Source organism: Coturnix japonica, unplaced genomic scaffold, assembly GCF_054131305.1.
Source record: "Coturnix japonica strain WE unplaced genomic scaffold, WE-NBRP24 Scf039, whole genome shotgun sequence".
NCBI lineage: Eukaryota > Metazoa > Chordata > Aves > Galliformes > Phasianidae > Coturnix > Coturnix japonica.
The window spans coordinates 1,926,440-2,069,153 of NW_028188942.1; the positions used below are offsets into that span (position 1 = coordinate 1,926,440).

At 44.2% G+C, this 142,714-nt stretch overlaps 5 protein-coding genes and 7 long non-coding RNA genes across 17 annotated transcripts; 1 reads left to right on the top strand and 11 right to left on the bottom strand.

Annotated features, from left to right (window-relative positions):
* Positions 1–7,610: 7,610 nt before the first annotated feature.
* On the bottom strand, positions 7,611–9,302 carry LOC146753188 (uncharacterized). The gene is made up of 3 exons (XR_014940156.1): positions 9,201–9,302; positions 8,755–8,888; positions 7,611–7,764 (listed from the first exon to the last, which is right to left on the bottom strand). It is a non-coding gene; the product is annotated as an uncharacterized LOC146753188 (long non-coding RNA).
* A 19,527-nt stretch (positions 9,303–28,829) lies between these two features.
* LOC146753189 (kinesin-like protein KIF20B) lies at positions 28,830–41,456 on the bottom strand. Of its 4 annotated transcripts, XM_085530854.1 has the most exons (10): positions 41,265–41,456; positions 37,624–38,827; positions 37,045–37,183; positions 36,193–36,315; positions 35,633–35,794; positions 33,766–33,885; positions 31,541–31,618; positions 30,686–30,812; positions 30,003–30,145; positions 28,830–28,990 (listed from the first exon to the last, which is right to left on the bottom strand). In XM_085530854.1, exons 2-10 carry the CDS (start codon positions 37,872–37,874, stop codon positions 28,910–28,912), a joined length of 1,224 nt encoding a protein of 407 aa, XP_085386980.1. In that variant the 5' UTR covers positions 37,875–38,827; positions 41,265–41,456; the 3' UTR covers positions 28,830–28,909. The 4 variants fall into 4 exon arrangements, with proteins under 4 accessions (XP_085386980.1, XP_085386981.1, XP_085386982.1 ...); XM_085530855.1 differs by lacking the exon at positions 31,541–31,618 and having other exon boundaries at positions 41,265–41,455; XM_085530856.1 differs by lacking the exons at positions 28,830–28,990; positions 30,003–30,145; positions 30,686–30,812; positions 31,541–31,618; positions 33,766–33,885 and adding an exon at positions 34,481–34,684 and having other exon boundaries at positions 41,265–41,453.
* A 5,313-nt stretch (positions 41,457–46,769) lies between these two features.
* Positions 46,770–49,313, bottom strand: LOC146753190 (obscurin-like). Its single transcript, XM_085530811.1, has 3 exons — positions 49,001–49,313; positions 47,750–48,016; positions 46,770–47,104 (listed from the first exon to the last, which is right to left on the bottom strand). Exons 1-3 carry the CDS (start codon positions 49,311–49,313, stop codon positions 46,770–46,772), a joined length of 915 nt encoding a protein of 304 aa, XP_085386937.1.
* A 12,448-nt stretch (positions 49,314–61,761) lies between these two features.
* Positions 61,762–69,136, top strand: LOC146753191 (uncharacterized). Of its 2 annotated transcripts, XR_014940159.1 has the most exons (5): positions 61,762–62,162; positions 63,568–63,655; positions 65,319–65,390; positions 65,831–65,985; positions 68,812–69,136. It is a non-coding gene; the product is annotated as an uncharacterized LOC146753191 (long non-coding RNA). The 2 variants fall into 2 exon arrangements; XR_014940160.1 differs by lacking the exon at positions 63,568–63,655.
* Positions 69,137–78,371: 9,235 nt separating this feature from the next.
* On the bottom strand, positions 78,372–80,781 carry LOC146753192 (uncharacterized). Its single transcript, XR_014940161.1, has 3 exons — positions 80,344–80,781; positions 79,556–79,725; positions 78,372–78,770 (listed from the first exon to the last, which is right to left on the bottom strand). It is a non-coding gene; the product is annotated as an uncharacterized LOC146753192 (long non-coding RNA).
* Positions 80,782–82,630: 1,849 nt separating this feature from the next.
* On the bottom strand, positions 82,631–87,846 carry LOC146753193 (uncharacterized). Its single transcript, XR_014940162.1, has 6 exons — positions 87,629–87,846; positions 84,720–84,995; positions 84,476–84,553; positions 84,140–84,270; positions 83,328–83,664; positions 82,631–82,767 (listed from the first exon to the last, which is right to left on the bottom strand). It is a non-coding gene; the product is annotated as an uncharacterized LOC146753193 (long non-coding RNA).
* A 701-nt stretch (positions 87,847–88,547) lies between these two features.
* Positions 88,548–94,501, bottom strand: LOC146753194 (uncharacterized). Its single transcript, XR_014940163.1, has 3 exons — positions 92,346–94,501; positions 89,203–90,310; positions 88,548–88,713 (listed from the first exon to the last, which is right to left on the bottom strand). It is a non-coding gene; the product is annotated as an uncharacterized LOC146753194 (long non-coding RNA).
* Positions 94,502–105,157: 10,656 nt separating this feature from the next.
* On the bottom strand, positions 105,158–106,055 carry LOC146753195 (myosin-binding protein C, fast-type-like). The gene is made up of 2 exons (XM_085530985.1): positions 105,793–106,055; positions 105,158–105,582 (listed from the first exon to the last, which is right to left on the bottom strand). Exons 1-2 carry the CDS (start codon positions 105,869–105,871, stop codon positions 105,275–105,277), a joined length of 387 nt encoding a protein of 128 aa, XP_085387111.1. The 5' UTR covers positions 105,872–106,055; the 3' UTR covers positions 105,158–105,274.
* A 4,674-nt stretch (positions 106,056–110,729) lies between these two features.
* Positions 110,730–114,792, bottom strand: LOC146753196 (uncharacterized). The gene is made up of 3 exons (XR_014940164.1): positions 114,525–114,792; positions 113,055–113,247; positions 110,730–111,003 (listed from the first exon to the last, which is right to left on the bottom strand). It is a non-coding gene; the product is annotated as an uncharacterized LOC146753196 (long non-coding RNA).
* A 5,702-nt stretch (positions 114,793–120,494) lies between these two features.
* LOC146753197 (uncharacterized) lies at positions 120,495–122,243 on the bottom strand. The gene is made up of 2 exons (XR_014940213.1): positions 122,133–122,243; positions 120,495–120,790 (listed from the first exon to the last, which is right to left on the bottom strand). It is a non-coding gene; the product is annotated as an uncharacterized LOC146753197 (long non-coding RNA).
* Positions 122,244–133,222: 10,979 nt separating this feature from the next.
* On the bottom strand, positions 133,223–135,146 carry LOC146753198 (obscurin-like protein 1). Its single transcript, XM_085530812.1, has 4 exons — positions 135,135–135,146; positions 134,989–135,088; positions 133,821–134,090; positions 133,223–133,245 (listed from the first exon to the last, which is right to left on the bottom strand). The coding sequence occupies exons 1-4, from the start codon at positions 135,144–135,146 to the stop codon at positions 133,223–133,225; spliced, it is 405 nt and encodes a 134-aa protein (XP_085386938.1).
* Positions 135,147–137,270: 2,124 nt separating this feature from the next.
* Positions 137,271–138,143, bottom strand: LOC146753199 (obscurin-like protein 1). Of its 2 annotated transcripts, none has more exons than XR_014940137.1 (2): positions 137,874–138,143; positions 137,271–137,445 (listed from the first exon to the last, which is right to left on the bottom strand). XR_014940137.1 is itself a non-coding variant. In XM_085530768.1 (2 exons), exons 1-2 carry the CDS (start codon positions 138,115–138,117, stop codon positions 137,681–137,683), a joined length of 270 nt encoding a protein of 89 aa, XP_085386894.1. In that variant the 5' UTR covers positions 138,118–138,143; the 3' UTR covers positions 137,574–137,680. The 2 variants fall into 2 exon arrangements, 1 of the variants encoding a protein (XP_085386894.1); XM_085530768.1 differs by lacking the exon at positions 137,271–137,445 and adding an exon at positions 137,574–137,706.
* Positions 138,144–142,714: the final 4,571 nt, after the last annotated feature.

Here is a 142,714-nt window from a genome sequence, read left to right on the forward strand (position 1 = left end):
AATAAAAGAGCTCCCTCCATTCTGCAACGCTCTCTTCTCCATATAAGCCATTCAGCATTCACCAATGCAATATTTTGTCATTTCAATAATCACCAGTTTATCTTTCCCCATTTTCATGGTTTCTCTGGAGACCTCTCCCCTCTCACCAGGCATTAAAGCACAAGCGGTAGATTTGGCATTTGCCACAAGTAAGGAAACAAAAGCCTTCACGATGGGAGAGAAAGAAAGCATTGGGAACCCTGCTGGGACAGCTCCACTCCCATGTGCTTCTTTCCCCTCCAAGTTTCTGCCTCCCCTCTTGCTCTGAACCAACTGCTTATATGGCAGTGCTCTGACCCGAGGGTGCAGCGGCAGAAACAATAACCCAAGTTATACTTTTTTTCAAGTCAAACATCAATTGTGCTTACAAGGCAAAAATCAGCAGTCCATTTTCCTTCTGCCTTTATACTCAGAAATTCCAGACAGAGAACTCACTGCCTTCCCTTGTCACCCCTGTACTGCACAGCAGTGCTTCTCGCAGTGGGGCTGCAGGTCTCCAGCAAAGACTGAATTCCAGCAATGAGATGCCAGCCTCAAAGGGCAGTTGCAAACCCAGAAGGGAAAAGAGACATGAGATCACCAGCAGAACTACTTGTGCAGTGCTGTGGTTTCACCATCTAAAGAGCAGCCCCTCAGTAAACTCATTCCTTTTGAGGTCTTTGTCCTACGAGTCCCCCTCCTTGTAGCTCCCAGCCAAAAGCGCATGGAGCCATGATTGTCTCCATTGCAGAACCACTGTCTGCAATATTCCCACTCAATAATCTTTGTCGCAGACTTGAGACTATTTTTGGAAGCTTTAAAAATATCTAATGGGCACCTTTTCTTTTTATTCAGACACAGCATCTTTTTATGTTTAATAGAGATTTGAAGAAGAAGAAAAAAAAATCTGCTTAGCATCAACATGCCTTTCTATTAAAAATAAAACAGCTGAGTAAGCAAGATGACTTGGACAGGAGAAAAATCTGTTTATAGAAATGTTTACTATGGTTATCACAGGGCGATAGGGATGACTGTGAACCACGGGCTCTGCTGACAAGTGGTGATGAACCAGTCACAGGAGGAGGCCACACAACAGAGGAGGACTCAACAGCTTCCTAGGTCACACATAGATGGGGACATTGGTGTGTGTCCTGGAGCACGATAAGGATGAGCCCTGAAGGAACCCAAGGAGGTTGTGGCAATCAAGACCAGGCTGGATGTGGCTCTGGGCAGCCTGGTCTGGTGCTTGGCGACCCTGCACATAGCAGGGGGGTTAAAACTAGATGAGCATTTTGGGCCTTTTCAACCCCAGCCCATTCTGTGATTCTGTGAACACACTCAGAATCACCACATGCTCTTCTCCAAATTCAGAAAGCTCAGGAGCTGCAAGAAGGAGTATGAATTCCTGAATAATACTGCCTCTCTCTTGTATTTTAAGCAGCCAACTAACAGAAAACTATTTGTGCTGCTTTACCTGCAGGTATGGCTATGGCAGGGAAGGACAACTGAGGAGCTCTGCAAGGAACTCACTTTTTTGGGAGCATCCACTGTTCCTGTGCGGCAGACTAAGCCTTCTCCATTCTGCATCCAAAATTAGGGATGTCGGAGGAGAACTGAGTCAGATCAGTTGGATTCTCTTCCAGGCCCTGCCACCAGCTCACTATGTGACCTTGCACAAGTCACTTCATCTGTTTGTGCTGAAAGCGTCTCATCTGCAAAACTGTATTTACCTTTGTTAGAAAATGCACTCATTTATAGATATAGAACGATGAACATGAGCCAAATACTGCTGCCATCTTGCTCCTCCTGGCTCTCCATCTTTTTTTGACTGCATCATTAGGTGGTTTTCCCACCCTTAATAATCAGGGCTGCTTTTAATGGCCTGAGTGTTTTTTCTCCAGGTGTTTTTTTTATGGCATCTATATAAGACAATCCAAGGAAACTACAGAATCATCTCTCCAAATTTCTCATCATGTCATTCTGCCAAAAACAACAGAAATATTTGCAAGCAGGTTGGATTCAGAGCCTTCCAGAAAGGTCCCCGTGTCTCACCTGCACCACCACGTCCCTTCTCTGCTGCTCAGGAGTTCTTACACGCAGCCACATTGCTCTCCATGGAGTTCTTGAAATGGTCCACCTATATTTCTCTGAAAAATGACCATTCCCTTAAAATACGGCACCTCCTCTCATGGCACACTGCGATGTGACTCAACAGCACCAGAGTCGCAACTCATATTTCCACAGGGTGCCAGCATCTCAGCATCAAAGTGCTGCTGGCTCTGGACTATCATCTGCGCTGTAATTAAATTGAATCCACTCCTTGGCTTGGCTTTATCCCTGAACAATACCAGCGTTTGAGTAATACATTCTCAGGGCACTAATACATCACCTGGGCGATCCCTGTACATGATGTATTGGCGCAATACATCAGAGTGCACTCCCGCTATAAGGATCTATGGGCATCATACATCAAGGTGAGGCTGAGTAGTGATGTATGGCTCAGAAGATGGTACCGTGCAGCAGTGGACCAGGCCAGGACCAAGAGGATAAAGGTTGGCATGGCCGTTAGCCGATTTCCCTGTGTTATAATGCTGGCACTGACCCAGCGTCTAACTTTAGCCCCTTATTTATTTATCCCAAAGCAACCTACCATTGGAAGCGCCTATCCTCGGATGCATCATTCTCACAGAGGTCTCAGGGGACTGCTGGTACACAATTAGCAGGAGTGTATTCTCAGCTTGATGTGGGGGGTTTTTAGCCCATTAACACTAATGGCAGCTGCAGCACCAGAGCTCCGTATATCACAGAAAACACGGACACATGCACACGCTTAGCTCTGTGCAAATCTCACCCATTCAAGAGGCACCTGAAGATTATTGGGAATAAAATAACCACAGAAAATTGATGGAAGCAACCACTTCATTGTTTTCCAATAATTACTTTCAAATATATAAAAATTAAACATATAAAACGTAGAAACACAAACCCACCCCAGCACACGGAGGCAAAGCCTTGGCCAGCCTGTAGGACATGAGGGGCATTGCAGAGCTCATAGCAAAGCATTGCTGGAATGCCTGAAGGCATTATCAGCTGGGGGAATGCTGCTTTAACCCACTGAGGCAGGAAGGAGGCAAAGAAGCATTTGCTGACAAAGTCCTTCCCTTCACCCCTCATTTTACAAACAGCAAAATAAAATTAAAGTATAGAGCAATATAAGCCTCAGTGGAGACAGTTGGAGATGTTTGCTCAGGAGAAAAATGGCAGAGAATAACCCTAAATGAGCCCCAAACACAGCTCTTAGTAAGAACCCAAGGGAGATGCCCTTGCCATGGCTATATGCCATGCATCACTGGAGCCTGCACCTGGGCACAGTCTTCCAGTGCTTTGGACAGCAATGTCCTGGGGAGCAAAGGTGGCGAAAACCAATCTCTGTGCTCCATACAGAGTCACTCGAGGTCTCACATAAAGCAGACTTATTGCCCCCATGAAAGAAATAATAGATCTAATAAAATACTTATGTCCCGGCCAACATCTCTGCCCAGCCTGGTGAGCCCCCAGGGGCAGCGAGTGGACAAAGCTAATTTACAATGTGTCCTCCTATCCCTCCAGCCCTGCAGCATGCAACTGCTGCCCCCAGAGACCACCACAAGGAGACCATCCTCACAACACACAGACGTGAGGCTGTCATGGCCAGGGCTGATGCAATTTGGGCACATCCCTCCCCTGCCCTGTCACCCAGCTGCCTGGTTGGCAGCACGTGAACCCATGCTTTGCATCTGCATGAAGAGTTCAAAGCTGGCAGTCCTTAATAATATAAGCACAGCTGCTTCCCTCCACAACTCCCCTCAAATCAAGCAGCCAAGATAGCTTTCTGAATGAACGAGCTATCTTAAGGCACTGAGTGAAATAATTTCTCAGATGCTCAATCTAGTTTTTGAAACAATCTGGAAATGACATTCTCATTAATTACACACCACGTATCTGGAAAATGACAGCGCTACTGAGCTGACAGTGACAAGGAATCAGAAAATAGCTTGTGCAGGTGGAACAAGTCATGGACAAACCTTCGTGTCTATATGGAGGGGATGGACAGAGCTGTGAGGGGCAGCACTGCAGGTGCCCAGAGACCATTTGTGCAGCAGAGCCACAGTGAGCAGTGGGTGATTTCACCCTCCTGGCACTCACAGAGGGAACTTCAAGCAGTGTTTCCCCTTTAAAAACCAAGACAAGCTCAGCCTGGACAATCATTCATATTTGCTTACTCCTTGAGCTTTGGTGCAGTGATTGCTTGCTGGGCTGGGAGCCTCCCAGCCATGTCACAGACCAAGAGGAAAGTCAGAGGTCTTCCCTGGGCTGAGTCCTGAGCAAGTCAATGGGAAGTAAATATAAACCATAAGCACTGAAGTAAGTGAAAATAAACTGTTTGGTGCATGCTTATACAATGACAGAAGTCTTTGCAAATTCATAAAATGGAGAACATGAAAAGCAGCAAATCCGTTTTAAAACAGGAAGGAAGTCAGGTAGGTGAGCAGGAAAAACAGCCCAGTAGTTAATGTGCTAATGTAGGACCTGGAAAACCTGAGTTTACAGGCCTGCAGTGGGCCCATAAACTTCTACACGCTATCACTGAAACTGGAGAACCACACTCCATTACCCCCAAAACTCAGGAACTGCTTATAAGAACTTCAGGAATTGGGTTAAGTCTCACCAAAAAGGGAAAACATGCCTGTTTGACGGAAGCCAACAGCAGAAGGCAGGAAAGCTCACATCACTTGAAACCACAGCTCGCAAGGAACCCTAACTGCCCAGGAGAACTGAGCCCACAGCTCCATGCAAGGCAACTGATCCCCTTCTCAGTGCACAAGAAAACAATACTCTGACCTTTAAGTAACAATTTTAGCTGTATCAAAAAACTGAAGTGACTTGAGAGCCATTTCTCTTGCTCCCTGGAATCATTTACAAGGGGATTTTTGCACCCAGGCAGAGCATGCAGGCAGGTGGCTGCACACAGGAGCAGTCCATGCAGCCAGAGTTTGTCTTGGCAGGGAGCTGCTGGCTTCCTTTGCATACAGGGAGCAACCCGGTTCTGCTCAAGAACTGCCTGGTTTAGGAACACGCACCTCAGCAGGTTGGAGCCCTGCAGACAGGCTGCTTTCGTGAGAGAGGGTGTGAAAACAGATCAAAGTCTCAGAAGAAGTTTATTTTAAAGTATTTCCTACAGCCCGATCAGAATATGTTTTTAAAAGTTCAATTATCTTCTGATAAACTCAGCGGCCAAATTAGGAAACTAAATACAATTATTAAAGCATAAGAGAATAATTTCAGATCTGCTACAAGAGCCAATTCAAACTTAACAAGCCCACAGATCCTGGCAAGTAACTCCACACAGATCACTCAGCTTCATTTCAAACTAGAAGACCAGATGAATGCCTGGGATATGACTTACATTGATTCTCATGTTTTTAATCAAAACTTACACAGTCCTTTTAGCTGGCCAAACCCAGAACCAAGATTTTGTAGAAAGGTATTCAATTTCTCTATGGAATTGGGGGATTTGAGCAACCCTGTGCTGAGCTATCAAAGCAGTGCACAGAACTTACCTCCGGCGTGCAATGCAAAGCCTGAAAACTTGGAAGAAATATTTCACATAGTGCAGCATTTTGCAGAGCAATCTTTAATCCAGATGCTATCCCAGCAGCTGGGCTGATCTCCTCAACAACTTCAGTACAGTTCTGTTGTGGTCTTTTTTTCCTGAAGAGAACTTCTAAACTCACATCTTGTTGGCCAGTAATTCTGAATTCCCATTCACCAAGTGACCAGCAATGCACCCTGCCATTATACCATATAGCCATGCTCACTTGGGAGCATGGCAGCTGATGTCCCACAGCACACACACATTCATCAGAAGGGAGATGCCCACAGCTGAGATTATCAAGAGTGGAAACTTCAGTACAGCTGAGGTTATCAAGAGTGGAAACTTCAGTATGCAACAGTGCTGCAGGTGAAGTTTCATCAGACACATTTAACCTTACATATTGTTGCATTTTCTCTCTTCCTGTAGGCAGCGTGGGCTCCTGGACATCACACATCAGTGGCACTAATGAGGAGAAGTGCTGACCACCAGTCAAGAGAAAACGATACCTAACACACCATCTCAGTCTGTAGATTACTGATACCATCATGTTTAAAGGGCAAAGGCCAAAAAGCACGAGCACAGGACCCTTGCCTTTAATAGGGTTGCCATATATACCCAAAACAAAACATACTTTTAAGCTGCCTGCATTTATAAACTCTTGAGGCCCATATTTGAAGGAAAGGGAAAACCTTCCATGCTGACAACTCCTCCCAGCAAGTTACAGAAAGGAGGTATTTAGGGGAGAACATGAATTCCAGCCCCTGATGGAAAAACACACTCCTCTTGCAGCGATTTCTGTTGTTGTATTTTTGTATGGGGGTTAAAAAAGGTTTGATTTTGCAGTTTACCATGTTGAGGCCTCTCAGTGCTCGCTGTCGGAGGGTGCCGATTACCCAGCTTCATTCATCAAAGTGTCACTTTTCTGATAGCCATTAATAAATATACTGCCAGAGCCCCTCACACCTGGCAGCCATGGCACACTGCAACACACCGCTAACCTAATTTGCTAATTGCTGCTTTCCCCATTAATTTTAGTCCTGTCTTGTTTGGTGTTGACATGGAGGGAAAAAGAAAGAAGAGTGGGGAAAAAGAAGCAGGCAAGAAAGTAAGCTTTGGGAGTTTTCTGATTATTTCTTCACTTGTTCTTCCCCCTCCATCACCATTTACTTGGGGGTATCAGCTTCCTTTTTATCCTTGCCCTTTCTGAGAGGGCTGGCAGCAATGGCAATTTGGGCACTGTGGTGTGAGGGCTTAACAAGCTGCACACCATGTGTTACCCACATACAAGCCCAGACTCTGGCACCGTGTTTCTCTCAGCCCCCCACCCTGAGCTCCCAGCCTATGGCTGCACAACAGTGGGGCTTGGGGTGCTCTGTCCCCCAGACATCATCGGTCTCAGCACTTCACACCTGCCAAAATCCCTACTCTGTTAATTCAATTCCCATCCACTCTCAAGCAAACATCACTCAGTTCCATTAATCATATGATTTTTCTGATAAATATCCTCTTTAAGGCCCAGGTACAGACCAAGTCCTTTGTGACTAAGCTGGACTGAAACGCAGGTCTCCAGCCGAGGTCAATTAAGACAAGGAGTACCAGACCCATCAAGCCTTCAGGCAGTGATGAATTATTGTTGCAGCGCTAGTAAAAGTCTCCCTGCAGGACACTCACCAAGCTGTTGCACTTGGACCACACATTGGGGTCCGTATGCTCCAAAGCTTTTCCTTGCCTGATTAGGTCTAGTGATGGCTGCCCGCACCCACTGCTCCAGCTCTGCCTCCCCTTCTCAGGAACAGTGCTCAATCACTGGGGGCACAGAGGCTCCTTGGGCTCTGCACAGCCATCACTTGGCCACCAATGCTTGGTTAAGGACACAGACACCTGTGTTCTGCAGAGCTTTCCAGATCATTAATTCTTTTCTCCAATTAATGCAAGAAAAGGGTGCACTTACCCCACAGGTAAGGCCTGTGTGCATGCTCCTGTCCCCTCAGCCAGGCAGCTTGGGTCCATCTTTCTTGGTAAACAGAGCTTCCCACTGCCAAGACACTCAGACCACAACCACACAACATGAGGAATGGTCCTCTCAGTCTGGGACAGCATCCACTGCCAACCTGTGCCAAATACAAGAATTTTGGATGCTTCCTTAGCATTGGGAGGAAAGGAATGAAGGTGGCCAAGTTCCACCTTAAGTGGGTGATTGCAGTCTGCTAAACCCACAACAAATAACCGAGTCTCAAACACAATCCAAACACAGGGCATGTTTTAAAATTGCTTGCAACGAGACACTAGTAGATATGAGCATGAGAGGTTTTGCTGCTTCTGAGCAGACTTTGGTGCAAAACGCATGTTTTTCCCTAAAAGAAGCAGAAGGTTTAAACAGTTTTAAATTGGATAATACTACAAGAAGGCTCAGACTGTTTCGAAATGATGAGCTGGTAAGAAAACCCTTCTTTGAATCAGGATTATTACAATGATATTAGAGGATTAGCACAGGTCTGGGAGCAGGATTCAAGCAAACCTGCCAATTCTGGACATTGGACATTTTGACTGCCTTTGAACCCTTTAGCTATTCTGACAGTTAAAACTGTGCTGCCATGGCACAGCCCTGCTCCCAGCACTTACACCCACAGCTCTCCCTAAGCCACAGGTGAGATCTGTTTGTATTTCCTTTAGCACAGAAGGGCCAGGCTGGCACACACTCACCTTTATGGCTCATTGCTACTCTGCCAGGAGCAGGACCCACAGGCCAAGCCTTCCAGGAGCCTTATAAGTCAAACACACTGTCCTGTTCCAAGTGGAGTTAAACAGGCCCAGTAAAAAGTAACAGCACTTCAGCTTTTAGCCAAAAGCCTCCATTCACGGCCCTTTAAAGTTAAATTTACTGCCTCCATTTAGCAACATCCCTGTGAAACTCCCTCCTGGTTCAGAACAAAACCTCTGTGCAGTTCAGCTGCGCTGTGGCAAACAAAACATTTCATCCTAGGGATCCAGCCATGCATCTGTCTGCCTTTATTCAGATCTCTGTGTCTCTTTATTCCCTTCGGTTTTCAACAGCTCCAAGCAACCAGATAGCACACCTCGTCCTGCTCCCCACTGCTCACCTTTCTGCTATGGCTGAAGAGCTGATCACAAGGAGGAAAGCCACCAACATGTCTTTTTCCCCTGTGACAGAAGTGGATGCAGCTTTATTGAGCTTCTTGGGCTGCGTCTTCCACCACAGGCAGATCAAGAAAAACTACACAGGGCAGAGAATGAATAAAATGATCAATGCTCTGCCCTGGAGTATGATAACTCCCATTTTTCAGGAGTCAAGGTTAGCTCAGGGCTTCAGCTGCTCTGCAGGATCAGCCCTGCCCTTTGAAGAACCAATTCGTTCCCTTGCACGAGGCTCACTGTGCCCTGACCCATCACACCACTGCATGTGCCACATGCTTTCTGCACACACACAGCCTTCGTGCTGAAGCCAAAAAGCAAGAAAGCAAGAAAAAAGTTTAGAGCATTTCCTAACAAAAGAGAAAATAAGGGAAAACATTCTGTTGAAAAATACCAGGTCAAATGGAGAAGGGAGTCCTTTCATCTTCCATGCTCTGGGTTGGTTTTATTACACTGTGAAGCCATTTTACTGAATTAGTATCGTAATCATGGCAGGATAATGGGGGTATGGAGCACTGCAGCACAAGCCAGATCCCTCAGCTGGTACAAACCAGCATGGCTCCATTAACTTCAGTGGAGCCAATTTATATCAGCTGAGGATCTGCCCTTTAGTTTTTACTACAGGAAAGCCAGACTACAAATGGGAGAAACCTATATTAAAAACAAATATCTTCAATCACAGCAGCAAGAATGTAGAAAATATTGGCTGAGTCAACTTTTATAGCAATGTTTTCTTTCTCTCCCAAGTGCTCAATTTTGAACACTCCCCTATAAAATTTTCCAAGCCTGGAGCAACTTTCCTCTTTCCTTTGGTTAAAGCCCACCTCACCTGATGGAGGCAACAAGGCTCTGGAGATGCTCAAGTCCTTTCCAGAGCAAAGTAGGGCTTAGGGAACTGGTAGCATCCCTGTACTGAGCCATCTCAGAGCTCCAGCCTGCCAGCAGGGCAGTTGTGAAAATGGAGATTGGGCCACAAACATCTGCTCTTCTTGGGAAGCGTGACCCCTTCCCACAAGGAGAAGGTTACTCCAACAGCCCCCTTTAGGAATGCCACTGGGTCCCTCAAATGAAAGCGCACAGAAGAGCTCAGGGCCCCTCAGCAGCCTTGCAGCAAGCACCTTTTGTTCAAAGCCCAGAGCTGTTAATTAAAGGCTGGTGATTAATGATTAAACTCCACGTGGTTCCCATCTCAGGCTTAAAAAGTCCTCAGGATGCTGACTTTGCTGAAGGTTTCATTGTGAAGTTCTGGGATGTGAGGGGCTATTTATAGAGAAGTCCATCAGAGCACTGAAAGGAGGTGCTCCTTCCACATAATTAAGAAGAAAAAGAAAAAAAAAATACAATTTCCAAAAAGCATAAAGGTCAAATATTTAGATGAGGTAAATAAGTGATCTGCCTGTATGAGCAGCAGCCAGAAACAAGAGACTATTTCTGTGTGTGCTTTCCCCAGCTGGGCACGTTCAGTTCTTGGACTCGGGTTTCTACAGGCAAATATTCTCCTCTCCCAGGGAGTTCAGAATTCATTGTCCATAAAGATCATGGATCCTCATGCCATATTGCATTCATGAATAACGAATACAAAGGATTTCTACATGCAGGATCTGATGCGTGGATAAGGGCAGCATTTATCCATCCTGCTCACACCCTGGCCTCTCTGCACCCAGCTCAGCCTGAGTGGCACAGGCTGTGGAAATGAAAGCTGGAGATCTCTGAGTTCTACATTGTTGTGGATTAATGTTTTTGGAAGCTTTGAAAACTGACTGAAGTTTAAATTATTTTAAGACACTGGTAATATAAATAATCTGGGTTCCTAGCTTTTGGTCCTTGCTGACCCATGACAGGCCAGGTTTCTTTCCTGATTATAAACTTTCTCTGACCGCATTCAAGTAAAGAAGGTTGGTTTTTCCTATGAATGTTTGGAACAAACCTCTCTTCTTACAGAAATGTATATACTAGAACTCTTCCCAAAGCTAATAGCTCCTCATGGCACTGAATAGCTGAGTACCATACCAAGTCATACAAATGTTTTCACAGCTCCTCGTTTGCTTCAGCTCAGCAACCCACAAAATCTAGGAAATGATGGTTGGAAGGGCCCTCTGATCCCACCTGCTGCTCCATACTGTTGCCAACATTAGGCTATGGTTATAGTTCCACAAATAAGATGGGCCGCTTTGTCCTGTGCTATACCCATACAGTTATTTCTTAACCAAAGGCAGCTGTGCTGCTCAATCATGATTTGCCCTTCATAAACCCATGCTGATTTTTCAGATTCTCACCTTGTTCCTTCAAACCCACAGGTCTGAAATTCACCTTTGGGTGGATTATCTCGGACCCATACATTCAAATACATCTGACTTCTCTGACAAGCCCCTGAACGCCCATTCCTCCACTTTTGGCTGCCCTTTTCCTTCCCATGATGGTTTTGACAAGAACTTCATGTACGTTTTCTTTGGTTTCACAACAAATGCATCAACAATAAACCTCTGCTGAAACACCATATTTTCAAAACACAAGCTGAAACAAATCAATGTCTCCTCACATAAATACTGCCAAGTCTGAGCCCCACTGCCACCATTTTACATCTTCCAGTCTTCCCGTGGTGCAAAAATGTTTAATTGTGGTTTGGGGTTTTATCTCTCTCCAGCCTTCAATTGTACTTATGGGATGCATGTTAGACGTATTTACATTGAAAACTTAGATAGGAGATCTCAGAGCTTAGTTATGCCCTGTCACAGTGCTGTATATCCTAGATAGCTTGCATAGGTTTCAAGAGATTGCAGATTATTTTTATCCCCTTTTGTCCTCAGTAGTTAGCAAAAAATTTGGGTACTTGCAAGTTTTCCTCTTGTGTAAGGGGAAAAAGGGCTAACAGCGGAGTCAATGAGCAGATCCTGTCTGTTCACAAAGGACACTGAATGTCCCTTGTTCCCTTCCATGGCATTAAATATGAGAAGAGATTGCTGTGCAGAATTGCCCACACTGTGGCTCTTCTGATCAACACTCAGATCCAAATCCTCCCTCTAGTTTTTCTGACAAAACTATATTTGCAGTATATTTTGCAATGCTATCACTTTCCAATTTCATGGTCTTTCTACAAATATAGTTTATAAACCAGTCCGTAGCTTTTCCATGTATTCCACATGCGCCTGTTTCATATGCAGAAATATTTTGGGGTTTTGGCTGGTGGCTGCTATCATTTGAGCTATGTGGTTTCAAAAATGTCTTCTTACAACTATCCTAGTAAAGGAGTGGCACTTCTGCTTAGTCCATAATGTTACATGACTGGAATTCATTATATGGTTTTCTCCGCTTTGCTTTATCTTGTGAAAGAATGCATTTGCAACACAGTGCCCCAGGCAGTTCATCAGCACCAGGGCTCAATCCCAGCATGACAGACATTACAGAGTCATGGAATATTCAGAGATTATATTCAGGTTACCGACACTGTGTGTATATCCTTATCCATCCTAGTGATGGTTCTCCTGGCTCCATGATTAAGATAAAAACTGCTTCCAGGGAAAAGAAAGAAAGGAAAAGGAATGGAAGATGCCTTTCGTGGTTAATTAATGCAAGCCTTGAACACTAAAATGGGGTGAGTAACATGTCTTTTGAAGTTTGGCTACGTGGAGGGAGAAAAATCTCACATGTAGGTTTGACCTGGTTCAAAGCTTTAACTGACAAAAGGCCTAAAAAGACATGAAATAAAATTCCTGCTCTAGATAAAAGTAGTCATTTATGTTTAATGTAAGATGTCATAGGTACAAAACTAGGCACAGGAAGATTCCCTCTCTCTTTCCAGTCCTCCAGGACGTGCAGAAACCAAAGTCCTCACTGTATGGTAGAAAAGAGTGAAAATGCAATTAAGCTGCTCATTTTTCAGAATAGATTTGACTTGAATTACTCCTGTTTCCAACAAATAGCTCTGCACTGTCAACAGGGTGATCTATGACCATCCTTTCTGTGGACCCTACAAAAGGACAGCAGGTTTCCAAAGAGTGAGGAGGAAGGTATGGCTCTAAACCAATGTTTCACCCAGACTGGCTGTTTTTGAGTAATGTCCAAAAATGTCAAAAGGAAAGTAACCCACAAGAACACAGCATCTTAATGAGCAAGTCTGTAACATTTTGGCAGAGAAAACTATCATCTGCTACTAGTAGTGCAAAGATTCAAAGCTCTGCATGACCCGCGGAGCCAAAGAAAGCAAGCATAGGTTACATTAAAGACTTTAAACTGAATGTAAAAGAATAACACTTCAAATCAGACATATTCCAGTGGACTGCCTTCCTGAAGTAAATCCAGCAGCTCTTTGGACATCAGTGGGTTACTCCTTGTTGAACTGGAAGAAAAGTTTTGCCTGATGCTCTTAACAGTTGTAGCAGAACACAAACATCTGGGTCCAATTCCCCACTGATAGGAGCCCTTCGTTACCACAACTGTAAAATACCTATTGCACAAGAAAGTTAGAAAGCCAGCATGAAGTGCCTTTTTGTGCTGACAAATGTCATGAATGACATTAGGTGATTATTAGGTGATTATTAGGTGATACAATGAAGTATCACCTAAACTCAAGTCTCGCCAATTCCCTTTGTTTCCAATTTTCACACACACCAAAGACTTAAGCAAAACAAGTCAGTAATGTGACAATGGAAGATAAATGTATAATTCATGAACACCAGAGGAAGAGAGTTAGAAAGCAATTGCAAGTACAACGAATAGGTCCGTTCCAGAATGGGAATAATTAGCCCTTTAATTAAACTTATCTTGCTGCTAGACAAGAGCAATGCTCAGCAACACCTGGCCTGGAATGTTCCCGTCTCTGCAGGCAGCAGATGGAGCACACAGACATGATCCACCTCCCTCCTACCAAAGACACGGTTGCCTGTGCCAGCAATTAAGGTCTGGGACAATGTCTGAATTATTGTGAACTCTGCCAGATATTTCCTAGTCCGATTTGTTCTCGGTAGGTAAAGCAGGACTTTTCTTGCTGCTGACAGTCCCCTCTTCCTTACCTTCCTCTCTGCCATTCTGAGACATGCTCCCCTTTTCATCCTTGGCAATGCAGAAATGAACTCAGATTTTGCAGCGACTTGCATGCAAGTATTTCTCAAAGACCTCAGCGGGGCTTTGCTGGAACAAACTCATCCAGGTGGCAGCAAGTGCAGTCCTGAAGGTGTTAACCTCCAAGATAACTGCTTCTTGGACCCTTTGGTACACTGATGGGGAAATCAATGAGATGTCAGGCCTTGGGGGATCCTTTTCACATCTCTCCTGAAATCATTACAATTAATGACAGAAATGGGGCAGCTAAAAGCCCATCTGATTCTGTGACCTTCCTCCAACCAGCAGCCAGCCTGGGAAAAACAAAAAGTAGGAGCAAGTCAAGCAGCCTTAGCAAGATACGTAACAACATATTCAGTATCTAGTGGTAACATTATTCCCATGTATCAGGATACCGGAACCCAGGCAAACTTCCATCTCCCATTACTGCATGGCAAACAGCTCCTTAATATAACCATATGTCATATGAAAAAGTATCATCTTTTGTTTATATTAAATTTGCAACCTGATAAATCATTATGATGTCTTTCATTTTCTCTTGTGAGAAACGCAATGATCAGGTTCTCCCTACATGTTTCCTCCTGGCAGCTCAGGCTTTTATTCACTTCTATCACAGCAGAGATTCCTTTTCCAAGCTGAAGAATCCAAAGTTCGCATCTCCATAGAGTGTGACTAATTATTTTGTATTTTTACATCACCTTTGTTCCCCTTTGCTCTACCTTTCCGATTCCCAACATGTATTTGAGATAAGAGAACAAAAACATCACTGTCTATTCAAACTGTATACACACCAAAGGGCAAAACCAATGCATGTTTCACTCCCCTAAAACATTCAACTCGGAAAGGCTTCCTGGTTGGTTTGCAGCGAAAATGTGCATGAATTTTCCACCCAACAGATTCAGTTTTAATGAGTAATGTTCTTTATCTGAGCATTTAAGAACCAAATAAAAGATTCATCCAGCGCTCTTAGTGTAATTATTTTGCCTATCCCACATATATACATTAAGATTAAATGGCACAAGGAAAGCAGTTTCTGCCATAGCACCATCAGCACAAAGGGGACTGTTAAAAGTCCTGAAAAGCCAAAAGTTACTGCCTTTAAAATCTGGATTGCAAAACCAATGAGAAGAAAAAAAGTTCTGTAAGGATAAGGATAGAAACACTGGGAAATGTAAGGCTCACACTGAGGCATTAGAGTTGGTTGAATAATAATAAAACTAGACTCATTAATATGTTCACAAATAAGCATGCCAGATTTCTGGGGTGACATTAATCATGGCTCGCAATTATTCACTTGAAAAATCAGCATGAGAAAATGAAACATGATGTTTCATCCATTTTAGTACGCTTTCATTCTGTGAAAATTCACACCAGAATTTAGTGACTATTATTCTCTTGTTAGGAAAGGTTCTCTCATCCTATGCAGTAACATTGATTTGGAGTCTATTAGAACTAAACGAAAGAGAAAAACAGTGTTCTAGGGTGAGCTCATCCAATTCCAAGAAGGAAAAAAAAGGCATTTTATTAATAAATTAGAATATTTACCACTAGGCAGAACGAAGCGACTGAGTTTCTAACTGATTCTTCACAGGAAGCATTTTATTTGGAGCACTACTTATTTTTCAAGCGTAAGACAATCATTGACCATAAACAAGAGCATAATGGCTAATAAAGTGATCTTTAAGTCAGCTGTATCCATTTGTTAGAATATTCTGCTTTGTTTCATCCCCTGTTTAAAAGGAGGAGGAGACAGATAAAGTAAAAGTAGAGAAAGGCTCTACACACAAACCAGGCAGCTGGAGGGAGGTGGCTGATTGCTTTACTGAACTATATTCACCATTTTGTTTCTGGGATGGAGATATTTGCAGTTCAGTTAACATCTGTGCATCAGCAGCTGCTAATATTGCACCCCAAAGCCCACAGTCCCCAATACTTTCAACTCTCCAACACAAACATCTGCAAACACAGTGTAGTTGAGGTCAGAAGATGTCAAAACCTACATCTTTCTTCCAAGTATTTCTGGCAACATCCTTGAACCATGATCCCTGTCAATGTATGACCAGCGTTCCTTAGGGCACAAAAGGAGAGGCAGCTCCATACTCCAGAAGTATTACATCCAAAATGCCAGTTGTGCTTCTGGATAGCCAGGAGACGAAAGCTGATTCTGATCACCAAGCAATAAGGAGACCATGGGGGGGGTAAGCAGACAGTCCTATCAGAGAAAAGGACACAGCCTCACAAAAGCATCTGTTGGATCATGGATCCATTCGCAGCTCAGACCTTGCTTCTAACCCCTGTCCCCTTGCCACATCTCCCTTCCTTTGGCTGCAAAAGCCTGCAGCAGAACCCAGCAGCCCAAGGAGACACTCTGCTCATAGCATACGCAGTCTGAGCACAATTAGAAACACAAATTGACCATTACGTCCTTTATTAATCTACTCTAATTTTTATGGTGTGAAAACACCCAATTCCACTGCTTTGGCTACTGGCCCCGAACATAACAAGTTACATGGGGCTTGTCTCATCAAAATATCATCATGTCTAAATAGAGGATCTGTCTGAACCACAGTGAAAATGAGTAATGATCACAATTATGGGCCGTATAACAGTCCAATAAAATCTAATTAAAATGATCCACATCCCATCTGCCAACAGCACATAAGCAACACCATCCATTGGGGGGGACAAAGGGGGAAGTAAATAACACTGTCTTCTTTTTTAAAATACCAAATATTTCAAGATGAAAAAGCTACATGTATTTTATCACCAGCACCAAACTGTGCTGCCGAAGAGCTTCTGTGATGACTTAGAGCAATTCCTTGCCCTAAAATTATGAGATATTTTGGGGGTTGCTCCATGAGAGAGCATCCCACGAAGAAGTTCCCTCAAAACAAACTTCTCAGCAAGTCTGTGCAGTTTGAGTCCCTAGGCATATTTTCAATTGAATTTAAGCACTGAAAATCCAGGCTTTTAGTAGATCTTAACAACATAAGTACATCTGTACCAGAAATGACTTTGGGGCATCATTCCACTGGTTGTTCTATTCTCAGGACAGCAGGCAAATAAAAATAGCATCATGTCTTACTTCCCTTCTCCAAATTTGGAACCTTCCTGGGCTTTCTACAGCCGGTAATAAAAACAGTTCAAGTGACTTTCCACCTCCCTTTCTCAGGCATCTGTTCTCTGCTTTGAGTCTGTGAAGCTAATACTATGCTTTCTGATTACACAAACTATGAGGTTACCAATAAGAAAAGTTGTCAGTGGGCAAAACTGTATCACCTTACTACCCAAGAGCAGAAAACATTTAGACTGACAACATGTTCCACTTATCTTCCTATATGTTTAAGGGAACCCAAGAACCAAAACAGAAAAAAACTGAAGTTTAGGGGGAAAAAAGGGGTGATGAAGTCAGATTTAGGATGGAAGCTAGAATGCATTTTCTCATTCGGAGGTGCTATGAAGTGCAGTACAAAGCCATGACTGGAGAGAAGCCAGGATGAGAGTAAAGAGGGAGCAAGCTGGAGACCAGGCACTTGAGATGTCTTTAGGAATGGTGAAGATTACCCTCAAAGCAACACTCAGAGTTTGAATACTTTTCCATATATTAAAGAGAAGTGAAACTGGAGACAGCCCACCCCAAACTGCAGGCAGCAAAGCTCATACTTGGTTTCAATACGTTTGTCTGACTGTAGCTTGAGCTTTGTTACAAGGAACCAACCAGTTTTGGATCCAGATGCTGTCTAGAACCCACCTCGCGGCAAACATACGTAATAACAGCAAATGTGCACTGCTTTAGCTGAGCTATTTACCAATGCCAAAAGTTAGGATCACTCTTTTAATACTTACTTTAATTGCATTTGTGTTCTGTAACTGATAGTTTGATGAAAGGATGAAAACTCCTCCTTTTCTCCATAGCGCAGCTGTTCTTTATGGTTGGCTTTGGCCTTGCAGAGTAGATGGTTGCTGGTGATTTGATCCGCATCCTTGACCAGCATTCATCCAAGCATGGATAACAGTCTGCAGCATTGGTTCCTTGATGTTAAACCATTCTGAGCAGTTCTTTCTGCATTTACAAAAACAGATGCAAAGAAATAGATGTAATTCAGTCTAGAAGCTGTGGGACCCATTCCTTAGTTCAGTGGGAACTCAGCTTTCACTCCAGCTCTGGTGTTTTCATTCAAAAGAAATGTTCCTTGTTTGCATGATATCATCCTAAATGTATCTTGCAACCTCATCCTGTTATCACTGACTTGAGAACCACAGCCTTGGCGAGCTCCTTGAGTGCTTGTCCCAGGAGCACACATGCTGCTGCCCATCCTCTGTTCTTCCTTCACATCAACTACAACTGCACTCTGTGTGCTAAGTCCAAAAATATTGCTTTTATACTTGAAGTTAAGAATGCTATCTCTTGAAATTTTATTCAACAATCAATTTGTATATAAAATCCTATGAATGTCTCTATGTCAAGATACCAAAGCCATCAGCGAAAATGAATTTTCTTCTACCTGAATACCCCGAAGATGGAGTCTGTTTTGGCATGATCTACTATTATTCACCATCCATCTGCAAAATGTTTCTGTCACAGCTGCTCTACTACTGCAGACTTTCAGCACCTTACTGCTTATTTACATAATTTTGGGCCAAGCTGAAGTAGTGCAATTCTCTTTTAAAGGATGCTGAAGCCTTCACAGCTTTGCTTTTACTGTGCTTGCTCAAACCTCTATAACCCCTAATTGACAAAGAAGTTCAGGAATGCAGAGACACAACAGTGGTCTCCAGCATAAGTGTTTTGATAAAATGAAAGAGGAAAAGTACATATTATACACATCACCTCTGGGAAACAGTAATCACAAAAGTTATTAAACATTCTGCCAAAGGCTCTGCAGACTCCTTTTCTCTTTTGGTTTTGTTAGCAATAAAGGCAGCTTGCTAATATTTGTCACTTTCAAATTCATTATTTACTACTCAAAAGGCAGCAAAGATACATTATATTTTCATAAAAGACTATGAAGTTGTCCAATTTTCCAGAGCTGCAGGAGGACTGAAACACTATGCGGTGGCACAGGTCCTTTCATGCATTATGAATAGGGTGATTTTACAATTCAAAACAACAGTTCTCACCTTTCCCACTGCCTGGCACAGCTGGGCAGTGCTTTAGGAGACACTGCATCTTTCAGGATCAAGAAATGCACACCCCTTATGAAGGCAAAGGGATTGATAAGAGACTGAAGGAGGCACTCAAAATACAATTACTGTGTTTGGGGATGGGATTTGGTGCTTTTGTCCACAAACCTCCTCGAGTAGGAATAATAGTACTTCAATGGTCTGAAAAACTGTGCTGGAAATTACTGGGATCCAAGTTTTCATTGCTTCCTCTGAGTCGGTAACCTACAGCAGAGGCAGGTGAATTTTAGAACCTCTCTTGATGTACATTGATGGCATTGATGTAGAGGATTTGGCTACCCTAATTCCCATGGCCACGGCATATTATCTTCAAGTTGCTCCATTAGTTACCATACTTTACAGATTAATATAATATCTTTGGATCTCCTCGTTACAACAGGCTTTAATTGGCTTCTGGTGAGGACATTCCTTTTGGCTTGATCTCATGGAGCCTCTGCTGTAAAACTGGGATTGCATTCACAATACAGCTCTTTCTGCAGCTAGAACCCAGAACTCACCAGGCACCCCATTGCCATAAAATTCTTATCAACTTAATATCCTTCAGACCTACACACATCATATGCTTAAAACAAACTGAAAAGGGTTGCTGGTTTGCCTACTGCCTGCAGTCAAGCCTCAGTCTTTTCCAGTTCTTGAAGCAAAATCTCACATATGCACACTCACTGAAGCCAGCTTTGCCTGACACATCAGAGAAAAATTCCATTTTTTCCAAGCTCCATATAGATACAGAGCACATTTTCTTACTGTACTGTTAGCTCGGATTGGCTTGAGAAAGGTTTATTTAAATTCTTTTGGGGAAATTGGAGCCCATAGACACTGAGTTTGCTATCCGTATACATTCCAAGAGACACGCCAGCCCTCATCGCATCCTGCAAGAAAAGCTCCCATGTGAAAATTAAAGACAGGTTCTGAAAGCTCCCTCTTCCTGAAGCACTGATTTTGCTACACAGTTAATTCTGCAAGATTTGAAACTCTACTCTCTGCTTTAACGTCCTCCTTTTCCTACAGCCTTGAAAATGTCCACTGACAACCATTCGTGATGCACTTTTCCACTACAGATTAAATCCTTTCCCCCGTTTTCTTCCCTCCCATTTTGAGAGAGCTTATTTCCAAACCTGTATTTCGTACACTAAAAAAAACCCTGAAATAATTCCAGATCTTAAGTCTGCTCAATAGAAATATTTATTGATGAAAAAGTTCACTGTAAATGGGTCCACCTATGGAGAACAACAGCAAGCAAATAGCAAACATATAAAATGGGCCATATGACATACATGCATAATGGGGGGGGAAGAAGGAGCTGTATTTGCAAAACAAACATCTGCATTTCCTATAGCACATGTAGGTCCCCATGTTGCCACAGAGAGGGCAGTGAATTATGCATCCTTCTATGGTCAGAACTATGGGGGGGCTACAACCATATGAAAAGGACTGGAAAGACCAAGCGGGTAAGGGAGAAGGAAGGTTTATTACATCAAATGAGATTCAATACTAACACAGCTCACTGCTATAGATCCTGAATCCAATATCCTACATGAGACGGACAATGATATAGTCAGTGGGAGGTCCTTCTAAGAAGGGGAAATCTGCAGTTATATTTTTATACAAATTTTTTTTTATACCTTTCTATCTTGAGCCTTTGCAGAAGAAATGGGACATTTGTCTCATCTCTGCTTTTATCACACACACAAGAGACCAAAGTAGTCTTTGTACTAGATAGCTACTACTATTTAAAGCACACTCTAACAGCATCATTGGGCTGAGATGTAGCTGGATGGAGGGCACCCTGCACATGGCATGGCAGCATTTTGTTGAGCTTCAGGAGGGCAGCCTACCCACAGCATGGCAGTTTTGAGTTGAGCTGCAGCTGGAAAGCACCCTGAATATGGCATGGCAACATTGAGTTGAGCTGCAGAAGGGAGGGCACACTGCACATGGTATGGCAGCATTAGACTGACCTGCAGCTTGATGGAAGGCACCCTGCACATGGCATAAAAGCCTTGGTTTGAGCTGCATCTGGATGAAGTTCATGATGTCCATGGCATGGCAACAGTAGGTTGAGCAGCATCTGGAGGGCACCCTGCACATGGCATGGCAGCTTTGGGTTGAGCTGCATGTTGATGGACGGCAACCTGCACATGGCATGACAGCACTGGGTTGAGGTGCAGAAGGCAGGCACCCTGCACACGGCATGGCAGCATTATGACGAGCTGCAGCTGGATGGAGGGTACCCTGCACATGGCATGGCAGCATTGGGTTGAGCTGCAATGGGAGGGCACCCTGCCCATGGCATGGCAGTATTAGGCTGAGTTGCCACTCGAAGGATGGCACCCTACCAATGGCATGGCAGCATTGTATTGAGCTGCATGTGCATGACATCCTGCTAGTTATGGCAGCATTGGGTTGACCTGCATCTGGAGGGCACCCTGAAAATGGCATGGCAGCATTGGCTTGAGCTGCAGCTGGAAGGCACAGTGCCCATCGCATGGCAGCATTGGGTTGAGCTGCATCTGGATGGAGGGCACCCTGCACATGGCATAGCAGCATTGGATTGAGCTGCACCTGGAGGGCACCCTGCCCATCACATGGCAGCATTGGGTTGAGCTTGAGCTGCATCGATGGCACCCTGAACATGGCACGGCAGCTTTAGGAAGAACTGCTGGATGGAGGGCAACTTGCACATGGCATAATAGCCTTGGTTTGAGCTGCATCTGGATGCAGTTCACAATGACCATGGAATGGAAACAGTAGGTTGAGCAGCATCTGGAGAGCACCCTGCACATGGCATGGCATCATTGGGCAGAGCTGCAACTGGAAGGCATCCTGCAAATGGCATAGCAGTATTAGGTTGAGCAGCAGCTGCATGGAGTTCACCCTGCACATGGCATAGTAGCATTGGGTTGAGCTCCAAAGGGAGGTCACCCTGCACATGGCATGGCAGCATTGGGTTGAGCTGCATGTTGATGGAGGGAATCCTACACAAGAAATGGCAGCATTGGGTTGAGCTGCAACTGGAGGGCACAGTGCACATGGCATGGCAGCCTTAGGCTGAGCTGAAGCTGGATGGAGGGCACCCCGCACATGGCATGGCAGCATTGGGATGAGATGCACCTGGGTGTGGCACCCTGCATATGGCAAAGCAGCATTGGGTGGAGCTGCAGCTGGAGGGCACCCTGCACATGGCATGACAGCATTGGGTCGAGCATCAGCTGGATCTATGGCACCCTGAACATGGCATGGCAGCTTTATGAAGAACTGCTGGATGGAGGGCATCCTGCACATGGAATGGCATCACTGCTAAGAGCTGCACCTAGAGGGCACACTGCGCATGGCATGGCAGCACTGGGTTGGGCTGAACCTGAATTGAGGGCTACCTGCCCATTGCATGGCAGCATTGGGTTGAGCTGCAGCTGGAGTGCACCCTACACATGGCATGACAGCATTGGTTTGAGCTGCATCTCGATGGAGGGCATCCTAGACATGGCATTCCATCATTGGGTTGAGCTGTAGCTGGATGGAGGGCACTCGGCACAAGGCATGGCAGCATTGTATTGAGCTACAATGGGAGGGCACCCTTCACATGGCGTAGCAGCATTGGGTTGAGCATCAGCTGGTTTGAGGGCACACTTCACATGGCATGGCAGCATTGGGTAGAGCTGCAGCTGGATGGAGGCCACCTGGCACAAGTCATTGCAGCATTGGGTTGAGCTGTAGCTGAATTGAGGGCTCCCTGCCCATGGCATGGAAGCATTTGATTGAGCTGCATCTGGAGGACACCCTGCACATGGCCTGGTAGCATTGAGTTGAGCTGTAGAAGGAGGGAGGGTACCCTGAACGTGGCATGGAAGCATTGGATTGAGCTGCAGCTGGATGGAAGGCACCCTGCACATGACATGGCAGCACTGGGTTGTTCTGCCACTGGAGGGCTCCCTGCACATGGCATGGGAGCGTTTGGTTGAGCTGCAGCTGGATGGAGGGCACCCTGCAAATGACATGGCATCATTGGTTTTGCTGCAGACGGAGGGCACCCTGTACATGCCATGGCAGTATTGGGTTAATCTGCAGAGGTAGGGCACCCTGCACATGCTATGGCAGCATTGGATTGAGCTTCAAAGGGAGGGCACCCTGCTCTAGTCACGGCAGCATTGTGTTGACCTGTATCTGGAGGGCACCCTTCGCTTGGCATGGCAGCATTGGACTGACCTGCAGCTTGATGGAAGGCACCCTGCACATGGCATAAAAGCCCTGGTTTGAGCTGCATCTGGGTGGAGTTCATAATGTCCATGGCATGGCAACAGTAGGTTGAGCAACATCCGGAGGGCACCCTGCACATGGCATAGCAGCATTGGATTGAGCTGCAGCTTGATGGCACCATACACATGGCACGGCAGCATTAGGTTGAGCTGCAAAGGGCGGGAACCCTGCACACAGCATGGTAGCATTACGCCAAGCTGCAGCTGGATGGAGGGCACCCTGCGCATGGCATGGCAGCATTGGATTGAGCTGCATGTGCATGGCACCCTGCACTATTTATGGCAGCATTGTGTTGACCTGAATCTGGAGGGCACCCTGAACATGGCATGGCAGCATTGGGTTGAGCTGCATCTGGATGACACCCTGAACAAGGCAAGACAGCATTGGGTCAATCTGCATCTGGAGAGCATCCTGCAAATGGCATGGCAGCATTGGACTGACCTGCAGTTTGATGGAAGGCACCTTGCACATGTCATGGCAGCCTTAGTTTGAGCTGCATCTGGATGGAGTTCACAATGTCCATGGCATGACAATATTGGGTTGAGCAGCATCTGGAGGGCACCTAGCATATGGCATGGCAGCATTGGGTTTTGCTGCATCTGGATGGAGATCACCCTGCACATGACATGGCACTATTGGGTTGATCTGCAGCTGGAAGGAGGGCACCATGCCAATGGCATGGCAGCATTGGTTTGAGCTGCAGCTGGAGTGCACCCTACACATGGCATGGCAGCATTGGGTTGACCTGTATCTGGAGGGTACCCTTCACATGACATGGCACATTTTTGTTGAGCTGCAGCTGCAATGCAACTTGCACATGGCATGGCAGCATTGAGTTGAGCTGCATCTGGAGTGTGCCCTACGCATGGTTTGACAGCATTGGACTGAGATGCAGATGGATGGAGGGCATCCTGCACAAGTCATGGCAGCATTGGGTTCAGCTGCATCTGGATGGTACATTGAATATGGTATGGCAGCATTTGTCTGAGCTGCAGACCGAAGTCACCTTGCACAAGTTATGGCTGCATTCGGTCTAGATGCAGCTGAATGGGGGGCATCCTGCACATGGCATGGCAGCATTGGCTGGGCTGTAGAGGGTGGGAACGTGGCAAATGGCAAGGCAGCATTGGGTTGATCTGCAGAATGAGGGCACCCTGCACTAGTCATGGCAGCACTGGGCTGAGCTGCAGCTGGATGGAAGGCACCCTGCACATGGCATGGCAGCATTGTGCTGAGCTGCAGCTGGATGGGTCACGTCACTCCCATATATAAGAAGGGGAGCAGGGAGGACCCAAGGAACTACAGGCTGGTGAGTCTCACCTCTGTGCCTGGGAAGATCATGAAACAGATCCTGCTGGACAACATGCATGGATTCACATAAAATTCACATAAAGAATGAGCATGTGATCCGAGACAGCCAGCACGGCTTCAGCAGGGGAAGGTCATACTTACCTAATATTGTGGCCTTCTATGAAAGAGTGACAATGTTGGTGGACAAAGGGAAGGTGACTGATGTCAGTTACCTGACCTGAACAAGGCCTTTGACATGGTCTCCCACCACATCCTCATCTCCAAATTGGAGGGAAGTGGATTTGATGGGTGGACAACTAGATGGATAAGCAATTGCTTGAAAGGCCGCAGACAGAGGGTGGTGGTCAATGGCTCTATGTCCAGGTGGAGGCCAGTAACGAGCGGTGTCCCTCAAGGGTCTGTCTTGGGACCGGTGCTCTTTAACATCTTTATTAATGACATTGATGAAGGAATTGAGTGCACCCTCAGCAAGTTTGCTGACGACACTAAGCTGAGTGGTGTGGTCGATACAGTGGAGGGAACGGATGCCATTCAGAGGGACCTCGACAGGCTGGAAAGCTGGGCTCGGGTGAACCTAATGAGGTTCAACACGGCAAAGTGCAAGGTTTTGCACTTGGGCCGGAAGAACCCCAGGCACCTGTACAGGCTGGGAGGAGTTGTCCTTGAGAGCAGCTCGGCAGAGAAGGACCTGGGGGTCCTGATAGATGAGAAACTTAACATGAGCCAGCAGGGCGCTCTGGCAGCCCGGAAAGCAAATGGGATCCTGGGCTCCATCAGGAGAGGGGTGGTCAGCAGGGATAGGGAGGTGATTGTCCCTCTCTACTCAGCTCTTGTGAGGCCCCATCTGTTGTATCGTGTCCAGGTGTGGAGCCCTCAGTACAAGAAAGACATGGAGATTTTGGAAAGGGTCCAGAGGAGGGACAGGAAGATGATCATGGGGCTGGAGCACCTCCCCTATGAGGACAGGCTGAGGGAGTTGGGTTTGTTCAGCCTGGAGAAGAGAAGGTTGCGGGGTGACCTCATTGCAGCCTTTCAGTACCTGAAGGGTAATTGTTTAGTTTGTGGAAGATTGTGGAATTTTAGTTTGTGGAAACTGAAAAATTGTACTGTTTGATACGTGGGTTTTGAAGGGAATGGGACAAACTGCTTTGATGGTATAAGAAAGTGTAATTGCTATTGGTATACAGAAAGTATAATTGAGGGTGTGTGGAAGTGTAACTGAAGGTACAAATTGAGAAATCGTGTACAAAGGAAAAAGAGTTAAAGAGAAAGTAAGTTTATGTGTGCTGGTATGAGAGCAACTCCCTGTATTGTTTCCCCCCCCTTGCAAGAACTCTTGGAGTGAGAGAGAGCCGGGTACGGAGACTGTTGCTGTAAGCAGCAAAGGGGGGAGGTGGGGAGGAGGGGGCAGTGGAAGTGAGAATAGCCTTCATGTGCAGAGATGTAGGAAACCTGAAATCCCAGTGTTAGCACTGGACACCTGGAGAGAAGGAGGTGAAACTGAAATAGGATGTTAGTAGTTTTTGTAATGATGAGAGTTTGGAAAGTGAGAAAGTTTGGGACAGACACAGGCTGGAGGAGTAAGGGCTGGCAAGGTATAACAGGGATGTCAGGACTGAAAAGAGGTGAACGATATGAAAACAAAACAAAACTGATTGACAAACAGATAGTAAGGGAATTGGTGATAATAACAGCTGTTACTGTTGTGGTGCCAGAATAGGACCATAGGACCCAGAGATCCCCTCAGGGAGAGGTGGGGGGAGTGGGGGCTTGAAGTGCCCAGGGAGGGCTCCGCCCCACTGAAAGGAAAGCAGTGTGCAAACTGCAATGGGAAATTGCATCTAGGGAAGCAGGATAAAGAGATTTATTTTCTGGTGGATATGGGTGCTTCTTACTACTCATAGATGGTTTTGTAACAGTAATAGAAGCTACTGCCCAACAAGAAAAGGTTTACGTTTTTTTTGGATTAATTAAATATAAACTAAGTAGGAATACAGAAATTCTTGTACCTGCCAGGTTGCTCTGGCAAGAAATTTAATAAAACTGGAGCTAAGGGTCCAACAATATTGACTGTTTAAAAACTGTAAGTCTGACATTAGCACAAATGGGGAAAAACAATGTTGTACCCCAGGAGTCACAGCAATATCAAACATGATGCACTTAGGGGTGTGGGCATCAGGGCCAAACATGAAGCCCTGAATAGAAGTTAAAAGCAAGAGATTGCCCAGTCAGGGTAAAGTGGTACCCTATAAGGATACAGAACTGTAGAAGGATAGAAGACTTTCTGGAGTTTGGACTCCAATTTTGCAAAAATTTTTGATAGCAAGTGCTGTAGTTTGGTACAACACTTGAAGGCAAGTAGTAGAATTGTTGAATGCATACACTCAGTGGTGGCAAATCCATGCACTTTATTAACCCAGTTAAGGAATGAATAGGTGAAGTTTACCTTCTGGATTTGAAGGATGTTTCTTCTGCCTGCTTTCTGTATCACGGCTTTACAAGTCGGTGTGCAGGTTTGGAGGAGCTATCCCCCTTGCACCCAGCGCTGCGCAACGCTGGAATAAACATACCTGCTTTACAACCCATCTCTGGATTATAGAGTTTGATTCCGCAAGTCAGCTAAACATTTGTGGTTGGTTTTTCTTTCGCTAAACAAAGCAACCTGTTTTCTGCACTTGCTGTGCCTTACGAAAATGCACAGAAATTAGGCAAGCCTGAGACTCACCAAACACCACATGTGACATTTTGTAAAAGGTCAGTTTTGCAGCAGAGAACCACATATAATTATACCAAGTGTGCAACTACTTTTCCCATGCAGCAGCAGGCAGCAATGAGGCTGTTCTCATAATAAAAATACCATTTGAAAAGTAGTGTAATTAAGTGTATATCATGATGTACCCAGTAGCAACGAGAGCTCTATTAACAGCTTCTGGAACAAGTAGATCACTCCCATCCCCTGCAATGACTTTGCCTCCAATATCGCATGGCTGATAAATTGCAGTCTTCTGGATATGAAATATTTGCAAGTAATTTGCAAACTGCAGCTAATCAGAACCGTCTTCCATATTGTCACCAACCACTTCAGGCAGCATTGTTCCATTTTGACATCTGGCTATGAGGCATTCATGCACGGCATTCACATACATAGGTCAATAAATAGGAGGGAGGGTGATTTCAAGTACTTATGCTTCCATCAGTTTCTTCTGTGTACCTGTGCAGTAGCTGCCCATCTCACCTGGTAGGTACGAATGCTGTTTTCTAGTCCAGGTCAATAAAAGCCTCCATGTTGACATCCACATGCAGATTTGTCCAGCTAACACCATGGAGAAAAGCTTCTAAAAGTCAGTTCAAGTTTTTAATGAGATTGCTGAGCATAAAACCACATGATTCCCATGATTTTTCACAGATTGTTTTCTGCAAACCTGGATCTCACAAGCCTACAAGCAAGGAGAAAGCTTATCGGCACAGCAACAGATAGTACGATTGTGGGTTTTTTTAAATACAATCAGTATATTGTTCTATCACCAGCTGCTTTTAAGGCAATTCACTCCCATCAAACTCTCAAATATTCACCCAAGTCGGCTTTCATCAATGTTTTTACCTCCTGAGCAATTGAATCTATAGGAACTATTGGACTAGGAGACAACACAAGGACATACTGCCAGCTGAGAACCTTTCAGCTAATTCATCCAACAGCATCTAAAGGTTCGAAGCTCACTGAGGGGGAGAACAGTATTTGGGATATTAGAATTCCCCCCAAATGTATTGGGTTTATTTTTCTAAGTTTATTAATTTAAAGCTGAATTTGTACAAGTGAGAGAAAGCACCTTTCTTCCACACTGAGGAATTGGCACCATCTTCTCTCCAAAGAAAATTCTTTAAAAAGGCCCAAAAATTAAGTATACATAAATATTAATGTGTATTCATGCTCTTCTCTCTGCCAGAGTTCTGCTAAGTACACCAGTAACGTGAAAAAAGCAAGTCAGGCCATCCTGAACAAGTACAGTTATTACTGCACAATGGGTAAATAGCAATCAGACCTAGAGATACTGTTCCTATACAGGGGAGGCAAGACAAAAATAAACAAACCCTTAACCACAATAAAATCCAAACACAGTTTAAGAAAGCTTGTATTTATTTCAGCCTCAATGGAGTCAGTTTGAAACTGTCAGAGAGACACTGTACACCCATATACAAATTTAAGAACACAACGGAGTAACTGTTACTGTTTATTAACAACCAGTTTTAATAATATGATAAAAGTATGTCCTGAGAAAGGGGAACAAACATGCTTCTTCAAGGTTTTTTAGCTGTTCTGGATCTCAGCCGTCGCTTGATGATCAGATGATCACTTTCCTTATTTTGTTCCTCAGATTCCTGAAGAAAACATTTCAAAAGTTACTCATCTTTTCGCACAAGACTGACAAGCTCTTCTTGACCCACGCAAACATATTTCTTCCCCTAAATGGATTTCAGAATGGAATTTCCTTATTATATTTTATTCAGAAAACTATGGGATACCGAGATCATTTTAATGCAGCTTAATCACAAGGAACAAATATGGAGAATGTACAAAATCCTGTTTATCTTAAAAAAGCACACACATCTGAGGAAAGCCTGAAGGCAGCTTTCATTTTGAAATACTTGTTTTCAAAAGAGTATTATAATACTTGTTTTGTGAAACATTAAGCGTTCAGAAAACATTTTTAGCCTCAATCCCTGTAGCTATGACTTGCCCAGAATTTCAGTTCTCGGTTCAGTTCCACGTTCTCAGAACTACAGTGAGAAAAGAAATTCTCATCTTCTTCACCCTCTAACAAAAAAATTATAACATTTTGGTTTCTGCCCCTATCATTCGTCAAATCATCAAAAAATTCAGAGGGATATTACAGTATGGGCAAATGATCACTATGCTGAACAGAAAAAGGACTCTAATATAATTAAAAGATGCAGTTCCAACAGAGCAAGAATGTTCTTAGCACAATAGCTGCCGACAGAGTCATGAAACTGGCACATCAGATCCTTTGCAAGTTGGCTTAGACAGGAGATCATAGTTTAAGCATACCTAAAAAGCTGTCTAAGTTGTGCTCTAGAAAAGCGTGTAGTAGAATAATCCCACTCCAACACATTGAAATTATCTATGATTCCAAATTAGAAGACATCTCCGTGATTGCTACATCACCTACTTAGTAAACTGTAAGCCAGCCAAACACAGAGATCATTGAGGACAAAATAAAACAGAACAGCAGGAAGACCAACAAGAATGACTTGGTAGAAGAAAGAAATACCTCAGTACTTTCAACCTCCTCCTGCAAATAGATGAAACCTCCAGTCTGTTTGGACTCCTTAGTAGTTTATTTTAAGCCAAGACTACAGTATAATCGCTTACCGAAGAAGCAGGTATATCTAGAGGGCCAGAAACGACAGTGGAATACAGCTTCCTTTTGGATCGTTTTGGCTTGGTCTCTCCTTCTTCGAGACTTTCAGGTTCGTTTGATTTAGGAGAACTTACTGCTGACATCAGCTTCTTGGCTAGAAGAAATTTGTTTTGATACATAAACCAATCAACTTACTGGTTTTGTGAGTCTTTAAATCACTGAATGCAAAAAAAGCTTCGTAACAAACTTGGTTTATAAATGACACGTAAAATTTAAGTGAAAATACTCAGAAATTGTATTTGTTCGTCGAGGTTCTTTATTGCTTCTATAGCTGAAACAGTTTATAGCTTCAGGTACGGCAGCTTAAAGCACGCATTAAAATGGAGTATGAAAGACAATCGTGGCTCAGAAGTCGCTGGAAGTCAGAAACTTCAGCAGGAGTTAAACAACAGGCCTAACTTTCGTGCTGACAGAAGCACAAGACAGAACCAACTTTCTCTGTATACTTGTAGGTTTTCACAAATGTAATAATGAATCTCTGAAGAGACGAATAAATGCATTTACTTCATAAATCAAAGGACAACTTAACATGGCAGACAAGTTCTCTAAGAACACATACATTAATAGCCTACAGCAGAAACAAGCCATTCTACAATGTCTAGAAAACATGGAATAAAACTTATTCTACACCAACCTTTAGAGTGTATAATAGAAGGAGAGCTTTGAATAAAATCTCCAACCTTTTGCAGTGTTTCATCCTTCTTTTTAGTCAGTCTTGAAGCACGTACTCGCTTTCTCAGGAAGTAGTCTTTTCCGGATTTCTGTTCAACAGAGATGTGAACATGTGAAACAAGAGCATTGTTTAAACTTCATTTTAGTTCAACGTTATTTGAAGTTGACATTTTGAGCTTTACTACTGACACCTCTGTTCATTATGCTGATGATACCACAACGGCAAGTAATGTAGACAATTTTATACCCTTTAGGGAGTTGTCAAAATCTCAGCTATTTCAAGGCATACGTTTCTTAAAGTTTCTTAATAAGGCAGTAGTTTCTTTAAAAGTAGCTCCCAAGCTGTGGAGTTGTTTCTTACATAAGCTGTTCTAATTACATAAAATAAACAAACATACAAAACAGAAGACAACAGATGGGAAAAATCTACTACTCATACTCTGACCATGCCAAGGATACTGCTATCACATGTGAACATCTGTTTTTAATAACTGCCATGCATATTAATGATATGAACCTTAGTTAAATACAAGGGCTTCACTTACAAAAGCACACGATAATACACTAAAGCTTCTCTTCCCAACTATTCAGTGTGCAATATCCTTCCCTCCAAATCATTACACAGTACAGCCATTACACGCTCTGGGGACAGACTGACTTGCCCTTTGGTTAGCTTATGGAATTTAATAGGAAGAGCTCATAAGCATGTAAGATTCCCATTCAGGTATACACATAAGGATAAGACACTGCTTCTTTCGTGTGACCACACAATTACAGGAAGTCCCAAGCTAGCTTCAAAACTAGAACAAAAACCAACCATTTTCTCACTTGCAGAGGGTGAATTAAAAGCCATGACACATTTTGTATTTTTCGTGTTCTCACTTTTCACAAAATCCTGGGAAAATAAGACAAGTTTCAGCCATGATTCTTTTGGAAAGAACAATTGATGTCACAAAAGTGAACACTTTAAACACTTTTGCTAATAGTAGGGAAGTATTTGCTAGTGGTAACTATTCCACTGTAAATCAAATAATAAATAAGCATTCAATTATAAAAACAGGACATTAAGATATCAGTATTAGACATCTCATGATGTCTAAAAAGCTGATTTATGTCTACAGGTTTCAAAGAATATACACAATGAAGTTAAGAGAAATTCCCTTCTCTTAAACCATTATCACTGAGCTTGGCTATTAGTTTTGTTCATTAAAGCAGTTCATTGATTAAATTCTTCAACTACTTTACTGAGGTAGAAATAGCATTTTTTTAATGCTTAAACGAGAATGGTAAAAAGGCATCAGATATTTTGTTTTCTGTTGGGTCTAGGTCATACCTCATCCATGTCATCACTCTTTTTCTTTTTTGCCTTAGGCATTTTCACTCCTAAAGGTATCATGCTGCCGTGCTGCTTTATCTCCGTCTTATCAGGTTGCAGAGGTGTCAGTGGGGTTTCCAGCTCCGGTTTTGGGAACCGACTAGTTTTGCCATTTTCTGCGGACACTCCAGAAGATTCGAGGACAGTTTCCAAATGCTCCTGATAGCACAGAAGAATTTTAAGTGCAAGTGTTAAGGTAGCCATGAGATTAAAAAGCTATAAATCATCTGGAAAAGGATATGTAAGCATTCGATTTTCCTGCTGTAAGAACACTTGTAACAGAAGGAGTCTATTTCAGTTACAGCAGAGTTTTACCCTTCTTTCCTAGAACTTGTTACATTTAAAATTATTTCCAATCTATGATCACAAAAAAAGTTCTCCATGTTAAACTGAGCCTGATACTTTACAAGTCATTTTTTCTCAAGGGCACAGACAACTACACTTTTTTTTAATAGAGAATGGTGGTAGAACTGACACGATTTTCTTCATCTCAACTCTGCTGCGTCAGAACTGGGCAGGAACAGGAGCATTTGATTCAAGTGTTCGATTAACTTCCAGCTTAATCTTAGGGAATTTGCCCTTCCTCTTCTACACTAGAGATGTTATTTACATAAGTAAGGTCCAGCTGGCAAGGTGCAAGCCCAGTACAAGTCATTAAAGAACTCCATTGCTATCTTTTCCCTGGAGAGAATACAGACATTCAAGCAATGACACCGTACTTAAGCTGAAGGCTATCATGTACCTGCTCATGGTCAAATGGCAGCAAATGCACAGCTAAGTGACAGGGAAATGTCAGTATGCATTTCCCCAGCAGCACTTACTGTCCACAATCCACCCAATCCTGTTTTTCTCAACAGGAACAACAAAGTCAGAACTGAGATCACCTGCACTCCTCCTTCTCTATGGCAGGAATTCAGCTAGCATATCAAAAATGAGTTCAGATGCTGGTTGAACACATGGAAGACAGGCTGCTGGGGGCATCAGAAAATGGTAGATGGCTGCTTCTACTGCTGCTAGTAACTAGCAAACTCCAGTGTCCCAAACACAGACTAGCAGCTTTTACTACTTACACTGTTCCAACCCCCTGAGGGGAGTCTTCTTCCTCTCAAAAAGTTACCAAAGATTGTAGAAAGACAAAAAGTAGTCAGAGCCACTTTATCAGGCTCTGCTAAGAATCTGAATGGAGTATCACCACCCACTGTATTTCCAAGAATTAAGTTGGTTAATAAATACTTTGTTTTTAAAATATATGTAACTGCTATTTTATGAAAGTTAGCAATTAAAAACTTATATAGGAATGATTAACATCATCTGCTAACAAAACAATATCCAGAAATCCTGCAGAGGAAGAAAATAAGTTCAATTTGCTGTGCCCGTTTCAGTGGCTCCATGAATTTTTTCCAAGTAACTGATCTAATCATGAGCCACTTCATAAGCATTAACATGAGGAGAGTTTTCAACAGCACCTGACAAAAATTCATCACACAATTGTTTCAACAGCTTTTATTCCTATCAAAGGCTATAAAAACAGGTGATCTGATCACCTTGAAAGGGATAAATAAATTAAAACTTGGGAATTGTTTAGAGAACATGAGATCTTTTCCTACTCATTCCTTATCAAAAGCAATACAATCACAACATTTTCAGATCTGAAGTTTCATACTAACCTCAGATTCATTTAATGAAGTGAGGCTCCTAGTACATCGACGTGACAAATAATTGTCTTCAGCTTTGCATCTTAATGGAATACTTTCTCCAGTTTTAGTTTTGCTTTGTTGTTTCCTAGGCTGTAAATATTTAAAAGGAGTAAAGATTAGGCTATGCATTAGACCTCCAAAATATCTCGAGTTTTCTAAAGTTACAGTGTAAAACCTCAAGCTCAGACGCCACATGTACACGTAAGCTGAAACACAGCACAAGTGTGGGAAGGTAGTAACATCTATTCATTGTGTGATCTTCAGATACACCCTACTGGGTCTCACTAACAGTCTCAGGCAGTATTCTGCCTCCAAAAGAGAGAAAGCGAGACATTATTTAGGGACAAAATCTGTAACGCTGGTCGTTTTGTCATCCATTCCCCCCATACTCTGCACGCTCACAGCTGCTATGTTAGAACACCAAAGGCTAAACCTCTGCCTAATCTTCAGCATCCACATACGAATACATGGAAAACTGCATGGAAAAGTTCCATAATGTACACAGAGAGATGGTGTTCTAGTAAATAAAATATTTTTGAGAAGATGAGAGCTCATGTTTGAGTGGAAGACTAAAAGAACCAACAAGTACTCATCACTGAATATGTAGTTAAAGGACTATATGCTAAGAAAAATGATTCCAGCTCCAGTATCTCCTAGGAAAACAGAAGAACAAAAAGGGGTTAACAAGATGTTAAGTACTGACTTTCTTTAAATATAATCATACCTTTTCATTTACAGAGTCATTCCTTCTACTTTGTCTTTCTTCAAGTAAAGGTATTTCTGGCAAACACTGAGGGCTACTGTGGTTAATGCGTTGTTTTAATTCCTTTATAAAGTCATCTTTGTCAGCCAGTTCTTTTCTTAACTCTTCTATCACAGTTGCATTATCCTAATAAACAGTAAAAACTGCTGAGTTGTGGGATTGGCAAAAGGAATTAACACACACAAGCAGTATTGCAATTACTTAGTAGCATCAGTTTTAGAATTGCAGGCTAGAACACTTAACTATTCAAGAACAGTAACATTTCACGGATTTGTATGGTCACTGTTACAAGTGCAGTAGTCACAGAATTGCCTGGGAAGTTGTAATACAATATATTTTGATTCTTCTATTTTACTTATGTGCTTCAGCCTTCATCTCTCTTAAGATATAATAACCCGAGCTTTTATTTGTTCCCAAATCCTCGGTACTGTGAGAAAGTCGGCAGTTGTAGGGGAAGTTTTGCTATGAGAACATCTTTCTTCGCAGAGAAAGTGAATCCAAACATTCTCAAAAGAGCACAACTCATTTAGTCTTCTGTTTAGCTTCTGAAATTCTATGCTACGGCTTAGATTGGCTATCCTGATTAAAAGCTGGATGTTGAAATAAGAAATGCAACTTCCAGAGATCATCCCCCCTCTGCTTTTTGATGCTTCCCTTAATCTCTCTCCACGTCCCCTTCTGTCTTTTCATGCCATTGTAGATACTACCTCAGAGAAAGCAAAGAAAGTAAGAAACCTGAGACAGAACTACTGTCTGAGTATTGAGCCTAGCTTGGGATCCGGAAATGCTGTGAATTATCGGAAAAAGCTACAGATGTCCAGTCTGACTGTAGGATAAGCATCAAACTGACATCTGCTTATCTGAACTACTGAAAAAATTTGAAATTTTAGTAATTAACAGAAATTCTGTTTCTGAAGAACAAAAATAAAAGCTGGTGCTTTTTTTGGTTAGTTGCACATGATGTCAATACGACAGTGTTCAAGAACAGAACCACACCCAGAATACAAAGAGCAGGTACAGGAGTCTTACAGAATTTATGGGTAGCTAATCAGGTAGGAGGAAAGGAGAGCTGACCTTGCTTGAATCCTTTAAGGCAGATTGTCTCAGTTCTGCTATTTCTGTCTCTTTTTGTATGGCATTAGAAGCCAAAGTTTTGAGCTGTTCTTCCAAAGCTTCTACTAACTGATCTCTCTCCTCACGCCACTTTTGAATATTATGGTCCTTTTCCACCAGCTCCTATATTTCATGTTGAAAGAAAAGCATACACAGTAGAAACAAGCAGAATCTTTAAGACAGCCTAGAATTAATAAGTTTTTCATACAGCATAAATAAGGACTTAAGCTGATAAAAAGAGTTTATGGTAAGACATTTCAATTAACATATCGTGATGTCACTCAACAAGATCAGGTTACATGCATGTATTACATATGTATTTACTATGCAGATTATTGTATTTAAAGCAATCTGCCAGTGCTCTGTAGTGACTAATTATTTGAATATCTTTCATGGTCTACCACTAATTTCAGTTGGCCACTTTCATTTTGCTCCAATTTTTTTTTTTTTTTTGACCTTTTTCCTGTTGCTTGGAAAACCTGCATCATTCATTTAATAAAAATTAAGAGCAAGAAAAATACCTGTTTAAGTTGTTGGATAGTATAGTCTTTAAAATCCAGCTCATCCTTAAACTGGTTATTAATCCTTTCAAGTTCATCCATCCTGTTCCTGAGGGATTCCTCCACAGAATGCATCGTGGACACCTGTAATGTAAGCACAGCTCATGGTTCATTATAAGACTTCTGTAATCCAACCTGGCCAAATACTTCTTTGTTAAATAAAGAGGAATTCACAAACAAGTGCTGAGTAGGAAAACGACAGCAAGTGCAAGGTTACCAAGGACGACATGAATTCATTTTTAAGCTTCAATTTTCCACCCCAAGCACACCCAATAAACTTTCAGACTAAGATCCTGCAAAATGGGTTTTAAGATATCTTCTTGTTTAATAATTAAATTTTAACTATTAACATCACTGAAGCTGAAATTGAAGAAAAAAAATATACATGCTTATATTAAAGAGCCTCTGGAAATTAGTCTATTTCTCTTCAAATAAATAGCATTCTTCTTCCCAGTTATCAGCATTTTTTCACAAGACTTAGGTTTTAGGCTTTGGAGTTACCACGGATACCAATGGCAAGTCACCAGTAACGTAGAGATAATAACAAGTCCCCTCCAGAGGCAGATTAGCTATTCTCTTCACAAACCTTATTCCAGACTACCAACCAACTTTACTTTCCTCTTTTCATTATCTATGTGAAACCATGTTTTAACTTCTGGTCCCCTCTAGAGCTTCAATGGCAACTTTACCTAAGATTTGCTGCTAGCCACACTAGTGTGAAATTTCCAGCTTCATAGTTAAAGTTTGAGAAGTTTTAACAGCAGAAAGCCAAGCATAATCTTACAGAAAAAAATAGCTCAGTTGACTACAAACCTCGCTTTGTAGTTGCTGAATTTGTTTCTCGGCATCAGAATGTTTGTCTTTTAGATCTGCATACTCTTCTTCTTTCCTCTGCAAATCTTTTTTCAAATTCAGTACAAGGGCAGAACTCTCAGAAAGAATATTTTCTAGCCTTATGTTAAAAATAAAGAGACAAAGAACATTACTGTTACACATCTCATGGAAACAGCAATTACAGCTTAATCCATGCCCTGCCTGTTGGTTTCTATTTGTAAATAGACTCTTAAATCTATCTAGACCAGTGACAAGATTTAAACAATTACTTTTGAATTTCAGCTTGCTTCTCATAATCAGATGCTGAAGCAATAAATTATTCAGATGCTATTCTGAGGGATGTACAACAAAACCACCAGCAATCCCCATATTATTCTTTATTTCCTTGCACACTCCTGTTTTCCCTTGGAACTCAAGTAGCATACCAAAGCATCCTAAAGTAGTAGTTTGGCCATTGATAAGCATGCAAATGCATTAAGTCGAAGGGATGTTCCCATTAACTATTTTTAACTCTAGTTCATTCTCAAAGGGCTCTAAGTTAACTCAGTGGTTACTTACGATTCTATATGTTGCACTTTCTCCATTTCACTCTTTTCCTTTTCCCAAAGAGACTGTTTCATCTGCTCCAAGCTGTTTTTAAGCTGCAGAACTTCTTGAATCAGATTTGCTTCTTTGCTACTTAACTCTTCAACTTTTTTGTCTGCATTAGCAGACTTCTCCTGCAGAGTTGCTGTAACTGTCTCCAGATTAACAATAATAGATTCTTTTTCTTTAAGTAATTCATTGAGTTTTGACACATTGTCTTCCATTGTCTTGGAAGCCTCCAGGCGATATTCAAGCTCTCTTATTTTTACCTCACAGTTGGCAACTTCCTCCTGAAATTGTGCAATCACTCTCTGATCTTCTGCAGTCTTTTCTTCAAAGTCCTGAGTTTTCTTTTCTATTTACTCATGTAACTGATTCACAAGATCATCTTCCTGACTAGTGTGAGTTGTAATCTCACATAGCTTCATTACAAGTTGACGATTATGATTTTCAGCATTATTCAGTCCCGCCTTTAGGTTTTCATTGTCTTGAAGCAGTGCTTTGATGTGCTGACTTTTTTGTGAGGAAACATCAGCAATACTTCTGCATACTTCCCAAATCCTTTCAAGACTATAGTTAAAGGAGAGGTCCTGCACAAGATCTGAGATGGAAGAAGTCTGTGACTGAATGCATGCAGAACTAATTTGAGATGTCCCTGTCTCATCTTTTTCAGAGTCTGAGGAATCCTTTACACTGACAAAGTCAGTACCGATGGCGTGAAACTCTAAGTGACATTTGTATAATTCATCTAATTTGGTCCGCATTTCTTTTACTTGTGACACTTTATCAATTATATATTCTTTGGCAACTTCTATGTTGTTAGTTAGTTGGGCATTTTTGTCTTCTAGTGTCATATTTATAGATTTCTGTTCATCCAGTTCAGAAGCAATTTCCCGATAGTCAGCTTGACCCTGCAGAATTTGTTCACGGAGGACATCAGCTGTTTCTTCAGAAAAAGAAAGCTGAATACGCAGGCTTGTTACCTGCTTACTGAAATCTTCTTTTTTATTTTTTTCTCTTCTGCATTGTTCTTCAAGCACAGTTAAATGATGTTCCAAGATTTCAGTTCTTTCCCTCAGTGCTAGTACTTCCTTTCGGTACGTGGAGCACTTTTGTTTCATGTGTTCAATTTTCTTTTGCTCTACAGTGTTCTTTTTCTTTCTCTCATTTACAACTACTGTAAAACAAACAAACAAAAAAAAGGGAAAAGGAATGTAGCTCAGATTGATTAAAATCATTATTACATAGCAGTTCACAACACCAAGTAGCAACTTCTAAGTGAAAAACTGTCGTAATATGCAAGCCATGCCCTCACATCACATAGTATTTGATACTAGTGAAGGAATTAAAGTTCTCTGGACACGTAATCAGGTGCCTCAGATTTCTATACAGAATTAACAGCAAAAGGTTTTCAGTCTGGAAGAACACTTTTACCATGGCACTACTCAAACCTTCCACTCCACACCAGTAGAAAATCTTATTAGATCTAAGAAACATGGGAACGAGATAGATAATTCACAGCTATATTCTTTCTATCTTCCCTGCTTCAGCAATCCCTATAAGGCAGCCAGGAATCACTCCATCTACATCTAAATGGTAGATAAACAGTTCTCTAAGAAATTTCATTCCAACTCACAGTCCTCTTACTTTCAAAAGAAAGATAAAACCCTGGACAAGTTGATCACTTAAGTGTTGATATCTGTCTCTCTTATTCAGTTGATCTCTAAACAAAATATGAGGATTCCTACTTCTGTCCACACTTACTCTTTTGCATATAAAGTTCACGCATAAAGTTGTACAAATTTGCAGATTCAAGTTTCCATAAATATTCCATTAGCTTGGGGCTGTTTTTTTCTTTAACTGGTGAGCAATTAGCTAAAATCACATGCATTTTCTTTCTATCAAAAGCGACTTCTGCTGTATTTCATCATTGCTTTAGAATCCAGTTATGTCCATTCCATAATATGCATACTTTAAGTATTAAAAAAAATAAATATAAGTCAAGACTTACTAGGGATTGTGTCACCACAACAATATATTCCATGGTGATTCTTGTACAGTCCTTTTATTACTACAACTACAGAAATGCAGAATTTTATAGCGCCCACGTGCAGCCTGCATTACATACAGATTCACATGTACTGCATGGAAACAGCCTCTTAACTCATCTAAGGAGTTTTATATACAGCCCTCAACTGATTTAAAAGTCATACTGAAGAAACAGCAGTGGCATATTCCACCCCAAACCAGGTTTTGGGTTTTGACTGCTGCTCCCAGCAACACTAGTGAGGGGAATATGATTTATAAGTAATCTAAACACTTTATGCTGAAAACAACAAGCAAGCACTAAAGCAAGATAAATAAGACTAGAGAGAAGATGTGTAATGTTCAGTCTAGAAGCTCCTTACACAGGAAGTAGGGAAAAAGCATTATTACAGAGCATAGGAAACAAGACCTAAAAGCTCAGAGAATGGTGTAAATACCATGAACTTTAAGCTGAGATAACCTAGCATCTCCTAAAACACTTTTGCTCGTGCTACTTATATAACTAATTCTACAAAAGAACCAGCACAACATACCTGTGCTCATTGTTCTACTGTGTATATTTAACATAGCTAAAGAATATATATTAAGCAGTTTTTGAAATTGGATGCTATTAATACTCACAAATAGAAGAAAATTTTAACATGATTGAATACTCAGTACTTCTTAACAGAAAACTTCATGCTGACATTGTGACTATCAGCTACACATTTTAATTCCTATGTGGAGCATTGCTGTCATTAATTTTTAAATGAGAGCTTTGGTCATATGATTAGAACAAACCCACTACTATTTGGAGTATGGAGGAGTCCACATCCCTCCCTCAGTCTCTGGTAAGATGCTTATATGTGATGCCATTCAGTGGTCACATTAGGATTCAATATTTATGCCAAATAAAGGCAGCAGGGACAAATCATCCAAGAACAGCATCTCATCCAAAGAAGGCCTTGACTTTCTCCCTTGCACATATTTTGCAAGAGGAATACAAGAAAGGAAGGGACTACAGCTAAGTTTTAGATTTTCCCTTCTACATTGTATATGCCTTCCGTAATTCTAGGAACACTGATGCTCAGCTGTGCCCAGAAGTGAAGTTAAATGCATCAGAGCTTATCCAAACCATTTTGCTCAAATATTGCCCATGAGCGAGCAATTAGCAGGTCGTCAACAATTTTGATAGTTGCTTCAGGAAAAACAAAATAAACAAACAAAAAAAAGCACTTGAACAGCTGATGCTACTCAGAAGATCAGCAACAGCAGTTGAAACAATCCTAAAGAAACTGCTTTAAAACTATTACCAAATCTGCAAGTGCATCAACAGATGAGGAAAAAGCAGCAAAAAGGAAAAAAATAGTGCAAAAAACTTTGATTCTTAAGCATTCAAAAATGAACAGCATAGGACCTTCTGAAAAAGGGATATTTACATAACAGTTACTTCTATTTACAGTTTAACACAGTGGCTTTTCTCCTTATACCATAAGGTACGCGCTTCACAGCCTTTTGCTTCCTATCCGGAATAGGAAGCAATTTATTGTTTTGGAAGACACCCTGTTCAAGGATGGAAGAAACTGTACCTTTCTTTGGAGGTGGCTCTTCCACAGTAGGCTTATCCTCGTCAGTAATGTGCTTTCTTCCCACTTCCAACTCAGTTTTCTCTTGTTTCAGTGCTTTAACTGAAAGCACTGAAAATTGGCTGCTTTCAGTTCCTTTATTAGTGTTCTCTTCTGCCGGTTCTGCTTTAATGGTAGTTAAATGGTAGGTAGTCTTTTCCTGTATTGATATAAGATCAGTTACATTGAAGCTTAACAAAAGGAGCACTTAAGTCTCAGTAATCTTCTGTAGGCAAATATTTACACAAAACCATACAGCTAAAATATTTACCCAGTGACTCTATAGACATCAGTTTCAAATTTCAATAGCAGACACAACAAGTACACCTTCAGATAATGACAAGTGCAATACTCGGTAGAGTATACAAGGGAAAGCAAGAGCCTAGCAGGTTACAAAGTAAAAGACTTGCACACAATCAAGAGTTTACCAGTTTATCAAAGAATTTCCTGTTTCCAAGAAGTCAACAAAATTACAAACATGGTCAAAGAGCAAATGGTCAGCTCTCATACAAGTTCATCACATCACACTTCTGCTAAGCTGCTAAAATCACTTTCATCGTGACAGATATAATCCAACCTTAAAGCTTAGTCAGCTCTGTCACGCATATTTTAGATTGTGTCCTTGACCACAAGTGAAGCTTCCTTACTTACAAGATGACGATTGTTAAGCCATGCTGGCACTGCCAAGGACTGATTATTCATCTTTAGTAACTTATGAAAAGAAAAGCCTCAGAAGTGTTCAGGCCACACAATCTCACAGATAGAGTTGGAGCCTTGTTCTTGGAAGAAGTAATAGGTGAGGACATGACTACTCATCACAGTCAGCTTTAATACCATGGAAATACTAAGTTGCAGTGATGCAGACAGTCAAAGACTAAGAAGGGTCAAGTTGCTAAGCTTACAAGGTTAGAGATCTGAGTGACAGAATTAACTATAAATGTTTTCAGAGCTACTTCAGGCTACCAAACATCAAAAAATGAACAAAAACCACCAGAAGTGGTATGCACACATACTTAATCAAGCTAGTCTTCACATATTCAGTAGCTCGCAGTACATTAGTCAGGATAAAGTTTTATGGACTGCATAGAACGTGGAGATATCCTGAGCATTCATAGCATTTTAAGCTACCACAAGTTGGTATTAAAACAATTTTACACAACATCTTCTTGATAAAGTTACCTCAGTTGCTTCTTTAAGTTGCTCAACAGACTCATCCAATTTAATCACCTGCATTTCAAAGTCTGTAACACACAGAAAAGGTTGTATTACATAAGTAGCCAATAGATAGTTTATTAAGTAATCAATTTTTCCAGATATTCTAATGTTTAGGTAGCTTTTGAACAGATTAATTAATTTGCATGTGGTCTTCACTTGTTGGGAGTGATTCAAAAGTTTTCTATATTTCTTGGAACGAAAACATTGCATCAACAAGACATAAACAAGAGTAGAGATTACAATATAAAAGTAAAAATCAAGAAATAGACATTTAACCCCATACTTACGAAAGCATAAAGCTGCTAGTTGCAGTTTAAAGGAGAGGGTGGAAAAAAGAAAAGAAATAACCAAAAACCGTGGAATTGCTGAACCTGAATATACACAAGGAACAAACTATCACTTATCTACAGGCTATGGTTCCAAAGATAGAACATCTCCTCTAATTCCTATTCAAACTGGTTATTTCTCTTTTAGATTAATGAACTATTTCTGTCTTCTACCTTTCACATCGCATAACTCACCTTTGTTCTTCTGCATCAGCTCTTCTTCAGTTTTAAGTAGTTTGGTGTTTTTCTCTGTTAGCTCTTCATTGGTCTCCATCAGTTCAAAGTTAGTTTTCTCCAGCTGCTTTTCAAACCAGCCAGTATCTTCCTTCGGGTCCCCCAGGGATCGATGGAACTATGTGCTGCCTCAGCTTGCTCTTCAATATCCATGACATCATAATGCACAGAATCAAGAATGCCCTCAGGATCAACACAGGTGTCAGGCACTATGCTATGTTCTCCACCCTGAAACGTAATTTATAATCAGTTAAAACTGGAGAATAGCTGACTACATAATAGCTGTTATTTCTACACATAGTCTGGATAGCCACTATGAAGACAGCCATACAAGAAGTTTTTAATTTCAGCTTCAAAACCCACCTCACAAATTCACATACAACACGACAGTGATTCGTATGGGGGGAAGATAAGTGGCATTCTAGTAACAGCAAATATATTTTATAGTATTTGATGACCACGCTCCCTTTTTTTTTTTTTTTTAAAAAATATTACCCCAGATTGATCTCCTTCAAATTTAACGTACAAGTTCGGACTCCCCTTTTCTTTGTATACAGCGTAAATTTTCATTTTGTGTTGCAGAAACAAGGAAAATGCCCAAATTCCCAAAGCTTTCTGAAACTGTTCTTAAGGCTCAGCAACTATTCCTGCTAGATGAAGAATAGATGTATCTTGCTCATCATACAGCAACACAGCATGCACTTCTTTGTAAACAGCCTTGTGTTTCTACAAGATGTGCCCATAACATTTAAATAGTAAAAAGGAAAATATTTAAGAAAAAAAAAAGGAAAATACCAGGGTGTCATGGTTTAATAATTTTGTAATTTTGCTATCAGTATTCCACATCATAACGTCATATAAAGCATGAATAATTTTACTGCTCCCGAACACTTGCAGTATATTGATGATATCGTCGTGTGGGGCCAAACAGCAGCAGAGATTGTCAAGAAAAGAAAACAGATAATCCAAATTCTTTTGCAAGCTGGTTTTGCCATTAAGCGCAGCAAGGTGAAGGGGTCTGCCCAGGAAATCCAGTTCTTAGGTGTAAAATGGCAAGATGGGCATCGACACATCCCAGCAGATGTGATTGAAAAAAATCACTGCTATGTCTCCTCCCACCAACAAGACAGAGACCCAATCTTTTCTGGGAGTAGTGGGCTTTTGGAGAATGCATGTCCCAAACTACAGCCACATAGTGAGCCCCCTCTATCAGGTAACACGGAAGAAGAATAATTTCTCATGGGGTCCTGAGCAGCAGCAGGCTTTTGAGCAGAGAAAACAAGAGATAGCCCGTGCCGTGGCCTTGGGGCCAGTACGGACGGGACAGGATGTAAAGAACATCCTCTACACTGCTGCTGGAGAGAAAGGTCCCACTTGGAGTTTGTGGCAAAGAGCTTTAGGAGAAACCCAAGGCCAACCCCCGGGACTTTGGAGTTGAGCATATAAAGGGTCTGAGGAGTGCTACACTCCAACTGAGAAGGAGATCTTAGCCATGTACGAGGGGGTTTGGGCTGCTTCTGAAGTAGTTGGGACAGAGGTTCAGCTCCTTCTAGCACCTCGCTTGCCTGTGGCCCCCCTTCACGGACACAGGTAGATTTTTGTTTAAACCGTGACAACTACCCAGAATGCAGCATAAGGGAATTTTTGCCTAGAACTCTGGAGGACTATTTTTAACTCAGAAAGGTCAGAGATAGAAAGTTCACACTGATTTCTGGGTCACCAGCCTCACCGTACATCAGCATTTTTGGTTTTTAAATGATACATAAAGTTCTCAATAGCACTGCTCTAGTCGGTAGTTCTTTCCCTTTCCGTGCAGCTTGCTCTGTGCATGGCTTGTGAACCGCTATTCAGGCCAGACAGCTGCAGCCCCAAAGACCTGCCATAAATGTACAAATTCTACCAGGATAATGTCTTGGTAGTGGAGAAACAGGATGCGCAGTCATATGGCTCTCACACATACCTTGTACAACCAGCTTGGCTCTGGACTGGGCATCACCAATGTCACAGGTGTACACGTCACTGTCACTTTTCTCCAGATTTTTTATGCTCAGCTGCAGGTCTCGTCCTTTCTGTGCCCTCTTGTATTTCCTGCCAGGCCTGAGCTCAGCAATGCCTTTCCTCCATATGACGAAGGATGCGGCTTTCTCGCTCTGACATGTAAAAAGTGCACTTCCACTTTCTTCAATTTTCACATCTGAAAGTTCCTTGATAAAGTAATTAGGTTTTTCTGGAAGGAAAAAAAAAAGGATGAGGGTGTAGGACAAAGGGATTTGTTACCACAACAAGTCCCAAGCATACAGAGGTGTCCTGAATCTCCTTTGCCCTCATTTCAGAATATCACATAGAGATGCAAAGAGTCTAAGAAGACCACAGAGTCCACCCATTTACATAGGTTTGATAATTCCAGTAGATATCTGGAAAGTTCAATACCATTATACATGCGCTGGTAGGATCTCATCTGATCAACTGCATATAGTTTTGATTACACATATTCAATATAGACTAATTCAGATTGACATCTTTTCTTGGCTCACTAACAACCAAGATCATAGAACCATAGAATGATCACAGAATCATAGAGTGGCCTGAGTAGGAAAGGACCTCAAAGAGCTTCTAGTTTTAAACCCCCTGTCAAGGGGCCACCAACCACTAGACCAGGCTGCCCAGATCCACATCACACTGGAGAATCATTCGGTTTCCAGATTATTTTAAGGAAAAGATTTTAATCCACCGTATTTTCTGAAAACTAAGAATTGATCCTGCTCAAGGAAACAGAAGAGAAAAACATCACCCACAGGCTGCAGATATTTACCTCGACTTCTCTACATGCCATCCCCAGTGTGCTTTTCAACTCACCTTGCACAGTGACCCTGGCTTTTGTTATGGAGTCCTCTGTCTCACAGGGGTACTCCCCACTGTCCTTGGCAGTAGAGTCATGGATGATCAGAATGGTCCCACTTCCCTCCTGCTGCAAGTCGTACTTCTGGCTTTTTCTGATTGCTTTGCCATCCTTGTACCACCTGATGTTCAAATCCGGTTTTGACAGATCACAGCTCAGGCTGATGTCCTGCCCTGCTGCTGCTGTCTTATCCTCCAGCTGTTTTGAAACCTCAGTAGGTTTTCCTGGAAGAAAACATGCTTTTTGAGTAACATACACTTAGGGTAGGATGCCTCTCTCAAAATACACGCATCTACATGCTGGAGATAAGTTAGAGAGGCACTTGCAACAGACGCCATCCTACAGCCAGCAGTAATCTGCAAAGTACAGACAATAGAATTCCAGGCAGCATTTATTCTCTCTTAAATCTACCCAATTGAGGATGATGAACCATGTCTGAAAACTGCCTCTTTCTTCTCTCCACTCATCACACTGGGAGCCTCGGATGATGCTCTCAGTAGCACATGCTCTAGATAGGAATTTGTTGTACAGCTAGATGATGTGAAGGCCATCCCTTCAGCTTATACTTAGAGGATATTTGCTCCCACAGTTCCCTCAACAGATCATTCCTGATTTACTGTTAATGGAACAAGCTGTAGTGAGATGCCCATTTCCAACACTACCCCAGTGCTTTGGGTAGTTCTCACATTTGTGTAAAATGTTTTGTCCTTTTACTTATTTTTAAGAGAAATTCTCAGTGCTTCGAGGTTCAAGTAGAAGGTTGCTATTCACTTTAACCATATTATGAGTTAGCTCTCACGACAATCTTATCAGAAGACAGTTGAAGGAATCAGACCCCAGAATCTCTCCCATCTCATTACCTTTCACAGACAGAGAGGCTTTGGAGGTTAGACCACGGGCAGTAAAAACGACTTCCCCAGCGTCAGTAGGAGTCACACTTTTGATAATGAGAGTATATTTCCGACTCACGTTAGAAGCTTTAAATCGCCCACCATTTTCCACTCTGCTTCCATTCAGTGTCCAGTTGAACTCATCAATGCTTTCATGGGACAGAATGCATTCAAAAGTACAATCTTCTCCCTCCTGGATTTCAGTGGTTTTCAGCCGTTTGGTAATGCCACTATTCAGCTCTGGAAGGTAAGAGACACGTTAGTATGAGGTTTATATGGAGAAAAGGCATTTGTGACTGACATGAGTAGCAGTACTGGTGTTTGAACTCAGGATTTGCAGAACATGGCTGCATTCCTTACTGATGTATTCTCTAAGACATTCTCCACTCAGAATTACCAGAAAGCTATAAAAAAAAAAGAGACGTGAATCTCTTGTCTTTGCTCTGGAAGAACTACAAGGCGAGCAGCTCAGTCCATGGAGCAGAATGAAGATTCAATGAGCTACAGAGGGAACAACCTAACAGAGAGGACAACTCTAGGATGCTGCGTGAGAAAAAGGGTTTTGCCTATGACAAGAAATTAACTGTTTCTATTAGCTAATTTGTTACCATCCTACCCCTACTGGTGTTCAAACCATTTCTCCATTTTAGGGATGTTTAGAAAGGAAATATTTCCAGGACATTCTTGATGTGTTTGGTGATTTTCATGGCAAAAGGAGATACATTTACATCAAAAGCAATGGGAATTTTCCAGACATCACTGTGCTAAATTGCAGTAATACACTTCTATTGTAGAAACTATTAAGGCTCGTGGGGGAATAGGTGTAAGACATAGTGACCACACTGAATGTGCTTTCAGCACTCCTTTACTTTCCACAGTACTTACCCTGAATGCCGACCTTTGATTTGGCAACATCAGTGCCAATATCACAGGTATAGAAACCTGCATCTGACTTCTCGAAGTCATGGATAAGGGGATATAGGGTCTTCCCAGACTGTACCAGCTCATACTTGTTGCCAGAAGTGAGCAGAACACCGTCCTTCTTCCACACTTGTTTGACCTTCTCTTTAGAGACTTCACATTCCAATTTAATCACACCCCACTCCTCACCAAAAACATCATCCAAGGACTTCACGAAGACAGCAGGCTTCTCTGCAATTAAAAGGGCAAAACAGAACAATGTGATACAGAAGTTGAGACATTTCCAGTTGCTTTCAGATTTTTAAAGAGGGATAAATAAATCTTTACCAGCACTGACGACACCAATATAGAACATAAAGCGGTTTCATGTGTGTTGACTGAATGCACTTTATGGAATTCTGAACTAATCAGTAGGAGAATACAGGGAATAGGAGGGACAGCCTGCATTGCCTTGGGTGGGACTGATATCATATGAAGTAATTGGGATGCAGCTCTTCTAAAGCTGGAGAGCTGGCATTGCCCTCACATGGAGCAGAGCTCATACAGCAGGCCACAGGATTAAGAGGATAAGCTGCTGAACACTTTTGATTTTCCTGTTTTATTGACTCCTTTTATCTATCTTCTACTTCACACATCAGATGTTTATACTAGGGAAAAAACTTCCACCAAATGCAAAAGAAAGGAGAAAGAGGAAATCCTTCAAACTCTGAGCGCATAGAGTAAAAGAGCTTAATTGCTGGGGAGAGCAGATTAGAATCACAGTACCCTTAGAATTGGAAGAGACCCTTAAAGGCCATCTAGCCCAGCTCCCCTGCAATAAAAAGGGACATTCACAGCTAGATCAGGTTGCTCACAGCCTGGTCATTAGTCATCCCAGAGGCAAAACACACACTGAATGATCTCTCCCTGCAGTCATAAATCCTTGGAGACAACAGCACTGACACTGCATGTTACTGAAGCAGTAAAAGAAATTGCTCTTGTAACTCTTCTTGTGTTAAGTAAAATGATGATAAAAAGCAATGGAATGCTTTGGCAGGACACCAAAACCATCCTCCTTCGTTGATATCTGCTGCAATGGAACCTTCCACTGGAAGAAAGCCCCTGATGACTTGTCACCCCAGAGAGGTCAGCTTTAGAAGCAGGATTGCTGCACAATAGAATGAACTGGTGCTCCTTAGCATCTCTTACATCCAGGAGGGGTGTGATCAGACCCACCTATCACCTTCAGGCACGCGCTTTCTGACACCTTGTCTGACTCCACTGTCACTGTGCCAGCATCCTCAGGCTTAACCTGCTTCATTGTCAGTGTGCAGCAATTGCCAACGTTCTTGATGTCCTTGTAATTGTTGGTGTAAAGGAGGTTGCCATTCAGGAACCATTCCACGTCCTCGTCATTATGGGACAGCTCGCAGGAGAAGACAGCAGAGCTCTCTTCTTCAATTTCCACATCCTGCAGGTGCTTCGTTACTTCTACATTGCGGGCTGTGGGGAAACAAGGTGAACTGTTACCACTGTTACTATAAATCATACTGGGATGTGGTAGAATGGTTGGACTAGATGATCTTTGTGTAATCTTCTCAGTGACGTTTATACATTTGCAAAGTTAGCAGGAGAGAACGGCAGAAATCAACCTCAAGAAGAGAAATCTGAGGTGAAATAGGACATGGAAGAGGCCACCCTCCCTGCTCATACCTTCAGCTGTCAGCGTGGCCTCAGTCTCTGCAATTCCTGCCTTGCACTTGTACACACCAGCATCATCGGGCTTCAGCTTCAGAATCATGAGCTCTGCTGAATGCTTATCCCTCTTGATCTTGTACTTCTCAGAGGGCTCGATGGGTGTGTGGCCCTTGAACCATTTCACAACCTTTGGAGAAGGCCTGAAGTCACAGGACAGGATGACAGAATGATGTTCCAAAGCTGTCTTGTCCTCCAACTTCCTGGTGATTTGTATATGGTAATCTGCAAAGCAGGGGTGGAAGAGAAGAAAGGATGAGGACAATTGGAAGAAGAGGAAAGTCTCTTGCGTGAATTCCATTCCAATTAATGTCAAGTTCACAATGGTTCTTTGAACGACTCTAAAGATAAAACAAGCGATTGTCTATAGGGAATGCCATTGACTACATTTCTATAAAGTAATACTGTATAGTATCTACCAAATGCAAGCTCCAGCTCTTGTTCTGTGCTTATTAAATTGCTCCCAATTGTTGAGGCTTTTATTCAAATAAGAGTGAGTTTAAAATATAACAAGTACTTTAGGGTGTGAATGGAGACTCTTATGCTGGGGACAACAGCAGATAAAAAGCCTGGAAGTTTCTTTCAGGTGAAATCAATGACAAACTGCATCAAATTTAGGTGCTACCAAACTTAAACTTGTCTAGTTCAGAAATACAATTAATTTCACCTGATTTGACTTCTTTGCTATAGCCAAGGACAAAACCTCAGCTCTGTAGATCTGAATAGTAAGCACATCACAGCTATTCAAACAGATCTTTTACTGAGATGCAGGTGTCTCATTTAGTGTCCAACGACTTTGAACTGGAAATGGAGCAGACCCTCCAGACACACACACAATATTTCAAAGACCCCAGTGAAGGAAGGCTGTACGTTAATTAATTCTTCATCTTCATGATGTAAACCAAGCCTGGATATGTTACCTCTGACAAGCAGATTGGCTGTGGATTTGGATTTGCCAATTGAGAACTGAATGGTGCTTGTCATATCAGTGGTGGTTTTCGGTATGGTCAGCTGGTGGATGGTGCCTTCTTGCTGCATAATCAAGTTTCTGCCAGCCTGTAAGACTTCCCCACGTAGGAATACCACTTGGGAGGTTTCACAGAAGGAATGGATATCTCGCATTCAAATTTGGCTTCTTCAGGCTCAGTCACATCCTCATCACACAGCTCCTTTACTAGATTAATGGATTGCTCTTTAAGAAGGATGGAACAAGAGAAAGCAGAGATTTAGAAGGAATGTAAAAAACCCTTACATTATCACCCTACTTACTCATGTCAGCATTACTGCACATGAACACTACACCTATCAGCTCAAAATGCCTTAAAACATCATTAAAAAATAATAGAAAGAAAGGAATGTTGTTAAGAAGTCAGACAATAAGACTGACAACCTGAAGAGAGCCCAGATGTTTTGATTCTTACTCCAACATCCAAATCAAACCATGACCTTCCCATCCCGATATCAAACTCCTCGCATTACAAAATGGAAAAGAGGTTCAATGAAACACGGACATTGATAATTACTTTGGTTAAATACAGCAACTTAGCTCTGAACAAGTTTTCTCCTAGTAAAGGTCTCTGTAGCTCAAACGTAATGACTCTACTTAAGAGAAATTCATTTTCCAGAATGTTCTTGCCCTTATAATTGTAACAGTGGCAAAGCTGGGGACTGAACTCTTGAGTAGTGTGCTAACTCAAATGTCTCCCTTTTCTTTATCGCACTTAACATCATATATATACCCTAACATTGTATATATTAAAAAAAGAACCCTGTGCTCTTTTACAACAGACAGAAAAAATGAAGAAAAAGTCAAGCTATGTTTTTTATCCCTCAACGTTCAAACACAAATCTGAAGTCTAAACGTAGAAAATCAACCTCCTAAGAATATAATCCATCTTACTTTGCAAAAGTAAACTCCAAAAGAGAAGCTGGATATTTTGTGGGCAGAAAGGTAGGTAGGTAGGAGTTTTTATTTCTGTGAAAGGCCCTGGTGGTGTTTAACTTCCTTGACATTAAAGCAAAGGATGTTAGCTCGTTTATAACATAATTTAATCAAAATCGTCATCAGAAGCATAATTACCTTTAACTGTAAGATGGGCACGAGATTCTGCCTTTTCTGCTACAGATTTTATTTCTGCTGCATCCTTGACATGGACACGTGTGTAAGTCAGAGAGCAGGTCTTTCCTGAAGCAGAGAACCACAGAGTCACTAAGGCTGGAAAAGACCACTAAGGTCATCTAGTCCAGCCACCAACTCATCCCTACCAAACTGTGCTCTTGAGAGCAAACCCACAACTACACTTGGCTTCCTTGAGCAAAGAGCTCTGAGGCACATGGCCAGGCTGAGCATCATCCATCTGGTTTCACAGCATCACTGCCTGTTCTCTCATGTCAATGAAACCACCCATTCCCCCACGTCCACATCCCCACCAAAGCGTAATCTAAACATGGCTTCTACAAGGACTGACCGAATGTGGCTGTCGTCACCTTCAAAGTACCTGATACAGAAGGATCACACTCACTGTCAGACAAAACCTCTTTGGAGAGGTGAACTGACTGCCCTGTTCACCCACACTTTGGAAATAACTGCACTCATTTCCTACCTGCTCCCAGCAGTGTGGGATGGTGGGATAGCATCACACTTCCCACACTAAGCATCCCACCATGTCACTTGTTCCACCTAAACCTCAGTCCCAAAACAAAAGGGGAACTCGCTTCTGAACCCTCTTCATTTCAGATGTCTTATATGCTTGATCTCCAACCCACCCCCCACTCAGGAGAAAGATCCCCCGCTTACACCCTACCATCTTGCTGCATTCTAATGTTGTCATCAGCCTTCAGCTTGTTGTCATCTTTGTACCACTGGGTCTGAACCTCATCGTGTGAAATCTCACAGACAAAAGATGCACTCCCATATTCATTCACTTCCACATCTTCCAGTGGTTTAACAATCTTGATATCTCCAGCTGTGAAACAGTAGAGACATATTTGTCAGGGTATTTCCAGAACTGAGTGCAGCATCTTTTCCTTACACATATTTGCATAGAAAATAAGTAGGATTATGTTTTATTCTAAACCATCATCCATTCCTGAGTCATTTCCCTTTTCAACAGTCAATGCATTATTGCCCTTGAACTTAAAGATAGACTTACTAGCTACAATGGAGCTCCCTGCAAACAGTTTTCATGGAAACCAGAATCTCATTTATTCTAAAACCTTTCAAGCAAAATTAAGGGTAGAAAAACAATAGAACTGACTGAATCTTTAAGGTCATTCAGTTCCAGTCCCCCTGCTATAGGCAGGGACATCTCCCTCCACACCAACTCTTCTCCTCAGGGTCAAGGCTTCTCTCAAATCATTCTCCTCTAAGCCTGTGCCTGTGCTTGGGATTGCCCTGACCCAGGTGCAGGGCCTTGTACTTGGCCACACTCAAGTTCATGAGGCTGCCAAGGGCCCACCTCTCCAGCCTGTCCAGGTCCCTCTGAGTAGAATCCCTTCCCTCTAGCACATCAACAGCACCGCTCAGCTTGGTGTCATCTGCAAACTTGCTGAGGGTTCATTTGATTCCACTCTCCATGTTGCCTACAAAAATGTTAAATAACACTGGTCCCAACACCACCCTCCACCTGGACACTCAGCTACTCACTGCAACTCTCTGAGTGTGACCATCCAGACAGTTCCCTATCCTGCAACTGGTCCATCCATCAAAACCATTTTTCTCCAGTTCGGTGACCAGGATGTCATGCAGGACGGGATCAAATGCTCTGCACAAGTCCAAGTAGATGATGTCAGTTGCTCTCCCATTATCCACTGATGCTGTTACTCCATCATGAAAGGCCACCAAGTTTGTCAGGCATGGCTTGACCTTGATGAAGCCATATTGGTTACCACCATCACCTCATCTTCATTTTCCAAACTATGCCAAGGAGAACTAGACAGAACTCTACAATGTCGTGTCACTACAAACCTGTCTGAATCATTGGCTTCTCTGCATGCTCATCACTAGTCTCTCCTTAGCTTGTGTGCCCACAATGTATGGGGATTGTCAGCCACAAATCTTACCTAGGGGACATCTTTGCTTCAAAGTCCCTTGAACATCACACAATCCCTTTTAACTCTCCAGGTCTGCACTTATTTATGTCAGAATCAGACCATATTTCTGTGCTGTTATTTCCCTTTCCTTCTGAAGGGCCTGGATACAACTTGGATTAACCTCAGGAGCAGAGTTCCTGCATAAAACAGCCAGTACTGAAACAGCAACCCAGCCTGGTTGCAGACAGAGAGAAAATGAGAGTTCACCGCCTGTGAATAATGAGACTTCTCTTATCTCCCTGGGAAGTAATGCCCACTTTTTTACTTTGACAGAGCTCCTTCCCATCCTAGAAGGGAAAATATCAAGTCAAATCTACATTAGTCCTTCCATCTCTGCACTGGGCAAAGGCAGCCTTCAGATCTATGCCTAATTCACCCAATTCCGTAGAATTAATGGAACTGTACTTACTGGAACATATGCTGAAGCTTAAGCACAGTGCAGTGTTTTCAACATGTAGGAATGGCTATAGAACATGCATAAATTATGGCTGACCTATGACAGCTTAAAGCACTGCAGAGGACTGTTAACAAGCCCGTTTGGACATCACCTTGAATAAATGACGTTATCCCCAAGTAAGGGAAGGAACAGCTGAGCACCGGGGAGGTACACAAAGGGCCAGAGCAAATTCTCACACTGTCAGGTGCAAAGAAAACTGAGATTTCACCCTAAAACCAAGTTCACAACAAGGCTACAAAATCCTGGCTGAGAATTTCTGAATGCTCACCAGTTGTTTCCAGCTCGAAGGTCATCTTCTGGCCAGCAGCCTCACAGATGTATTCTCCAGCATCTTTCTTCTCCAGCTGCTCCACAACCAGACGCCGTGTTTTGCCCACAGATTCCATTCTGAAATTTCTGGAGGAGGCTAGCAGTCTTCCATCCTTGTACCATTTTACTTCGGTTGGATCCTGTGCTACTTCACAGCTGAGGGAAGCACTTGCTGCCAGGGCAGCACTCACCTCTTTCTGCACCTGCTCCTGGTTTATAAACACAGGTTTTGGCTCTGAGGGAAAAAAAGAAAAACAGAAGGACTGAAATGAGACCATCTTGCAGGTTTGTATGTACAGGTTGGAACAGGTTTAGGTTACCACTTGTGCCCAAACTAATAGCCTTCACTAGAGAATATCAGCTCTTCTGTTGAAACAAAGTGTCAAATCTAGGCAAGAAAGAACCTAGGAACTGAAGGAACCAAGAGGGTCCTTGAACACCAGTCCCATGGTTGCATGTCACTATGCAAACATATTGAACCCAAAAGAACATCTGTCCTGCAGGCAACCAAAACCTGAGTTCCTTTTACTTAAGACCCACTGTGAAACATCAAAACACATAAATGTGTGATAGTCAAACCACTGGCTGCCTTTTCATGACCCAGAACAGTACTCCTGGCTTCCTGAACAGACTCCTCATGGCCTCTACCATTGCCACAACTGTGACTGTCAAAGGCACAAAGGAAATATGCTCACCAACGCAGTCCTTTGTTCTTTGTGTGTGATTTCCAGATATCTATTTTACTTTGAGCTCTGGGAATAGTCAGCTCTACCAGGTCTCTTACTGTGAGTAGCAGACTCACCTATCCAGATGCAGCCTCCAACATAAAGGCATAGTAAAAAGGCAGTGTACTACTAGGAGAAGTTCCTGCTTCTCCTGCCATGAAAGGCTGCACGTACAACATGCACTCCAGCCTCACTGCACATACTTATCTTAGTCAAATGTTTCTGTGAACAGGAATTACAGTTTGGGATCTCAGGCACAGGAGAGATTTGAATAATATCTTGAATATTGCTTCCACTGTACATATATCAGTAATTATTATTCTACAGACAGACTGAAACAGGTCTTTGTGCCATACTAAAACCAAATACTTTCTACAAACCCAGGCAATCAAGTCTAGGGAAAAAACCTCAGCACAGACTACTGCAACTGGATCACTGTATAATAGAAACTAGATTTTACTTTACTGTTCTCTGCTGTATTTCAGACAACACCTGTCTTACCTGTGACATGAATCTTGAAGGTGAGTTTCTGGCCAGCAGCCTCGCAGCTGTACTCCCCTGCATCTTTCTTCTCCACCTGGCTCACCACCAGCCGACGCTCTTTGCCCTCTGACTCCACCTTGAACTTCTTGCTCCAGGTGATCAGTTTCCCCTCCTTGTACCACTTCACCTCCGTCTTCTCCTGGGCCACCTCGCAGCTCAGCGTGGCATTTTCTGTTGGTGCAGCCTTCACCTCCTTCTGCACCTTCTGCTTGTTGATAAAGGCATCCTCTGCTCCTGGAACTGGAAAACATTGGGTAAAATAGACATTAGATATGAACAGCTTGTGACTGGAAGATATTTAAAGTTGCTTCTGTGTCGTATTGGGCCATTTCCTGGAGCAACACTGCTTCACAGTGTTTATCACACATTATAAAGCATCCTCAGCACAGTCCATATGGTCATCCCATCCCTCTGGGTAGTCTTTACTATCAGCTGGGACTCTTTATTTTCAGATTTCTTCGAATGAAGACAATGACAGATCTATATATATAGATATATATATACCACACCTACACCCCCACAATCTGTTACAACTCCATATTCCTCCCCATATTTGCCCCCGACAGCCCCCAGTAGCCCCATATCACCCTAAGGCCCCCACAACCCTCTATCTCTCCATACACCACCCCTTAAAGCCCCATACCTGCCCATATCCTCCAATAGCTCCCCACAACCCCTACACACCCTCAGAGCCCCCTAGAGCCCCTAGTCCTCCTATGGCCCACCACAGCCCCATATCCCCCCTACAGTCCCCCTCAGCTCCCTTTACAGCCCCTGCACAGCTCTATAGAACAGTCTGATAGAACTACCTCTAGTAGAAGCAATCTCCACACAGAGATCCTTTCCCAGTGGCACTCAGGCCTTCAGTGGGGTCTAAGAGAGCTGCAGCCAGACTCAAACACAACTGCTCACACAGCTCAGCTGCCTTCACCTGTGCTCCAGACGCTGACACATTGCAGCCCCACATCCCCCTCTGCCCCCCCACAGCCCCACACCCCCCTGTCCTCCCCGCACTCCCCATCAGCCCATCCCACCTCAGTGCTGCCTCTGTCTCTTCTCTCCTCTCCCCGTCCCAGCGCCGGCCTCCCCCGACCTCCCATTGGGCAGCGGCAGCTCCGCCGGCTCCGATTGGCTGAGCTGCAGTGCGCGGGAGTGGCCGTTGTGGGGGGGGGCAGAGGGGGATGTGGGGACTGCTTCCCAGTTGAGACTACCTCAGCTTTCTGGTCAAGGCATCGACATTGGTGAGTTTTCCTTTGCTAATAACTTTTGACTAAAAAATAACAAATAAATAAATAAATAAATGCCACAACACAAAGCAGAACACACACACAAAAACCCACAAAAACAAGGAACTTGGATTTAATGGATGCTGAAGATTCAACACCTGTGCATTTGTCATGTGAGTTACTTATTTCTTTTGCCCTTAGTTTGGACACAAATGGCATTATTTTCTTCACAGTAACAGAAATGGGAAAAGGAACTGAACTTCTGAAGTTCAAACTTCTGGGTTGTTTTTTTTCTTTTTCTTTTTTTTTTTTTTTGCCTCTTGGAGACACCTGTATTTGGTGGTGGAATGGAATTCCCCCATCCCATTTTAGTGCAGATTTTGTTGTGCTCGATGTGGAATAAACCCTACCCAGCCTGTTCCGCACCGTTCCCTCTGTTTGCAGTACGTAGCCTTTCAGGAGTGTTTATTTGTCATTTCTTGTTCTATGTGACCCTCTGTTTGGCTGACTTTCTTTTTAATTCCGTGCTTTAATCAAGCATGTTGTGAGCTTGTTAGTGCACCAATTATTCTGGAGGGCCAGACTCAATAAAATGTCAGGCTGAGAAGTTGTTTGGCTGTGTTATGTGGGACAAGACCAAATTCATATAGAATCCAGCCCCAGAGAAAAGCAAATGTAGCCAGCAGGACTTGAGGGCTGAGCTGTAGGAATGGAAGCGTCCTCTGCTGTTTGAAACAGAGGGCTTTTCTAAGCTGTGTTTCAGCAGAAACCAGGTAGTGCTGGGAACAGGCAACTATTGGCAAGGGCTCAGTGCAGCTCTTCCCTCACCCTGCACCACGACTGACAGCATGCTCTGTTTTCTCTCTCCAGACCAAGTTCTCCCAGTAAGAGGGCAGAGTCAGCAGCTGGCAGTTGGCGTTCCTGCTTCTGCCTGGGCAAACCATCCCCTGTGGCCAAGAACCAACTGCAGAGCAGTGCCAGGGAGCCCTCTGAAGCTGAAGTCTTGGTCCTGGCAGGTAAGGGTGCAAATCCAGCTTTCAAAACACTGCTTGTCAGCAACACAGGTAGAATTCATGCTTTCAGTGGGCTTGTACCTCTTTCTGTATTCCTGCGTTCGAGCCGTGCCTGACATCTTTGGTTGACACTTGTCTTTCCCAAATGAGTCTCGCAAGCTGCTTGAAACCTGCTTGACAGGCAGCACCAAGCCTTTGCCTCCTTGGATAGTGAAAGTTTACACTAACTGCTGTGTATCTACTCTTTCCAGGTGAATCCATCCCTTGCCAGTGCAGGAACACCCCGGCAAGTAGCGATGATGCACGGTGTGCTTCCATCAATGGAGTGCAGTTAGGATGCATGAGTCACTGCAGTTCCAAGGACAGCCTTTCACGTGACAGCAATGATGGAGAGGAGGAGGTCTGACCTATTCAGTTTTGAGCCTCTCCATGCAGGAAAACCTTGCGGTTCTGGAATGTCTTCACCTACGAAGGTAGTGAGGGATTTGGAGCACAAACCTTACGAGGAGCTGCTGAGGGAACTAGGATTGTTCAGCTTGGAAAAGAGCAGGCTCAGGGGAGACCTTATAACTCTCTATAACGTCCTGAAGGGAGGTTGTAGTGAGCTGGGGGTTGGCCTCTTCTCTCGAGTAATCAGTGATAGAACTAGAGGGAATGGTTTTAAGCTGCGCCAGGGAAGATTCAGGCTGGACATTAGGAAATATTACTTCTCAGAAAGGGTAGTCAGGCACTGGAATGAACTGCCCAGAGAGGTGGTGGAGTCACCGACCATGGGAGTGTTCAAGAAACGTTTGGATGTGATGTATGGAATATGATTTATCCGGGAAGTATTGGCAATGGTTGGACCAGATGATCTTCTAGGTCTTTTCCAACCTTGATAATTCTGTGATTCTGAGCTGAGAAGCTTTTCTTGCTCAAGTCCTGCTTCCAAGTTTAACCACCTATGGGGAAGTAGATGTCACTTTTCTAGTGTCCTTCAATTCCGTGTCTGCATTTTCCTAAAAGTAAAAGAATTTGGAGGTAACCAGCTGCAGTGAAGTGAGCGATTTCAGTGCCTGTTTCTGATGGTGGCAATGAGTTCAGAGGTCATACTTAATTGACGATTCCTGTTTCCATTCTGACAAAGGATGTAGTTGCAGCTGACTTCCTGAGGCTGCCATATGTGGTGGTGATGCAGCCTTGGGCTTCTTGGGGATTTGCATGACTCCCACCTTTCCTTTCTGTGTCTTGCAGGTCAGCTGGTGCTGGAAGCGGCCGGTATCTGAGTAGGAATGAAGGTGAGTGCAGGACCAGCTGCTGAGGGGAGGAAGGAAGTCCATGCTAATGAGCTCTGAAGCATCTGCAGGTACGGTACCAAAGGAGGCAGCAGTGATGCAGGGGGCTCCCCAGCAGGAAGCTGTCTGATCCAAATGCTTGCTGAGAGTTTGGAAGCCCAAACCCTTATGGTCTCTGTAAGGGTGGCTAATAAAAAGATGTTAACCAAGATGGTGGTAAATAGTCAAAGGCTGTTAGCAAAGGAAAACTCACCAATGTCGATGTTTTGACCAGAAAGCTGAGGCAGTCTCAACTGGGGAGCAATCTCCAAGAGATACTGCCTCAGTGGTGGTCAGCCTTTAAATGAGGTCTCAGAGGAGGTGGAGTCGAGGTCCACCCCTTCCAGGAGCACAGCTAGATTACTCTCACCTGTGCTCCCGCAGCTGACCCAACACTTGCCTCAGCTGATTAATCAGAGGTTCAAGCTGTGATTTCCCATACAGTCTCTAAGCTGAAGGCAGCATCTCCTTGATCTGATGGTGGTGTGCCTGAGTGAGGGAGTGATCCAAGCTGGATGCAGAAGAGTCATCTTGATTTCTCTCCTATTTTACTTCAGATGACACCTATTGGGTGTTGGTTTCTTAAAATTTGGATCTAGGAGGTGGCCTCTCCCTTTGCTTCTGGTGAAAGCTGCAGCAGGAGTAGAAGACAAAGAGGTTTTCTTGGTGGCAGCAACACCAATTATTTGATTCAAATGTAGAACTGTGATGAAAATGCTGAAGAACAGATCTGCCTCAAAGACATGCTTGATCATATAAGGAATGAGCATGTGATCCAAGACAGCCAGCGTGGCTTTAGCAGGGGAGGGCCATGCCTAACCAATCTGGTGCTCTTCTATGATGGAGTGACAGCATTTGTGGACAAAAGGAAGGTAACAGATTTCATTGACCTGGACTTGAGCGAGATCTTTGACATGGCCCTCCACCAAATCCTTATCTCTAAACTGGAGGGATGTGGATTTGACAGGTGGACCACCTGGTGGATAAGGGATTGGTTGAAAGGCCACAGACAGAGGGTGGTGATTCATGGTTCGATGTCCAGGTGAAGGCTGATAACAAGTGGTGTCATCCAGGAGTCTGTCTTGGGACCAGTGCTTTTTAACATGGTTATCAGTGACACCAATGATGCAATGGAGTGCACGCTCTGCTGTTTGCTGAGTGGTGCGGCTGATGCAGTGGAAGGAAGGGATGCCATTCAGAGGGAGCTCAACCGAGAGGTTGGCCTAGGTGAATCTAATGAGGTTCAACACAGCAAAGTGCAAGGTTTTGCACTTGGGCTGGAGGAATCCCAGGCATTTCTACAGCCTGGGAGGAGCAGTCCTTAAGAGAAGCCCCGCAGAGAAGGACCTGGGGGTCCTGGTGGATGAAAAACAGAACGTGAGCCATCAGCGTGCTCTTGCAGCTCAGAGAGCAAATGGTCCCCTGGGCTCCATCAGAAGAGGGGATGGCCAGCAGGGACAGGGAGGCGATTGATCTTCATGATCCTTGAGGTCCCTTCCAACCCGGGCCATTCTATGATTCTGTGATTACACTCACTGACAGAAATAACGGCAGCTGTACAGAAGCTGGATATGTTTTGGGACAGTTCTTGTAACCAGCTGATTTTAAGACCTTGCCCAAGTCGTGAGTCTTAATTGCATGTCAGAAGAAAGCTGGGAAAGTGGTTATTGCTCATTCTTTCTCATTTGCTGATTCTTTCTTTAGTGTTCCTTTTCCAAAGGAGATTCTGGTGATGGAAGCAGTTGAAGAAAGAACCAAAGCAGCTCTTGCCAAGAGTGCTTGAAGTCCCTGTGAAGAGAAGCAAAGAACTTGGGCTTCCTCTGGGATGCTCCCCACCATGTCTCAGGAAGGAGACCAACTGCTGTTCCACTTTCTGCTCTGTGTGTGGAAAGGTACGTCTGGGTTTCTTCTGCTTGTTTTTTCTTTCTTTTTCTGGCTTTGAAGGAGAAGGGGTGGAGCAAAGGGAGACCCACTGGTCATTTGTTACCTCAAGAACAGGATGGATTCTGCATTGACTGTGAAAAACCTGGGCTAGTAGCATGGGCATGTTTCAGGCTGGACTCTTCTTTGGCTGCTTGGTTTCCTTTTGGCTACAGGGAGACAGCTGTCTAAAGGTGTGTTTTCAAACCCACTCTCCAAAACCATGTTTCATTGTTGCAGGTGGTTCAGTGTGCTCTTGCAGTGCAGATGCTGTAGTTTGCTGTAGAATCTGAATGGTTTCTGTTCCTAGGAGAGGACTGGGAGGAGGTAGTGAGAAGAGAATTCAATGCCTGAGGTGTATCTTAGTGAGAAATGTTGGCATGAGGTGCTGAAAGTCTTGAGCTGTCAAAGGCCAGTGAGGCTCAGACTCCTTAACCTGCTGGAGCAGGGTGGAAGCAAGGAGTGGGCACTGCCGTCCCACAAGCGGCACTTGGTTCTGGTCTGCCAGGTCTTTGCTGGCCTGGATTTCTTCTGAGAAGTTTGTTGGAGCTGCTTGGAGTAGTGAAGGGTGGGGAAGAAGTGCTGCTCCAGAGCTAAGGCTCGGCTTGATCATTTTGGATGGATTTAACCATAGTATCTGAAGACATAGTTTCCATCAGAATGATCCCAGCATTGTGCAAGTGTCTCAGCTGAAGCCCCTGAGCAGATGTGTGAGACCACCCGCCTCCTCCAGATGAGCCATAGGAAAGCTGACTGTGCCCAGTAATTACAGCTTCTGCAGATTGAATGTGCTTCCAAGTGTTTTCCTTAGTGATCAATCATGTCCCAGCACTCTGAGATTCCATCTCTGTCACAATCTGGAGCATCTCTGCAAACCTTGGGTGCTCATTCCCACCAGAGTTTCTTCCTTTCTCTCTTTAGAATCAGTGTGGTGCAGTTCCCTGTGTTTGTGAGCAGCAGCCAGCAGGCTGCAAGAGATCCAATGGCAGCTTTCAGCACACAGAGGGATGTGATGGGGACAGACTGTCCTTACCGCCATGCATAAGTGAGTTTTTACCGTCCTCTCTCAAGAAGTATGAAAGAATAGAGTTTGAATGATACTTGTGAGCAGGTGCTGTGCTGTAGGGGATGTCAGGTAACCATTCCTATGGGGGTGTGGGAAGGAGCAGTGAAAGTGATGTATTAGTTTGTGTTTTGGCTGTTAAAGAGGAGTTCCATTTCTGGAAGCAAAACTATGGGCTAAGATGGAAAACAGAAGGGAGAAGGCTGATACCTGGATAGTGGGCTGAGCTTTGGTGACTGCAGCCATTTGCAGTAGAAGTTTTGCTGTTTTGCACAGTGGGGTTCAGAATGGGAGCTGATGATGAATGGGAGCTGCTCGAGGGACAGACTTCCATGTACAAGTTCCAGTGCCTCAATGACTTTCTTGTAGCGAGGAACCCCAAACTGAACATAAGACTTGAGGCGCAGCCTCCCCAGTGTTGAGTCCAAGGGGATGATTACCTCTCTGCTCCTGCTGGCCACACTATTTCTTAGACAGGCCAGGATGCCATGGGCCTTCTTGGCCACCTGGGCACACTGTTGGCTCATGTTCAGCTGAGCATCGACCAACAGCCCCAGGTCCATTTCCTCTGCACAGTCCTGCAGCCACTCAGCCCCAGGCCTATAGCGCTGCATGGGGTTATTGTGGCCAAAGTGCAGGACCTGGCACTTGGCCTGGGTGTACCACATCCCATTCACCTCAGCCCAGTGAGGTTGATCCAGCTTATCTAGATCTCTCTGAAGGGGCCTCCCTTCCCTCAGGCAGATCAACACCACCTCCCAGTCAAAAGACAAAAAGAGAAGAAAGCAGAAATGAAGAAGGCTTCTCTGAGAGCTGCCCCTGCACCTGCAGAGGTGAGTCCTTGTTATGGACAGACACAGCTCTTGTTGTCAGGGCCTCCATCTGTGAGACATGAATGAGACTGTAAAATCCTGAGGGAAGTGGTGTCCTGGTTCTGTACTTGCTTTTTTCCTTTGCAGTTTTTGAAGTGTTGCACAAAATGAAGGAGAAATCTCTAAAGCAGGTGGTCGGGATGCTGGCATGGTGATGTTACTTAGTAATTAGTGCTATTATTTTGTAGTATATTAATAGTTTGCTAATAAACAAAAAACAAGGGGGGGAGGAAGGCGTTCTGATAACAGAGGATGCTGAGAAGGCAGAAACACTGAATGCCTTCTTTGCTTCTGTCTTTAGTGAAAAGGCTCTCCCTCAGAAGTCCCAGACCCTGGAGGTTAATGAGAGAGTCTGGACAATAGGAGATTTCTCTTTAGTCAGGGAAGAGGTGGTCTGTGATTGCCTAGGAAACATTAATGTCCATAAATACATGGGATGGGTGCATGGGGTGCATCCACGGGTGCTGAGAGAACTGGTGGAGGTCACTGCTGAGCTGCTCTCTGTAATCTTTCAGAGGTCTTGGAGAACTGGGGAGGTGCCTGAAGACTGGAGGATGACCAATGTCACTGCAGTCTTCAAAAAGGGCAAGAAGGAAGAGCCAGGTAATTATAGGCCAGTCAGCCTCACCTCTGTCCCAGGGAAGGTGATGGAACAGCTTGTGCTGGATGCCATCTCCAGAGAACTGGGTGATAAGGAGGTTATCAGGAGTACTCAGCATGGGTTCACCAAGGGGAGGTCGTGCTTGACCAACCTGGTGGCCTTTTATGAAGATGTCACTAGCTGGGTGGACGGGGCTAGAGTGGTAGATGTAGTCTACCTTGATTTCAGAAAGGTTTTTGATACTGTCCCCCACGACATCCTTATAACAAAGCTGAGGAAGTATGGGATAGATGAGTGGACAGTGAAGTGGGTCGTGAACTGTCTGACTGGCAGAGTGCAGAGGGTTGTCGTTGGCGGTGCTGAGAGGGGATTTGATCCAGGTTTATAAATACCTGAGGTGTGGGGGCCATAGTGGCACGGCTGGTCTCTTTTCAGTAGTGCGTGGGGACAGGACTAGGGGTAATGGGCTGAAACTTCTCCATAGGAAGTTCCGCACAAATGTGTGCAAGAACCTCTTTACGGTGAGGCTGACGGAGCACTGGAACAGGCTGCCCAGGGAGGTGGTGGAGTCTCCTTCTCTGGAGATATTCAAGACCCGCCTGAACACCTACCTGTGCGACGTGGTGTAGGGAACCTGCCATGGCAGGGGGGTTGGACTCAATGATCACTAGAGGTCCCTTCCAACCCCTACAATTCTGTGATTCTGTTGGAAGGTGGGAATGCAAGAGAGAATATTGCGAGCAAAAGCTGTGGAGCGAGATAAATGGCATGAGAAAGCAAAGCTGAGAACTAAGGAAAGCTCCAGAAGAGAAAACAAAGTCCAGTAGGGCATATTTAGAGACAGGTGAAGCATCCATGAGTGCACTGAGGAGTACTAGGGTGCTCTGGAATGTCTCTTGGGCTCCCTACAGCACACATACTTGCTCTGGGGCATGTCTGGATGTCTGTAGAGCTAATTGTGGGGCCCTGAGAAACGTCTGGGGCACATTAGGGGGCACTGGCTTCCATGTGAGTGTTCCCAGGTTCCCAGAAGTCAACAGGGAAGCCTTTGGAGACCCCTTGGGAAGACTCAGTGGGGCCCTAGAGTGATGTAGCAGCTTGTGTTGGTTGCATCTGCTTGGCAGGGAAGCGATTTCCCTGGTGAGAGCTGAGTGACTGGAAGGTGATTTCCTTGGTTTAATTAATTTAATTACCTGGATTATAATTAAATAACACTGTTCAGCGTTCATTAAAGATTTCTTTTTTTTCCAAAGTACTTCAGTTGTGCAGCTGTAGCAGCTTTGCTAAGATATATCGAGTTTATTCAAAATTCCAGTGATGCTCCTAAAGCACTTGAAGTGCATTTGAGGGGGGGAGTGACAAAACAGCTCTGAGAGACACATCATCAGATCAGAACATTGGAACGGTAACTAATAGCAGAGATTCTGATAAGAATATTGAAGTTTTCAAATTACCTTTTCTTAAAGTTGTATTTCACCAAGTTTCATCAATGTGCACACTGAAGAGCTGACTTGTTATCTTTCTTTTTATAAAAAATCATGTGTTACAATTGAGAGCAGAAGTTATAGGATGGAACATTCTCCAAGTAAAGTGCAAAAGACATTTCTTCATAGTTCCAATTAATGTCTTATGTTTTGTTCAGACTCACTAAATGATGTATTTCAGGGTACATCATGTGGGAATATAAGAAGACTATTCAGAGCAGGAGCTGCAGAGCAAGATGAACGACATGAGAAGGTAAGGCTGGGAACCAAGGACACAGCTTTTGTGTCACTCAGCCACCTGTGGCAGAGGTCAGGATTTCTGCAGGGATGGGAAATCATCCCATCACTTAGTGCCTTACAAGGAGCTGAGAAGCTTTTCTTGCTCAAGTCCTGCTTCCAAGCTTAACCACCTACAATGAAGTAGATGTCACTTTGCTGGTGTCCTTCAATTCCGTGTCTGCATTTTCCCAAAATCAGGAGGTAACCAGCTGCAGTGAAGTGAGCGATTTCAGTGCCTGTTTCTGATGGTGGCAATGAGTTCAGAGGTCACACTTAATTGATGGTGCCTGTTTCCATTCTGACAAAGTCTGTAGTTGCAGCTGACTTCCTGAGGCTGCCATACGTGGTGGTGATGCAGCCTTGGGCTTCTTGGGGATTTGCATGACTCCCACCTTTCCTTTCTGTGTCTTGCAGGTCAGCTGGTGCTGGAAGCAGCCGGTATCTGAGTAGGAATGAAGGTGAGTGCAGGAGCAGCTGCTGAGGGGAGGAAGGAAGTCCATGCTAATGAGCTCTGGAGCATCTGCGGGTCTGGTACCAGAGGAGGCAGCAGTGATGCTGGAGGGCACGTGGTGAGTGCGTGGACAGGGTGGCACAAACGTGTGCGTGTGCTGAGGAGTTGGGTTGCACACAGGTGCACACAAAGGGGTGTTTGTGGAAGGTGTAGGCACGTACGTGTTCCCAGGGGTGGTTTGCACACGTCTGTGAATACAAAGGAGGGCACACGATGCGGTGTGTGCATGGAGGTGTGCAAAGCAGGCAGGGTGGCACACGGGTGTGCATGTGCACATGGATAGGGGAAGGCTGGGGTTACAGGTTGACCTGTGCTGAGGTGAGTGGGGGCTCACGGTGTTGCTCAGTGGTAGATTTGTTTACACTGAGTGCTAACAGGAAACTCGCACACCCTTTTTGTTTCAGCTGTGCCAGCGCTGTGATCCCTTGCTGCTGGGATGTGCTGTTGGAAGGATGGTGTGCATGCCGAGCTCCCATCACTTCCAAGCCCTACAATTCTGTGATTCTGTGAATCAAGTGTAGAGCAAAAGGGATGTTTGGGCCAGGTGACTGTAAGAAGGCTGGCTGCTTTGGATGGTGGCAGCTGATGGAAACAGGTGCTCTGGGGACCGTTCAGCTTTTAACAGAAGACAGGGGTCCTGCAGGAAGAACGACTAGGTTCTCAAAAGGCTTCAGACGTGCACACAGAGTACATCTGTCCTGCCGTGCCGTCTCTGCTTCTTTTTGATGAAAGCATTTTCATGACCACTTGTTGTGGCTGTTGCTTGTAGAAGGAGGAATGTTAGGTGCAGTTCTCACTGAGAACTTCTGCTAGGATTTCTGTGTAATTTGAATCATGAGTGTTAGCACAGTGAGTTGAAGGAGGGCCCCGGAAGCAAATTTGTTGCTGTTGAAGCACTGTGTGATGAGCAGGTGCGTGGTAAGACGTGCTGGCAGATGTTGAAGCCACTTTAAGATTGAGGTGAGAAGGAAAGGCGATGAAGGAGCTGATGGCAAAGAGCTTCCTTAGGAGGCTTGGTGCTTGCATGGGATTGTATCCGATCAACTTCTTGTGTGCTGGTGTCCATCTGTGGTTTGTGGAGCAGTTTTCATTCCAGGGTCTGTCTGGTAGGACTGTGGCTTGGGCCAGGCCAGGGCGAATCCAGTGTGCTTTACTCTCGTTCTTAGTGCTTGTTTTTGCTCAGGTGTCAATCCTCACAGAGCAAGGCCTGAGGGTGGGGTTTGCGGAGAAAGAGGACATGCAGGCCTTGTGTGACACCCACGGAGCTGCAGCGAGGCTGCATTGGTGTAAAACAAGGGAAATGCACAGAGATCTGAAGGTGGGTTTTGGGCTCGACTTATGCCAGAGGGGATGTGCGTGCTCCTTTACAATGTGCGTTTTCTGCCTACTGTATGGCAGGTGGGCTTGGAAAGTTGTTTCCGTGTTTCTGTTGTTGGGAGAAGCAGATATCAACTCTTCTCTCTATTGAAAGATTTAACAAAAGAGCCTCTCCTTGCTTCTTAGTGTATGAATCACAGAATCATAGAATCACCAGGGTTGGGAAAGACCTAAAAGAACAGTCCAACCGTTCTCTTATTACCAATAGCTCCCAATAAACCACGTCCTTCAACACAACATCCAGTCATTCCTTGAACACCCCCAGGTGGGATGGCTCCACCACTCCACATTCCAGTGCCTGGCCACCCTTTCTGAGAAGTAATATTTCCTAATGTCCAGCCTGAACCTCTCCTGCCGCAGCTTGAAACCATTCCCTCTAGTTCTATCAGTAATGACATGAGAGAAGAGGCCGACCCCCAGCTCACTGCAACCTCCCTTCAGGAAGTTTTAGAGAGCAATGAGGTCTCCCCTGAGCCACCTCTTCTCCAGGCTGGACATTCCCAGCTCCCGCAGCCTCTTCTCATATGGCTCCATTGTGCTCCAGACCCCTCACCAGCTTTGTTGCCCTTCTTTGAACACGTTCCAATGCCTCAGTGTCTTTTTTGCAGTGAGGGGCCACAAACTGGAAACAGAATTCGAGTTGTGGCATCACCAGTGCTGAGTACAGGGGGACAATTGCCTCTCTGCTCCTGCTGGCATCAGTGTTTCTGATACATACATTCTCATGTATGTAAGTGTCACATGTGTGACATCCTTTTTGATGGAGTTCCGTGACGGGAGTTCAGTGGATTTGAGAGCTGACTTGAAGCCTGTGGGCATCACCCAGGAGTTGGGGTGAGAGGATGAGGCGTAGGAACAGGAACCTCTTTGGTCGTTATTAACTCCCAACTTTTTGGTCAGGAATCTCTGTGTGTTTTTTTATCATGTAAAGAACAGAGTCATTGTGCAGCTTGTGAATGAATTGATTCACGCCTGCTGATTGGTGCTGTTCTCTACAGGGAGCTGCAGTGGAAATGGACACTTGTGGTCCACTGTCTGCCCCCCTCCCGCATGCCCAGATCAGCCAAGTTGTCAAGGCCTGGCTCTTGGTTGGTGAATTGTGCCAAGGTCAGAGAGTTGGATTTTCTGGGCTTTGAGACACGTCTTCCAGATGCACGTTGTGTTATTTCTGATGTGTTGACCTGTTGAGGTCCAGCCCCAAATGAGGATTCAAGTACTACCACCGCAGGAATGGTTTAGATTGGAATTGGAATGCAGAAGGCTGAAGCCAGCAGGAGCAGGGAATCCATCATCCAAGGGCTTGGTGCAGCTCTTCTTTGCTCAGTTGTGGAAGCATCGTAAAGTTGCTGGGCGGACAGGCATCACGTAGCCTGAGACTCAGCATGACTTGCAGCAAGTGGATGGGACGGTTGTGCTGTGTGTGTTATTCCATGACTGTCTTAGCCCTGCTCACTGACCTGCTCTTTCTCTCTCCTCTCCTCGCCCTCCACCCACTGCCTCGGTGCAGCTTTTGCTCTCATTTCATCCGAGCAAAGCGACAAGGAACTGCTGCAGATAGCTTGAGGTGATCTCACTGCCAGGTACGTGCCATGTTTTGTCCCCCCCGCATGGTTTTGCAGGCCGTGTGGCACCGTGTTTAGTAACACAGCCTCATGCAGCTTTGATGTGACCCTGGTCACGGGTGGGTTTCTTCACTGCCCTGCAGCTCAGCCCTCAGAAGGGCTGTCTCTCAGAATGGCCGCCCTAGACCCCGTCCCCATCTCTGCTGCCCTCCCCGTCCCTTCAGCCGTTCCCGGTTCGGGCCGGGCGACACCGGGCAGGTGGGTGAGCGGAGCGGGGCAAGATGGCGGTAGGGAGTGAGGTGTGAGGGGCAGGGCGGGGCCTAACGGGGGCGGGGGGCGGGGCTAAGGGGAGGGGAGAGCGGGGATTTGTGGGAGAGGGAGCCAATAGGAGGTAGAGAGGAGTTGGGCACAGGGTGATGTTAACACCCCTTTGTGACGTCATAATGCCCCTTTGTGATGTCATAATGCTTCTTTGTTACATCATAATGCCCCTTTGTGACATCATAATGCCGCCTTTGTGACGTCATAATGTCCCTTTGTGACGTCATAATGCCCCTTTGTGACGTCATAATGTCCTTTTCTGATGTCATAATGCCGCTTTGTGATGTCATAATGCTCCTTTGTGACGTCATAAAGCTCCTTTGTGACGTCGTAATGCCCCTTTGTGACATCATATAGCTCCTTTGTGATGTCATAAAGCTCCTTTGTGACGTCATAATGCCCCTTTGTGACATCATAATGTCCTTTTGTGATGTCATGAAGCTCCTTCGTGATGTCATAATGCTTCTTCGTGACGTCATAATGTCCCTTTGTGACGTCATAATGCCCTCTGTGACGTCATAATGCGCCTTTTGACGTCATGATGCCCTTTGTGACATCATGAAGCTCCTTTGTGACATCATAATGCCCCTTTGTGACGTCATAATGTCAGTTTCGGATGTCATAATGCCCCTTTGTGATGTCATAATACCCCTTTGTGACGTCGCAGTGCTCCTTTGTGATGTCATAAAGCTCCTTTGTGACGTCGTAAAGCCCCTTTGTGACGTCATAAAGCTCTTTTGTGATGTCATAAAGCTCCTTTGTGACATCATAATGCCCCTTTGTGACATCATAATGCCTTTTGTGACATCATAAAGCTCCTTTGTGACATCATAATGCCCCTTTGTGACATCATAATGTCCTTTTCTGATATCATAATGCCCCTTTGTGATGTCATAATACCCATTTGTGACGTCATAATGCTCTTTGTGACATCATAAAGCTCCTTTGTGATGTCATAAAGCTCCTTTGTGATGTCATAATGCCCCTTTGTGACATCATAATGTTCTTTTGTGATGTTATAATGCCCCTTTGTGATGTCATAATGCTTCTTTGTTACATCATAATGCCCCTTTGTGACGTCATAATGCCCCTTTTTAAAGTCATAATGCCCCTTTGTGATGTCATAATGCTTATTTGTGACGGCATAATGCCCCTTTGTGACATCATATCACCCCTTTGTGATGTCATACTGCCCCATATGAAGTCCAGACAGAGTCAAAACTTATGGACCTGCACGAGGATCACTTTCAAGACAGTCGCTCTGTTGCTTCAAGCTTATTTGCTTCGTCCTGCCGCCACTCTACTACCAAATATCAACAACCTCTTTCATGATTGAACTTGCAAACATTTCACACTAACCCTTGTGTTTCTATGCCTTCCTAGGTGACTTGAGCCCTTGTCAACCCCAATGATCCAAACCAAGTAGTGATGTGCAGTGTGTTTCCATCAATGGAGAGTTCTTATTAAGCACAAATCGCTGCAATTCGGATGACAGCCTTCCACATGGTAACAGTGATGGACACAAGGGGCTCATCCACGTTCATGCTCTCATATCTCCTGGCTCTGCTGAAGCTCCTGACCTGAGCCTGCCAGACACCACAGTCACCTGCCTGGATTGTGACCCAGTGCCTTTGCAGTGCTGCCCATCCCAAGCACAGCCCGAGTGCCCCAACAGCAGCACCACCATGCAGGAGCAGGTCAGCATCAGTGAGGTGAAGCTGAGCATCTTAGATGGGGACTTAGAGTCAGGCTGCCAGTCCCAGGCACCAGGCAGCAGCACCAGCTCTGAGCCACTCTCATCTTGACAAGAGGAGTCCCATCTTCACCCTTGACCTCTCAAGTCCTCCTGTCTTTTATTGAATAAAGTCACTCTCATGCTCAATCATCGCCTTGGCTGCATTCCGAGTCTTCATTCACAGGGATTGGGATGAATGCAACAAACAGCAAGGCAGCTCAGCTTGCAATGCTATGGCTGTGGGGTTCGTGCAGGCAGAGCTCTGGGTTCCCATTTTGCCTGGCTTTAGGATGTCAGCAGCATTTTGTATGGGAGCAAATAATCTCTAGCATCCAGGTTGCTGCTCATGATAATCCCAGTCTTCCTGGCTGTCGCTTTGTGATACCTTTCAAAGCCTTTTGATACTCTTTGATGCCTTGGCTGCTCCCTAACACCTCTGTCCTCCTGCCATGTTGACTCATGTCTCCCACTTTGAAGCCACATGATTTCTCTAATTGTTTGTAAAGGAAAGAATTTCCTCAGCCTTTGTGAAAGCCAGCCTAAGTATCAAAATGGACCTGAGCCCATGCTCAGGAGCAGCAGTTACTGGTTACTGAATGCCTTTAATGCTTGTGGTGCTTTACAAAGTTCAACTTGCTGAGTATCATACTGCTTTCACATTATATCTAATGCAAATTTTAGGAACCCACTGCTGGAGGCAATGGAACAGAAAGGTATGGGGTAAGGGCACAGTAGGTTTTGTATCCAGACACCTGTGATGCAATCCACAGACAGATGGTATGTATTGAACTGTCTTACTAACACAGTATTCCTTGGCAATATGATTGATGGTTGGACTTGATCTTTTGAGGTCTTTTCCAACCTTAATGATTCTTTAATTCTGTGAATACTGAAGACTTCTTTTCAGTATGGCTAGGAAAACACTGGCTAAGTTGTTTGGTTTGCATATATGAAGTTGGGACTGCCAATGGCACAGCTGTGTCATTAGAAAGGGTGGCAGGAATACCCTGAACACGTCTACTCCCTTTCTGTCTTCTCCATCTCAACTCATGCTCCCTGTGACACTAACAGACAAGATTTAGCAGGCATGGTGGTGATGGTTGGATGGTTGGATTAGATGATCTTAGTGCTCTTTTCCAACCTTAACGCTTCTGTGATTCTGTAGATATGCCGTACAAGTCTTACCCTTATATTAAATTTAGCTAGAGATTGTTGGGAATTAACATTTTTGCCTGAAATTTCTCAGAGAATCCCTTGTGCAGGGCCAGCGAAAGACAATGTGCTCAATGGGATTTCAGCAGTCTACTGAAAGAATGGGAGGTAGTTGTTTGAGGAGTTACTTTGCTCTGTCAAAAAGCTGTACTGAGACTATATCTAAAACTATGGGATGCACATAAGAATGTACCCTACCTCTCTGCCTAGGGCTGGTCTACATAGGGAGTCAGAAAAAGCTGAGCAGCAAGACAATACCATGAGTATCGATTTGCCTGCTTAAATTGGCAGGCATTTCAAGTGTAGACGTCAACTCTTCTCTCATAACAAGTACGGCATGCTTCTCTCTACGAGACTACCTTACAGGGACATGTCTTTGACTGGGCTGATTTTGCCTTCTGAATTTTACTCCACAAAAGAATTTCAACAGGTAAAAGTTGAAATGACTGCAATGCTCGTTTATACAGTGGTGTATCCATGCATCCATGTTGACATTTCTATCTTCAAGGTTACTGTGAGACGGGAATCACTGATTATAGAATTATTATTATTGTTATCCCTGTACATAACTTTAGATACACCAATCAATTTCCATTCATTTAGTCTCTTTCTAGCAGAAAACTGAACAACAGTAATAACAACAAAAAGAGCCTAAACGAAACAAACTACAAAGGAGGCCAGAATGAATGCCTTCTGAACTGAGTATCACTGAAAGTTTTTCTTTATTGGCTACAGTGTGATATTTTTCTCCACGTTTTCTGCTCTGATTAAAACCACTTTCATCTTCTGTGATGTTAGCAGTGCGTGGGCCTGTAGAAAAGCATGCACACAAATGAAGACTAAAGCTGCATCTCTGCTCAGCAGTGCTGGCAGTTCACCATCAGTCTTGTCTCTGTGTAACACAGAGAGGGAAACAAGAAAGGATGCATTGTCTCAGCTATTCAAGGCATATCATAGAATCACAGAATGGCCTGGGTTGAAAAGGACCATAATGATCATCAATTTTCCTAAGACCACATCCTGGTCTTAATGAGCAAACACTTTATCACACTGGGCAACCTGTTCCAGTGCACTGCTACTCTTGATGAGAAGAAATTTATTCTACTATCCAACCTGAAACTCCCCTAGTGCAACTTGAGGCCATTACCTCTTGTCCTGTAGCTGAAGATTTTTAGTGCCAATTTTCATTGCCATGGATTAGGTTAACAGAAAGGAAACAGGACCCCAGTGTCTGTTATCAGATATCAGGTGGATAAGTTTCTGTTTATATCTACTGAATTCTCTTTTTGATAGTCATAGAACCAGAGGTAATGTCCTTAAGTTGTGCCAGGAGAGGTTCAGTATTAGGAAAAAATGATTCCCAGATGGGGTTGCAATGCTTTGGAACAGGCTGCCCAGGGAAGTGGTGCAGTCCCTGATATAGCACTGAGGGACATGATTTAGTGGGTGTGGTGGGGATGAGTCAGTGGTTGGACTACACACTTGCATGTTGCTGTGTGTGCCCTTTATTGCTGTACACTGTAGTCTGTGTAAGGACTTGTTCTCCAAACCATCTGAATGTTTGTTTGCCATGATGCAGCAGCTGTCTCCTTCGTAAAGAAGGAAGCAAGAAAAAGACTACATTAAAATCATTCATTCTTAGCAGAAAGGAAACAAAGAAAAGAAAGAATTTTTAACCTGCTGTTAGCCATGTTTGTAAATAAAAAATCACTGTTTAGAAATACCTGGAAAGTAAGTACACCATTCTGGAAAGTCAAATAAATGTGGTGCAAAGCAAACTGTCTCTGGCTTTGCCAAATCAGGCCTTCATTAGCCAAAGGATCCCTCCCTTTTTCTCGTAGTGATAAAGAAATTCCTTTTATGGTTCTACTATTTTCATTAGTTATTTTGGGAAGATTATCTCCAGTCCAGCAACTCAAAGGTTTTGGGATGTACCTCTGGTCCCAGTTCACCTTGCTGAACCTGTCAACAAAACTAACATCACCTGTCACAGAATGATAGAATCATGAGAGCTGGAAAAGACCACTTAGATCATCCAGCCCAATCATCAGTCCATCACCACCATGTCCACTAAGCCTCCTCTCCTCCTTCTTCACTGACCTTGGTGACTGCAGGGCTGTTTGTCTCACATCATTCTTGCTCATAGCTCTCACATATGCTATGCAGTGGTTTTAACCTTCCTTAACAAAGTTATCACAGAAGTGCCAGCAGCATCACTCCTTGACTCAGCTTTGGCCAGCACTTGAAATGGTTCTGTCTGACATGGGGCAACTACTGGTCTCTTCCTACAGAGAACAACACTGCAGCCTCTTTGCTGCAACAGTCCAGACATTAGACATGTAATACAACCTGAGAAAAATATACAACTTGAAATTATGTAGTTCTTTTATTGAAAATCTCTTTTTAAACCCTGTGTTTGTCTCAGTATTTCATGACCTCTACCACAGTTCTCTATTTCCCTCAGCATCACTTTGCGTTTGTCTTCTGAATGTCATGCTTGGATCTGAATTGATAAGTGAAAAAGCTGCATCTGACAGTCCTTTCCAGATGTGCCTGTTTGACTCCAGCTGGTGAAGTTGTTTCTCAAGACTTGCTTCCTCTCATTCATGTTCTTTCACACTGAACTGTAAAATCAGCTCCCACCTCCCGGTCTTTAGGATAAGTGGCACCTTTTTGAATTTCTGATGGGTTTCAGCTTGAGCGAGATGCCATGAAGATGAACAGCAGGAAGTCAGTGAGAGAATTGTTTAAGGATATTGAAAATGAGAGATGGTTGAGTGTCAGGGAGTCATTTGTTTCCTCAAGGCATAATATATCCACAGGATAAACTTTCATCTCCACTGATCACAGCAAAGTGGTGGTGATAGTTAAAATAGAAAAGCAGGTTTCAATGTAACAAAACGTTGCTGGAAAAACTAAATAAAAGCCAATACTTGGCATTACAATTCAGGGCAGATAGCAGGCCAAATCTTCACTGAGCTGAGAAGGTAGCAGGATCTTTGGCAGGTACAAGTGGAGTTCAGACACAGTATTCATGTGAATGATGTGATACCAAGAATACAGATTATTTCCTCAATAATGAGAAAGGACAAATAGAAGCTGCTTCACCCCATCTGAGGTCAGGCTGTTTCCACACATAGGAAAATTGCAGGTAAGTGGAGGGGATTTTATCTAAGTGTAGGAACCAGGGGTGAAAATGTTGATTTTCTCCTCTATGAGAAGGGCAGAGCCAGCCATGCACACCCACAGAGCACAGAGCTTTTCATTGCTTCTTCATTTTTAAGTAAAACCATAGGGAAACTGTCAGACAATCAATGTGCAGAAGTGGTACAATCTCTTGAAAAGCCACTTACAGATCTGCAAAACTTGCAAATAACAATTTTCTGTTTATCCAATTGTTTTCCCATCTCCAGATAAGACCCCGTGCTCTGATCCATTTTTTGTGCGTGCATCAACAGATTTACAAAAAGAAACAAGTCAGCAACTGGCAATTTATTCAAGGTGTTGAAAGTATCAGACAGTTGGTAGATTAGAAAGCAAACTGATTCCTCCAGAATTTCTTGTGGGACTCTCAGGAAATGGGATCCAGTAGGAGCTGGTCTGAAGTGGGGACTACTCCATTTCTAAGGAACTGTACATCAATGAGGAACTAGTTCAATGCTTTCTCAATCAAAGAAAAACCTGACTTCAGTACACGTCTGACCAAATGCCCAAGCTGTACAAACCTAAGTCAAGGTGTGAATGCAACTCTCTGAAAGGAAATTTTGTCATTTATTTCATTTATTTCATTAGTAAACATGGAAGTTTGGTGGCCCTTCCAGGCAGGGGGGCTGGAGCTTCATGATCCTTGGGGTCCCTTCCAACCCGGGTCATTCTGTGATTCTGTGATTCATTTCTCTGCATTGACAAGACTATCTTCCTTGTGTAAGCAGAAAGAAGAGCTGCTGGAGAGGAGCTCTGCTGAGAGGGACCTGGGCGTCCTGGTGGACGACAAATTGACCATGAGCCAGCAGTGTGCCCTTGTAGCCAAAAATGCCAGGGGTGGGTAAAAGATCTAACACACATCTCTATGATGGGGGTGGCCCAATCACAAGCAGTGCTGCGCTCAGTTGTTCTGCTTGCCTGCTCCTCGAGGAGTTAGGAGAAATCTATGCCTGTTGCGTGTTCGAGTGCATGCGCAATGCCATGTGGAGGGCTTATCACAATAAAGATTGGCGGATTTGCTGCGTAGACCGGTCAGAACTCAGATCTGCGTTGTGCTTCCTGCGGCACCAAACGCCCAACAGTGGCAGTTCCGAGTATTGGCCAGCAGGTGGCAGCAGAGACCACGGAAAGGACGTCTGCGGGACAGACCCTGGGGATCCGTTCTCTTTTGATTATAGGGGAAATATATTGAAAGCTTCAGATTTCCTTAATCTTTGTGGGAATCATATAATGTGCAACTCAAATCTACCTCTTTGTGCAGTGACTGCCTGTAAATTTGCTAGAGCCTGATATAATATGGCCTTGTGCTTTCCGCTAACTCACCTTCATTTCATTTTCATTACATTTGCTTGGTAGTCAGATTTTGGTGTGTGGATATTTTAAAACAATCTAACTGACATTGGCAAAAAATTAAAAATAATAAAAAAATGCACGACAGCATCAATTGTATCAATTTTTATAGGTAAGATAAAGAAGAGCAGTTTCCCTTAGTTTTCTGTGCCTCTTTACTTTCTTACCCTCTCCCCTTGTGTGAGAAACTCTCAAAGTCAAAGATTTCTAGTTAGGAAAAGCTGGCAGCGATAGCAGCAGTGCTTATTCATTACTGCAATACTGCGCGCACATCCCCTGTTGGCAAGGGAGAAATTGCACACCAGTCAGTGACATTAATTCTGTTCTATGCCCTAAACCCAATGCAGGTGATGCTCTCATGGCTCTCATTGGTTGAGCATCTCAGGCTCACAGACTCCTCCAGACTGTGGCTAGGATTCATTTCCATAGAAGGTCAATTACCAACCTCTTGTTTTTAGGTCTGCCTTGTACTTTTCTGCGGACAGAGAAGGGCAATGTTTCCAACAGTCAGTACATTCATTCTGTCCTGTGCTGGGCTCTACCCACCCTGTATTTATCTTGTGCTTGTCTCAATTCTCCCCATGTCAGAATGCCCCCAGTCTGAACTTAACTCTGTTCAGCAACTTTCTTGGTGCAAAAACTACTTATACAGCTGTTTTACAAGAGGGTTATACATTCAGTTAGGGCCTACACTATGTACTGAAAATACTGGAAACTTCCACTGCAAAAACACAATCTACCTCTCCCATCTGTGCAGCCTTGCAGACCCAGAGCACGCCAGGTTATTTCTGCTTTCATAGCATTTGCATGCTGTAGGGTGAGCACAAGGTTCTGCTGCTTGATTCTTCTGCAAGAGCTGCCTACCGGCAAATGGTTGCAGGGATGGAGGATGTGACAGAAAGCATTTGTCTCCACAAGAGCAGAGTTACATTCAGTGCAGAGTGTGAGAGTCAGGTTGGTGTGGAAAAGCACTGACACGCTGGGGATGATGCAGTGCTCACATGTCTAACACTCACAGACATTACTGTCAGAAGGATGGTGCTGTGTTGTGCTTCTACCTTTGGCAGCCCCTGGAGAAATGCTGTGGCACACAGAACACCTTTGTATTGCACTGAGTGCTGCCATGCAGCATGGATTTAACACACCAAATCCAGAGGAGCATGACTGCATCTAACTGCCCTGAGAAAAACTACTGTAGCTGAAGAGATGAGGAGGCAGCTGCTCATCTGCAGAACAAGCAGCACTGCCAGACACTGGGCCAGGTGAGCACCTCCTGCTGCAGCGTGATGATGACAGGGCTGGAGATGATCTGCAAAGCCAGCTTCAAAGTGGGAGACATGAGTCAACATGGCAGGAGGACAGAGGTGTTAGGGAGCAGCCAAGGCATCAAAGAGTATCAAAAGGCTTTGAAAGGTATCACAAAGCGACAGCCAGGAAGACTGGGATTATCATGAGCAGCAACCTGGATGCTAGAGATTATTTGCTGCCATACAAAATGGTAGAGATCTTGCTGCTGACATCCCAAAGCCTGGCAAAATGGGAACCCAGAGCTCTGCCTGCACGAACCCCACAGCCATAGCATTGCAAGCTGAGCTGCCTTGCTGTTTGTTGCATTCATCCCAATCCCTGTGAATGAAGACTCGGAATGCAGCCAAGGCGATGATTGAGCATGAGAGTGACTTTATTCAATAAAAGACAGGAGGGCTTGAGAGGTCAAGGGTGAAGATGGGACTCCTCTTGTCAAGATGAGAGTGGCTCAGAGCTGGTGCTGCTGCCTGGTGCCTGGGACTGGCAGCCTGACTCTAAGTCCCCATCTAAGATGCTCAGCTTCACCTCACTGATGCTGACCTGCTCCTGCATGGTGGTGCTGCTGTTGGGGCACTCGGGCTGTGCTTGGGATGGGCAGCACTGCAAAGGCGCTGGGTCACAATCCAGGCAGGTGACTGTGGTGTCTGTTACCATATGGAAGGCTGTCATCCGAATTGCAGCGATTTGTGCTTAATAAGAACTCTCCATTGATGGAAACACACTGCACATCACTACTTGGTTTGGATCTTTGGGGTTGACAAGGGCTCGAATTACCTAGGAAGGCACAGAAACACAAGGGTTAGTGTCAAACGTTTGCAAGTTGAATCATGCAAGAGGTTGTTGATACTTGGTAATAGAGTGGCGGCAGGAAGAAGCAAATAAGCTTGAAGCAACAGAGCCACTGTCTTGAAAGTGATCCTCGTGCAGGTCCATAAGTTTTGACTCTGCCTGGACTTCATATGGGGCAGTATGACATCACAAAGGGGTGATATGATGTCACAAATGGGCATTATGACGTCACAAATAAGCATTATGATGTCACAAAGGGGCACTATAATGTCAAAAAGGGGCATTATGACATCACAAATAAGCATTATGACGTCACAAAGGGCATTATGACATCACAAAGGGGCATCATGACGTCACAAAGGATTGTTATGACGTCACAAAGAGGCATTATGACATCACAAAGGGGCATCGTGACGTCAGAAAGGGGCATCGTGATGTCAGAAAGGAGCATTATGACATCACAAAGGGCATTATGACATCACAAAGAAGCATTATGACGTCACAAAGGGGCATTATGACATCACAAAGTGGTGTTACCATCACCCTGCGCCCAACTCCTCTCTCCCTCCCATTGGCTCCCTCTCCCACCAATCCCCGATCTCCCCTCCCCTTAGGCATTGAATTCTCTTCTCACTACCTCCTCCCAGTCCTCCCCTAGGAACAGAAACCATTCAGATTCTACAGCAAACTACAGCATCTGCACTGCAAGAGCTCACTGAACCACCTGCAACAATGAAACATGGTTTTGGAGAGTGGGTTTGAAAACACACCTTTAGACAGCTGTCTCCCTGTAGCCAAAAGGAAACCAAGCAGCCAAAGAAGAGTCCAGCCTGAAACATGCCCATGCTACTAGCCCAGGTTTTTCACAGTCAATGCAGAATCCATCCTGTTCATGAGGTGACAAATGACCAGTGGGTCTCCCCTTGCTCCACCCCTTCTCCTTCAAAGCCAGAAAAAGAAAGAAAAAACAAGCTTCTGTACAGCTGCCGTTATTTCTGACAGCGAGTGTAATCACAGAATCATAGAATGGCCTGGGCTGGAAGGGACCTCAAGGATCATGAAGATCAATCGCCTCCCTGTCCCTGCTGGCCATCCCCTCTTCTGATGGAGCCCAGGGGACCATTTGCTCTCTGAGCTGCAAGAGCACGCTGATGGCTCACGTTCTGTTTTTCATCCACCAGGACCCCCAGGTCCTTCTCTGCAGGGCTTTTCTTAAGGACTGCTCCTCCCAGGCTGTACAGATGCCTGGGATTCCTCCAGCCCAAGTGCAAAACCTTGCACTTTGCTGTCTTGAACCTCATTAGATTCACCTAGGCCAACCTCTCGGTTGAGCTCCCTCTGAATGGCATCCCTTCCTTCCACTGCATCAGCCCCACCACTCAGCAAACAGCAGAGGGTGCACTCCATTGCATCACTGGTGTCACTGATAACCATGTAAAAAAGCACTGGTCCCAAGACAGACTCCTGGATGACACCACTTGTTATTGGCCTCCACCTGGACATAGAACCATGAATCACCACCCTCTGTCTGTGGCCTTTCAACCAATCCCTTACCCACCTGGTGGTCCACCTGTCAAATCCACATCCCTCCAGTTTAGAGATAAGGATGTGGTGGAGGGCCATGTCAAAGATCTTGCTCAAGTCCAGGTCAATGACATCAGTTTCCTTCCTTTTGTCCACAAATGCCGTCACTCCATCATAGAAGAGCACCAGATTGGTTAGGCATGGCCTTCCCCTGCTAAAGCCACGCTGACTGTCTTGGATCACATGCTCATTCCTTATGTGATCAAGCATGTCTTTGAGGCGGATCTGTTCTTCACCATCTTCATCACAGTTCTACATTTGAATCAAATAATTGGTGTTGCTGCCACCAAGAAAACCTCTTTGTCTTCTACTCCTGCTGCAGCTTTCACCAGAAGCAAAGGGAGAGGCCACCTCCTAGATCCAAATTTTAAGAAACCAACACCCAATAGGTGTCATCTGAAGTAAAATAGGAGAGAAATTAAGATGACTCTTTTGCATCCAGCTTGGATCACTCCCTCACTCAGGCACACCACCATCAGATCAAGGAGATGCTGTCTTCAGCTTAGAGACTGTATGGGAAATCACAGCTTGAACCTCTGATTAATCAGCTGAGGCAAGTGTTGGGCCAGCTGCGGGAGCACAGGTGAGAGTAATGGAGCTGTGCTCCCAGAAGGGGTGGACCTCGACTGCACCTCTTCTGAGACCTCACCTCATTTAAAGGCTGACCACGACTAAGGCAGAATCTCTTGGAGACTGCTCCCCAGTTGAGACTGCCTCAGCTTTCTGGTCAAGGCACCAACATTGGTGAGTTTTCCTTTGCTAATAATCTTTGACTATTTACCACCATCTTGGTTAACATCTTTTTACTAGCCACCCTTACAGAGACCATAAGGGCTTGGGCTTCCAAACTCTCAGCAAGCATTTGGATCAGACAGCTTCTTGCTGGGGAGCCCCCTGCATCACTGCTGCCTCCTTTCGTACTGGACCTGCAGATGCTTCAGAGCTCATTAGCATGGACTTCCTTCCTCCCCTCAGCAGCTGCTCCTGCACTCACCTTCATTCCTACTCAGATACCGGCCGCTTCCAGCACCAGCTGACCTGCAAGACACAGAAAGGAAAGGTGGGAGTCATGCAAACGCAGAAGCCCAAGGCTGCGTCACCACCACGTATGGCAGCCTCGGGAAGTCAGCTGCAACTACATCCTTTGTCAGAATGGAAACAGGCACCGTCAATTAAGTGTGACCTCTGAACTCATTGCCACCATCAGAAATAGGCACTGAAATTGCTCACTTCACTGCAGCTGGTTACCTCCTGATTTTGGGTAAATGCGGACACTGTCTTGAGGGCTACCAGAAAAACGACATCAACTTCATTGTAGGTGGTTAAGCTTGGAAGCTGGACTTGAGCAAGAAAAGTTTCTCAGCTCAGAATCACAGAATTATCAAGGTTGGAGAAGACCTACAAAATCATCTGGTCCAACCATTACCAATACTTCCCGGATAAATCATACCTCTCAACACAACATCCAAACGTTTCTTGAGCACTCCCATGGTCGGTGACTCCACCACCTCCCTGGGCAGTGCTATCCAATGCCTGAATACCCTTTAGGGGAAGTAATATTTCCTAATGTCCAGCCTGAATCTTTCCTGGCACAGCTTAAAACCATTCCCTCTAGATCTATAACTGATCACACGAGAGAAGAGGCCAAACCCCAGCTCACTACAACCTCCCTTCAGGACGTTATAGAGAGTTATAAGGTCTCCCCTGAGCCTGCTCTTTTCCAAGCTGAACAATCCTAGTTCCCTCAGCAGCTCCTCGTAAGGTTTGTGCTCCAGACCCCTCACTACCTTCGTAGCTGAAGACGTTCCAGAAACGTAAGGTTTTCTTGCAGGGAGGGGCCCAAAACTGAATAGGTCAAACATCCTTCTCTCCATCATTGCTGTCACGTGGAAGGCTGTCCTTGGAACTGCAGTGACTCATGCATCCTAACTGCACTCCATTGATGGAAGCACAACGTGCATCATTGCAAATTGCTGGTGGGTTCATGTATTGGCAAGGGATCGATTCACCTGGAAAGAGTAGATACACAGCATTTAGCGTCAAACTTTCACTGTCCAAGGAGGCAAAGGCTTGGTGCTGCCTGTCAAGCAGGTTTCAAGCAGCTTGCGAGACTCATCTGGGAAAGACAGGAGTCAACTGAAGATGTCAGGCACAGGCTTGAATGCCAGAAGGAGGTACAAGCCCACTGAAAGCATGAATTCTACCTGTGTTGCTGACAAGCAGTGTTTTGAAAGCTGGATTTGCACCCTTACCTGCCAGGACCAAGACTTCTACTTCAGAGGGCTCCCTGGCACTGCTCTGCAGTTGGCATTTGGCCACAGGGGATGGTTTGCCCAGGCAGAAGCAGGAACGCCAACTGCCAGCTGGTGATTCCTTTTTCTTTCTGGAAGAACTTGGTCTGGAGAGAAAATAGAGCATGCTGTCAGTCGTGGTGCAGGGTGAGGGAAGAGCTGCATTGAGCCCTTGCCAATAGTTGCCTGTTCCCGCCACTGCCTGCTTTCTGCTGAAACACAGCTTAGAAACACCCTCTGTTTCAAACAGCAGAGGATGCTTCCATTCCTACAGCTCAGCCCTCAAGTCCTGCTGGCTACATTCCTCTCAATGATTTCAAGCAAGATTCGGAGCATGTGAGCAAAGGCTCCACAGCCGGACAGGAAAGGAGCTGGCAGGCGTAACTGCTTTCTGAGGAACCGTACAGTTATAAGGGAAGCTCAAAAGCATCCCTGACTCTTACGTTAACACCTCCTCGGCCTCAGCTCACTGCCACCTTTAATTTCTAGTGCCAGCAAGTCTGACCAACAGCTCTGCTTACAGGAGAAGCGCAATTGGTTTCAGGCACATGGCCCTGAAATCTGGAAAACCCCAAGATTTCCATGTACAGCCAGCACAGAACAGGATAGATGCCAGCATGGCTTTCTGCATCTTGTGACTGCCTGCCCAACCAGGAAGGAAAGGCACCTTGTGTGGCTCCACTGAGGCCATAGGGCAACTGTGTGTTAGTTGAATCCTCAAAGATATAATGGACAAAAAATAAACCAATAAAAATCATCCGAACAATGATGATAGGGGCTGGAAAGGGAATTCCTCTTTCTTTATCTTTCAGATGGAAAATCAATGATTGCGTTGAAGTTCCTCAGTACAGCTGCAGGCCCTTCCTCCACTTGTATCTTGCTGCTCCGTGTTGCAACAGGAGAGCTGCTCTGGCCTCTCCTCTCAGCCTGTGCCGCCTGCACTGTGAGCAGCTTTGTGGATGGAGAGACCCACACAGACTTGGGCCCAGGCAGAGAACTGTGCCCTGCAAGGGAAAACCACAGCTAAGACAGAAAAGGAAGCAGCAGCACAGCCATCCCCATTCTGCATATCTCTCAGAATTGCTCATCCGAGCCACTGGAAGAAGAGGAGCTCAAAATAACTGTGTGCTCAGAGGTATGCTCGTGGCAAAGGACACAGCCACAATTAAGAGCAGCTCACTGTATCTTAAGAGGCAAACAAAAAGCCTAGAAAAACTAGGGGCCAGAGATCTCAGAAAGCATCACTGCCACACTTCAATCAAGTTTCACCTGCTTGCAAAACATCTTAAGAGCAGTGATGGTTTTCTCCATGTAAGGCTTGGACACTCTCAGGACCCATCAACAGGGCACCATATTCTAACCTAAGCCCAGAAGCCTGCTGTCTCCTCAACAGTAACAGAATTTTCAAAGGTCTTGGAGAAGCCCTGGATTGGATGAAGCTGTCAGATTTAGATCAAGCTAATGGAGGAAGATGCTCACCTACTCCCTCTCCCATGGCTGGTGTGGATTTGGAGCAGAAAAGGACGTCTGTGTAAATAGTACTGTTGAAATATCAACTGGTAGAGCAGTGTTGCACATTGTACAAATCACAGTTGGACATCCATGGACAGCTGATGATAAAAGTAATTGTAGGGGAAGAGCTGGATGAAATATTGTTAAAAACAAATAATCATTTTAGCTGCACGTTTGTAAGCATTTCTTTTCATCCTTCTCAAAACAGTTTCATGGCAGAATAAAGAGGACACGTTCACACAGACATTTCCACAGCCAGACTAGGGAATAATCAAAGAATATCAACCAAAACGTGTTTCCTACCAGTTACATGAATCTTGAAGGTGAGTTTCTAGCCAGCAGCCTCGCAGCTGTACTCCCCTTTGTTGCAGTAATTCATTCCTGGATGTAAATCACATGTAGAAAAGTGTTGCTATGATACTAGATGACCAAGAAAGTCCTATAGCCAAAATGTTTTGCACCAGAGAGGCTGTCAGTTGATCCTCCAAATGCAAGACACACCAAATGAAGCGTTCCTTTATCTCTGGGATTCCAAGCATTTTCTCACCTCTGACTTTCACCTGGAATGTTGCTTTGTCATCTTTTGTTTCACAGCTGTAGCTCCCTTGGTCTTTCAGGGTCACATTTTTGACCATGAGCTTGCGGTGCGTCCCCTTGGAGATGATGGTTGTCCTCTGGTCCTGCTTCACCTCTGTTTCATCTTTCTTCCATACGACAGCTCCGCTTGCAGCTGACACCTCACACACCAGCTCCAGGTCTTCAGAAGGACTGACTGATATTTCTGAAGTGGTTTTGGGCTTGCTGACAACATTAATGGCTTCATCTGAAGAAAAAAAGAGAAAGTGGTTTACATCCTGACTCAGGCTTATTCAGCACAGCATGAAGATACAGTTAGAACTGATTGTAATGTCTCTGCTCATTACATTTGGGTGATTGCGTTTCACCTCTGGAGATACTCACATACAAACGTGTGCTTGATTCTCCTGTGTAAGGAAAGAGTAAGTTCTATGCAGACAGTTCTTATTTCTTTTAATCAATTCTGTATTCTGCACACGTTCTTCTGAAGCTAAAATGAAGGCAGATAAGTAACGTGTTTGCAATGCATGAACAAACCTATTCAACACCTTGTCTCTAAGCTAACAAGCAGCGTTTGATGAGCACATCAGTATTTCATGCCCTTCATTCCATCCAGACAGAACCTGCCTGAGGAGCAAGCTGATGGCTCTCAGCTACAGGCAGACCTAGCTTAGCATTGCATTTCTTAGAGCAACAACTGTTGCTTTCAGTCACTGAATATACCAAGGCCAATTGCTATGCCAGGCACATTTATGGCATCAGTGAACAAATAATGAGTTAAAAATTGTAATAGACAGGAGTCATCTATTCTTGTAAAACTAGGTGACCAAAGAAGAACAGTCCCTCTAGAGTCAAGCTGTTTAGAACTAATAGCATCAATCAGTATCACATAGATAGATTACTTCCCTGCCCTAAGACCATCTTGTGACCATTTGGTGCTCCTAATTAAGCCCTCTTGATGGCTTTTTTGTCTGAGCCATGTGACATTTTGTGATAGGAGTTACTGCTAGTGTTCCCTTAACCCTACACCAAAGTAGGAGGTATCCATTCTCAGGGAATCATGCAGGCTTCCTCTGGATTTGATGCTCAGAGACAGCCCCAGAACTTTTTAAATCTTAGCTTAGCTCTCATCCAATAATGTTCATCAAACAGTGCAACTTGTCCTTTGGGGATGCCTTTGTTCTGCATCCACCAGTTCCAACGGAGTCTTCTCGGCTTGTTTTAGATCAGTTTTTTAACAGATAAAGAAAGGGGCTTTGAATTACAAAGTGAAATTGCAGAATGCATGATTCTCAACCAAACAGAACGGGAGGTGGGATGCAGGGTGAATACCTGAGCCAACACCACCTGCAAGCAATCCTTCAATATCTTAGGAATCTCTAGCCATCCCAAATCCAGTGTTGTGCTTGATCTATCATCTCTGCTGAGTTTTTAGCTAGCTGATGGTGAGCATCTTGGTGGAGATGGGTGAGCAGTCGGACTAGAGGGTCTTAATCAACCTTAAGGATCCTGTGATCAGAGGAACTTGAATGTGCTGTTAAAGGTCACAAGAGCTGCACTGCAGCATGAGCATACACAGCAAAAGGTTTTCAGTAGAGCTTCGGTTCATAAATGAGGACTGGGTTATGGAAAATAGGCTCAAGAAATAAACCAGAAAACAGATCTTAACGCCAGGTTCTGTGAATGCAGCCAGCTGAATTTCACAGATATTGAATTTCAATGACAATTTCTTGTGTTATTTTACCCTCCAGCTCCACCCTGAACAGGAACAGGTCAGTGACAAGCATTACTCCTCCAGGCTTGACCTGACAGTGCTTTACTTGTACTATGAGCTAATGCCAGGAAGAGCAGGAAAAGAGTTTCATCCACGTGCCTTCTCCTTCCTTAGTAAAACCAGTGTGAAACTGCAGCCACGTCAGGCTGAAGGAGACGTCTCAGATGTCCTGCCTGGATGCAGGAGCTCACGTGTCAGAGGATGTCTGGCACGTCAAGTCTCATGGCAGTGCAGTGCATGACAAACTGCAACAACACTTTCCTGTGGGCTCCTTTGGGCACGAGGCCCAGCGGGTGACACACCTCTGGCTGCAGCTCTTCAGAGCCTCCCAGCAGCCACGTGATGCCCATGGGAGAGACACAGCTGACCCGCACAGCAGATGATTTACCAGCTCGCTCTGATTTACAGCAAGAGAAGATACAAGTGGTGATGCTGAATGGTGAAATACTGCGAGTGTGTGGCATAGGTATAAGATTTGTGAGCCTGAGGATGTTCAAAGTCAGGATGGACAGGGCTCAGAGCACCTGATGGAGCTGCGGTGCCCCTGTTCATTGCAAGGGAGTCCAACTAGCTGACCCTTAAGGGTCTCTTCCCTATCTATGAGATACACGAAAGCTGATTCTGCGGTAACCAAGCTACCAACAGCAGCTGTTTGGCTTACAGCTTGCCAACACAGATTTTAAAATAACAGCATTGATTACTCATTTGATAGTCACATTACAGTGCAAAGCACATGGAAACGTCCATCAGCTAATTCATTTAATTCTTTGGGCAGACCTGCCAGTATGAAATATTATGCTAACATGACAGAGAGAAGAAAAGCAAAATTAAGACTAGCTGACAAGCCGTGGCAGGAAGTTCTGCTCTCCATCAATTTAGTCCCATTATTCAATTCTGTTTGGAGATGTCTCCATGACTCTCTGGAGTTTGTTCTATGAGAAGAAGCAATTAAGTAAGCTCTCCAATGCCAAAGTGCATACACTACTCTAGGCCTTTCTTGTTTCTCCATGGATCAACAAGGGTGACAAGCCAGCAGAAGATGATGAAGAGCCTCATCATGCAAACTCATGCATTTTATCCCCCTCACAGATGCACTGACAACTTACAGCATCATCCATTGAGACGTTGTGAATTTTCAGGGTGTGTTTCTTCCCCACAATGTGCAGTTCATATTTTTCACTGGCCTTGAGCTCCTTCCCATCCTTCATCCACTCCACAGTAGCGCCTGTGTCTGAAAGCTCAGCTTGCAGTTTGGCTTCCTCACGCAGCCGAGCGGAGATCTTTTCTACATCTTTGCTCTTATTGGTAAATCTCACTGCAGCACCTGTCAGGAGCAAAGGCCTCGTTAGTTCAATTGATATCAGGCTAACGTGGTCAATGTTTGCTGCAACATCTCTGAAAAAGTATCACCTTCTGTTCCTGCACTCATCATTGTGTCAGTGCTGAGCAATTCAAGATATTTCATTTGGTCTTCTTGCCGGATTTACTAAGTAAAAATCAACCAAACATCTCCTTCTACTGATTAAGAATGCTCTAAACATGCTTCTGCAGAGGTTTCCACCCAATGACAAACAGGTCCTCCCATCATGAATGTTTATTTGTTCTATTTTGTCATGCTAAGCTGATTGATAGAGATATTATTGGAATGATTGCTCCCCTACTTCTAAACTATTCCAGTGCAATCAGAAAGGCTGTCTGAACCTGGAGCTGAAAGTACTGCTCTATGGTGATGCAGTGGTAAACCTGGTGACTGAATGCACTGGCCAAGAGCTGTGAACTGCAGACATTCATCAGCTGGCATGAAGCAATCTGGTTCAGATACCAAGCAGCTGGGTAGACTGGCTTACCCTACACTCAGTGCTATCATGTTTAGGTCATTACCAGGACTCACATCAGTCCATGGGATGCAATTTCAGGTATTTGGTACAGGCAGTGAATGCCTGCAGCCCCAGTTCTAATCATCAGATCACAGCAACTATGCCTTGACTGTAAGAGGAAAGGAGAAGAATCAAAGCAAATACCTCTCACTCTCATCTTGCTGCTGACATCAACATTTTCGGCAACAAATTTCACTTCTGCTCCACCATCATTCTTGGTGATGTTCTTTATGATTAGGCTGTGAGTAGTTTGGGTTCTCTTGATGATGCAGGTCTCGCTTTCCTGTAAGACTTTACCACTGAGGTACCAAGTGCTGCAACACATTGTTGTAAGATCAGTAGTAAACATGGCATCCCCTCCAGGTACAGCTTCACCAGCTGTTAGGGGGGATTTCACAGCCAGGACTGGTTCTGAGGAAGAACAACATGGATGTCTTAATGCTCTTTAGATGCAAGTCTGGTATCTCATTTAGAGATGGAAGATTAAATCATAGGTACATTTCTACTTCACCCTTTGCATGAGTGCTGGAAGAAGCACTTCTATGCTTAAGATCTGTTACAGAAAGTTCTGCCTCTTGCACATGTGTGATATCAAAAGATAAGGATATTCATGTCTCTGTCACAGAAACAGAACTTGTATCACTTTAGTGGTAGCTGGAGGTTGATAGGAGAACTAGTAATAAAGGAAAGCCTTTGGTGTGTTAATGCACTACTATCCTTAAAGTCAAAGGAAACATCTTTAGGGAACCAACACAGCTGCTCAGCTCACACTGACCCATTTCCATTGGGGTTTTTGTGCTTACCAAGGTGCACGCTCCCTGGGAATTCCAGAGACGGGCTCTGTCCATGCGCATTGACTGCAGACACTCGGAACTGATCATCAGCCTCTTCAGACAGATTGCTCACTGTGAACTCTGGGACGGGGACATGAGACTCGTGGCACCTCACCCAGGTGAAGCCAGTTAGTTTATTGGGTTCCACAATGTAGCCATCGATTGGAATGGGGCGGTGCATCTTCGGAGGGGACCATGCCAGCGTCACTGAGGTTTCTGTTTTATTTTTCACCACGGGGTCAGTTGGGGGCTGGGTGGGAGGTTTTCTGGGAGCTGAACAGAAAGAAATACAGAAATATTAGCATAAGGTCATGTAGGCTGGAAAAGACCTTCAAGATCAGCAGACTCAACTTTCAGCATGACCTACTGAGTCCCACCATTAACTACTGTGGTACCTGAGGACATACATGACAAGCTTATTCCTGCAGGTATTTGCATAGTGAATATATTCACCCTCTGGTTGCTTTGGAACATTTTAGAGGTTAAAATCCCATCAGACTTTTTCACTGTGTGCAGCCACTGATACAGGCAGGAGGCTGGGAGTTACCTGATGGGCTCTAGTTACAGACTACTGACACAGTAAAGGATTGATTTCATTTCATTTTGGCCATCAAAAAGTTTGGAGTCTGGTTTAAGTCATCCATCTAGACTCCAATTATAATCATATGGAGAACAGCGCATTTAGGAGAACTCATCTCATCTTAATAAACCTGAATGAAATCACAGAATCATAGGATCACGGGAGGGCTTGGGTTGGAAGAAACCTTCAAGATCATTAAGTTCTAAACACCCTGCCATGGGCTGGCTGCCCACTAACCAGCTCAGGCTGCCCATCACCCATCCAACCTCGCCTTCAACACCAAGGACAGGCACCCACAGCTTCTCTGGGCAGCCTGAAATGGAAGCAATGAGCCACATGTTGAAGATACTCAAACATTCATGACTGTAGAGAGAGCCAAATACTCCATACATATTGCCTGCCTGGTCAATGGTATTAAAATGCCAACAACAGACTCATCCAGCTCATTGAAAATGGTGTGAACAAGGCGTACAGGATTCTTCCAGCAGCGAGTTAGATCTGCAAAGTGTAAAAATAGGAAATCTCAATGCAATGCAATTTTCCCTCATAACATAAATAGACACATAACTGTTTTGGGGTGCACTGTTACCAGCCTGTCAGTTGCTGTTGGTCAGTGCTAGATGCCAAAGGTCCCACTAACATAGCATGAAGCCGAAAGCTAGACGCTGGAATCAGATCTCCTGACCTTACCATCAGAAATCGAGATGTCATATTTTGCTCAGAGGTGCCTGCTTGTAGGAGGGACAGCTTCCGAGCTTTTTCTTCTCCAGGAACCAGCTCGAGCTTCAGAATTTAAACAGCAGTCAGAAATTAAACTGAGCTTTGTCACCTCCATCAAACAGAAGGAGTGGTTGGGTGGTACAGCTTTCCAAATAACTTAGAAACTGTCACAACAATCAGATGCCTACCTTTTCTTTTTGAACTTGTTAATACATAGAGCTTAATAGCATCAGAATGCCCCAAGCACTTCAGATAACACGACAGCTGTAAACCCTTCTTTAAGGATTCCTTTGTTTAACCACTGAGTAACTGTAATTCAGTGGTGCTGGTGGGAGAAGGGAAGTCCTAATCTTCCCAGATGGTGAATAGAGTTGATGTTCACATGCAGACTGGTGCTGCAGCACAGCCAGAAACCACTCATTTGGGAAACACAGCACCAAGAAAATAATGGGAATAGCTTCATAAAATCAGGCAGCTTCACCCAAATTTCATGTCAGGTCCATTATTCTTCCTATTTTCAGGAAGAAAGGTTTTCCCTTTTTCTTGTAGTTTTATTTTCTTTTCCTTTCCAGCAAGCAGCTTTGTAGCTTAAAAAATTGTTTTCTAATCACCTCCTGGTGTGGACAAATCACACAGGTCTGACTCCATGTTTTACATAGTTAGCATTTTATATTTGTTCCAGTATGGAACTGTACAGCCATAGAATGGCCTGGGTTGAAAAGGATCTCAAAGATCATCCAGTTCCAACCCCCTGCTATGTGCAGGGTCGCCAACCACCAGACCAGGCTGCCCAGAGCCACAATCCAGCCTTTCCTCATAGGAGAGCTGCTCCAACCCTCTGATCATCACAGTGGCCCCTCCTCTGGACCCACCCCAACAGCACCACAACCTTATTGTCCACAGAAAGCATATAACCCTCATTCAATTGCCCTTCCACTCAGCTTAGAGCACTACTAAAACCAGCATCTTCACCTTAGCTCATCACACTGCTGCAGTTCCTTTTACAAGGATTTCACTGGCAAAAATTAAATCAAAGCCATCACAAGGGATTTAGCACAGTTACGTGTTACTGGCTACGAGAGCTGTCAGCACAGTCACCTGTCAGGCTTTGCTGCTGTTCTCTTTATGTAGAGGCACAACAAGGTTCAGACACCTCACAGTGCAATTCTCACTTGGACTGTAAAGAAAAAGGAGGCTTGAAAAGCAGCGTGTGGAAAACAAAGAAACAAGAATTAGAACAACAGTGGGGCCATGGCACTTGTAGGAATTGTTCTGCCTTTAACAGCAGAGCTTTTCAAGAAGTATGAGGGCATTGCAAACCAGACCAGTTTGGACAGATTAACAACTGCAAGTAGTGGGTTCCAAAATTCCAGACATGAAATCAAAGATAGAAAAACTCTTCACATTTTCATCTCTCAATTTTTCGTACATTGTGCATTACAGTGCAAACAAGTCTTCACATACAACTTGGAAGCTAAAGACAAGTCTGACAAAACAGACTGCACAAAAATGATGGATAATTAACAGAGCAAATTGCTCTTTCAAAAACAGAGTTTATGTCTTCTGGTCATAACACTTCAGAAGCCTCAGAGGCTTCTTCTCCTTTGTATATTTTCATTAATCTTAGATTTTGTTTTCATTCAATGTGACCTCACTAAACAAATATTGTCTAAGACCATGAGTATCACATAAATGTGCAGATCTCAAGCTGCTCACTTATCTAGTACCCTTGGCATGATGCTTTATTTTCCTCAGCTGATCCTCTAGATTGTGCCTGTTGATTGTGCAACAACAGCCTGTTGGTCTCAATTACCTGTGAGAGGCTCTAACTTTGGCCAGGAAAAATCATTTGAGGACAAGTAATTCTCTTGGAATCAGTAAGGCAGTCTTCCCATTCTTTCTTACCAGCACCCATCTTACATGTTAATAAAGGATTCTGGAAATCAGTTTGAAGATCAAGAAACAATTCAGTTCAAGCATATGCAATCACAGGATTTGTACGTCACCTGCAAAAGTCATTTTATTCTATCCACAATCTCATCCTACATGCAGTTCCTTAGAAGGTTCCTTAGGCACACCAACCCCATGCTCCTATTACAGACCCTTGCATAAGACAGGTGATATACCTACAAGATTATCTACAGCTTAGACTATGAAAACAGGGAGTCTAGCTAGAGAAAATTATCTACCTGTGCTTCTGAGCAATCTGTTAACCACTCTCATACAGTTCAGGCCAATCCAAACAAGATGCAATGACATGTCAGCCACAGAAACAGCTTGATTTTAAGGAGTTTGTTTGGACAAGCCCCTGTTGCATACGGTGGTCAAACATGCATTACTTGGGGGCACATTGTATTTGATTTAACACATCCTCTTACCTCTGGCTTTGCACAGAGTCCAAAGTCTATCAGCTTCAAATTGTCAATCAGCAGATTTTCCCAGTGGATGAGAAAGCAGTCAGGAATGATTTCCACCCAAATGCCCAAGGAAACATCTTTTCTCTTCTCTTATTTCCTGCTGTGGACAGTGGTTCTCAGTCTACTCAAAGCTCGCTCGCTCTCGCTGTCTCAGAGATCTTCACTGACTGCTGGCAAGTTCCCATCTTCCAATATCCCAGGTGGGAAATACTAGCTTGTATCTGTTGGAAAGGACCTGGGGACTAGGAGGACAAGTGGTGAGAGACCACAGGCTGAATGCAAGCCAGCAGTGTGCTCTGACAGAAAAGAAGTACAACAAGATCATCAGCTGCATTAAAAAGCAGCACAACCAGACCAGGACAAGTCATTCCTGCTTCAACACTCACTGGACCACATCTACAATACTGTATCTGGTTTTTGGCCAGGAAGGATAACAACCTGAAACAAACTCTGAAGCAAGTTCTATGGATGACCTCCAGCCTGTGCAGGGGGCTGAAGCTCCCACTCAGAGAAGAGAAGCTGGGGAGAATGATCTTTGTGACAGAAAATCCATTGGATGGGGCCAGAGGAATGCATCTCACCCCATACCCTCTGTACAGCCACCATTTGTTTAAAGGATCACTCTTCCTTGAGGCACAAAACTAGAGCAGGTTACACAACAGACTGACACCACAAGGGCTTCTCTCGAGATACAAACTGCAGCAAAGAGCATCACAAAAATGTGAAACCAACACTCAGATCAGATCTGTGTCTCTGCTCCGCTCATTAGGAGCATCATGTTTTACTCCCCTTTCAGAGGAAGATACTTCTTCAAGGATAACAAAATCCAGCTCAGCTACAGAACACAGTACCACATAGCAATAAATATCTAACATTTCCTGTAGGGAAAGAATCCTAAGCACAAGTTATTGTCTGAGTTTCAGCTGGGACTGAATTATCTTCTTCAGTGTCTGATATAATACTACGTTTTCATTCTAGAGAAACAATGGAGATAGCGCAGTGATGCTTACAGTTGCTGCCAGGCAGCGTTGTACAGAGCCACAGTCAATCTCAGCTGAGAGCCCAAGGAAGTTAGAAGGAACAGAACTAGGACAGCTGACTTAAACTGGCCAAAGGATATTCCATACTATATGACATATTGTGGAAGGAGTTTTGAAGGGGGTATAACTTCATGTAAATCTCTTCCACTACTAGGAGGCTAACTGGACACTGATTGGTAGGTGGTGAGCAATTGCTTTTGCATTCATCATAACTATTATCCTTTTCTCTATCTCAGTACATAATTCTATCTCAACCCATGAGTTCTACTTTGTGTTACTTCTCCCCCCTTCAGTTCTCTCCTGCAATCCACTGGAATGGAGTGGAGTACTGTAACTCTCTCTGCCAACAGAAAAATAAAAACACATTCATTATTATTTATGGAAGACTGACTGCAGTTCAGGCTCACTGGTTTGAGGTCTCTGGGCATAACCCTGACTGTGAACAGAAGCAATTGCTGAAACAGTCTGTCAAAAAAAGACTGGAGCTTCCTCTTCCAAAAGGCGGTCCTTAGAAACAATGCAATCAAACAGCTTCCCTGTAAGATAAGGTTATCTGAAAATGCATTTAGAGAGTATCAGAGAAAGATAAGTAAGAAAGACAGCACAGAAAGCAGAAACTATTTCTTACCTCTATGACTATAAATATTTTTTTGATGTCTCTCTTACGTGATCCAATGGGCAAACATGTTGATGACTTCAGTTCTTCATGGCATCAATTTCTGTTTTAGCATGAGGCAAGTCATCCTTAAGAGACCATAAAAGCAAGCGATGAAATCGCTAACTACTGTGACATACCAGGTACCACATCTGACTGCTGTGGAACAGAACAAGCACATATGGGACAGTACACAATTCAACATCAACTCAGCAATGACTGACATCACTCCCATAGAAATTCTGAAACAGAGCTGTGAAAAATGAAAAGTAAAACATTCAGCATTTTCATTGGCATTTTGGTAAAGTTGCTGTAATAATGTAACAATAATGTAATGTAATGTAATGATGTAATAACTTCCTCCATTTTAATGCCAGAGAATTCTGCCCTCTGAACAACCAGCAACAAGATTTGTGGTGCTCTGTTAAACTTTTTCCAGCTCTACAGCATCTTTCAAAAGGCAATGGGACCAGTAGGCTGCATTCGTATGTACCATCCCACCTGCCCCCGTGTTCTTGAGAACTCCACAACTCCAACAGAAGATATTATCATATTTAAATGCCTTTTGGCTTACCCCTACAGTAACTTTCTCCATGATTTTTAGTGCAACTTTTTCACCAGACAGAAGATGCCGCCCGAGTTTTACCTTGGCAAAACCACCTACAAATCAAAACACAGATGCTTAAAGTTGAGTGTGACTTCTTCTCTAATATAACATTACAATTTCCAACTGGTTTAAAAAACGAATTTCAAATTTATACAAATGAAACCTGACTTAGAGAACTGACAAGATCTGTTAATCTATTCTCAGATTAATTCTAGAGTGGTGAGACAGACTGTTAGGCGTGCTGTTTCTGTACAAAGATGACACTTACCCGTTCCAACTGTTTCATGGAATTCCTAGTACTTGAGAATTTCCTCGTAGTCACTGTCAGACATCCTGAAATGTGCAAGAACTGAAGATCCTCCAAGCACGTGCAATGAGGAAGTGCCAGCAGTGTTCACATCCTACTTAGGACATATTCTTAGAGGCAGAAGGGACACTCGTGGCAGATCCAGCAATGCTCATCTTCTCACCAACGTGCATCCCCCTCTCACCCAGCAACAACAAAACACAGTGCATGAAGCTGGCTTCACTTAGGTTAACAATATGGAACATCCCTCAGGGCTTTGTGCCACAGAGCAGTAGCAGGGCTGGACTACAGCTTGAGGAAGCAGTGGAAGCCTTTCCCTGTATGGTTACAGTGTCCCTGCACGCACCCCATAGCCAGAGCGTTGCAAGCTGAGCTGTCTTGCTGTTTCTTGTACTCATCCCAATCTCTGCGAATGAAAACTCAGAATTCAGTCAAGGCGTTGATTGAGCACGAGCGTGCCTTTATTCAATAGGAAAAAGGAGGGGGTGTGAGGTCTGGAGGAAAGATGGGACTCATTCTCTGTTGTCTGACGAGAGTGTCTCAGAAGTCGTGCTGTTGCCCGGAGCCTGGGACTCCTGGCCTGATTCTACCTCCCCCTCCAAGATGTTTGGCTTCTCCTCTGTAATGCTGACCTGAGCCTGCATGGTTGTGCTGCTGTCGGGGCACTCGTGCTGTGCTTGGGCTGGGCTGTCCTCGAAAGGCACTCGGTTCAGGCTGGTGCCTGAGGAGTCTGGCAGGCTCAGGTCAGCAGCTTCAACAGGTATGGGATGAACGAGAGCTTCAACGATGATGGCATTCTTCTCTTTATAACTGATGTTATACGGAAGGCTTTCATCTGAACTGCAGCATCCTGTGCTTAGTAACAGTTCTTCATTGATGGAATCACAGGATGCTGCATCGTAACATGCCTGGCGTCTTGGAGATATACAAGGGCTCGGGTCACCTAGGAAGGAGTAGACGCACAGCAGTTAGTGTCAAAGTTTCACAAGATGAATCATGAAACAGGTTCTTGACATTTGGCTATGCAGTGATGGTGGGCAGAAGCAAATAGGCTTCTAGCAACAGTGTCACTGTCTTGAAAGTGATCCTCGTGCAGGTCCAGCTCTTGTGTTGACAAGAGACTCATTTGGGAAAGACAGGAGTCAACTGAAGATGTCAGGCACAGGCTTGAATGCCAGAAGGATGTACAAGCCCACTGAAAGCATGAATTCTACCTGTGTTGCTGACAAGCAGTGATTTGAAAGCTGGATTTGCATGCTTACCTGCCAGGACCAAGACTTCAGCTTCAGAGGGCTCCCTGGCACTGCTCTGCAGTTGGCATTTGGCCACAGGGGATGGTTTGCCCAGGCAGAAGCAGGAACGCCAACTGCAAGCTGCTGACTCTGCCCTCTTACTGGGAGAACTCATTCTGCAGAGAAAACAGAGCATGCTGTCAGTCGTGGTGCAGGGTGAGGGAAGAGCTGCACCGAACCCTTGCCAATAGTTGCCTGTTCCTGGCAATGCCTGGTTTCTGCTGAAACACAGCTTAGAAAAGCGCTCTGTTTCAAACAGCAGAGGATGCTTCCATTCCTACAGCTCAGCCCTCAAGTCCTGTTGGCTAAATACCTCTCAACGATGTCAAGCAGGGACATGGATCCCGAGAATGTTGGAGGCTCAGGCTGCTTCGCTCTCCTGGGGCAGGCCTTCAACAGGGAACGAAGGCAGGAGATGAACTTGCCCCGTTTCTTTGGCTCTGCGCAACAAAACAAAAAAACAAGTTCATTTCAGCCCTGGCTCGGTTGGACGAGGCCGAGTGCAACACATTCAACAGAACACGTAACAACAGAAAGCATGTTCCCAACAAAGACACGCAAGAACGGATTTTCCCCATCCCTGGAGGTGCCCAAGGAGCTTAATGCAGTTCTCTTTCTAAGCTTGCTCAACTCGGGCATTAATGAACCCCCTGAAAGCCACGTTCAGACCCCATTTTACTAACCCGCATTGTCAAATGTAAAATACGCACCTGGCTTTGGCAATGAATGTAGGATGGACTCGGGCAGTTTTCCCCTGATGAGTTCCACGCACTCACCAGGGAAAAAACCAACCTGTAATAAGAACTAAAAGACAGGTGGGCATTAGCCCAAGCCCAGAGCCAAAGGGAAGGTCCTCTGACACCGACACAGGGCAACTGTTTGCATCCAGCAGCCATCCTGTGCAGGCAGAGCAGCTCCAACCGGAGATTCCCGACTCTACTGAAGCTGTGCTCTCTAGTCAAAAATGTGTGCCTACCTCAAAGCCACGCTTGCCTCTCCAAAAGGGGCTCATCTCCTTTGGTGGCATATCAACAATGCACACGATGTCTCCAACCTGCAAAAGATTGAAACATCAATCCCAGCTTCAGCACAGCTAAAACAAAAGCCTTCTTCTACGACACAAAATATGAGAGTATTCCCGAGGCGTTCACACTCTATACTAATTCTGTGCACAACAACAAGGAACGCCTGGAACTGCTTACCTCCAGAGAGAGCTCATCCGGCCCCTGGGCGACGTGGCTCCTAATAACATGGGCTGCCGCAATCGCTGGTACGTTTAAAGATGACATAGCACGCACCAGCTGCGGCTCCCGCATGTTATCAGCCTGCAAAACAGAGCACAGGCCGTGGTCAGGGCACTGAGGACAAACCAGGAGGATTTCAAGGTGAGGAGCACATCTGCAAAGAAAGCTGCAGCAAATGCGCTCCGTCCTTATCAGGAGCACTTCAGAAGGAGCTGCACGTCTCATCACAGTTATTTCCCTTTCTGGCGTGCATTGCCAGGCCATGCAAAGATGCGTCTCTCTCTACCCAGACTAATCAGCAATGGCACTGGCACAGACAGGTGGCCAGGCCCTTTTTGGCCCATTCTTTCCTGCAGGAGAGTACACCTGCAGCTCCTTCTAATGGCTCAACACAGGGAAAAAAGACCGGCCAGAGCTTCATACTGTACCTCCGTCGCTGCCAACTCAGGCTCACGGCTGATCCCACTGCACGCAGCACCCATCACAGCAAGTGTGAACAGCTGGAACAGAGCAGAAACACACTTCTGTTTTCTCTATTCACACAGCACAGTATGGACAGACTTCTTCAGAGCTACCCGCGCATACCCTGCGGCAAAACCATGCGGGGGGACAAAACATGGCACGTACCTGGCAGTGAGATCACCTCAAGCTATCTGCAGCAGTTCCTTGTCGCTTTGCTCGGATGAAATGAGAGCAAAAGCTGCACCGAGGCAGTGGGCGGAGGGTGAGGAGAGGAGAGAGAAAGAGCAGGTCAGTGAGCAGGGCTAAGACAGTCATGGAATAACACATACAGCACAACTGTCCCACCCACTTGCTGCAAGACATGCTGAGTCTCAGGCTACGTGATGCCTGTCCGCCCAGCAACTTTACAATGCTTCCACTACTGAGCAAAGACAATGGAAGAAGCACGGGACAGGTGCCAACTTTACTGATACCCCCTTTGGAACGTGTGTACCAGGGGAAAATTACGTCTGATGGTCAAGAGTAAGCAATACGGTGCTGTGAGCTCAAACAGCCAGCAGTTCTCAACACCTCACTGCCCACCCATCCATCCCACGTCAGCTCAGCTTACCTACAAGCTGCTGCACACGACGGTGAGAAGAAAAAGCACTAAAGATACTAACTAAAGCCACTAACTAAAGGCACTAACTAACTAACGGCACTAACTAACTAAAGGCACTAACTAACTAACGGAACTAACTAACTAACGGCACTAACTAACAGTCACTAACTAACAACAGTAACTAACTAACAACGCAAAAGTAACAACACTAACTAACTAACAAAACTAACTAACTAACAAAACTAACTAACTAACTGCACAAAAGGCACAAGACCAACAAGACAACCAACCACTCCGACCACTAGCTCACCCACAAAGGAACACAGAACGCACCGCTCCTCCCCTCATTCCAGCCGCTTATGACATCACCAACGGCCAACAGCCTGGTCCACCATGACCCCCCACAAGGCGGGGAGCCAAGACCACGTGGTCACATCTGATTCCAACACGGCACCACAACATTCCAGGACTCAGTGTGGGCTTGGAATTCTATCCTGGTGTGGCAGCGCAATGGGAGGTGTTAGGGCACAGCTGAAGAGCTGACAGACAACGGACGTTTCCAAAGGAGGGTGCCAGATTAACTCTCAGCATTCTCTTGCGGGGCTCTTAGGAATGCTTCAAACCCATTTTCACTGCCTAGCTCATTTCTAGAAAGTCCAGTTGAGAAATGCTCACTTTGTCTGGGGAACGCCTCTATGCATCATGAATGAAAAATAAAATAAAATGGGCACGCAACCCTATGAAACTTACCTCTCTGCTCTTGCTGTCAGCCAGACACCTCAGATGAGCATGACGTGTCCCTGCTCCTGAATGAAGATTCACCCAAGTCTGTGTTCCTCTCTGCTCCATCTCTGGCTCTAAAAGAAACACAGACAGAGATGATTACAAGATCCTTTGTGCAGACGAAAGACAAGGGTGCACACGAATTCTGTTTAGCAAGAAATACTACATTCCCAATGGTAGTACTTGAGTCCTCCTTTGGGGCTGGAGCTCAACAGGTCAATACATCAGAAATAACACAAAGTGCATCTGGAAGACGTGTCTCAAAGCCCAGAAAATCCAACACGGGAGGGGGCTGGACAGTGGACCACAAGTGTCCATTTCCATTGCAGCTCCCTGTAGAGAACAGCACCAATCAGCAGGCGTGAATCAATTCATTCACAAGCTGCACAATGACTCTGTTCTTTACATGATAAAGAAACACACGGAGATTCCTGACCAAAAAGTTGGGAGTTAATAACGACCAAAGAGGTTCCTGTTCCTACGCCTCATCCTCTCACCCCAACTCCTGGGTGATGCCCACAGGCTTCAAGTCAGCTCTCAAATCCATTGAACTCCAGTCACAGAACTCCATCAAGAAGGATGTCACACATGTGACACTTACATACATTTTGCAACAGTGACGCCAGCAGGAGCAGAGAGGTGACTGTCCCCCTGTACTCAGCACTGGTGAGGCCACAACTCTAATTCTGTGTCCAGTTTGTGGCCCCTCACTGAGAAAAAGAAACTGAGGCATTGGAACGTGTTCAAAGAAGGGCAACAAAGCTGGTGAGGGGTCTGGAGCACAATGGGGCCATATGAGGAGAGGCTGCAGGAGATGGGAATGTCCAGCCTGGAGAAGAGGTGGCTCAGGGGAAACCTCATTGCTCTCTATAACTTCCTGAAGGGAGGTTGCAGTGAGCTGGGGGTCGGCCTCTTCTCTCGTGTCATTACTGATAGAACTAGAGGGAATGTTTTCAAGCTGCGGCAGGAGAGGTTCAGGCTGGACATTAGGAAATATTACTTCTCAGAAAGGGTGGCCAGGCACTGGAATGGACTGCCCAGGGAGGTGGTGGAGTCACCCACCCTGGGGGAGTTCAAGGAACGTCTGCAGAAATCCCTGCTGAAATCCTGACCTCTGCCACAGGTGGCTGAGTGACACAAAAGCTGTGTCCTTGGTTCCCGGCCTTACCTTCACATGCTGTTCATCTTGCTCTGCAGCTCCTGTTCTGAATAGTCTTCTTATATTCCCATGTGATGTACCCTGAAATACATCATTTAGTGAGTCTGAACAAAACATAAGACATTAATTGGAACTGTGAAGAAATGTTTTTTGCACTTTACTTGGAGGATGTTACATGCTATACCTTCTTTTCTCAATTGTAACACATGATTTTTTATAAAAAGAAACATAGCAAGTCAGCTCTTCAGTGTGCATATTGATGAAACTTGGTGAAATACAACTTTAGAAAAAGGTAATTTGAAAATTTAAATATTCTTATCAGAATCTCTGCTATTAGTTACCGTTCCAATGTTCTGATTTGATGATGATTCTCTCAGAGCTGTTTTGTCACTCGCCACCTCAAATGCACTTCAAGTGCTTTAGGAGCATCACTGGAATTTTGAATAAACTCGATATATTTTAGGAAAGCTGCTACAGATGCACGACTGCAGTACTTTGGAAAAATATAATCTTGATTGAACGCTGAACAGTGTTATTTAATTATAATCCAGGTAATTAAATTAATTAAACCAAGGGAATCACCTCCCAGTCAGTCAGCTCCCAGCACGGAAATCGCTTCCCTGCCAAGCAGATGCAACCAACACAAGCTGCTACATCACTCTAGGGCCCCACTGAGTCTTCCCCAGGGGTCTCCAAAGGCTTCCCTGTTGACTTCTGGGAATCTGGAAACACTTACATGGAAACCAGTGCCCCCTAATGTGCCCCAGAGGTTTCTCAGGGCCCTGCAATTAGCTCTACAGACATCCAGACATGCCCCAGAGCAAGTATGTGTGCTGTAGGGAGCCCAAGAGACATTCCAGAGTATGCTAGTACTCCTCAGTGCGCTCAAGGGTTCTTCACCTGTCTCTAAATATGCCATACTTGACTTTGTTTTCTCTTCTGGAGCTTAGTTCTCAGCTTTGCTTTCTCATGCCATTTATCATTCAGTTTAGAGATTATTTTAACTAAAATATTTTAATCCACCATATTTTCTGAAAACTAAGAATTGATCCCGCTCAAGGAAACAGAAGAGAAAAACATCACCCACAGGCTGCAGATATTTACCTCGACTTCTCTACATGCCTTCCCCAGTGTGCTTTTCAACTCACCTTGCACAGTGACCCTGGCTTTTGTTTCAGAGTCCTCTGTCTCACAGGTGTACTCCCCGCTGTCCTTGGCAGTAGAGTCATGGATGATCAGAATGGCCCCAGTTCCCTCCTGCTGCAAGTCGTACTTCTGGCTTTTTCTGATTGCTTTGCCATCCTTGTACCACCTGATGTTCACATCTGGTTTCGACAGCTCACGGCTCAGGCTGATGTCCTGCCCTGCTGCTGCTGTCTTATCCTCCAGCTGTTTTGTTACCTCAGTAGGTTTTTCTGAAAGAAAACATGCTTTTTGAGTAACATACACTTAGGGTAGGATGCCTCTCTCAAAATACACGCATCTACATGCTGGAGATAAGTTAGAGAGGCACTTGCAACAGAGGCCATCCTACAGCCAGCAGTAATCTGTAAAGTACAGACAATAGAATTCCAGGCACCATTAATTCTCTCTTAAATCTACCCCATTGAGGATGATGAACCATGTCTGAAAACTGCCTCTTCCTTCTCTCCACTCATCACACTGGGAGCCTCAGATGATGCTCTCAGATGCACATGTTCTAGATAGGAATTTGTTGTACAGCTAGATGATGTGAAGGCCATCCCTTCAGCTTATACTTAGAGGATATTTGCTCCCACAGTTCCCTCAACAGATCATTCCTGATTTACTGTTAATGGAACAAGCTGTAGTGAGATGCTCATTGCCAACACTACCCCAGTGCTTTGGGTAGTTCTCACATTTGTGTCAAATGGTTCCTCCTTTTACTTATTTTTAAGAGAAATTCTCAGTGCTTCAAGGTTCAAGTAGAAGGTTGCTATTCACTTTAACCATATTATGAGTTAGCTCTCATGACAATCTTATCAGAAGACAGTTGAAGGAATCAGACCCCAGAATCTCTCCCATCTCATTACCTTTCACAGACAGAGAGGCTTTGGAGGTTAGACCACGGGCAATAAAAACGACTTCCCCAGAGTCAGTAGGAGTCACACTTTTGATAAGGAGAGTCTCTTACCAACCCACGTTAGAAGCTTTAAATCGCCCACCACTTTCCACTCTGCTTCCATTCAGTGTCCACTTGAACTCATCAATGCTTTCATGGGACAGAATGCATTCAAAAGTGCCATCTTCTACCTCCTGGATTTCATTGTTTTTCAGCCGTTTGCTAATGCTAATATTCAGCTCTGGAAGATAAGAGATAGGTTAGTATGAGGTTTAGATGGAGAAAAGGCATTCGTGACCAATGTGAGTAGCAGTACTGGTGTTTGAACTCAGGATTTGCAGATCATGGCTGCGTTCCTCACTGATGTATTCTCTAAGACATTCTCCTCTCAGAATTACCAGAAAGCTATAAAAAAAAAAGAGACATGAATCTCTTGTCTTTGCTCTGGAAGAACTACAAGGAGAGCAGCTCAGTCCATGGAGCACAATGAAGATTCAATGAGCTACAGAGGGAAAAACCTAACAGAGAGGACAACTCTAGGATGCTGCGTGAGAAAAAGGGTTTTGCCTACGACAAGACATTAAATGTTTCTATTAGCTAATTTGTTACCATCCTACCCCTACTGGTGTTCAAACCATTTCTCCATTTTAGGGATGTTTAGAAAGGAAACATTTCCAGGACATTCTTGACGTGTTTTGTGATTTTCATGGCAAAAGGAGATACATTTACTTCAAAAGCAATGGGAATTTTCCAGACATCACTGCGCTAAATTGCAGAAATACAGTTCTATTGTAGAAACTATTAAGGCTCGTGGGGGAATAGGTGTAAGACATAGTGACCACACTGAATGTGCTTTTAGCACTCCTTCACTTTCCACAGTACTTACCCTGAACGCCGACATTTGACTTGGCAACATCAGTGCCAATATCACAGGTATATAAACCTGCATCTGACTTCTCGAGGTCATGGAGAAGGAGACATAGGGTCTTCCCAGACTGTAGCAGCTCAAACTTGTTGCCAGAAGTGAGCACAACACCGTCCTTTTTCCACACTGGTTTGACCTTCTCTTTAGAGACTTCGCATTCCAATTTAATCACACCCCACTCCTCAACAAAAGCATCATTCAAACACTTCATGAAGACAGCAGGCTTCTCTGCAATTAAACAGGCAAAACAGAACAACGTGATACAGAAGTTGAGACATTTCCAGTTGTGTTCAGATTTTTAAAGAGGTATCAATAAATCTTTACCATTACTGACGACACCAATATAGAACCTAAAGTGGTTTCATGTCTGTTGACTCAATACGCTTTATGGAATTCTCAAGTATTCAGTAGGAGAATACAGGGAACAGGAGGGACAGCCTGCATTGCCGTGGGTGGGACTGATATCATATGAAAAAATTGGGATGTAGCTCTTCTAAAGCTGGAGAGCTGGCATTGCCCTCACGTGGAGCAGAGCTCATACAGCAGGCCACAGTATTAAGAGGATAAGCTGCTGAACACTTTTGATTTTCCTCTTTATTGACTCCTTTTATCTATCTTCTATTTCACACATCAGAGGTTTACACTGGGGAAAAAAGATCCACCAAATGCAAAAGAAAGGAGAAAGAGGAAATCCTTCAAACTCTGAGCGCGTAGAGTAAAAGAGCTTAATTACTGGGGAGAGCAGATTAGAATCACAGTATCCTTAGAATTGGAAGAGACCCTTAAAGGCCATCTAGCCCAGCTCCCCTGCAATAAACAGGGACATTCACAGCTAGATCGGGTTGCTCACAGCCTGGTCATTAGTCAATCCAGAGGCAAAACACACACTGAATGATCTCTCCCTGCAGTCATAAATCCTTGGAGACAACAGCATTGACACTGCATGGCACTGAAGCAGTAAAAAAATTTGCTCCTGTAACTCTCCTTGTGTTAAGTAAAATGATGATAAAAAGCAATTGAATGCTTTGGCAGGTCACCAAAACCATCCTCCTTCGTTGATATCTGCTGCAATGGAACCTTCCACTGGAAGAAAGCCCCTGATGACTTGTCACCCCAGAGAGGTGAGCTTTAGAAGCAGGATTGCTGCACAATGGAATGAACTGGAGCTCCTTAGCATCTCTTACATCCAGGAGGGCTGTGAACAGACCCACCTCTCACCTTCAGGCGCGCGCTTTCTGACACCTTGTCTGACTTCACTGTCACTGGGCCAGCATCCTCAGGCTTAACCTGCTTCATTGTCAGTGTGCAGCAGTTGCCAACGTTCTTGATGTCATTGTAATTGTTGGTGTAAAGGAGGTTGCCATTCAGAAACCATTCCACATCCTCGTCATCATGGGACAGCTCGCAGGAGAAGACAGCAGAGCTCTCTTCTTCAATTTCCACATCCTGCAGGTGCTTCCTTACTTCTACATCGTGGGCTGTAGGGAAACAAGGTGAACTGTTACCACTGTTACTATAAAGCATACTGGGATGTGGTAGAATGGCTGGACTAGATAATCTTTGTGTAATCTTCTCAGTGAAGTTTATACATTTGCAAAGTTAGCAGGAGAGAACGGCAGAAATCAACCTCAAGAAGAGAAATCTGAGGTGAAATAGGACATGGAAGAGGCCACCCTCCATGCTCATACCTTCAGCTGTCAGCGTGGCCTCAGTCTCTGCAATTCCCGCCTTGCACTTGTACACACCAGCATCATTGGGCTTCAGCATCAGAATCTGGAGCTCTGCTGAATGCTTATCCCTCTTGATCTTGTACTTCTCAGAGGGCTCGATGGGTGTGTGGCCCTTGAACCATTTCACAAGCTTTGGAGAAGGCCTGAAGTCACAGGACAGGATGACAGAATGACATTCCAAAGCTGTCTTGTCCTCCAACTTCCTGGTGATTTGTATATGGTAATCTGAAAAGCAGGGGTGGATGAGGACAATTGGAAGAAGAGGAAAGTCTCTTGCATCTATTCCATTCCAATTAATTTCATGTTCACAATGGTTCTTTGAACAACTCTAAAGATAAAACAAATGATTGTCTATAGGGAAGGCCATTGATTACATTTCTATAAAGTAATACTGTATAGTATCTACCAAATGCAAGCTCCAGCTCTTGCTCTGTGCTTATTAAATTGCTCCCAGTTGAGGCTTTTATTCAAATAAGAGTGACTTGAAAATATAATAAGTACTTTAGGATGTGAATGGAGACTCTTACACTGGGGACAACAGGAGATAAAAAGCCTGCAAATTTCTTTCAGATAAAATCAATGACAAACTGCATCAAATTTAGGTGCTACCAAACTTAAACTTGTCTACTTCAGAAATACAATTAATTTCACCTGATTTGACTTCTTTGGTATAGCCAAGGACAAAACCTCAGCTCTGTAGATCTGAATAGTAAGCACATCACAACTATTCATACAGATCTTTTACTGAGACGCAGCTGTCTCATTTAGTGTCCAATGACTTTGAACTGGAAATGGAGCAGAACCTCCAGACACACACACAATATTTCAAAGACCCCAGTGAAGGAAGACTGTACATTAATTAATTCTCCATCTTCATGATGTAAACCAAGCCAGGATATGTTACCTCTGACGAGCAGATTGGCTGTGGATTTTGATTTGCCAATTGAGAACTGAATGGTGCCTGTCATATCAGTGGTGGTTTTCAGTATGGTCAGCCGGTGGATGGTGCCTTCTTGCTGCATAATCAAGTTTCTGCCAGCCTGTAAGACTTCCCCACGTAGATACTACTTGGGAGGTTTTACAGAAGGAATGGATATCTCGCATTCAAATTTGGCTTCTTCAGGCTCAGTCACATCCTCATCACACAGCTCCTTTACTAGATTAATGGATTGCTCTTTAAGAAAGATGGAACAAGAGAAAGCAGAGATTTAGAAGGAATGTAAAAAACCCTTACATTATCACCCTACTTACTCATGTCAGCATTACTGCACATGAACACTACACCTATCAGCTCAAAATGCCTTAAAACATCATTAAAAAATAATAGAAAGAAAGGAATGTTGTTAAGAAGTCAGACAATAAGACTGACAACCTGAAGAGAGCCCAGATCTTTTGATTCTTACTCCAACATCCAAATCAAACCATGACCTTCCCATCCCGATATCAAACTCCTCGCATTACAAAATGGAAAAGAGGTTCAATGAAACACGGACATTGATAATTACTTTGGTTAAATACAGCAACTTAGCTCTGAACAAGTTTTCTCCTAGTAAAGGTCTCTGTAGCTCAAACGTAATGACTCTACTTAAGAGAAATTCATTTTCCAGAATGTTCTTGCCCTTATAATTGTAACAGTGGCAAAGCTGGGGACTGAACTCTTGAGTAGTGTGCTAACTCAAATGTCTCCCTTTTCTTTATCGCACTTAACATCATATATATACCCTAACATTGTATATATTAAAAAAAGAACCCTGTGCTCTTTTACAACAGACAGAAAAAATGAAGAAAAAGTCAAGCTATGTTTTTTATCCTTCAACGTTCAAACACAAATCTCAAGTCTAGAGGTAGAAAATCAACCTCCTAAGAAAATAATCTGTTTTACTTAGCAAAAGTAAATCCCAAAAGACAAGCTGGATATTTTGTGGGCAGAAAGGTAGGTAGGTAGGAGTTTTTATTTCTGTGAAAGGTCCTGGTGGTGTTTAACTTCCTTGACATTCAAGCAAAGGATGTTAGCTGGTTTATAATATAAGATAATTTAAGCAAAATCGTCATCAGAAACATAATTACCTTTAACTGTAAGATGGGCACGAGATTCTGCCTTTTCTGCTACAGATTTGATTTCTGCTGCATCCTTGACTTGGACACGTATGTAAGTCGGAGAGCAGGTCTTTCCTGAAGCAGAGAACCACAGAGTCACTAAGGCTGGAAAAGACCACTAAGCTCATCTAGTCCAACGGCCAACTCATCCCTACCAAACTGTGCTCTTGAGAGCAAACCCACAACTACACTTGGCTTCCTTGAGCAAACAGCTCTGAGGCACATGGCCAGGCTGAGCATCATCCATCTGGTTTCACAGCATCACTGCCTGTTCTCTCATGTCAATGAAACCACCCATTCCACCCCAACCACATCCCACCAAAGCTGCTTAGTGCTCCCAAAGCGAATGCTCACCAGTTGATTCCAACTTGAAGGTCATCTTCTGGCCAGCAGCCTCGCAGATGTATTCTCCAGCATCTTTCTTCTCCAGCTGCTCCACAACCAGATGCCGTGTTTTGCCCACAGATTCCATTCTGAACTTTCTGGAGGAGGCAAGCAGTCTTCCATCCTTGGATCATTTTACTTAGATTGGATTCTGTGCTACTTCACAGCTGAGGGAGGCACTTGCTGCCAGGGCAGCACTCAGCTCTTTCTGCACCTTCTCCTGGTTTATAAACACAGGTTTTGGCTCTGAGGGAAGAAAAGAAAAAGTATTGACTGAGGGACTGAAATGAGATCATCTTGCAGGTTTGTATGTACAGGTTGGAACAGGTTTAGGTTACCACTTGTGCCCAAACTAATAGCCTTCACTAGAGAATATCAGCTCTTCTGTTGAAACAAAGTGTCAAATCTAGGCAAGAAAGAACCCAGGAACTGAAGGAACCAAGAGGGTCCTTGAACACCAGTCCCATGGTTGCAAGTCACTATGCAAACATATTGAACCCAAAAGAACATCTGTCCTGCAGGCAACCAAAACCTGAGTTCCTTTTACTTAAGACCCACTGTGAAACATCAAAACATATAAACATGTGATAGTCAAATCACTGGCTGCCTTTTCATGACCCAGAACAGTACTCCTGGCTTCCTGAACAGACTCCTCATGGCCTCTACCATTGCCACAACTGTGACTGTCAAAGGCACAAAGGAAATATGCTCACCAACGCAGTCCTTTGTTCTTTGTGTGTGATTTCCAGATATCTATTTTACTTTGAGCTCTGGGAATAGTCAGCTCTACCAGGTCTCTTACTGGGAGTAGCAGACTCACCTATCCAGATGCAGCCTCCAACATAAAGGCATAGTAAAAAGGCAGTGTACTACTAGGAGAAGTTCCTGCTTCTCCTGCCATGAAAGGCTGCACGTACAACATGCACTCCAGCCTCACTGCACATACTTAGCTTAGTCAAATGTTTCGGTGAACAGGAATTACAGTTTGGGATCTCAGGCACAGGAGAGATTTGAATAATATCTTGAATATTGCTTCCATTGTACATATATCAGTAATTATTATTCTACAGACAGACTGAAACAGCACTTTGTGCGAGACTAAAACCAAATACTTTCTACAAACCCAGGCAATCAAGTATAGGGAAAAATCCTCAGCACAGACTACTGCAACTGGATCACTGTATAATAGAAACTAGATTTTACTTTACTGTTCTCTGCTGAATTTCAGACAACACCTGTCTTACCTGTGACATGAATCTTGAAGGTGAGTTTCTGGCCAGAAGCCTCGCAGCTGTACTCCCCTGCATCTTTCTTCTCTACCTGGCTCAGCACCAGCCGACGCTGTTTGCCCTCTGACTCCACCTTGAACATCTTGCTCCAGGTGATCAGTTTCCCCTCCTTGTACCACTTCACCTCCGTCTTCTTCTGGGCCACCTCGCAGCTCAGCTTGGCATTTTGAGTCAGTACAGCCTTCCCCTCCTCTTGTACCTTGTCCTTGTTTGTAAACACGTCTTCTTTCTCTGCAGGGACATCACAACAGCCACACCATTTTGCTGTAGTCTGCTGCAGAGCTTACTCCAGTTCCCCATTTTCACTATACTTGCCCTTCACAGGGAGCATCGTGATGCCTCATTATGACAGGAAAACACTTTTCCCTCTATTTTGCCTTGGGAAATGATAGGCATATCATTTCATATCATTTCATATCATATCATATATCATATCATATCACATCATATCACAAAGCTAAACATTTTGCAGTCTGATAGCAGATTTGGACATGAGATTTAGAACATCTGCATGCACTGCTGAACCTCCTCCCTTCTCTTTTTTTCTTCTCGTGTCTCTCTACATTTCCAGTAAATCAGAAGGGAACGGCCCTCTAGAACAGGTTGCCCAAGGAGACTGTGGATGCTCCATCCCTGCAGGCATTCAAGGCCAGGCTGGATGTGGTTCTGGGCAGCCTGGGCTGCTGCTTGGCAACCCTGCACATAGGAAGAAGGGGGCTGGAACTGGATGAGCACCGTGGGCCTTTGCAACCCAGGCCATTTATGAGTCTGATTATTGGCATTTTCCACCTAATTGTGTCACTCAAATTTTGTAACCAGATCTCTTCAAACACCTCCCCTTTTCTCACTCCTTGCATGCCTGGTGTGCTCTTGCACTGTAACCCTGCAGACACCAGCTGACTACAAGAGCTGCACAAGTTACCCTCCTTGCCTATTGTTTGTTGCAGTAATTCATTCCTGGATGGAAAAGCACATGTAGAAAAGTGTTGCTATGACACTAGATGACAAAGAAAGTCCTATAGCCAAAATGTTTTGCACCAGAGAGGCTGTCAGTTGATCCTCCAAATGCAAGACACACAAAATGAACTGTTCCTTTCTCACTGGGATTCCAAACATTTTCTCACCTCTGACTTTCACTTGGAATGTTGCTTTGTCATCTTTTGTTTCACAGCTGTAGCTCCCTCGGTCTTTCAGGGTCACATTTTTGACCATGAGCTTGCGGTGCGTCCCCTGGGAGATGATGGTTGTCTTCTGGTCCTGCTTCACCTCTGTTTGATCTTTCTCCATACGACAGCTCCGCTTGCAGCTGACACCTCACACACCAGCTCCAGGTCTTCAGAAGGACTGACTGATATTTCTGGAGTTGTTTTGGGCTTGTTGACAAAATTAATGGCTTCATCTGAAGAAAAAAAGAGAAAGTGGTTTACATCCTGACTCAGGCTTATTCAGCACAGCATGAAGATACAGTTAGAACTGACTGTAATGTCTCTGCTCATTACATTTGGGTGATCAAGTTTCACCTCTGGTGGTACTCACATACAAACGTCTGCTTGATTCTCCTGTGTAAGGAAAGAGTAAGTTCTATGCAGACAGTTGTTATTTCTTTTAATCAATTCTGTATTCTGCACATGTTCTTCTGAAGCTAAAATGAAGGCAGATAAGTAACGTGTTTGCAATGCATGAACAAACCTATTCAACACTTTGTCTCTAAGCTAACAAGCAGAGTTTGATGAGCACATAAGTATTTCATGCCCTTCATTTCATCCAGACACAACCGGCCTGAGGAGTAAGCTGATGGCTGTCAGCTACAGGCAGACCTAGCTTAGCATTGCATTTCTTACAGCAACAACTGTTGCTTTCAGTCACTGAATATACCAAGGCCAATTGCTATGCCAGGAACATTTATGGCATCAGTGAACAAGTAATGCATTAAAAATTGTAATAGACAGGAGCCATCTATTCTTTTAAAACTAGGTGACCAAAGAAGAACAGTCCCTCTAGAGTCAAGCTGTTAAGAACTAATAGCATCAATCAATATCACATAGATAGATTACTTCCCTGCCCTAAGACCATCTTGTGACCATTTGGTGCTCCTAATTTAGCCCTCTTAACGGCTTTTTTGTCTGAGCCATGTGACATTTTGTGATAGGAGTTACTGCTAGTGTTCCCTTCACCCTACACCAAAGTAGGAGGTATCCATTCTCAGGGAATCATGCAGGCTTCCTCTGTATTTGATGCTCAGAGACAGCCCCAGAACTTTTTAAATCTTAGCTTAGCTCTCATCCAATAATGTTCATCAAACAGTGCAACTTGTCCTTTGGGGATGCCTTTGTTCTGCATCAACCAGTTCCAACGGAGTCTTCATGGCTTGTTTTAGAACAGTTTTTCAACAGATAAAGCCAGGGTCTTTGAATTACAAAGTGAAATTGCAGAATGCATGATTCTCAACCAAACAGAACGGGAGGTGGGATGCAGGGTGAATACCTGAGCCAACACCACCTGCAAGCAACCCTTCAATATCTTAGGAATCTCTAGCCATCCCAAATCCAGTGTTGTGCTTGATCTATCATCTCTGCTGAGTTTTTAGCTAGCTGATGGTGAGCATCATGATGGTGATGGGTGAGCAGTCGGACTAGAGGGTCTTAATCAACCTTAAGGATCCTGTGATCAGAGGAACGTGAATGTGCTGTTAAAGATCACAAGAGCTGCACTGCAGCATGAGCATACACAGCGAAAGGTTTTCAGTAGAGCTTCAGTTCATAAATGAGGACTGGGTTATGGAAAATAGGCTCAAGAAATAAACCAGAAAACAGATCTTAACGCCAGGTTCTGTGAATGCAGCCAGCTGAATTTCACAGATATTGAATTTCAATGACAATTTCTTGTGTTATTTTACCCACCAGCTCCACCCTGAACAGGAACATGTCAGTGACAAGCATTACTCCTCCAGGCTTGACCTGACAGTGCTTTACTTGCACTATGAGCTAATGGCTGTGCTTACAGCACCTCAGGGAGACACCTCAAAGATCACAATATCCTTCGGGTACAGCAGGAGACACTCAACTCTCCAAATGTGGAGTTTAATTTGTCAAAAGAGGAGACAGGATTCCCATGCTAAGAACTTAGGACCATTTCAGTCATAGGTTTAAAGATGATGTAAGTGCTGAGGCAATAGATGAACTAGAAGAATGAAGCCCAGATGTCAGGGCTCAAGTCGTGACTCCAGCCCCAGCTGCAGCTAAGGCTGTCTTGAATTCATCACAACACAGTTACATTATTTGCTCATACTGTGGATTTGCATAGGAACAACAGGAAGGTCAGAATTGCTTCAATAGAGCTATGCAATCTTTGTCCTAAATACTGGAAACCCACAGGGTTGGACAAATCAAATGAATTAAGTCTGAAGTGCTTTACATGGATTGTGATCCCATGTTTGCCTCACAAACTTACCTGAGACTTTCCAATCAAAAATCAGAGTGTCATCTCCAGTTTTGCAGATGTATGTTTCCTCATCTTCTTTCGTTACAGGTGAAGCCAGAAGATTATGCAGTTTCCCTTTATCTTCCATTGTGAACTTGTTACTAGTCATGATTTCTTTGCCATTTTTGTACCACTTCACCAGGACATTGCAAACAAATTGAGCCTAAAAGATGGAGATATCATTCAGGACCGAAAAGAAAAAAAGAATTCCTTTATGGAAATTAATTGGAGCTCAAAAGTTAGATGATGAAACTGGCCCCTATTAACACACACTGGAATAATTGACTTCAAAGATTCAAAATCTCACCACTGTCTTAGCCAAAAGTTTAAGCCTAAGGCCACGGTCCTATTTTACTGCGGGTAATGGAGTTTGTTTTCCAACTTGTTGTTAACATATCATTTCAAAACAGCGCACACAGCTGAGTTGGGTCTGTTGAGACAGCGCAGTCAGAGCTGCTAAAATCAAGTCCGGATTTTGCATGCATTTGTTCTGCAGTTCCAAGAACACGCATGTATAATACAAATTCAACAACATTCTACAGAACGCCTGTCTTTTAGGAGCTCGAGAGCCAGCTGATGGACACTGGGATCACTGAGATCCTGTCAATACATTTAGCTCCATCCTATCATACAGTCAAATTTCATTCATTTTTTCAGGAACTGTCTCTTATCATTGTAGTCCCCTCACCACTGCTGGATGTGAGCCCAGCCACACAAAAGCAGCTGCTGGTTTTCACTGCAGATACTGCAGTAAGGAGGAACAGCCTCCGGACTGGACCAGCTGAGCGTGGCCCTACCAGGATTTGCTCCAAAGGTCTTATTACCAGTAGTGCTTCCTGATGAAATACATGGGGGTCCTCCTTTGATTCCAACCCCAACCCACCCCACCATGCCCCCTGATAACATCCATCAGGGCCACATCTCCACAGTTCCTGAACACCTCCAGGGATCCCACCACCTCCCTGAGCAGCCTGTGCCGGTTAATTCTGGGGGCAGACCTGCCAGTATGAAATATTATGCTAACATGACAAAGAGAGAGAAGAAAAGCAAAATTAAGACTAGATGACAAGCCTTGGCAGGAAGTTCTGCTCTCCATCAATTTAGTCCCTGTGACTCTTCACAGGTCTCTTCTACATTTTGGATCACTGCAACAAAAAGAGCTGTTGACATCATCTCTCATGGCCACCCTGAGAGAAGAGCAGGAAGGCTGGGATGCTCTTTTTCCTATCTTTCCCTTGACTTCCTCTATATCTTAGGGACGAATCACAGGACAGAACACAGAAATCAAATGGCTCTACAAAGCAGATTGGCCAGTTCAAGTCAAAACAGCCACTGAAAACACCCCAGATGCTGTCTGACAACAGCTGGACTGTCGGGGAGTCAGGTGAATGCAGTCTGCTGGCCCTGGGCAGGAAGAGGACAGCCCAGACTGTCACATACCTTTCACTGAAAGCTGATAGAGCATTTTATCCCCCTCACAGATGCACTGACAACTTCCAGCATCATCCATTGAGACGCTGTGAATTTTCAGGGTGTGTTTCTTCCCCACAATGTGCAGTTCCTATTTTTCACTGGCCTTGAGCTCCTTCCCATCCTTCATCCACTCCACAGTAGTGCCTGTGTCTGAAAGCTCAGCCTGCAGTTTGGCTTCCTCACGCAGCCGAGCGGAGATCTTTTCTACATCTTTGCTCTTATTGGTAAATCTCACTGCAGCACCTGTCAGGAGCAAAGGCCTCATTATTTCAATTTAGATCAGGCTAACATGGTCAATGTTTCCTGCAACATCTCTGAAAAAGTATCACCTTCTGTTCCTGCACTCATCATTGTGTCAGTGCTGAGCAATTCAAGATATTTCATTTGGTCTTCTTGCCAGATTTACTAAGTAAAAATCAACCAAACATCTCCTTCTACTGATTAAGAATGCTCTAAACATGCTTCTGCAGAGGTTTCCACCCAATGACAAACAGGTCCTCCCATCATGAATCTTTGTTCTATTTTGTCATGCTAAGCTGATTGATAGAGATATTATTGGAATGATTGCTCCCCTACTTCTAAACTATTCCAGTGCAATCAGAAAGGCTGTCTGAACCTGGAGCTGAAAGTACTGCTCTATGGTGATGCAGTGGTAAACCTGCTGACTGAATGCACTGGCCAGTAGCTGTGAACTGCAGACATTCATCAGCTGGCATGAAGCAATCTGGTTCAGATACCAAGCAGCTGGGTAGACTGGCTTACCCTACACTCAGTGCTATCATGTTTAGGTCATTACCAGGACTCACATCAGTCCATTGGATGCAATTTCAGGTATTTGGTACAGGCAGTGAATGCCTGCAGCCCCAGTTCTAATCATCAGATCACAGCAACTATGCCTTGACTGGAAGAGGAAAGGAGAAGGATCAAAGCAAACACCGCTCACTCTCATCTTACTGCTGACATCAACATTTTCGGCAACAAATTTCACTTCTGCTCCACCATCATTCTTGGTGATGTTCTTTATGATTAGGCTGTGAGTAGTTTGGGTTCTCTTGATGATACAGGTCTCGCTTTCCTGTAAGACTTTACCACTGAGGTACCAAGTGCTGCAACACATTGTTGTAAGATCAGTAGTAAACATGGCATCCCCTCCAGGTACAGCTTCACCAGTTGTTAGGGGGGATTTCACAACCAGGACTGGTCCTGAGGAAGAACATGGAATGCTCTTTAGATGCAAGTCTGGTATCTCATTTAGAGATGGAAGATTAAATCATGGGTACATTTCTACTTCTCCCTTTGCATGAGTGCTAGAAGAAGCACTTCTGTGCTTAAGATCTGTTACAGAAAGTTCTGCCTCTTGCACATGTGAGATATCAAAAGATAAGGATATTCATGTCTCTGTCACAGAAATAGAACTTGTATCACTTTAGTGGTAGCTGGAGGTTGATAGGAGATAGGAGAACTAGGAATAAAGGAAAGCCTTTGGTGTGTTAATGCACTGCTATCCTTAAAGTCAAATGAAACATCTCTAGGGAACCAACACAGCTGCTCAGCACACACTGACCCATTTCCATGGGGGTTTTTGTGCTTACCAAGGCGCACGCTTCCTGGGAATTCCAGATACAGGCTCTATCCATGTGCATTGACTGCAGACACTCGGAACTGATCATCAGCCTCTTCAGACAGATTGCTCACCGTGAACTCTGGGACGGGGACATGAGACTCGTGGCACCTCACCCACGTGAAGCCAGTTAGTTTATTGCCTTCCACAATGTAGCCATCGATTGGAATGGGGCGGTGCATCTTCGGAGGGGACCATGCCAGCGTCACTGAGGTTTCTGTTTTATTTTTCACCACGGGGTCAGCTGGGGGCTGGGTGGGAGGTTTTCTGGGAGCTGAACAGAAAGAAATACAGAAATATTAGCATAAGGTCATGTAGGCTGGAAAAGACCATCAAGACCAGCAGACTCAACTTTCAGCATGACCTACTGAGTCCCACCATTAACTACTGTGCTACCTGAGGACATACATGACAAGCTTATTCCTGCAGGTATTTGCATAGTGAATATATTCACCCTCTGGTTGCTTTGGAACATTTTAGAGGTTAAAATCCCATCAGACTTTTTCACTGTGTGCAGCCACTGATACAGGCAGGAGGCTGGGAGTTACCTGATGGGCTCTAGTTACAGACTACTGACACACTAAAGGATTGATTTCATTTCATTTTGGCCATCAAAAAGTTTGGAGTCTGGTTTAAGTCATCCATCTAGACTCCAATTATAATCATATGGAGAACAGCGCATTTAGGAGAACTCATCTCATCTTAATAAACCTGAATGAAATCACAGAATCATAGGATCACGGGAGGGCTTGGGTTGGAAGAAACCTTCAAGATCATCCAGTTCTAAACACCCTGCCATGGGCTGGCTGCCCACTAACCAGCTCAGGCTGCCCATCACCCATCCAACCTCGCCTTCAACACCAAGGACAGGCACCCACAGCTTCTCTGGGCAGCCTGAAATGGAAGCAATGAGCCACATGTTGAAGATACTCAAACATTCATGACTGTAGAGAGAGCCAAATACTCCATACATATTGCCTGCCTGGTCAATGGTATTAAAATGCCAACAACAGACTCATCCAGCTCATTGAAAATGGTGTGAACAAGGCGTACAGGATTCTTCCAGCAGCGAGTTAGATCTGTAAAGTGTAAAAATAGGAAATCTCAATGCAATGCAATTTTCCCTCATAACATAAATAGACACATAACTGTTTTGGGGTGCACTGTTACCAGCCTGTCAGTTGCTGTTGGTCAGTGCTAGATGCCAAAGGTCCCACTAACATAGCATGAAGCTGAAAGCTAGACGCTGGAATCAGATCTCCTGACCTTACCATCAGAAATCGAGATGTCATATTTTGCTCAGAGGTGCCTGCTTGTAGGAGGGACAGCTTCCGAGCTTTTTCTGCTCCAGGAACCAGCTCCAGCTTCAGGATTTAAACAGCAGTCAGAAATTAAACTGAGCTTTGTCACCTCCATCAAATAGAAGGAGTGGTTGGGTGGTACAGCTTTCCAAATAACTTAGAAACTGTCACAACAATCAGATGCCTACCTTTTCTTTTTGAACTTGTTAATACATAGAGCTTAATAGCATCAGAATGCCCCAAGCACTTCAGATAACACGACAGCTGTAAACCCTTCTTTAAGGATTCCTTTGTTTAACCACTGAGTAACTGTAATTCAGTGGTGCTGGTGGGAGAAGGGAAGTCCTAATCTTCCCAGATGGTGAATAGAGCTGATGTTCACATGCAGACTGGTGCTGCAGCACAGCCAGAAACCACTCATTTGGGAAACACAGCACCAAGAAAATAATGGGAATAGCTTCATAAAATCAGGCAGCTTCACCCAAATTTCATGTCAGGTCCATTATTCTTCCTATTTTCAGGAAGAAAGGTTTTCCCTTTTTCTTGTAGTTTTATTTTCTTTTCCTTTCATGCAAGCAGCTTTGTAGCTTAAAAAATTGTTTTCTAATCACCTCCTGGTGTGGACAAATCACACAGGTTTGACTCCATGTTTTACATAGTTAGCATTTTATATTTGTTCCAGTATGGAACTGTACAGCCATAGAATGGCCTGGGTTGAAAAGGATCTCAAAGATCATCCAGTTCCAACCCCCTGCTATGTGCAGGGTCGCCAACCACCAGACCAGGCTGCCCAGAGCCACAATCCAGCCTTTCCTCATAGGAGAGCTGCTCCAACCCTCTGATCATCACAGTGGCCCCTCCTCTGGACCCACCCCAACAGCACCACAACCTTATTGTCCACAGAAAGCATATAACCCTCATTCAATTGCCCTTCCACTCAGCTTAGAGCACTACTAAAACCAGCATCTTCACCTTAGCTCATCACAATGCTGCAGTTCCTTTTACAAGGATTTCACTGGCAAAAATTAAATCAAAGCCATCACAAGGGATTTAGCACAGTTACGTGTTACTGGCTACGAGAGCTGTCAGCACAGTCACCTGTCAGGCTTTGCTGCTGTTCTCTTTATGTAGAGGCACAACAAGGTTCAGACACCTCACAGTGCAATTCTCACTTGGACTGTAAAGAAAAAGGAGGCTTGAAAAGCAGCGTGTGGAAAACAAAGAAACAATAATTAGAACAACAGTGGGGCCATGGCACTTGTAGGAATTGTTCTGCCTTTAACAGCAGAGCTTTTCAAGAAGTATGAGGGCATTGCAAACCAGACCAGTTTGGACAGATTAACAACTGCAAGTAGTGGGTTCCAAAATTCCAGACATGAAATCAAAGATAGAAAAACTCTTCACATTTTCATCTCTCAATTTTTCGTACATTGTGCATTACAGTGCAAACAAGTCTTCACATACAACTTGGAAGCTAAAGACAAGTCTGACAAAACAGACTGCACAAAAATGATGGATAATTAACAGAGCAAATTGCTCTTTCAAAAACAGAGTTTATGTCTTCTGGTCATAACACTTCAGAAGCCTCAGAGGCTTCTTCTCCTTTGTATATTTTCATTAATCTTAGATTTTGTTTTCATTCAATGTGACCTCACTAAACAAATATTGTCTAAGACCATGAGTATCACATAAATGTGCAGATCTCAAGCTGCTCACTTATCTAGTACCCTTGTCATGATGCTTTATTTTCCTCAGCTGATCATCTAGATTGAGCCTGTTGATTGTGCAACAACAGCCTGTTGGTCTCGATTACCTGTGAGAGGCTCTAACTTTGGCCAGGAAAAATCATTTGAGGACAAGTAATTCTCTTGGAATCAGTAAGGCAGTCTTCCCATTCTTTCTTACCAGCACCCATCTTACATGTTAATAAAGGATTCTGGAAATCAGTTTGAAGATCAAGAAACAATTCAGTTCAAGCATATGCAATCACAGGATTTGTACGTCACCTGCAAAAGTCATTTTATTCTATCCACAATCTCATCCTACATGCAGTTCCTTAGAAGGTTCCTTAGGCACACCAATCCCATGCTCCTATTACAGACCCTTGCATAAGACAGGTGATATACCTACAAGATTATCTACAGCTTAGACTATGAAAACAGGGAGTCTAGCTAGAGAAAATTATCTACCTGTGCTTCTGAGCAATCTGTTAACCACTCTCATACAGTTCAGGCCAATCCAAACAAGATGCAATGACATGTCAGCCACAGAAACAGCTTGATTTTAAGGAGTTTGTTTGGACAAGCCCCTGTTGCATACGGTGGTCAAACATGCATTACTTGGGGGCACATTGTATTTGATTTAACACATCCTCTTACCTTTGGCTTTGCACAGAGTCCAAAGTCTATCAGCTTCAAATTGTCAATCAGCAGATTTTCCCGGTGGATGAGAAAGCAGTCAGGAATGATTTCCACCCAAATGCCCAAGGAAACATCTTTTCTCTTCTCTTCTTTCCTGCTGTGGACAGTGGTTCCCAGTCTACTCAAAGCTCGCTCGCTCTCGCTGTCTCAGAGATCTTCACTGACTGCTGGCAAGTTCCCATCTTCCAATATCCCAGGTGGGAAATACTAGCTTGTATCTGTTGGAAAGGACCTGGGGACTAGGAGGACAAGTGGTGAGAGACCACAGGCTGAATGCAAGCCAGCAGTGTGCTCTGACAGAAGTACAACAAGATCATCAGTTGCATTAAAAAGCAGCACAACCAGACCAGGACAAGTCATTCCCGCTTCAACACTCACTGGACCACATCTACAATACTGTATCTGGTTTTTGGCCAGGAAGGATAACAACCTGAAACAAACTCTGTGGATGACATCCAGCCTGTGCAGGGGGCTGAAGCTCCCACTCAGAGAAGAGACGCTGGGGAGAAAGATGTTTGTTCAGGGTGCAGAGGAACCTCATGGCAGCTTCTTAATGCCTACGGGGTGGGGAGAGGGGGTGCGTATGAAGATTGACTGAGGCTCTGGCCAGCAGGTCACGATGGGATTGTGACAGGAAACAGTCATACACCTAAACAGCAGACTAGATAGAAGGAAATAGCTTTCCAAGCACTGAACATATTACCCAGAGAGAACATGCAGCCTCATCCCTCGCAGAAAGTGATGATGAGAGTGGGAAAAGCTCTTGAGAAACTTGGTCTCACGATTCCCAGAGCAGCAGGTTCAGGCACAAATCTCTACAAGTCACCTCCACACCCAGTTCCTGTCCAAGCCCATAAATCCATCAGCTTCTCAGCTGGAAGCCAGTTGCTTCTAAAACATACAGACAATGATTCATTTTTCAGAGGGGAAAGGTTCCTTAGATAGAGGGATTTCATAAGATGCCTAGGAAAATGCTCGTGCTGTAATGATTTGCTTTACTCCGAGATACCAGCAGCTTACAATATGCCAAGCTCTAACCTATTGGTGAGGAAATATTCAAGCCTTCCAGTACCTAACCTGTGCTTCAAGACTTCAGTGACAGAAAATCCATTGGATGGGGCCAGAGGAATGCATCTCACCCCATACCCTCTGTACAGCCACCATTTGTTTAAAGGATCACTCTTCCTTGAGGCACAAAACTAGAGCAGGTTACACAACAGACTGACACCACAAGGGCTTCTCTCTAGATACAAACTGCAGCAAAGAGCATCACAAAAATGTGAAACCAACACTCAGATCAGATCTGTGTCTCTGCTCCGCTCATTAGGAGCATCATGTTTTACTCCCCTTTCAGAGGAAGATACTTCTTCAAGGATAACAAAATCCAGCTCAGCTACAGAACACAGTACCAAATAGCAATAATTATCTCACATTTCCTGTAGGGAAAGAATCCTAAGCACAAGATAATGAAGGATGTCTGAGCTTCAGCTGGGACTGAATTATTTTCTTCAGTGTCTGATACAATACAACGTTTTCATTCTAGAGAAACAATGGAGATAGCGCAGTGATGATTACAGCTGCTGCCAGGCAGCGTTGTACAGAGCCACAGTCAATCTCAGCTGAGAGCCCAAGGAAGTGAGAAGAAACAGAACTAGGACAGCTGACTTAAACTGGCCAAAGGATATTCCATACTATATGACATATTGTGGAAGGAGTTTTGAAGGGGGTAGAACTTCATGTAAATCTCTTCCACTACTAGGAGGCTAACTGGACACTGATTGGTAGGTGGTGAGCAATTGCTTTTGCATTCATCATAACTATTATCCTTTTCTCTATCTCAGTACATAATTCTATCTCAACCCATGAGTTCTACTTTGTGTTACTTCTCCCCCCTTCAGTTCTCTCCTGCAATCCACTGGAATGGAGTGGAGTACTGTAACTCTCTCTGCCAACAGAAAAATAAAAACACATTCATTATTATTTATGGAAGACTGACTGCAGTTCAGGCTCACCGGTTTGAGGTCTCTGGGCATAACCCTGACTGTGAACAGAAGCAATTGCTGAAACAGTCTGTCAAAAAAAGACTGGAGCTTCCTCTTCCAAAAGGCGGTCCTTAGAAACAATGCAATCAAACAGCTTCCCTGTAAGATAAGGTTATCTGAAAATGCATTTAGAGAGTATCAGAGAAAGATAAGTAAGAAAGACAGCACAGAAAGCAGAAACTATTTCTTACCTCTATGACTATAAATATTTCTTTGATGCCTCTCTTACGTGATCCAATGGGCAAACATGTTGATGACTTCAGTTCTTCATGGCATCAATTTCTGTTTTAGCATGAGGCAAGTCATCCTTAAGAGACCATAAAAGCAAGCGATGAAATCGCTAACTACTGTGACATACCAGGTACCACATCTGACTGCTGTGGAACAGAACAAGCACATATGGGACAGTACACAATTCAACATCAACTCAGCAATGACTGACATCACTCCCATAGAAATTCTGAAACAGAGCTGTGAAAAATGAAAAGTAAAACATTCAGCATTTTCATTGGCATTTTGGTAAAGTTGCTGTAATAATGTAACAATAATGTAATGTAATGTAATGATGTAATAACTTCCTCCATTTTAAAGCCAGAGAATTCTGCCCTCTGAACAACCAGCAACAAGATTTGTGGTGCTCTGTTAAACTTTTTCCAGCTCTACAGCATCTTTCAAAAGGCAATGGGACCAGTAGGCTGCATTCGTATGTACCATCCCACCTGCCCCCGTGTTCTTGAGAACTCCACAACTCCAACAGAAGATATTATCATATTTAAATGCCTTTTGGCTTACCCCTACAGTAACTTTCTCCATGATTTTTAGTGCAACTTTTTCACCAGACAGAAGATGCCGCCCGAGTTTTACCTTGGCAAAACCACCTACAAATCAAAACACAGATGCTTAAAGTTGAGTGTGAATTCTTCTCTAATATAACATTACAATTTCCAACTGGTTTAAAAAACGAATTTCAAATTTATACAAATGAAACCTGACTTAGAGAACTGACAAGAGCTGTTAATCTATTCTCAGATTAATTCTAGAGTGGTGAGACAGACTGTTAGGCGTGCTGTTTCTGTACAAAGATGACACTTACCCGTTCCAACTGTTTCATGGAATTCCTAGTACTTGAGAATTTCCTCGTAGTCACTGACAGACATCCTGAAATGTGCAAGAACTGAAGATCCTCCAAGCACGTGCAATGAGGAAGTGCCAGCAGTGTTCACATCCTACTTAGGACATATTCTTAGAGGCAGAAGGGACACTCGTGGCAGATCCAGCAATGCTCATCTTCTCACCAACGTGCATCCCCCTCTCACCCAGCAACAACAAAACACAGTGCATGAAGCTGGCTTCACTTAGGTTAACAATATGGAACATCCCTCAGGGCTTTGTGCCACAGAGCAGTAGCAGGGCTGGACTACAGCTTGAGGAAGCAGTGGAAGCCTTTCCCTGTATGGTTACAGTGTCCCTGCACGCACCCCACAGCCAGAGCATTGCAAGCTGAGCTGTCTTGCTGTTTCTTGTACTCATCCCAATCTCTGCGAATGAAAACTCAGAATTCAGTCAAGGCGTTGATTGAGCACGAGCGTGCCTTTATTCAATAGGAAAAAGGAGGGGGTGTGAGGTCTGGAGGAAAGATGGGACTCATTCTCTGTTGTCTGACGAGAGTGTCTCAGAAGTCGTGCTGTTGCCCAGAGCCTGGGACTCTTGGCCTGATTCTACCTCCCCCTCCAAGATGTTTGGCTTCTCCTCTGTAATGCTGACCTGAGCCTGCATGGTTGTGCTGCTGTCGGGGCACTCGTGCTGTGCTTGGGCTGGGCTGTCCTCGAAAGGCACTCGGTTCAGGCTGGTGCCTGAGGAGTCTGGCAGGCTCAGGTCAGCAGCTTCAACAGGTATGGGATGAACGAGAGCTTCAACGATGATGGCATTCTTCTCTTTATAACTGATGTTATACGGAAGGCTTTCATCTGAACTGCAGCATCCTGTGCTTAGTAACAGTTCTTCATTGATGGAATCACAGGATGCTGCATCGTAACATGCCTGGCGTCTTGGAGATATACAAGGGCTCGGGTCACCTAGGAAGGAGTAGACGCACAGCAGTTAGTGTCAAAGTTTCACAAGATGAATCATGAAACAGGTTCTTGACATTTGGCTATGCAGTGATGGTGGGCAGAAGCAAATAGGCTTCTAGCAACAGTGTCACTGTCTTGAAAGTGATCCTCGTGCAGGTCCAGCTCTTGTGTTGACAAGAGACTCATTTGGGAAAGACAGGGGTCAACTGAAGATGTCAGGCACAGGCTTGAATGCCAGAAGGATGTACAAGCCCACTGAAAGCATGAATTCTACCTGTGTTGCTGACAAGCAGTGATTTGAAAGCTGGATTTGCATGCTTACCTGCCAGGACCAAGACTTCAGCTTTAGAGGGCTCCCTGGCACTGCTCTGCAGTTGGCGTTTGGCCACAGGGGATGGTTTGCCCAGGCAGAAGCAGGAACGCCAACTGCAAGCTGCTGACTCTGCCCTCTTACTGGGAGAACTCATTCTGCAGAGAAAACAGAGCATGCTGTCAGTCGTGGTGCAGGGTGAGGGAAGAGCTGCACCGAACCCTTGCCAATAGTTGCCTGTTCCGGGCAATGCCTGGTTTCTGCTGAAACACAGCTTAGAAAAGCGCTCTGTTTCAAACAGCAGAGGATGCTTCTATTCCTACAGCTCAGCCCTCAAGTCCTGTTGGCTAAATACCTCTCAACGATGTCAAGCAGGGACATGGATCCCGAGAATGTTGGAGGCTCAGGCTGCTTCGCTCTCCTGGGGCAGGCCTTCAACAGGGAATGAAGGCAGGAGATGAACTTGCCCCGTTTCTTTGGCTCTGCGCAACAAAACAAAAAAACAAGTTCATTTCAGCCCTGGCTCGGTTGGACGAGGCCGAGTGCAACACATTCAACAGAACACGTAACAACAGAAAGCATGTTCCCAACAAAGACACGCAAGAACGGATTTTCCCCATCCCTGGAGGTGCCCAAGGAGCTTAATGCAGTTCTCTTTCTAAGCTTGCTCAACTCGGGCATTAATGAACCCCCTGAAAGCCACGTTCAGACCCCATTTTACTAACCCGCATTGTCAAATGTAAAATACGCACCTGGCTTTGGCAACGAATGTAGGATGGACTCGGGCAGTTTTCCCCTGATGAGTTCCACGCACTCACCAGGGAAAAAACCAACCTGTAATAAGAACAAAAAGACAGGTGGGCATTAGCCCAAGCCCAGAGCCAAAGGGAAGGTCCTCTGACACCGACACAGGGCAACTGTTTGCATCCAGAAGCCATCCTGTGCAGGCAGAGCAGCTCCAACCGGAGATTCCCGACTCTACTGAAGCTGTGCTCTCTAGTCAAAAATGTGTGCCTACCTCAAAGCCACGCTTGCCTCTCCAAAAGGGGCTCATCTCCTTTGGTGGCATATCAACAATGCACACGATGTCTCCAACCTGCAAAAGATTGAAACATCAATCCCAGCTTCAGCACAGCTAAAACAAAAGCCTTCTTCTACGACACAAAATATGAGAGTATTCCCGAGGCGTTCACACTCTATACTAATTCTGTGCACAACAACAAGGAACGCCTGGAACTGCTTACCTCCAGAGAGAGCTCATCCGGCCCCTGGGCGACGTGGCTCCTAATAACATGGGCTGCCGCAATCGCTGGTACGTTTAAAGATGACATAGCACGCACCAGCTGCGGCTCCCGCATGTTATCAGCCTGCAAAACAGAGCACAGGCCGTGGTCAGGGCACTGAGGACAAACCAGGAGGATTTCAAGGTGAGGAGCACATCTGCAAAGAAAGCTGCAGCAAATGCGCTCCGTCCTTATCAGGAGCACTTCAGAAGGAGCTGCACGTCTCATCACAGTTATTTCCCTTTCTGGCGTGCATTGCCAGGCCATGCAAAGATGCGTCTCTCTCTACCCAGACTAATCAGCAATGGCACTGGCACAGACAGGTGGCCAGGCCCTTTTTGGCCCATTCTTTCCTGCAGGAGAGTACACCTGCAGCTCCTTCTAATGGCTAAACACAGGGAAAAAAGACCGGCCAGAGCTTCATACTGTACCTCCGTCGCCGCCAACTCAGGCTCACGGCTGATCCCACTGCACGCAGCACCCATCACAGCAAGTGTGAACAGCTGGAACAGAGCAGAAACACACTTCTGTTTTCTCTATTCACACAGCACAGTATGGACAGACTTCTTCAGAGCTACCCGCGCATACCCTGCGGCAAAACCATGCGGGGGGACAAAACATGGCACGTACCTGGCAGTGAGATCACCTCAAGCTATCTGCAGCAGTTCCTTGTCGCTTTGCTCGGATGAAATGAGAGCAAAAGCTGCACCGAGGCAGTGGGCGGAGGGTGAGGAGAGGAGAGAGAAAGAGCAGGTCAGTGAGCAGGGCTAAGACAGTCATGGAATAACACACACAGCACAACTGTCCCACCCACTTGCTGCAAGACATGCTGAGTCTCAGGCTACGTGATGCCTGTCCGCCCAGCAACTTTACAATGCATCCACTACTGAGCAAAGACAATGGAAGAAGCACGGGACAGGTGCCAACTTTACTGATACCCCCTTTGGAACGTGTGTACCGGGGAAAATTACGTCTGATGGTCAAGAGTAAGCAATACGGTGCTGTGAGCTCAAACAGCCAGCAGTTCTCAACACCTCACTGCCCACCCATCCATCCCACGTCAGCTCAGCTTACCTACAAGCTGCTGCACACGACGGTGAGAAGAAAAAGCACTAAAGATACTAACTAAAGCCACTAACTAAAGGCACTAACTAACTAACGGCACTAACTAACTAAAGGCACTAACTAACTAACGGAACTAACTAACTAACGGCACTAACTAACAACAGTAACTAACTAACAACGCTAACTAACAACACTAACTAACTAACAAAACTAACTAACTAACAAAACTAACTAACTAACGGCACAAAAGGCACAAGAACAACAAGACAACCAACCACTCCGACCACTAGCTCACCCACAAAGGAACACAGAATGCACCGCTCCTCCCCTCATTCCAGCCGCTTATGACATCACCAACGGCCAACAGCCTGGTCCACCATGACCCCCCACAAGGCGGGGAGCCAAGACCACGTGGTCACATCTGATTCCAACATGGCACCACAACATTCCAGGACTCAGTGTGGGCTTGGAATTCTATCCTGGTGTGGCAGCGCAATGGGAGGTGTTAGGGCACAGCTGAAGAGCTGACAGACAACGGACGTTTCCAAAGGAGGGTGCCAGATTAACTCTCAGCATTCTCTTGCGGGGCTCTTAGGAATGCTTCAAACCCATTTTCACTGCCTAGCTCATTTCTAGAAAGTCCAGTTGAGAAATGCTCACTTTGTCTGGGGAACGCCTCTATGCATCATGAATGAAAAATAAAATAAAATGGGCACGCGACCCTATGAAACTTACCTCTCTGCTCTTGCTGTCAGCCAGACACCTCAGATGAGCATGACGTGTCCCTGCTCCTGAATGAAGATTCACCCAAGTCTGTGTTCCTCTCTGCTCCATCTCTGGGTCTAAAAGAAACACAGACAGAGATGATTACAAGATCCTTTGTGCAGACGAAAGACAAGGGTGCACACGAATTCTGTTTAGCAAGAAATACTACATTCCCAATGGTAGTACTTGAATCCTCCTTTGGGGCTGGAGCTCAACAGGTCAACACATCAGAAATAACACAAAGTGCATCTGGAAGACGTGTCTCAAAGCCCAGAAAATCCAACATGGGAGGGGGCTGGACAGTGGACCACAAGTGTCCATTTCCATTGCAGCTCCCTGTAGAGAACAGCACCAATCAGCAGGCGTGAATCAATTCATTCACAAGCTGCACAATGACTCTGCTCTTTACATGATAAAGAAACACACAGAGATTCCTGACCAAAAAGTTGGGAGTTAATAACAACCAAAGAGGTTCCTGTTCCTACGCCTCATCCTCTCACCCCAACTCCTGGGTGATGCCCACAGGCTTCAAGTCAGCTCTCAAATCCATTGAACTCCAGTCACAGAACTCCATCAAGAAGGATGTCACACATGTGACACTTACATACATTTTGCATCAGAAACAGTGACGCCAGCAGGAGCAGAGAGGTGACTGTCCCCCTGTACTCAGCACTGGTGAGGCCACAACTCTAATTCTGCGTCCAGTTTGTGGCCCCTCACTGAGAAAAAGACACTGAGGCATTGGAACGTGTTCAAAGAAGGGCAACAAAGCTGGTGAGGGGTCTGGAGCACAATGGGGCCATATGAGGAGAGGCTGCAGGAGATGGGAATGTCCAGCCTGGAGAAGAGGTGGCTCAGGGGAAACCTCATTGCTCTCTATAACTTCCTGAAGGGAGGTTGCAGTGAGCTGGTGCTTGGCCTCTTCTCTCGTGTCATTACTGATAGAACTAGAGGGAATGTTTTCAAGCTGCGGCAGGAGAGGTTCAGGCTGGACATTAGGAAATATTACTTCTCAGAAAGGGTGGCCAGGCACTGGAATGGACTGCCCAGGGAGGTGGTGGAGTCACCCACCCTGGGGGTGTTCAAGGAACGTCTGCAGAAATCCCTGCTGAAATCCTGACCTCTGCCACAGGTGGCTGAGTGACACAAAAGCTGTGTCCTTGGTTCCCGGCCTTACCTTCACATGCTGTTCATCTTGCTCTGCAGCTCTTGTTCTGAATAGTCTTCTTATATTCCCATGTGATGTACCCTGAAATACATCATTTAGTGAGTCTGAACAAAACATAAGACATTAATTGGAACTGTGAAAAAATGTTTTTTGCACTTTACTTGGAGGATGTTACATGCTATACCTTCTTTTCTCAATTGTAACACATGATTATTTATAAAAAGAAACATAGCAAGTCAGCTCTTCAGTGTGCATATTGATGAAACTTGGTGAAATACAACTTTAGAAAAAGGTAATTTGAAAATTTAAATATTCTTATCAGAATCTCTGCTATTAGTTACCGTTCCAATGTTCTGATTTGATGATGATTCTCTCAGAGCTGTTTTGTCACTCGCCACCTCAAATGCACTTCAAGTGCTTTAGGAGCATCACTGGAATTTTGAATAAACTCAATATATTTTAGGAAAGCTGCTACAGATGCACGACTGCAGTACTTTGGAAAAATATAATCTTGATTGAACGCTGAACAGTGTTATTTAATTATAATCCAGGTAATTAAATTAATTAAACCAAGGGAATCACCTCCCAGTCAGTCAGCTCCCACCAGGGAACTCGCTTCCCTGCCAAGCAGATGCAACCAACACAAGCTGCTACATCACTCTAGGGCCCCACTGAGTCTTCCCAAGGGGTCTCCAAAGGCTTCCCTGTTGACTTCTGGGAACCTGGAAACACTCACATGGAAACCAGTGCCCCCTAATGTGCCCCAGAGGTTTCTCAGGGCCCTGCAATTAGCTCTACAGACATCCAGACTTGCCCCAGAGCAAGTATGTGTGCTGTAGGGAGCCCAAGAGACATTCCAGAGTATGCTAGTACTCCTCAGTGCGCTCAAGGGTTCTTCACCTGTCTCTAAATATGCCATACTTGACTTTGTTTTCTCTTCTGGAGCTTAGTTCTCAGCTTTGCTTTCTCATGCCATTTATCATTCAGTTTAGAGATTATTTTAACTAAAATATTTTAATCCACCATATTTTCTGAAAACTAAGAATTGATCCCGCTCAAGGAAACAGAAGAGAAAAACATCACCCACAGGCTGCAGATATTTACCTCGACTTCTCTACATGCCATCCCCAGTGTGCTTTTCAACTCACCTTGCACAGTGACCCTGGCTTTTGTTTCAGAGTCCTCTGTCTCACAGGTGTACTCCCCGCTGTCCTTGGCGGTAGAGTCATGGATGATCAGAATGGCCCCAGTTCCCTCCTGCTGCAAGTCGTACTTCTGGCTTTTTCTGATTGCTTTGCCATCCTTGTACCACCTGATGTTCACATCTGGTTTCGACAGCTCACGGCTCAGGCTGATGTCCTGCCCTGCTGCTGCTGTCTTATCCTCCAGCTGTTTTGTTACCTCAGTAGGTTTTTCTGAAAGAAAACATGCTTTTTGAGTAACATACACTTAGGGTAGGATGCCTCTCTCAAAATACACGCATCTACATGCTGGAGATAAGTTAGAGAGGCACTTGCAACAGAGGCCATCCTACAGCCAGCAGTAATCTGTAAAGTACAGACAATAGAATTCCAGGCACCATTAATTCTCTCTTAAATCTACCCCATTGAGGATGATGAACCATGTCTGAAAACTGCCTCTTCCTTCTCTCCACTGATCACACTGGGAGCCTCAGATGATGCTCTCAGATGCACATGTTCTAGATAGGAATTTGTTGTACAGCTAGATGATGTGAAGGCCATCCCTTCAGCTTATACTTAGAGGATATTGCTCCCACAGTTCCCTCAACAGATCATTCCTGATTTACTGTTAATGGAACAAGCTGTAGTGAGATGCCCATTTCCAACACTACCCCAGTGCTTTGGGTAGTTCTCACATTTGTGTCAAATGGTTCCTCCTTTTACTTATTTTTAAGAGAAATTCTCAGTGCTTCAAGGTTCAAGTAGAAGGTTGCTATTCACTTTAACCATATTATGAGTTAGCTCTCATGACAATCTTATCAGAAGACAGTTGAAGGAATCAGACCCCAGAATCTCTCCCATCTCATTACCTTTCACAGACAGAGAGGCTTTGGAGGTTAGACCACGGGCAATAAAAACGACTTCCCCAGAGTCAGTAGGAGTCACACTTTTGATAAGGAGAGTCTCTTACCAACCCACGTTAGAAGCTTTAAATCGCCCACCACTTTCCACTCTGCTTCCATTCAGTGTCCACTTGAACTCATCAATGCTTTCATGGGACAGAATGCATTCAAAAGTGCAATCTTCTACCTCCTGGATTTCATTGTTTTTCAGCCGTTTGCTAATGCCAATATTCAGCTCTGGAAGATAAGAGATAGGTTAGTATGAGGTTTAGATGGAGAAAAGGCATTCGTGACCAATGTGAGTAGCAGTACTGGTGTTTGAACTCAGGATTTGCAGATCATGGCTGCATTCCTCACTGATGTATTCTCTAAGACATTCTCCTCTCAGAATTACCAGAAAGCTATAAAAAAAAAAGAGACGTGAATCTCTTGGCTTTGCTCTGGAAGAACTACAAGGAGAGCAGCTCAGTCCATGGAGCACAATGAAGATTCAATGAGCTACAGAGGGAAAAACCTAACAGAGAGGACAACTCTAGGATGCTGCGTGAGAAAAAGGGTTTTGCCTACGACAAGACATTAAATGTTTCTATTAGCTAATTTGTTACCATCCTACCCCTACTGGTGTTCAAACCATTTCTCCATTTTAGGGATGTTTAGAAAGGAAACATTTCCAGGACATTCTTGACGTTTTTTGTGATTTTCATGGCAAAAGGAGATACATTTACTTCAAAAGCAATGGGAATTTTCCAGACATCACTACGCTAAATTGCAGAAATACAGTTCTATTGTAGAAACTATTAAGGCTCGTGGGGGAATAGGTGTAAGACATAGTGACCACACTGAATGTGCTTTTAGCACTCCTTCACTTTCCACAGTACTTACCCTGAACGCCGACATTTGACTTGGCAACATCAGTGCCAATATCACAGGTATAGAAACCTGCATCTGGCTTCTCGAGGTCATGGAGAAGGAGACATAGGGTCTTCCCAGACTGTACCAGCTCATACTTGTTGCCAGAAGTGAGCACATCACCGTCCTTTTTCCTCACTGGTTTGACCTTCTCTTTAGAGACTTCACATTCCAATTTAATCACACCCCGCTCCTCACCAAAAACATCATCCAAGGACTTCATGAAGACAGCAGGCTTCTCTGCAATTAAACAGGCAAAACAGAACAACGTGATACAGAAGTTGAGACATTTCCAGTTGCTTTCAGCTTTTTAAGGAGAGATCAATAAATCTTTACCAGTACTGACAACACCAATATAGAACCTAAAGCGGTTTCATGTCTCTTGACAGAATGCGCTATAAGGAATTCTGAACTAATCAGTAGGAGAATACAGGGAACAGGAGGGACAGCCTGCATTGCTGTGGGTGGGACTGATATCATATGAAGTTATTGGGATGCAGCTCTTCTAAAGCTGGAGAGCTGGCATTGCCCTCACATGGAGCAGAGCTCATACAGCAGGCCACAGGATTAAGAGGATAAGCTGATCTCTCCCTGCAGTCATAAATCCTTGGAGACAACAGCATTGACACTGCATGGCACTGAAGCAGTAAAAAAATTGCTCCTGTAACTCTTCTTGTGTTAAGTAAAATGATGATAAAAAGCAATGGAATGCTTTGGCAGGACACCAAAACCATCCTCCTTCGTTGATATCTGCTGCAATGGAACCTTCCACTGGAAGAAAGCCCCTGATAACTTGTCACCCCAGAGAGGTGAGCTTTAGAAGCAGGATTGCTTCACAATAGAATGAACTGGAGCTCCTTAGCATCTCTTACATCCAGGAGGGTTGTGACCAGACCCACCTCTCACCTTCAGGCGCGCGCTTTCTGACACCTTGTCTGACTTCACTGTCACTGTGCCAGCATCTTCAGGCTTAACCTGACTCATTGTCAGTGTGCAGCAACTGCCAACGTTCTTGATGTCATTGTAATTGTTGGTGTAAAGGAGGTTGCCATTCAGGAACCATCCCACGTCCTCGTCATCATGGGACAGCTCGCAGGAGAAGACAGCAGAGCTCTCTTCTTCAGTTTCCACATCATGCAGGTGCTTCGTCACTTCTACATTGCGAGCTGTGGGGAAACAAGGTGAACTGTTACAAAAATAAGAACCTTAAGAAGAGAAATCTGAGGTGAAATAGGACATGGAAGAGGCCACCCTCCATGCTCATACCTTCAGCTGTCAGCGTGGCCTAAGTCTCTGCAATTTCTGCCTTGCACTTGTACACACCAGCATCATCGGGCTTCAGCTTCAGAATCTTGAGCTCTGCTGAATGCTTATCCCTCTTGATCTTGTACTTCTCAGAGGGCTCGATGGGTGTGTGGCCCTTGAACCATTTCACAACCTTGGGAGAAGGCCTGAAGTCACAGGACAGGATGACAGAATGACGTTCCAAAGCTGTCTTGTCCTCCAACTTCCTGGTGATTTGTATATGGTAATCTGAAAAGCAGGGGTGGAAGAGAAGAAAGGATGAGGACAATTGGAAGAAGAGGAAAGTCTCTTGCATCTATTCCATTCCAATTAATTCCATGTTCACAATTGTTCTTTGAACCACTCTAAAGATAAAACAAACGATTGCCTATAGGGAATGCCATTGACTACATTTCTATAAAGTAATACTGTATATTATCTACTAAATGCAAGGTCCAGCTCTTGTTCTGTGCTTATTAAATTGCTCTCAGTTGAGGCTTTTTTTCAAATAAGAGTGAGTTGAAAATATAACAAGTACTTTAGGATGTGAATGGAGACTCTTACGCTGGGGACAACAGCAGATAAGAAGCCTGGAAGTTTCCTTCAGATGAAATCAATGACAAACTGCATCAAATTTAGGTGCTACCAAACTTAAACTTGTCTACTTCAGAAATACAATTAATTCCACCTGATTTGACTTCTTTGGTATAGCCAAGGACAAAACCTCAGCTCTGTAGGTCTGAATAGTAAGCACATCACAACTATTCAAACAGATCTTTTACTGAGATGCAGCTGTCTTATTTAGTGTCCAACGACTTTTAAAACGAAATGGAGCAGACCCTCCAGAAAACACACAATATTTCAAAGACTCCAGTGAAGGAAGACTGTACGGTAATTAATTCTTCATCTTCATGATGTAAATCAAGCCAGGATATGTTACCTCTGATGAGCAGATTGGCTGTGGATTTGGATTTGCCAATTGAGAACTGAATGGTGCCTGTCATATCAGTGGTGGTTTTCGGTAAGGTCAGCCGGTGGATGGTGCCTTCTTGCTGCATAATCAAGTTTCTGCCAGCCTGTAAGATTTCTTCACGCAGATACCACTTGGGAGGTTTCATAGAAGGAATGGATATCTCGCATTCAAATTTGGCTTCTTCAGGCTCAGTCACATCCTCATCACACAGCTCCTTTACTAGATTAATGGATTGCTCTTTAAGAAGGATGGAACAAGAGAAAGCAGAGATTTAGAAGGAATGTAAAAAACCCATACATTATCACCCTACTTACTCATGTCAGCATTACTGCACATGAACACTACACCTATCAGCTCAAAATGCCTTAAAACTTCATTAAAAATGTAGTAGAAAGAAAGGAAAGTTGTTAAGAAGTCAGACAATAAGACTGACAACCTGAAGAGAGCCCAGATCTTCTGATTCCCAGTCCAACATCCAAATCAAATCATGACCTTCCCATCTCGATATCAAACTCCTCGCATTACGAAATGGAATAGAGGATCAGTGAAACACAGACATTGATAATTACTTTGGTTAAATACAGCAACGTAGCTCTGAACAACAAGTTTTCTCCTAGTAAAGGTCTCTGTAGCTCAAATGTAATGACTCTACTTAGGAGAAATTCATTTTCCAGGATGTTCTTGCCCTTATAATTGTAACAGTGGCAAAGCTGGGGACTGAACTCTTGAGTACTGTGCTAACTCAAATGTCTCCCTTTTCTTTATCACCCTTAACATCATATATATACCTAACATTGTATATATTAAAAAAAAAACACAACCTGTGCTCATTTCAAACATACAGAGAAGATGAAGAAAAATTCAAGCTATGTTTTTATCCCTCAACGTTCAAACACAAATCTGAAGTCTAAAGGTAGAAAATCAACTTCCTAAGAAAATCGCCTGTTTTACTTAGCAAAGTAAATCCCAAAAGACAAGCTGGATATTTTGTGGGCAGAAAGGCAGGTAGGTTGGAGCTTTTATTTCTGTGAAACGTCATGGTGGTGTTTAACTTCCTTGACATTAAAGCAAAGGATGTTAGCTGGTTTATAACATAAGATAATTTAAGCAAAATCGTCATCAGAAGCATAATTACCTTTCACTGTAAGATGGGCACGAGATTCTGCCTTTTCTGCTACAGATTTTATTTCTGCGGCATCCTTGACTTGGACACGTGTGTAAGTCAGCGAGTAGGTCTTTCCTGGAGCAGAGAACCACAGAGTCACTAAGGCTGGAAAAGACCACTAAGGTCATCTAGTCCAACCGCCAACTCATCCCTACCAAACTGTGCTCTTGAGAGCAAACCCACAACTACACTTGGCTTCCTTGAGCAAACAGCTCTGAGGCACATGGCCAGGCTGAGCATCATCCATCTGGTTTCACAGCATCACTGCCTGTTCTCTCATGTCAATGAAACCAGCCATTCCCCCACATCCACATCCCACCAAAGCTGCTTAGTGTTCCCAAAGCAAATGCTCACCAGTTGTTTCCAACTTGAAGGTCATCTTCTGGCCAGCAGCCTCGCAGATGTATTCTCCATCATCTTTCTTCTCCAGCTGCTCCACAACCAGATGCCGTGTTTTGCCCACAGATTCCATTCTGAACTTTCTGGAGGAGGCAAGCAGTCTTCCATCCTTGGATCATTTTACTTAGATTGGATTCTGTGCTACTTCACAGCTGAGGGAGGCACTTGCTGCCAGGGCAGCACTCAGCTCTTTCTGCACCTTCTCCTGGTTTATAAACACAGGTTTTGGCTCTGAGGGAAGAAAAGAAAAAGTATTGACTGAGGGACTGAAATGAGACCATCTTGCAGGTTTGTATGTACAGCTTGGAACAGGTTTAGGTTACCACTTGTGCCCAAACTAATAGCCTTCACTAGAGAATATCAGCTCTTCTGTTGAAACTAAGTGTCAAATCTAGGCAAGAAAGAACCTAGGAACTGAAGGAACCAAGAGGGTCCTTGAACACCAGTCCCATGGTTGCAAGTCACTATGCAAACATATTGAACCCAAAAGAACATCTGTCCTGCAGGCAACCAAAACCTGAGTTCCTTTTACTTCAGACCCACTGTGAAACATCAAAACACATAAACGTGTGATAGTCAAACCACTGGCTGCCTTTTCATGACCCAGAACAGTACTCCTGGCTTCCTGAACAGACTCCTCATGGCATCTACCATTGCCACAACTGTGACTGTCAAAGACACAAAGGAAATATGCTCACCAATGTAGTCCTTTGTTCTTTGTGTGTGATTTGCAGATATCTATTTTACTTTGAGCTCTGGGAATAGTCAGCTCTACCAGGTCTCTTACTGGGAGTAGCAGACTCACCTATCCAGATGCAGCCTCCAACATAAAGGCATAGTAAAAAGGCAGTGTACTACTAGGAGAAGTTCCTGCTTCTCCTGCCATGAAAGGCTGCACGTACAACATGCACTCCAGCCTCACTGCACATACTTAGCTTAGTCAAATGTTTCGGTGAACAAGAATTACAGTTTGGGATCTCAGGCACAGGAGAGATTTGAATAATATCTTGAATATTGCTTCCATTGTACATATATCAGTAATTATTATTCTACAGACAGACTGAAACAGGTCTTTGTGCCATACTAAAACCAAATACTTTCTACAAACCCAGGCAATCAAGTCTAGGGAAAAAACCTCAGCACAGACTACTGCAACTGGATCACTGTATAATAGAAACTAGATTTTACTTTACTGTTCTCTGCTGTATTTCAGACAACACCTGTCTCACCTGTGACATGAATCTTGAAGGTGAGTTTCTGGCCAGCAGCCTCGCAGCTGTACTCCCTTGCATCTTTCTTCTCCACCTGGCTCACCACCAGCCGACGCTGTTTGCCCTCTGACTCAGCCTTGAACTTCTTGCACCAGGTGATCAGTTTCCCCTCCTTGTACCACTTCACCTCCATCTTCTCCTGGGCCACCTCGCAGCTCAGCGTGGTGTTTACTGTTGGTGCAGCCTTCATCTCCTTTTGTATCTTGTCCTTCTCTGTAAACACGTCTTCTTTCTCTGCAGGGACATCACAAGAGTCACACAGTTTTGCTGTAGTCTGCTGCAGAGCTTACTCCAGTTGCCTGTTTTCATTATACTTGCCCTTCACAGGGAGCATCGTGATGCCTCATTATGACAGGAAAACACTTTTCCCTCTATTTTGCCTTGGGAAATGATAGGCATATCATTTCATATCATTTCATATCATATCATATCATATCATATCATATCATATCATATTATATCATATCATATCATATCATATCATATCATATCATATCATATCACATCATATCACAAAGCTAAACATTTTGCAGTCTGATAGCAGATTTGGACATGAGATTTAGAATACCTGCATGCACTGCTGAACCTCCTATCTTATCTTTTTTTCTTCTGATGTCTCTCTACATTTCCAGTAAATCAGAAGGGAACGGCCCTCTAGAACAGGTTGCCCAAGGAGACTGTGGATGCTCCATCCCTGCAGGCATTCAAGGCCAGGCTGGATGTGGTTCTGGGCAGCCTGGGCTGCTGGTTGACAACCCTGCACATAGAAAGAAGGGGGTTGGAACTGGATGAGCACTGTGGGCCTTTGCAACCCAGGCCATTTATGAGTCTGATTATTGGCATTTTCCACCTAATTGTGTCACTCAAATTTTGTAACCAGATCTCTTCAAACACCTCCCCTTTTCTCACTCCTTGCATGCCTGGTGTGCTCTTGCACTGTAACCCTGCAGACACCAGATGACTACAAGAGCTGCACAAGTTACCCTCCTTGCCTATGGTTTGTTGCAGTAATTCATTCCTGGATGGAAAAGCACATGTAGAAAAGTGTTGCTATGAGACTAGATGACAGAGAAAGTCCTATAGCCAAAATGTTTTGCACCAGAGAGGCTGTCAGTTGATCCTCCAAATGCAAGACACACCAAATGAAGCGTTCCTTTATCTCTGGGATTCCAAGCATTTTCTCACCTCTGACTTTCACTTGGAATGTTGCTTTGTCATCTTTTGTTTCACAGCTGTAGCTCCCTTGGTCTTTCAGGGTCACATTTTTGACCATGAGGTTGCGGTGCGTCCCCTGGGAGATGATGGTTGTCTTCTGGTCCTGCTTCACCTCTGTTTGATCTTTCTTCCATACAACAGCTCCGCTTGCAGCTGACACCTCACACACCAGCTCCAGGTCTTCAGAAGGACTGACTGATATTTCTGGAGTCATTTTGGGCTTGTTGACAACATTAATGGCTTCATCTGAAGAAAAAAAGAGAAAGTGGTTTACATCCTGACTCAGGCTTATTCAGCACAGCATGAAGATACAGTTAGAACTGATTGTAATGTCTCTGCTCATTACATTTGGGTGATGGAGTTTCACCTCTGGAGATACTCACATACAAACGTGTCCTTGATTCTCCTGTGTAAGGAAAGAGTAAGTTCTATGCAGACAGTTCTTATTTCTTTTAATCAATTCTGTATTCTGCACACGTTCTTCTGAAGCTAAAATGAAGGCAGATAAGTAACGTGTTTTCAATGCATGAACAAACCTATTCAACACCTTGTCTCTAAGCTAACAAGCAGCGTTTGATAAGCACATCAGTATTTCATGCCCTTCATTCCATCCAGACAGAACCTGCCTGAGGAGCAAGCTGATGGCTGTCAGCTACAGGCAGACCAAGCTTAGTATTGCATTTCTTACAGCAACAACTGTTGCTTTCAGTCACTGGATATACCAAGGCCAATTGCTATGCCAGGCACATTTATGGCATCAGTGAACAAATAATGTATTAAAAATTGTAATAGACAGGAGCCATCTATTCTTTTAAAACTAGGTGACCAAAGAAGAACAGCCCCTCTAGAGTCAAGCTGTTAAGAACTAATAGCATCAATCAGTATCACATAGATAGATTACTTCCCTGCCCTAAGACCATCTTGAGACCATTTGTTGCTCCTAATTAAGCCCCCTCTTGATGGCATTTTTGTCTGAGCCACGTGACATTTTGTGATAGGAGTTACTGCTAGTGTTCCCTTCACCCTACACCAAAGTAGGAGGTATCCATTCTCAGGGAATCATGCAGGCTTCCTCTGGATTTGATGCTCAGAGACAGCCCCAGAACTTTTTAAATCTTAGCTTAACTCTCATCCAATAATGTTCATCAAACAGTGCAACTTGTCCTTTTGGGATGCCTTTGTTCTGCATCCACCAGTTCCAACGGAGTCTTCTTGGCTTGTTTTAGATCAGTTTTTCAACAGATAAAGAAAGGGGCTTTGAATTACAAAGTGAAATTGCAGAATGCATGATTCTCAACCAAACAGAACGGGAGGTGGGATGCAGGGTGAATACCTGAGCCAACACCACCTGCAAGCAACCCTTCAATATCTTAGGAATCTCTAGCCATCCCAAATCCAGTGTTGTGCTTGATCTATCATCTCTGCTGAGTTTTTAGCCTGCTGATGGTGAGCATAATGGTGGTGATGGGTGAGCAGTTGGACTAGAGGGTATTAATCAACCTTAAGGAGCCTGTGATCAGAGGAATGTGAATGTGCTGTTAAAGGTCACAAGCGCTGCACTGCAGCATGAGCATACACAGCAAAAGGCTTTCAGTACAGCTTCAGTTCATAAATGAGGACTGGGTTATGGAAAAGAGGTTCAAGATAGAAACCAGAAACCAGATCTTAACGCCAGGTTCTGTGAATGCAGCCAGTTGAATTTCACAGATATTGACTTTCAATGACAATTTCTTGTGTTATTTTATCCTCCAGCTCCACCCTGAACAGGAACATGTCAGTGACAAGCATTACTCCTCCAGGCTTGACCTGAAAGTGCTTTACTTGCACTATGAGCTAATGGCTGTGCTTACAGCACCTCAGGGAGACACCTCAAAGATCACAACGTCCTTCGGGTACAGCAGGAGACACTCAACTCTTTAAATGTGGAGTTTAATTTGTCAAAAGAGGAGACTGGATTCCCATGCTAAGAACTTAGGACCATTTCAGTCATAGGTTTAAAGATGATGTAAGTGCTGAGGCAATTCATGAACTAGAAGAATGAAGCCCAGATGTCAGGGCTCAAGTCGTGACTCCAGTTGTCTCTTTGTTTATGAAGTCTGCCAGTGCTGAAACAAAATATGGGCACACAAAATATGTACGATGGTAAAGAACTGCAGGGACATTGCTGACCATGAGGCATTCATTTATCATAAGGCCAAACATACACATTTAATCCTAGTTCTAATTGCTAGATTCTAATTCAGAAGCTGGCAAATTGGCAGCTTTTATAAACCACGTACCAGATTACCTTATCTCCACAAGTTGAAAGACATACACTGTACAGGGGACAGAGCCAAAGGAAGAAGCCCAGGGCTTAAAGAAAATGTCTAAACTCGGAAAACTGCGGAAAGAATTGGAACAAGCAAACTAGAAGGAAATAAATGGAGGGTGTTCTATTACTGCATTGTAACCCCCTGGAAAACAAATCGAGCCTAAAAGATGGAGACAACACTTAGGACTGAAAAGAAAAACAGAATTCCTTTATGGAAGTTAATTGGAGCGCAAAAGTTAGATGATGAAACTGGCCTCTATTAACACACAGTGGAATAATTGTAGTCACCTCACCACTGCTGGATGTGAGCCCAGCCACACAAAAGCAGCTGCTGGTTATCACTGCAGATACTGCAGGAAGAAGGAACAGCCCCCGGACTGGACCAGCTGAGCGTGGCCCTACCAGGATTTGCTCCAAAAGTCTTATTACCAGTAGTGCTTCCTGCTGAAATACATAGGGGTCCTCCTTTGATTCCAACCCCAACCCACCCCACCATGCTCCCTGATAACATCCATCAGGGCCACATCTCCACAGTTCCTGAACACCTCCAGGGATCCCACCACCTCCCTGGGTAGCCTGTGCCAGTTAATTCTGAGGGCAGACCTGCCAGTATGAAATATTATGCTAACGTGACAAAGAGGGAGAAGAAAAGCAAAATTAAGACTAGCTGACAAGCCTTGGCAGGAAGTTCTGCTCTCCATAAGTTTAGTCCCGTTATTCAATTCTGTTTGGAGCTGTCTCCATGCCTCTCTGGAGTTTGTTCATTGAGAAGAAGCAATTAAGTAAGCTCTCCAATGCCAAAGTGCATACACTACTCTAGGGCTTTGTTGTTTCTCCATGGATCAACAAGGGTGACAAGCCAGAAGAATATGATGAAGAGCCTCATGCATACTCAGTGTAAAAAAGAACAAGGCAATTGTTGCTGGGAAGAAGGTGCATTTGCATTTGTGTCTTCTGCAGAGGGTACTGCAGAAATGGAAAGTCTTCCACTGGAGCAAACAAAGGGCTCTCATTTATTGCAATCAAGGCCCAGCGTGTGGATCTCAGAGATCAGACCTAAACCCTGCAGCAAAACAGAGACCTGCGTGGGAAAGTTCAGTTTCTCCCTACATCTGTGTAAGAAAAAGCCCATCATGGAATGACAGCTAAGTAAACATCCCTGTGACTCATCACAGGTCTCTTCTACATGTCAGTGCTGAGCAATTCAAGATATTTCATTTGGTCTTCTTGCTAGATTTACTAAGTAAAAATCAACCAAACATCTCCTTCTACTGATTAAGAATGCTCTAAACATGCTTCTGCAGAGGTTTCCACCCAGTGACAAACAGCTCCTCCCATCACGAATGTTTATTTGTTATATTTGGTCATGCAACGCTGATTGATATTATTGGAATGATTGCTCCCCTACTTCTAAACTATTCCAGTGCAATCAGAAAGGCTGTCTGAACCTGGAGCTGAAAGTACTGCTCTATGGTGATGCAGTGGTAAACCTGGTGACTGAATGCACTGGCCAATAGCTGTGAACTGCAGACATTCATCAGCTGGCATGAAGCAATCTGGTTCAGATACCAAGCAGCTGGGTAGATTGGCTTACCCTACACTCTGTGCTATCATGTTTAGGTCATTACCAGGACTCACGTCAGTCCATGGGATGCAATTTCAGGTATTTGGTACAGTCAGTGAATGCCTGCAGCCCCAGTTCTAATCAACAGATCACAGCAACTATGCCTTGACTGTAAGAGGGAAGGAGAAGGATCAAAGCAAATACCTCTCACTTTCATCTTGGTGCTGACATCAACATTTTTGGCAACAAATTTCACTTCTGCTCCACCATCGTTCTTGGTGATGTTCTTTATGATTAGGCTGTGAGTAGTTTGGGTTCTCTTGATGATGCAGGTCTCGCTTTCCTGTAAGACTTTACCATTGATGTACCAAGTGCCGCAACACGTTGTTGTAAGGTCAATAGTAAACATGGCATTCCTTCCAGGTACAGCTTCACCAGTTGTTAGTGGGGATTTCACAGCCAGGACTGGTTCTGAGGAAGAACAACGTTTGTCTTAATGCTCTTTAGATGCAAGTCTGGGATCTCATTTAGAGATGGAAGATTAAATCATAGGTACATTTCTACTTCACCCTTTGCATGAGTGCTGGAAGAAGCACTTCTATGCTTCAAATCTGTTACAGAAAGTTCTGCCTCTTGCACATGTGAGATATCAAAAGATAATAATATTCATGTCTCTGTCACAGAAACATAACTTGTATCACTTTAGTGGTAGCTGGAGGTTGATAGGAGATAGGAGAACTAGGAATAAGGGAAAGCCTTTGGTGTGTTAATGCACTACTATCCTTCAAGTCAAAGAAAACAACTTTAGGGAACCAACACAGCTGCTCAGCTCACACTGACCCATTTCCATTGGGGCTTTTGTGCTTACCAAGGTGCACGCTCCCTGGGAATTCCAGAGACGGGCTCTGTCCATGCGCATTGACTGCAGACACTCGG

Coding starts and splice junctions, on each gene's coding strand:
- LOC146753189 (XM_085530854.1), bottom strand. CDS start 37,874: ATGGAAGACAATGTGTCAAAACTCAATGAATTACTTAAAGAAAAAGAA. Junction 33,886..35,632: donor CCTTAAAGGATTCAAGCAAG/GTCAGCTCTCCT, acceptor AAATATTTACAG/CCTAGGAAACAACAAAGCAA. Junction 28,991..30,002: donor TAGATATACCTGCTTCTTCG/GTAAGCGATTAT, acceptor TGTTTTCTTCAG/GAATCTGAGGAACAAAATAA.
- LOC146753190 (XM_085530811.1), bottom strand. CDS start 49,313: ATGATTTATAGTAACAGTGGTAACAGTTCACCTTGTTTCCCCACAGCC. Junction 48,017..49,000: donor CGCGTGCCTGAAGGTGATAG/GTGGGTCTGATC, acceptor TTTTAATTGCAG/AGAAGCCTGCTGTCTTCGTG. Junction 47,105..47,749: donor ATCAAAGGTCGGCATTCAGG/GTAAGTACTGTG, acceptor CTTACCTTCCAG/AGCTGAATAGTGGCATTACC.
- LOC146753195 (XM_085530985.1), bottom strand. CDS start 105,871: ATGCTGAAGCCCAATGATGCTGGTGTGTACAAGTGCAAGGCGGGAATT. Junction 105,583..105,792: donor GGCCACGCTGACAGCTGAAG/GTATGAGCATGG, acceptor GTTTCCCTACAG/CCCACGATGTAGAAGTAAGG.
- LOC146753198 (XM_085530812.1), bottom strand. Junction 134,091..134,988: donor TGCCCATCTTACAGTGAAAG/GTAATTATGCTT, acceptor TCCTTCTTAAAG/AGCAATCCATTAATCTAGTA. Junction 133,246..133,820: donor AGCCAATCTGCTCATCAGAG/GTAACATATCCT, acceptor TTTTATCTTTAG/AGTGGTTCAAAGAACAATTG.
- LOC146753199 (XM_085530768.1), bottom strand. CDS start 138,117: ATGACTCCAGAAATATCAGTCAGTCCTTCTGAAGACCTGGAGCTGGTG. Junction 137,707..137,873: donor ATTCCAAGTGAAAGTCAGAG/GTGAGAAAATGC, acceptor TTTTCCATCCAG/GAATGAATTACTGCAACAAA.